The 140,052-nt window shown below is 45.8% G+C and overlaps 1 protein-coding gene across 1 annotated transcript; it reads left to right on the top strand.

Annotated features, from left to right (window-relative positions):
• Positions 1 to 76,834: 76,834 nt before the first annotated feature.
• On the top strand, positions 76,835 to 107,338 carry LOC147087646 (putative G protein-coupled receptor 139). Its single transcript, XM_085977768.1, has 2 exons — positions 76,835 to 77,141; positions 106,437 to 107,338. Exons 1-2 carry the CDS (start codon positions 76,835 to 76,837, stop codon positions 107,336 to 107,338), a joined length of 1,209 nt encoding a protein of 402 aa, XP_085833894.1.
• Positions 107,339 to 140,052: the final 32,714 nt, after the last annotated feature.

The following is a 140,052-nucleotide window of genomic DNA, read 5'->3' on the forward strand; positions in this document are numbered from 1 at the left end:
CACAGAATCAGACCCCCTGACCATAAACTGACTGACCACTCAGAATCTGACCCCCTGACCATAAAATGACTGAACACACAGAATCTGATCCCCTGTCCATAAATTGACTGAACACACAGAATCTGACCCAATGACCATAAACTGACTGAACGCATAGCGTCTGACCCCCTGATCATAAACTGACTGAACACACAGAATATGGCCCCTGACCATAAACTGACTTAAAACAGAGAATCTGACCCCTGACCATAAACTGACTGAACACACAGAATCTGACCCCCTGACCATTAACTGACTGAACACTCAGAATCCGACCCACTGACCATAATCTGACTGAACACACAGAATCTGTCCCACTGATCTTAAACAGACTGAACACACAGAAATTGACCCCTCAACTTAAACTGAGTGAACACACAGAAAATGGCCCCTGGACCATAAACTGACTGAACAGAAAAATCTGATCTTTGACCATTAGTGACCATAATATGGTAAGATTTAAGGTGGCCATGGAAAAGGACAGGGATGGGCCGGAAATAAAGGTTCTAAATTGGGGGAAGGCCGATTTAAATAGGATAAGGCAGGATCTGGCCAAAATGGACTGGGTTCAGCTACTTGAAGGAAAATCCGCATCGGAGCAATGGGAGGCTTTCAGAAGGGAGATTGAGATCATACAATGGCAACATGTTCCCATAAAGGTCAAGGGTGGTTCCAAAAACCACAGGGAACCTTGGATGTCAGGGGATATACGGGAATGGATTAGGAAAAAAAGGAGGGCTTTTGGTAGATACAAAAGGCTAAAGACGGAGGAAGCCCTAGAGGAGTACAAAAAGTGCAGGGGGATACTTAAAAAAGAAATTAGGAGATCAAGGAGGGGCCATGAAATAACACTGGCAAGCAAAATAAAGGAAAATCCGAAGATGTTTTATAAGTATATTAAGGGTAAGAGGATAACTAGGGAAAAAATAGGGCCCATTAGGGACAAAAGTGGCAATCTGTGTGTGGAGCCGGAAGATGTAGGAGGGGTTCTGAATGAATTTTTTGCGTCTGTTTTCAATATGGAGAAGGACGATGTAAACATAGAAATAGGGCGGGGGGACTGTGATATGCTCGAACATATTAACATCGAGCGGGGGGAGGTATTGGCGGTTTTAGCTGGCCTAAAAATGGATAAATCCCCAGGCCCGGATGAAATGTATCCCAGGCTGCTGTGTGAGGCAAAGGAGGAGATTGCGGGGGCTCTAACACATATATTCAGGACCTCTCTGGCCACAGGGGATGTGCCAGAGGACTGGAGAACCGCTAATGTAGTACCATTATTCAAGAAGGGTAGTAGGGAAAAACCGGGGAACTACAGGCCAGTGAGCCTAACATCAGTGGTAGGAAAATTATTGGAAAAAATCCTGAGGGACAAAATTTGTCTCCACTTGGAGAGGCAAGGATTAATCAGGGATAGTCAACATGGCTTTGTCAAGGGAAGATCATGTCTGACTAATTTGATTGAATTTTTTGAGGGGGTGACTAGGTGTGTGGATGAGGGTAACGCAGTGGATGTGGTATACATGGATTTCAGTAAGGCCTTCGATAAAGTCCCGCACAGGAGACTGGTCAAGAAGGTAAGAGCCCATGGAATCCAGGGTGCCTTGGCACTTTGGATACAAAACTGGCTTAGTGGCAGAAGGCAGAGGGTGATGGTCGAAGGTTGTTTTTGTGACTGGAAGCCTGTGGCCAGTGGGGTACCACAGGGATCGGTGCTGGGTCCCTTGCTGTTTGTGGTCTACATTAATGACTTGGATATGAATGTAAAGGGTATGATCAGTAAGTTCGCGGATGATACAAAAATTGGTAGGGTGGTAAATAGCGAGGAGGGTAGCCTCAGTCTGCAGGACGATATAGATGGGTTGGTCAGATGGGCGGAACAGTGGCAAATGGAATTTAACCCGGAAAAGTGCGAGGTGATGCACTTTGGGGGGACTAACAAGGCAAAGGAATACACAATGAATGGAAAGACCCTAGGCAAGACGGAGGGTCAGAGGGATCTGGGTGTGCAAGTACACAGATCCCTGAAGGCGGCGGAACAGGTGGATAAGGTGGTAAAAAAGGCATATGGGATACTTGCCTTCATTAGCCGAGGCATTGAATATAAGAGCAAGGAGGTTATGATGGAGCTGTATAAAACACTGGTTAGGCCACAGCTGGAATATTGTGTGCAGTTCTGGTCGCCACACTACAGGAAGGATGTGATCGCGTTAGAGAGGGTGCAGAGGAGGTTCACCAGGATGTTACCAGGGCTGGAGCGCTTCAGCTATGAAGAGAGACTGGGCAGGTTGGGTTTGTTTTCCTTGGAGCAGAGGAGGCTGAGGGGGGACATGATTGAGGTGTACAAAATTATGAGGGGCATAGATAGGATGGATGCTGAGGAGCTTTTTCCCTTAGTAGAGGGGTCGGTAACTAGGGGGCATAGATTCAAGGTAAAGGGCCGGAGGTTTAGAGGGGATTTGAGAAAGAACTTTTTCACCCAGAGGGTGGTTGGAGTCTGGAACTCACTGCCTGAAAGGGTTGTGGAGGCAGAAACCCTCACAACATTTAAGAAGCATTTGGATGTGCACTTGAAATGCCATAGCATACAAGGCTACGGGCCAAATGCTGGAATATGGGATTAGATTAGACAGGGCTTGATGGCCGGCGCGGACACGATGGGCCGAAGGGCCTCTATCCGTGCTGTATTACTCTATGACTCTATGACTCTATGACTCATATACTGACGGAAAACACAGAAACTGACACACTGACCATTAATTGACTGAACACACAGAATCTGACACACAGACCATAAGTTGATTGAACACACAGAATCTCACCCACTGATCATAAACTGACTGAACACACAGAATCTGACCATTGACCATAAACTGACTGATCACACAGAATCTGACCCCTGACCACAAACTGACTGAGCACACAGAATCTGACGCCTGACCATAAACTGACTGAACTCACAATATCTGACCCCTGACCATAAACTGACTGAACACAACGAATCTGACCCCCTGACCAGAAACTGACTGAACACACAGAATCTGTCCCACTGACCATAAACAGACTGAACGCACATAATCTGACCCACTGATCATAAATGACTGACCACACAGAATCTTACCCACTGACCATAAACTGACTGAACACACAGAATCTGACCCCCTGACCATAAATTTACTGAACACACAGAATCTGACCCACTGACCATAAACTGACTGAACACACAGAATCTGAACTCTGACCATAAACTGACTGAACATACAGAATATGGCCACTGACCATAAACTGACTTAAAACACAGAATCTGACCCCTGACCATAAACTGACTGACCACTCAGAATCTGACCCCCTGACCATAAAATGACTGAACACACAGAATCTGATAACCTGTCCATAAATTGACTGAACACACAGAATCTGACCCAATGACCATAAACTGACTGAACGCATAGCATCTGACCCCCTGATCATAAACTGACTGAACACACAGAATATGGCCCCTGACCATAAACTGACTTAAAACAGAGAATCTGACCCCTGACCATAAACTGACTGAACACACAGAAACTGACCCACTGACCATAAACTGACTGAACACACAGAATCTGAACCCTGACCATAAATTGACTGATCACACAGAATCTGACCCCTGACCATAAACTGACTGAAGACACTGAATCTGAAACCTGACCATAAACTGACTGAACACACATTATCTGACCGCCTGACCATAAATTGACTGAACACACAGAATCTGACCCAATGGCAATAATACTGACTGAACACACGAAATCAATCCCACTGACCATATACAGACTGAATACACAGAAATTGACCTCTCAACATAAACTGAGTGAACACACAGAAAGTGAGCCCTGGACCATAAACTGACTGAACAGACAGAATGTGACCCCTCACCTTAACCTGACTGAACACACAGCAACTGACCACCCTGACCATAAACTGACTGAACACAACGAATCTGACCCCCTGACCAGAAACTGACTGAAAACACAGAATCTGACCCCTGACCATAAACTGACTGACCACTCAGAATCTGACCCCCTGACCATAAAATGACTGAACACACAGAATCTGATAACCTGTCCATAAATTGACTGAACACACAGAATCTGACCCAATGACCATAAACTGACTGAACGCAAATCATCTGACCCCCTGATCATAAACTGACTGAACACACAGAATATGGCCCCTGACCATAAACTGACTTAAAACAGAGAATCTGACCCCTGACCATAAACTGACTGAACACACAGAATCTGACCCCCTGACCATTAACTGACTGAACACTCAGAATCCGACCCACTGCCCATAATCTGACTGAACACACAGAATCTGTCCCACTGATCTTAAACAGACTGAACACACAGAAATTGACCCCTCAACTTAAACTGAGTGAACACACAGAAAATGGCCCCTGGACCATAAACTGACTGAACAGAAAAATCTGACCCTCTGACCATATACTGACGGAAAACACAGAAACTGACACACTGACCATTAATTGATTGAACACACAGAATCTCACCCACTGATCATAAACTGACTGATCACACAGAATCTGACCCCTGACCACAAACTGACTGAGCACACAGAATCTGACGACTGACCATAAACTGACTGAACTCACAATATCTGACCCCTGACCATAAACTGACTGAACACAACGAATCTGACCCCCTGACCAGAAACTGACTGAACACACAGAATCTGTCCCACTGACCATAAACAGACTGAACGCACATAATCTGACCCACTGACCATAAATGACTGACCACACAGAATCTTACCCACTGACCATAAACTGACTGAACACACAGAATCTGACCCCCTGACCATAAATTTACTGAACACACAGAATCTGACCCACTGACCATAAACTGACTGAACACACAGAATCTGAACTCTGACCATAAACTGACTGAACATATAGAATATGGCCCCTGACCATAAACTGACTGAAAACACAGAATCTGACCCCTGACCATAAACTGACTGACCACTCAGAATCTGACCCCCTGACCATAAAATGACTGAACACACAGAATCTGATAACCTGTCCATAAATTGACTGAACACACAGAATCTGACCATTGACCATAAACTGACTGATCACACAGAATCTGACCCCTGACCACAAACTGACTGAGCACACAGAATCTGACGCCTGACCATAAACTGACTGAACTCACAATATCTGACCCCTGACCATAAACTGACTGAACACAACGAATCTGACCCCCTGACCAGAAACTGACTGAACACACAGAATCTGTCCCACTGACCATAAACAGACTGAACGCACATAATCTGACCCACTGATCATAAATGACTGACCACACAGAATCTTACCCACTGACCATAAACTGACTGAACACACAGAATCTGACCCCCTGACCATAAATTTACTGAACACACAGAATCTGACCCACTGACCATAAACTGACTGAACACACAGAATCTGAACTCTGACCATAAACTGACTGAACATACAGAATATGGCCACTGACCATAAACTGACTTAAAACACAGAATCTGACCCCTGACCATAAACTGACTGACCACTCAGAATCTGACCCCCTGACCATAAAATGACTGAACACACAGAATCTGATAACCTGTCCATAAATTGACTGAACACACAGAATCTGACCCAATGACCATAAACTGACTGAACGCATAGCATCTGACCCCCTGATCATAAACTGACTGAACACACAGAATATGGCCCCTGACCATAAACTGACTTAAAACAGAGAATCTGACCCCTGACCATAAACTGACTGAACACACAGAAACTGACCCACTGACCATAAACTGACTGAACACACAGAATCTGAACCCTGACCATAAATTGACTGATCACACAGAATCTGACCCCTGACCATAAACTGACTGAAGACACTGAATCTGAAACCTGACCATAAACTGACTGAACACACATTATCTGACCGCCTGACCATAAATTGACTGAACACACAGAATCTGACCCAATGGCAATAATACTGACTGAACACACGAAATCAATCCCACTGACCATATACAGACTGAATACACAGAAATTGACCTCTCAACATAAACTGAGTGAACACACAGAAAGTGAGCCCTGGACCATAAACTGACTGAACAGACAGAATGTGACCCCTCACCTTAACCTGACTGAACACACAGCAACTGACCACCCTGACCATAAACTGACTGAACACAACGAATCTGACCCCCTGACCAGAAACTGACTGAAAACACAGAATCTGACCCCTGACCATAAACTGACTGACCACTCAGAATCTGACCCCCTGACCATAAAATGACTGAACACACAGAATCTGATAACCTGTCCATAAATTGACTGAACACACAGAATCTGACCCAATGACCATAAACTGACTGAACGCAAATCATCTGACCCCCTGATCATAAACTGACTGAACACACAGAATATGGCCCCTGACCATAAACTGACTTAAAACAGAGAATCTGACCCCTGACCATAAACTGACTGAACACACAGAATCTGACCCCCTGACCATTAACTGACTGAACACTCAGAATCCGACCCACTGCCCATAATCTGACTGAACACACAGAATCTGTCCCACTGATCTTAAACAGACTGAACACACAGAAATTGACCCCTCAACTTAAACTGAGTGAACACACAGAAAATGGCCCCTGGACCATAAACTGACTGAACAGAAAAATCTGACCCTCTGACCATATACTGACGGAAAACACAGAAACTGACACACTGACCATTAATTGATTGAACACACAGAATCTCACCCACTGATCATAAACTGACTGATCACACAGAATCTGACCCCTGACCACAAACTGACTGAGCACACAGAATCTGACGACTGACCATAAACTGACTGAACTCACAATATCTGACCCCTGACCATAAACTGACTGAACACAACGAATCTGACCCCCTGACCAGAAACTGACTGAACACACAGAATCTGTCCCACTGACCATAAACAGACTGAACGCACATAATCTGACCCACTGACCATAAATGACTGACCACACAGAATCTTACCCACTGACCATAAACTGACTGAACACACAGAATCTGACCCCCTGACCATAAATTTACTGAACACACAGAATCTGACCCACTGACCATAAACTGACTGAACACACAGAATCTGAACTCTGACCATAAACTGACTGAACATATAGAATATGGCCCCTGACCATAAACTGACTGAAAACACAGAATCTGACCCCTGACCATAAACTGACTGACCACTCAGAATCTGACCCCCTGACCATAAAATGACTGAACACACAGAATCTGATAACCTGTCCATAAATTGACTGAACACACAGAATCTGACCCAATGACCATAAACTGACTGAACGCAAATCATCTGACCCCCTGATCATAAACTGACTGAACACACAGAATATGGCCCCTGACCATAAACTGACTTAAAACAGAGAATCTGACCCCTGACCATAAACTGACTGAACACACAGAATCTGACCCCCTGACCATTAACTGACTGAACACTCAGAATCCGACCCACTGACCATAATCTGACTGAACACACAGAATCTGTCCCACTGATCTTAAACAGACTGAACACACAGAAATTGACCCCTCAACTTAAACTGAGTGAACACACAGAAAATGGCCCCTGGACCATAAACTGACTGAACAGAAAAATCTGACCCTCTGACCATATACTGACGGAAAACACAGAAACTGACACACTGACCATTAATTGACTGAACACACAGAATCTGACACACAGACCATAAGCTGAATGAACACACAGAATCAGACCCCTTGACCATAAACTGACTGACCACTCAGTATCTGACCCCCTGACCATAAACTGACTGAACACACAGAATCTGACCCCCTGACCATAAATTTACTGAACACACAGAATCTGACCCAATGAACATAAACTGACTGAACGCATAGCATCTGACCCCCTGATCATAAACTGACTGAACACACAGAATCTGACCCCTGACCATAAGCTGAATGAACACACAGAATCAGACCCCCTGACCATAAACTGACTCACCACTCAGTATCTGACCCCCTGACCATAAACTGACTGAACACACAGAATCTGACCCCCTGACCATAAATTTACTGAACACACAGAATCTGACCCACTGACCATAAACAGACTGAACACACAAAATCTGAACTCTGACCATAAACTGACTGAACATACAGAATATGGCCCCTGACCATAAACTGACTTAAAACACAGAATCTGACCCCTGACCATAAACTGACTGAACACACAGAATCTGACCCCCTGACCATAAACTGACTGAACACTCAGAATCCGACCCACTGACAATAATCTGACTGAACACACAGAATCTGTCCCACTGACCATAAACAGACGGAACACAGAGAAATTGTCCCCTCAACATAAACTGAGTGAACACACAGAAAATGGCCCCTGGACCATAAACTGACTGAACAGAAAAATCTGACCTCCTGACCATATACTGACTGATAACACAGAGACTGACCCACTGACCAGAAATTGATTGAATACACAGAATCTTACCCCTGACCATAAACTTACTGAACACACAGAATCTGACCCACTGACCATAAACTGACTGAACACACAGAATCTGAACCCTGACCATAAATTGACTGATCACACAGAATCTGACCCCTGACCATAAACTGACTGAAGACACTGAATCTGAAACCTGACCATAAACTGACTGAACACACATTATCTGACCGCCTGACCATAAATTGACTGAACACACAGAATCTGACCCAATGGCAATAATACTGACTGAACACACGAAATCAATCCCACTGACCATATACAGACTGAATACACAGAAATTGACCTCTCAACATAAACTGAGTGAACACACAGAAAGTGAGCCCTGGACCATAAACTGACTGAACACACAAAAACTGACCCCCTGACCATAAACTGACTGAACAGACAGAATGTGACCCCTCACCTTAACCTGACTGAACACACAGCAACTGACCACCCTGACCATAAACTGACTGAACACACAGAATCTGACCACCTGACATTAAACTGACTGAACACACAGAATCTGACCCCGGACCATAAACTGACTGAACACACTGAATCTGACCCCCTGACCTAAATTGACTGAACACACAGAATCTGACCCCTGACCATAAACTGACAGAACACATAGAATCTGACCCACTGACAATAAACTGACTGAACACACAGAATCTGACCCACTGACCATAAACAGGCTGAACACACAGAATCTGTCCCACTGACCATAAACTGATTGAACACACAGAATCTGACCCACTGATCATAAACTGACTGAACACACAAAATTTGACCCACTGATCATAAACTGATTGAACACACAGAATCTGACCCCTGACCACAAACTGACTGAACACACAGAATCTGTTCCTTCACCATAAACTGACTGAACACACAGAATCTGACACCTGACCATATACTGACTGAACACACAAAATCTCACCCCTGACCATAAGCTGATTGAACACGCAGAATCAGACTCCCTGACCATAAACTGACTGACCACTCAGGATCTGACCCCCTGACCATAAACTGACTGAACACACAGAATCTGATCCACTGTCCATAAATTGACTGAACACACAGAATCTGACCCCTGACCACAAACTGACTGAGCACACAGAATCTGAAGCCTGACCATAAGCTGACTGAACACACAATATCTGACCCCTGACCATAATCTGACTGAACACAAAGTATCTGACCCCCTGACCATAAACTGACTGAACACAGAGAATCTGACCAACTGACCATAAACAGACTGAACGCACAGAATCTGACCAACGGACGATAAAGTGACTGACCACACAGAATCTTACCCCTGACCATAAACTGACTGAGCACACAGAATCTGACCCCCTGACCATAAATTTAGTGAACACACAGAATCTGACCCACTGTCCATAAACTGACTGAACACACAGAATCTGAACCCTGACCATAAACTGACTGAAGACACAGAATCTGACCCCTGACCATAAATTGACTGTAGACACTGAATCTGACCCCTCACCATAAACTGACTGAACACACAGAATCTGACCCCCTGGCCATAAATTGACTGAGCACACAGAATCTGACCCACTGATCATAAACAGACTGAACACACAGAAATTGACAGCTCAACATAAACTGAGTGAACACACAGAATCAGACCCCCTGACCATAAACTGACTGACCACTCAGAATCTGACCCCCTGACCATAAACTGACTGAACACACAGAATCTGATCCCCTGACCATAAATTGACTGAACACACAGAATCTGACCCACTGACCATAAACTGACTGAACGCACAGCATCTGACCCCCTGATCATAAACTGAGTGAACACGCAGAATATGGCCCCTGACCATAAACTGACTTAAAACACAGAATCTGACCACTGACCGTAAACTGACTGAACACACAGAATCTGACCCAATGACCATAATGTGACTGAACACACAGAATCCGACCCACTGACCATAAACAGAGTGAACACACAGAAACTGACCCACTGACCATAAATTGACTGAACACACATAATCTGACCCACAGACCATAAGCTGATTGAACACACAGAATCTCATCCACTGATCATAAACTGACTGAACACACAGAATCTGACCCCTGACCATGAACTGACTGAACACACAGAAACTGACCCACTGATCATTAACTGACTGAACACACAGGATCTGAACCCTGACCATAAACTGACTGAACACACAGAATCTGACCCCTGACCATAAGCTGATTGAACACACTGAATCTGACCCCCTGTCCATAAATTGACTGAACACACAGAATCTGACCCCGGCCACAAACTGACTGAGCACACAGAATCTGAAGCCTGACCATAAGCTGACTGAACACACAATATCTGACCCCTGACCATAAACTGACTGAACACAAAGTATCTGACCCCCTGACCATAAAATGACTGAACACACAGAATCTGACCCACTGACCATAAACAGACTGAACGCACAGAATCTGACCAACTGACGATAAAGTGACTGACCACACAGAATCTTACCCCTGACCATAAACTGACTGAGCACACAGAATCTGACCCCCTGACCATAAATTTAGTGAACACACAGAATCTGACCCACTATCCATAAACTGACTGAACACACAGAATCTGAACCCTGACCATAAACTGACTGTAGACACTGAATCTGACCCCTGATCATAAACTGACTGTAGACACAGAATCTGACCCCTGATCATAAACTGACTGAAGACACAGAATCTGACCCCTGATCATAAACTGACTGTAGACACTGAATCTGACCCCTGACCATAAACTGACTTAACACACAGAATCTGACCCCCTGGCCATAAATTGACTGAACACACAGAATCTGACCCACTGACCATAAACAGACTGAACACACAGAAATTGACAGCTCAACATAAACTGAGTGAACACACAGAATCAGACCCCCTGACCATAAACTGACTGACCACTCAGAATCTGACCCCCTGACCATAAACTGACTGAACACACAGAATCTGATCCCCTGACCATAAATTGACTGAACACACAGAATCTTACCCCCTGATCATAAACTGACTGAACACACAGAATATGGCCCCTGACCATAAACTGACTTAAAACACAGAATCTGACCACTGACCATAAATGACTGAACACTCAGAATCCGACCCAATGACCATAATGTGACTGAACACACAGAATCCGACCCACTGACCATAAACAGAGTGAACACACAGAAACTGACCCACTGACCATAAATTGACTGAACACACATAATCTGACCCACAGACCATAAGCTGATTGAACACACAGAATCTCATCCACTGATCATAAACTGACTGAACACACAGAATCTGACCCCTGACCATGAACTGACTGAACACACAGAAACTGACCCACTGACCATAAATTGACTGAACACACAGGATCTGAAACTTGACCATAAACTGACTGAACACACAGAATCTGACCCTGACCGTAAACTGACTGAACACACAGAATCTGACCCACTGACCATAAACTGACTGAACACACAGAATCTGACCCACTGATCATAAACTGACTGAACACACAGAATCTGACCCCTGACCATAAACTGACTGAACACACAGAATATGCATCCTCATCATAAACTGAAAGAACACACATAATCTGGCCACCGGACCACAAATCGACTCAACACACAGAATCTGACCGCTGACCATAAACTGACTGAAAATACAGAAACTGACCCACTGGCTATAAATTGACTGAACACACAGGATCTGACCCTTGACCAGAAACTGACTCAACACACAGAATCTGCTTCTTGACGATAAACTGACTGAACACCCAGAATCTTGACTCACTGACCATAAACTGACTGAACACGCAGAGTCTGACCCACTGACCATAAACTGACTGAGCACACGAAATCTGACCCCTGACCATAAACTGTCTGAACACACAGAATCTGACCCCCTGACCATAAACTGACTGAACACACAGAATCTGACCCACTGACCATAAACTGACAGAACACACAGAATCTGAAACCTGACCATAAACTGTCTGAACACACAGAATCTGACCCCTGACCATAAACTGACTGAACACACAGTATCTGACTCCCTGACCATAAATTGACTGAACACACAGAATCTGACCCACTGACCATAAACTGACTGAACACACAGAATCTGACTCCCTGACCATGAACAGACTGAATACACAGAAATTGACCCCTCAACATAAACTGAGTGAACACACAGCAACTGACCACCTGACAATAAACTGACTGAACACACAGAATCTGACCCACTGATCATAAACTGACTGAACACACGAAATTTGACCCACTGATCATAAACTGATTGAACACACAGAATCTGACCCACTGACAATAAACTGACTGAACACACAGAATCTGACCAACTGACCATAAACCGGCTGAACACACAGAATCTGACCCACTGACCATAAATTGACTGAACACACATAATCTGACCCACAGACCATAAGCTGATTGAACACACAGAATCTCATCCACTGATCATAAACTGACTGAACACACAGAATCTCATCCACTGATCATAAACTGACTGAACACACAGAATCTCATCCACTGATCATAAACTGAGTGAACACACAGAAACTGACCCACTGACCATAAATTGACTGAACACACATAATCTGACCCACAGACCATAAGCTGATTGAACACACAGAATCTCATCCACTGATCATAAACTGACTGAACACACAGAATCTCATCCACTGATCATAAACTGACTGAACACACAGAATCTCATCCACTGATCATAAACTGACTGAACACACAGAATCTGACCCCTGACCATGAACTGACTGAACACACAGAAACTGACCCACTGACCATAAATTGACTGAACACACAGGATCTGAAACTTGACCATAAACTGACTGAACACACAGAATCTGACCCTGACCGTAAACTGACTGAACACACAGAATCTGACCCACTGACCATAAACTGATTGAACACACAGAATCTGACCCACTGATCATAAACTGACTGAACACACAGAATCTGACCCCTGAACACAAACTGACTGAACACACAGAATCTGTCCCCTCACCATAAACTGACTGAACACACAGAATCTGACACCTGACCATATACTGACTGAACACACAGGATCTGACCCATGACCATAAACTGACTGAACACACAGAATCTGACCCCTGACCATAAGCTGATTGAACACACAGAATCAGACCCCCTGACCATAAACTGACTGACCACTCAGAATCTGACCTCCTGACCATAAACTGACTGAACACACAGAATCTGATCCCCTGACCATAAATTGACTGAACACACAGAATCTGACCCACTGACCATAAACTGACTGAACGCACAGCATCTGACCCCCTGATCATAAACTGACTGATCACGCAGAATATGGCCCCTGTTCATAAACTGACTTAAAACACAGAATCTGACCCCTGACCATAAACTGACTGAACACACAGAATTTGACCCCCTGACCATAAACTGACTGAGCACTCAGAATCCGACCCACTGACCATAATCTGACTGAACACACAGAACCTGTCCCACTGATCTTAAACAGACTGAACACACAGAAATTGACCCCTCAACTTAAACTGAGTGAACACACAGAAAATGGCCTCTGGACCATAAACTGACTGAACAGAAAAATCTGACCCCCTGACCATACACTGACTGAACACACAGAAACTGACTCACTGACCATAAATTGACTGAACACACAGAATCCGACCAACAGACCATAAGCTGATTGAACACACAGAATCTCACCCACTGACCATAAACTGACTGAACACACAGAATCTGACTCCTGACCATAAATTGACTGATCACACAGAATCTGACCCCTGACCACAAACTGACTGAGCACACAGAATCTGACGCCTGATAATAAACTGACTGAACACACAATATCTGACCCCTGACCATAAACTGACTGAACACACAGAATCTGACCCAGTGTCCATAAACTGACTGAACACACAGAATCTGACCCAGTGTCCATAAACTGACTGAACACTCAGAATCCGACACACTGACCATAATCTGACTGAACGAACAGAATCTGTCCCACTGACCATAAACAGACTGAACACACAGAAATTGACCCAACAATTAAACTGAGTGAACACACAGAAACTGACCCACTGACCATAAATTGACAGAACACACAGAATCTGACCCACAGACCATAAGCTGATTGAACACACAGATACTCACCCACTGATCATAAACTGACTGAACACACAGAATCTGACCCCTGACCATGAACTGACTGAACAAACAGAAACTGACCCACTGACCATAAACTGACTGAACACACAGAATCTGACCCTGACCATAAACTGACTGAACACACAGAATCTGACCCACTGACCATAAACTGACTGAACACACAAAATTTGACCCACTGATCATAAACTGATTGAACACACAGAATCTGACCATTGACCACAAACTTACTGAACACACAGAATCTGTCCGCGCACCATAAACTGGCTGAATACACACAATCTGACACCTGACCATATATTGACTGAACACACAGAATCTGACCCCTGACCATAAGCTGATTGAACACACTGAATCAGACCCCCTGACCTAAACTGACTGAACACTCAGAATCTGACCCCCTGACCATAAACTGACTTAAAACACAGAATCTGACCACTGACCATAAACTGACTGAACACACAGAATCTGACCCCCTGACCATAAACTGACTGAACACTCAGAATCCGACCCACTGACCATAATCTGACTGAACACACAGAATCTGTCCCACTGACCATAAACAGACTGAACACACAGAAATTGACCACCCAACCTAAACTGAGTGAACACACAGAAACTGAATCACTGACCATAAATTGACTGAACACACAGAATCTGACCCACAGACCATAAGCTGATTGAACACACAGAATCTCACCCACTGATCATAAACTGACTGAACACACAGACTCTGACCCCTGACCATGAACTGACTGAACACACAGAAACTGACCCACTGACCATAAATTGACTGAACACACAGGATCTGAAACTTGACCATAAACTGACTGAACACACAGAATCTGACTCTGACCATAAACTGATTGAACACACAGAATCTGACCCACTGACCATAAACTGACTGAACACACAGAATCTGACCCAATGGCTATAAATTGACTGAACACACAGAATCTGACCCCCTGACCATAAACAGACGAACACACAGAAATTGACTCCTCAACATAAACTGAGTGAAGACACAGAAAATGTCCCCTGGACCATAAAATGACTGAACACACAAAATCTGACCCCTGACCATAAAGTGACTGAACAGAAAGAATCTGACCCCTGACCGCAAACTGACTGAGCACACAGAATCTGACGCCTGACCATAAACTGACTGAACACACATATCTGACCTCTGACCATAAACTGACTGAACACAAAGGATCTGACCCCTGACCATAAAATGACTGAACACACAAAATCTGACCCCTGACCATAAAGTGACTGAACAGAAAGAATCTGACCCCTGACCGCAAACTGACTGAGCACACAGAATCTGACGCCTGACCATAAACTGACTGAACACACGTATCTGACCTCTGACCATAAACTGACTGAACACAAAGGATCTGTCCCCCTGACCATAAACTGACTGAACACACAGAATCTGACCCACTGACCATAAACAGACTGAACGCACAGAACCTGACCCACTGACCATAAACTGACTGAACACACAGAATCTGGAACCTGACCATAAACTGACTGAACACACAGAATCTGACCGCCTGACCATAAATTGACTGAACACACAGAACCTGACCCACTGACAATAAACTGACTGAACACACGAAATCAATCCCACTGACCATAAACTGACTGAACACACAGAAACTGACCCTCTGACCATAAACTGACTGAACAGACAGAATCTGACCCCCTGACCATAAACTGACAGAGCACACAGAATCTGACCAGCTGACATTAAACTGACTGAACACATAGAATCTGACCCACTGACAATAAACTGACTGAACACACAGAATCTGACCCACTGACCATAAACAGGCTGAACACACAGAATCTGACCCACTGACCATAAACTGACTGAACACACAAAATTTGACCCACTGATCATAAACTGATTGAACACACAGAATCTGACCCCTGACCACAAACTGACTGAACACACAGAATCTGTTCCCTCACCATAAACTGACTGAACACACAGAATCTGACCCCTGACCACAAACTGACTGAGCACACAGAATCTGACCCACTGACCATAAACAGACTGAACGCACAGAATCTGACCCACTGACCATAAAGTGACTGGCCACAAAGAATCTTACCCGCTGATCATAAACTGACTGAACACACAGAATCTGACCAACTGACCATAAACTGACTGAACACACAGAATATGAACCCTGACCATAAACTGTCTGAGCACACAGAATCTGACCCCTGACCATAAACTGACTGAACACACAGAAATTGACCCCCTGACCATAAACTGACTGAACACACAGAATCTGACCCCTGACCATAAACTGACTGAACACACAGAAATTGACCCCCTGACCATAAACTGACTGAACACACAGAATCTGACCCCGGACCTTAAACTGACTGAACACACAGAATCTGAACCCCTGACCTAAATTGATTGAACACACAGAATCAGACCCACTGACCATAAACTGACAGAACACATAGAATCTGATCCCTGACCATAAGCTGATTGAACACACAGAATCAGACCCCCTGACCATAAACTGACTGACCACTCAGAATCTGACCCACTGACCATAAACTGATTGAACACACAGAATCTGACCCACTGATCATAAACTGACTGAACACACAAAATTTGACCCACTGATAATAAGCTGATTGAACACACAGAATCTGACCCCTGACCACAAACTGACTGAACAGACATAATCTGTTCCCTCACCATAAACTGACTGAACACACAGAATCTGACCCCTGACCATAAGCTGATTGAACACACATAATCAGACCCCCTGACCATAAACTGACTGACCACTCAGAATCTGACCCCCTGACCATAAACTGACTGAACACACAGAATCTGATCCCCTGACCATAAATTGACTGAACACACAGAATCTAACACACTGACCATAAACTGACTGAACGCACAGCATCTGACCCCCTGATCATAAACTGACTGAACACGCAGAATATGGCCCCTGACCATAAACTGACTTAAAACACAGAATCTGACCCCTGACCATAAACTGACTGAACACACAGTATCTGACCCCCTGACCATAAACTGACTGAAAACTCAGAATCCGACCCACTGACCATAATCTGACTGAACACACAGAATCTGTTCCACTGAACTTAAACAGACTGAACACACAGTATCTGACCCCCTGACCATAAACTGACTGAAAACTCAGAATCCGACCCACTGACCATAATCTGACTGAACACACAGAATCTGTTCCACTGAACTTAAACAGACTGAACACACAGAAATTGACCCCTCAATTTAAACTGAGTGAACACACAGAAAATGGCCCCTGGACCATAAACTGACTGAATAGAAAAATCTGACCCCCTGACCATATCCTGACTGAACACACAGAAAATGACCCACTGACCATAAATTGACTGAACACACAGAACCTGACCCACAGACCATAAGCTGATTGAACACACAGAATCTCACCCACTGATCATAAACTGACTGAACACACAGAATCTGACCCCTGACCATAAACTGACTGATCACACAGAATCTGACGCCTGACCACAAACTGACTGAGCACACAGAATCTGAAGCCTGACTATAAGCTGACTGAACACACAATATCTGACCCCTGACCATAAACTGACTGAACACAAAGTGTCTGACCCCCTGACCATAAACTGACTGAACAAACAGAATCTGACCCACTGACCATAAACAGACTGAACCCGCAGAATCTGACCAACTGACCATAAATTTAGTGAACACACAGAATCTGACCCACTGACCATAAACTGACTGAACACACAGAATCTGAACCCTGACCATAAACTGACTGAACACACAGAATCTGACCCCTGACCATAAACTGACTGAACACACAGAATCTGACCCCCTGGCCATAAACTGACTGAACACACAGAATCTGTCCCACTGACCATAAACTGACAGAACACACGAAATCAGTCCCACTGACCATAAATAGACTGAACACACAGAAATTGACAGCTCAACATAAACTGAGTGAACACACAGAATCAGACCCCCTGCCCATAAACTGACTGACCACTCAGAAGCTGACCCCCTGACCATAAACAGACTGAACACACAGAATCTGATCCCTTGACCTTAAATTGACTGAACACACAGAATCTGACACACTGATCATAAACTGTCTGAACGCACAGCATCTGACCCCCTGATCATAAACTGACTGAACACACAGAATATGGCCCCTGAACATAAACTGACTTAAAACACAGAATCTGACCCCTGACCATAAACTGACTGAACACACAGAATCTGACCCCGTGACCATAAACTGACTGAACACCCAGAATCCGGCCCAATGACCATAATCTGACAGAACACACAGAATCTGTCCCACTGACCATAAACAGACTGAACACACAGAAATTGACCTCTCAACTTAATCTGAGTGAACACACAGAAACTGACCCACTGACCATAAATTCACTGAACACACAGAATCTGACCCCCTGACCATAAGTTTAGTGAACACACAGAATCTGACCCATTGACCATAAACTGACTGAACACACAGAATCTGGACCCTGACCATAAACTGACTTAAAACACAGAATCTGACCCCTGACCATAAACTGACTGAACCCACAGAATCTGACCCCGTGACCATAAACTGACTGAACACCCAGAATCCGGCCCAATGACCATAATCTGACAGAACACACAGAATCTGTCCCACTGACCATAAACAGACTGAACACACAGAAATTGACCTCTCAACTTAATCTGAGTGAACACACAGAAACTGACCCACTGACCATAAATTCACTGAACACACAGAATCTGACCCCCTGACCATAAGTTTAGTGAACACACAGAATCTGACCCACTGACCATAAACTGACTGAACACACAGAATCTGGACCCTGACCATAAACTGACTTAAAACACAGAATCTGACCCCTGACCATAAACTGACTGAACACACAGTATCTGAACCCCTGACCATAAACTGACTGAACACTCAGAATCCGACCCACTGATCATAATCTGACTGAACACTCAGAATCCGACCCACTGATCTTAAACAGACTGAACACACAGAAATTGACCCCTCAACTTAAACTGAGTGAACACACAGAAAATGGCCCCTGGACTATAAACTGACTGAACAGAAAAATCTGACCCCCTGACCATATACTGACTGAACACACAGAAACTGACCCACTGACCATAAATTGACTGAACACACAGAATCTGACCCACAGACCATAAGCTGATTGAACACACAGAATCTCACCCACTGATCATAAACTGACTGAACACACAGAATCTGACCCCTGACCATAAATTGACTGATCACACAGAATCTGACCCCTGATCACAAACTGAGTGAGCACACAGAATCTGAAGCCTGACCATAAGCTGACTGAACACACAATATCTGACCCCTGACCATAAACTGACTGAACACAAAGTATCTGACCCACTGACCATAAACTGACTGAACACACAGAATCTGACCCACTGACCATAAACAGACTGAACGCACAGAATCTGACCAACTGACCATAAAGTGACTGACCACACAGAATCTTACCCCTGACCATAAACTGACTGAACACACAGAATCTGACCCCCTGACAATAAATTTAGTGAACACACAGAATCTGACCCACTGACCATAAACTGACTGAACACAGAGAATCTGAACCCTGACCATAAACTGACTGAACACACAGAATCTGACCCCTGACCATAAACTGACTGAAGACACTGAATCTGAACCCTGACCATAAATTGACTGAACACACATAATCTGACCCCCTGGCCATAAATTGACTGAACACACAGAATCTGACCCACTGACCATAAACGGACTGAACACAAGAAATCAGTCCCACTGACCATAAACAGACTGAACACACAGAAATTGACAGCTCAACATAAAGTGAGTGAACACACAGAATCAGACCACCTGACCATAAACTGACTGACCACTCAGAATCTGACCACCTGACCATAAACTGACTGAACACACAGAATCTGATCCCCTGACCAAAATTGACTGAACACACAGAATCTGACACACTGACCATAAACTGGCTGAACGCACAGCATCTGACCCTCTGATCATAAACCGACTGAACACACAGAATATGGCCCCTGACCATAAACTGACTTAAAACACAGAATCTGACCCCTGACCATAAACTGACTGAACACACAGAATCTGACCCCGTGACCATAAACTGACTGAACACCCAGAATCCGGCCCAATGACCATAATCTGACAGAACACACAGAATCTGTCCCACTGACCATAAACAGACTGAACACACAGAAATTGACCTCTCAGCTTAATCTGAGTGAACACACAGAAACTGACCCACTGACCATAAATTGACTGAACACACAGAATCTGACCCCCTGACCATAAGTTTAGTGAACACACAGAATCTGACCCACTGACCATAAACTGACTGAACACACAGAATCTGGACCCTGACCATAAACTGACTTAAAACACAGAATCTGACCCCTGACCATAAACTGACTGAACACACAGTATCTGACCCCCTGACCATAAACTGACTGAACACTCAGAATCCGACCTACTGACCATAAACTGACTGAACACACAGAATCTGACCCCTGACCATAAACTGACTGAAGACACTGAATCTGAACCCTGACCATAAATTGACTGAACACACAGAATCTGACCCCCTGGCCATAAATTGACTGAACACACAGAATCTGACCCACTGACCATAAACTGACTGAACACAAGAAATCAGTCCCACTGACCATAAACAGACTGAACACACAGAAATTGACAGCTGAACATAAAGTGAGTGAACACACAGAATCAGACCACCTGACCATAAACTGACTGACCACTCAGAATCTGACCACCTGACCATAAACTGACTGAGCACACAGAATCTGATCCCCTGACCAAAATTGACTGAACACACAGAATCTGACACACTGACCATAAACTGGCTGAACGCACAGCATCTGACCCTCTGATCATAAACCGACTGAACACACAGAATATGGCCCCTGACCATAAACTGGCTTCAAACACAGAATCTGACCCCTGACCATAAACTGACTGAACACACAGAATCTGACCCCCTGACCATAAACTGACTGAACACCCAGAATCCGACCCAATGACCATAATCTGACTGAACACACAGAATCTGTCCCACTGACCATAAGCAGACTGAACACACAGAGATTGACCCCTCAACTTAAACTGAGTGAACACACAGAAACTGACCCACTGACAATAAATTGACTGAACACACAGAATCTGACCCACAGACCATAAGCTGATTGAACACACAGAATCTCACCCACTGATCATAAACTGACTGAACACACAGAATCTGACCTCTGACCATGAACTGACTGAACACAGAGAAACTGACCCACTGACCATAAACTGACTGAACACACAGAATCTGACCCTGACCATAAACTGACTGAACACACAGAATATGACTCCTCATCATAAACTGAAAGAACACACATAATCTGGCCACCTGACCATAAATCGACTCAACACACAGAATCTGACCGCTGATCATAAACTGACTGAAAATACAGAAACTGACCCACTGGCTATAAATTGACTGAACACACAGGATCTGACCCTTGACCATAAACTGATCCAACACACAGAATCTGACTCTTGCCGATAAACTGACTGAACACCCAGAATCTTGAACCACTGACCATAAACTGACTGAACACACAGAATCTGACCCACTGACCATAAACTGACTGAACACACAGAATCTGTCCCACTGACCATAAACAGACGAACACACAGAAATTGACTCCTCAACATAAACTGAGTGAACACACAGAAAATGATCCCTGGACCATAAACTGACTGAACACACAGAATCTGACCCCTGACCATAAACTGACTGAACACACAGAATCTGACGCCTGACCATAAACTGACTGAACACACAAAATCCGACCCCTGGCCATAAACTGACTGAACACATTGAATCTGACCCCCTGACCATAAACTGACTGAACACACAGAATCTGACCCACTGACCATAAACAGACTGAACGCACAGAATCTGACCCACTGACCATAAAGTGACTGGCCACACAGAATCTTACCCCCTGATCATAAACTGACTGAACACACAGAATCTGACCGACTGACCATAAACTGACTGAACACACAGAATCTGAACCCTGACCATAAACTGTCTGAACACACAGAATCTGACACCTGACCATAAACTGACTGAACACACAGAATCTGAACCCCTGACCATAAACTGACTGAACACACGAAATCAATCCCACTGACCAAAAACAAACTGAATACACAGAAATTGACCCCTCAATATAAACTGAGTGAACACACAGAAAATGACCCCCGGACCATAAACTGACTGAACACAAAATTCTGATCCCCTGACCATAAACTGACTGAACACACAGAAACTGACCCCCTGACCATAAACTGACTGAACAGACAGAATGTGACCCCTCACCTTAAACTGACTGAACACACAGCAACTGACCACCCTGACCATAAACTGACTGAACACACAGAATCTGACCACCTGACATTAAACTGACTAAACACACAGAAACTGACCCCGGATTTTAAACTGACTGAACACACAGAATCTGACCCCCTGACCTAAATTGACTGAACACACAGAATCTGACCCCTGACCATAAACTGACAGAACACATAGAATCTGACCCACTGACAATAAACTGACTGAACACACAGAATCTGACCCACTGACCATAAACCGGCTGAACACACAGAATCTGACCCACTGACCATATATGATTGAACACACAGAATCTGACCCACTGATCATAAACTGACTGAACACACAAAATTTGACCCACTGATCATAAACTGATTGAACACACAGAATCTGACCCCTGAACACAAACTGACTGAACACGCAGAATCTGTCCCCTCACCATAAACTGACTGAACACACAGAATCTGACACCTGACAATATACTGACAGAACACACAGAATCTGACCCATCACCTTAAAGTGACTGAACACACAGAATCTGACCCCTGACCATAAGCTGATTGAACACACAGAATCAGACCCCCTGACCATAAACTGACTGACCACTCAGAATCTGACCCCCTGACCATAAACTGACTGAACACACAGAATCTGACCCACTGACCATAAACTGACTGAACACACAGAATATGGCCCCTGTTCATAAACTGACTGAACACTCAGAATCCGACCCACTGACCATAATCTGTCTGAACACACAGAATCTGTCCCACTGATTTTAAACAGACTGAACACACAGAAATTGACCCCTCAACTTAAACTGAGTAAACACACAGAAAATGGCCCCTGGACCATAAACTGACTGAACAGAAAAATCTGACCCCCTGACCATATACTGACTGAACACACAGAAACTGACCCACTGACCATAAATTGACTGAACACACAGAATCTGACCCTCAGACCATAAGCTGATTGAACACACAGTATCTCACCCAATGATCATAAACTGACTGAACACACAGAATCTGACCCCTGACCATAAACTGACTGATCACACAGGATCTGACCCCTGACCACAAACTAACTGAGCACACAGAATCTGACGCCTGACCATAAACTGACTGAACACACAGAATCTGACCCACTGACCATAAAGAGACTGAACGCACAGAATCTGACCCACTGATCATAAAGTGAATGACCACACAGAATCTTACCCCCTGATCATAAACTCACTGAACACACAGAATCTGACCCCCTGACCATAAATTTAGTGAACACACAGAATCTGACCCACTGAAATTAAACTGACTGAACACACAGAATATGAACCCTGACCATAAACTGACTGAACACACAGAATCTGACCCCCTGACCATAAACTGACTAAACACTCAGAATCCGACCCACTGACCATAATCTGTCTTAACACACAGAATCTGTCCCGCTGACTATAAACAGACTGAACACACAGAAATTGACACCTCAACATAAACTGAGTGAACACACCGAAAATGGCCCCTGGACCATAAACCGACTGAACAGAAAAATCTGACCCCCTGACCATATACTGACTGATAACACAGAAACTGACCAACTGACAATAATTTGATTGAACACACAGAATCTGACCCACAGACCATAAGCTGATTGAACACACAGAATCTCACCCACTGATCATAAACTGACTGAACACACGAAATCAGTCCCGCTGACCATAAACAGACTGAACACACAGAAATTGACCGCTCAACATAAACTGAGGGAACACACAGAAACTGACCACTGGAGCATAAACTGACTGAACACAAAAATCTGACACCCTGATCATAAACTGATTGAACACACAGAATCTGACCCACTGATCATAAACTGACTGAACACACAAAATTTGACCCACTGATCATAAACTGATTGAACACACAGAATCTGATGGCTGACCATAAACTGACTGATCACGCAGAATCTGACCCCTGACCATAAACTGACTGAACACACAGAATCTGACCCCTGACCATAAACTGACTGAACACACAGAATCTGACCCCTGACAATAAACTGACTGAGCACACAGAATCCGAACCCTGACCATAAGCTGATTGAACACACAGAATCAGACCCCCTGACCATAAACTAACTGACCACTCAGAATCTGACCCCCTGACCATAAACTAACTGAACACACAGAATCTGAACCCTGACCATAAACGGACTGAACACACAGAAACTGACCCCCTGACCATAAACTGACTGAACACACAGAATCTGACACCCTGAACAGAAACTGACTGAACACACAGAATCTCACCCCTGACCATAAACTGACTGAATACACAGAATCTGACACCACTGAACATAAACTGATTGAACACACAGTCTCTGACCCCCGACCATAAACTTACTGAACACACAGAATCTGACCCCTGACCATAAATTGATTGAACACAAAAATTTGACCCCTGATCATAAACTGACTGACCACACAGAAACGGACCCCCTGACCATAAACTGACAGAACACACAGAATGTGACCCCTGACCATAAACTGACTGAACACACAGAATCTGACCCCTGACCATAAATTGACTAAACACACAGAATCTGACCCCTTGACCATAAACTGACTGTACACACGGAATCTGACCCCTGATCATAAACTGACTGAACACACAGGATCTGACCCCTGACCATAAACTGACTGAACACACAGAATCTGTCCCCTCACCATAAACTGACTGAACACACAGAATCTGACCCCCTGACAATAAACTGACTGAACACACAGAATCTGACCCCCTGATCATAAACTGACTGAACACACTGAATCTGTCCCACTGACCATAAACAGACTGAACACACAGAAATTGACCCCTCAACACAAACTAAATGAACACTCAGAAAATGACCCCTGGACTATAAACTGACTGAACATAAAAATGTGACCCACTGACCAGAAAGTGACTGAATACACAGAAAATGACCTCCTGAGCATAAACTGACTGAACACACAGAATCTGACAGCTGACCATAAACTGAATGAACACACAGCATCTGAACCCCTGACCATAAACTGACTGAACACACAGACTCTGACCACCTGACCACAACCAGACTGAACAAAGAGAATCTGACCCCGGGCCATAAACTGACTGAACACACAGATTCTGACCCCCTGACAATAAACTGACTGAAAACACAGAATCTGACCCCAGACCATAAACTGACAGAACACAGAGAATCTGACACACTGACAATAAACTGACTGAACACACAGAATCTGTCCCCCTGACCATAAACTGATTGAACACACAGAATCTCACCCCTGAACATACAGTGACTGAACACAGAGAATGTGACCCACTGACCATAAACTGACTGAACACACAGAATCTGACCACTGACCAGAAACTGACTGAACACACAGAATCTGACCCACTGACCATAAACTAGCTGAACACACAGAATCTGAACCCCTGACCATAGATTGACTGATCACACGGAATCTGACCCACTGATCATAAACTGACTGAACACACATAATCTGACCCCCCTGACCATAGATTGACTGATCACACGGAATCTGACCCACTGACCATAAACTCACAGAATCTGATCCACTGACCATAAACTGAATGAGCACACAAGAATTTGACACCTGATCATAAACTGACTGAACACACAGAATCTGACACCCTGACCATAAACTGACTGAATAATAATAATTCAATAATAATTCAACTTTTTATTGTCATTGCACAAGTACATGAACAACGAAATGTGATCTTGCAAGCTTCCATGACTGGGAGAAGCAAAGCCGCTGCGTCGGTGCATGCCGCCATTCCATTTCCACCTTTCCTCCTGTCCGACAATCTTCAGCCCAACGCCCGGGCCTGCTTACCAGCCGCTCCTCTTTCCGTGACCTTCTCACCAACCGCCCCACTTCACGGCTCCTTCCGTGACCTTCTGCACCTGGTCTTCCCTGATGGTCACCTCTCCAGGTACTAACCAGGCCTGGCTCTTGCTTAGCATCCAAGCTTTGCCCGTGACCCTGTCCCTAGTCCCAGGAACACACAGAATCGGATACTGGACCATAATCTGACTGAACACACAGAATCTGTCCCCCCCTGATCATATACTGGCTGAACACCCAGAACCTGACCCCTGACCATAAACTGACTGAACACACAGAATCTGAGCCCTGACCTTAAATTGACTGAACACACAGAATCTGACCCCTGACCATAAAATGACTGAACACACAGAATCTGACCCCTGACCATAAACTGACTGAACACACAGAATCTGACACCCTGACCATAAACTAACTGAACACACAGAATCTGAACCCTGACCATAAACGGACTGAACACACAGAATCTGACCCCCTGACCATAAACTGACTGAACACACAGAATCTGACACCCTGAACAGAAACTGACTGAACACATAGAATCTCACCCCTGACCATAAACTGACTGAGCACACAGAATCTGACCCCACTGAACATAAACTGATTGAACACACAGTCTCTGACCCCCGACCATAAACTTACTGAACACACAGAATCTGACCCCTGACCATAAATTGATTGAACACAAAAATTTGACCCCTGATCATAAACTGACTGACCACACAGAAACTGACCCCCTGACCATAAACTGACAGAACACACAGAATGTGACCCCTGACCATAAACTGACTGAACACACAGAATCTGACCCCTGACCATAAATTGACTAAACACACAGAATCTGACCCCTTGACCATAAACTGACTGTACACACGGAATCTGACCCCTGATCATAAACTGACTGAACACACAGGATCTGACCCCTGACCATAAACTGACTGAACACACAGAATCTGTCCCCTCACCATAAACTGACTGAACACACAGAATCTGACCCCCTGACAATAAACTGACTGAACACACAGAATCTGACCCCTCAACATAAACTAAGTGAACACTCAGAAAATGACCCCCGGACCAAAAACTGACTGAACATAAAAATGTGACCCACTGACCATAAAGTGACTGAATACACAGAAAATGACCTCCTGACCATAAACTGACTGAACACACAGAATCTGACAGCTGACCATAAACTGAATGAACACACAGCATCTGAACCCCTGACCATAAACTGACTGAACACACAGACTCTGACCACCTGACCACAAACAGACTGAACAAAGAGAATCTGACCCCGGACCATAAACTGACTGAACACACAGATTCTGACCCCCTGACCATAAACTGACTGAAAACACAGAATCAGACCCCAGACCATAAACTGACAGAACACAGAGAATCTGACACACTGACAATAAACTGACTGAACACACAGAATCTGTCCCCCTGACCATAAAGTGACTGAACACACAGAATCTGACCCCTGAACATACAGTGACTGAACACAGAGAATGTGACCCACTGACCATAAACTGACTGAACACACAGAATCTGACCACTGACCATAAACTGACTGAACAAACAGAATCTGACCCACTGACCATAAACTGGCTGAACACACAGAATCTGAACCCCTGACCATAGATTGACTGATCACACGGAATCTGACCCACTGATCATAAACTGACTGAACACACATAATCTGACCCCCCTGACCATAGATTGACTGATCACACGGAATCTGACCCACTGACCATAAACTCACAGAATCTGATCCACTGACCATAAACTGAATGAGCACACAAGAATTTGACACCTGATCATAAACTGACTGAACACACAGAATCTGACACCCTGACCATAAACTGACTGAATAATAATAATTCAATAATAATTCAACTTTTTATTGTCATTGCACAAGTACATGAACAACGAAATGTGATCTTGCAAGCTTCCATGACTGGGAGAAGCAAAGCCGCTGCATCGGTGCATGCCGCCATTCCATTTCCACCATTCCTCCTGTCCGACAATCTTCAGCCCAACGCCCGGGCCTGCTTACCAGCCACTCCTCTTTCCGTGACCTTCTCACAAACCGCCCCACTTCACGGCTCCTTCCGTGACCTTCTGCACCTGGTCTTCCCTGATGGTCACCTCTCCAGGTACTAACCAGGCCTGGCTCTTGCTTAGCATCCAAGCTTTGCCCGTGACCCTGTCCCTAGTCCCAGGAACACACAGAATCGGATACTGGACCATAATCTGACTGAACACACAGAATCTGTCCCCCCCTGATCATATACTGGCTGTACACCCAGAATCTGACCCCTGACCATAAACTGACTGAACACACAGAATCTGAGTCCTGACCTTAAATTGACTGAACACACAGAATCTGACCCCTGACCATAAAATGACTGAACACACAGAATCTGACCCCTGACCATAAACTGACTGAACACACAGAATCTGACACCCTGAACAGGAACTGACTGAACACACAGAATCTCACCCCTGACCATAAACTGACTGAACACACAGAATCTGACCCCACTGAACATAAACTGATTGAAGACACAGTCTCTGACCCCCGACCATAAACTTACTGAACACACAGAATCTGACCCCTGACCATAAATTGATTGAACACAAAAATTTGACCCCTGATCATAAACTGACTGACCACACAGAAACTGACCCCCTGACCATAAACTGACAGAACACACAGAATGTGACCCCTGGCCATAAAATGACTGAACACACAGAATCTGACCCCTGACCATAAATTGACTAAACACACAGAATCTGACCCCTTGACCATAAACTGAATGTACACACGGAATCTGACCCCTGACCATAAACTGACTGAACACACAGGATCTGACCTCTGACCATAAACTGACTGAACACACAGAATCTGACCCCCTGAGAAAAAAGTGACTGAACCCACAGAATCTAACCCGTTGACTATAATTTGACTGAACACACAGAATCTGACCCCTGACAATAAATTGACTGAAAACACAGAATCTGACCCACTTACCATAAACTGACTGAACACAAAGAATCTGACCCCTGACCATAAACTGAATGAACACACAGTATTTGACCCCTGATATTAAACTGACTGATCACACAGAATCTGACCTTGACCATGTACTGACTGAGCACACAGAATCTTATCCACTGACAATAAACTGACTGAACACACAGAATTTGACCCCATCCATCAACTGACTGAACACACAGAATATGACCCCTGATCATAAACTGAAAAAACACACATAATCTGGCCACCTGACCATAAACTTTCTAAACACACAGAATCTGACCCCTGACCATGAACTGACTGAACATACAGAAACTGACCCACTGACCATAAATTGACTGAACACACAGGATCTGAAACTTGACCATAAACTGACTAAACACACAAAATCTGACCCCTGACCAGAAACTGACTGAACACACAGAATGTGGCCCACTGATCATAAACTGACTGAACACGCAGAATCTGACCCCTGACCATAAACTGACTCAACACACAGAATCTGACCCCTGACCATAAACTGATTGAAAACACCGAAACTGACCCACTGGTTATAAATTGACTGAACACACAGGATCTGACCCTTGACCATAAACTGACTCAACACACAGAATCTGACCCTTGACAATAAATTGACTGAACACACAGAATCTGACCCACTGACCAGTAACTGACTGAACACACAGAATCTGACCCACTGACCATAAACTGACTGATCACACAGAATCTGACCCCTGACCACAAACTGACTGAACACACAGAAACTGACCCACTGACCAGTAACTGACTGAACACACAGAATCTGACCCACTGACCATAAACTGTCTGAACACACAGAATCTGACCCCTGACCACAAACTGACTGAACACACAGAAACTGACCTCCTGACCATAAACTGACTGAACACACAGAATCTGACACCTGACCATAAACTGTCTGAACAGACAGAATCTGAACCCTGACAATAAACTGACTGAACACACAGAATCTGACACCCTGACCAGAAACTGACTGAAAACGCAGAATCTTACCCCTGACCATAAACTGACTGAACACACAGTCTCTGACCCCCGACCATAAACTGACTGAACACACAGAATCTGAACCCTGACCATAAACTGATTGAACACAAAAATTTGACCACTGATCATAAACTGACTGAACACACAGAATCTGACCCCTGACCATAAACTGGCTAAACACACAGAATCTGACCCCTTGACCATAAACTGACTGAACACACGGAATCTGACACCTGACCAGAAAATGACTGAACACACAGGACCTGACCCCTGACCATAAACTGACTGAACACACAGAATCTGACCTCTGAGCATAAACTGACTGAACACACAGAAACTGACCCCCTGAAAAAAAAGTGACTGAACACACAGGATCTAATCCGTTGACCATAAATTGACTGATCACACAGTATCTGACCCCTGACCATAAATTGACTGAAAACACAAAATCTGACCCACTTACCATAAATTGACTAAACACACAGGGTCTGAGCCTTGACCATAATCTGACTGAACACACAGAATCTGACCCCTGACCATAAACTGTCTGATCACACAGAATCTGACCCCTGATCACAAACTGTCTGAGCGCACAGAATCTGACGCCTGACCATAAACTGACTGAACACACAAAATCTGACCTATGACCATAAACTGACTGCACACAAAGTATCTGACCCCCTGACCATAAACTGACTGAACATACAGAATCTGACCCACTGACCATAAACAGGCTGAACGCACAGAATCTGACCCACTGATCATAAATTGACTGACCACACAGATTCTTACCCCCTGAGCATAAACTGACTGAACACACAGAATCTGACCCACTGACCATAAATTTAGTGAACACACAGAATCTGACCCACTTAACAAAAACTGACTGAACACACAGAATCTGACCCCTGACCAAAAACTGACTGAACACACAGAATCTGACCCACTGAACATAAACTGACTGAACACACAGAATCTGACCCACTGACCATAAACTGACTGAACACACAGAATCTGACCCCCTGGCCATAAACTGACTGAACACACAGAATGTGAACCCTCACCAAAAAATGACTGAACACACAGCAACTGACACCGCTGACCATAAACTGACTGAACACACAGAATCTGACCCCCTGACCATAAACTGACTGAACACACAGAATCTGACCCCGGACCTTAAACTGACTGAACACACAGAATCTGACCCCCTGACAATAAACTGACAGAACACACAGAATCTGACCCACTGACCATAAACTGAATGAACACACAGAATCTGACCCCTGACAATAAACTGACAGAACGCAGAGAATCTTACCCACTGACACTAAACTGACTGAACACACAGAATCTGACCCACGGAGCATAAACTGGCTGAACACACAGATTCTGACCCACTGACCATAAACTGATTGAACACACACAATCTGACCCACTGATCATAAACTGATTGAACACACACAATCTGACCCACTGATCATAAACTGGCTGAACACACAGATTCTGACCCACTGACCATAAACTGATTGAACACACACAATCTGACCCACTGATCATAAACTGACTGAACACACAGAATATGAACCCTGACCACAAACTGACTGAACACATAGAATCTGTCCCCTGACCATAAACTGGCTGAACACACAGAATCTGACCCCTGACCATAAACTGGCTGAACACACAGAATCTGACCCCTGACCTTTAACTGACTGAACACACAGAATCTGACCCCTGACCATAACTGACTGAACACACAGAATCGGACCCACTGACCATAATCTGACTGAACACACAAAATCTGTCCCACTGATCATAAACAGACTGAACACACAGAAATTGACTCCTCAACATAAACTGAGTGAACACTCAGAAAATGACTAAGTACCCTAGAACTGTCGGTGACACCTTCCATCACATTGCTGATGATTGAGAGTAGATTAATGGGGCGTGTAGGTGTTCGCAAAAACACCTCAACCTCGAAGCTACTGGAGATATTAATCTACATCGTGGAAATTGTCTCTGGGTTGGACAATGTATTAAAAAGCATACCAGAAATGAAAAAGGCTGCGTTGAGCTGGCGGCGATGAGTGGACAACACCTGAATCGAGGAGCTCTGCGGAAAATTTCGCACGCTTTGAGACAGTACATTTTATGAAAAAATTGTACTTTTGAGTTTGAACTGTGTAAATCACATAGGACTTAAAATGGCATTAGAGATCCCAAGGCAGCAGTCCACAGCTCCGAGTTTTGAGGAGCTCTGGCAGCCAGAAGGTGTGGTAGGAGAACGCAAGCAGGTCCTGCTGGGCAGGCGGGGACCAGGACCAGTGTACCCGCTCCGACAACGGAGGTACGGTCCTGCCATGAGCGATAATAACCCGGGGGCTGTTCAAAATACCTATGGGGCACCCTATGACACCCTATGATGATCAGAGGCATATTCCCATGCTCTCTGAAAAGGGAGACAACTCAATGCACTTCCAAGTAGACCAGGCATTCGGTGTTAACAGCTGTGATGATGAACAGAAAACCAGATTGTTGCTTTTCTCTGTGGGTAGCAAGCTCCATCAGACCTTTTAGATGAGGCTAAGAGAGGGCCGACGAGTTTTGAGGACCTGAAGGAGGGAAAACTGGAAACCATGGGTGTGAACGATGGCAATCCGTTCGATTGCGTAAGGAAAAACATGCAGAAGGAAGGGGAGACCCCACAGACATTTGCAGACAGGCTGTGGCCCGTCTACAACATTGCGTGAACAGGGGGACAAAATAGGGCACAACTGAACGAGCAGCAGCAGACCCAATGGTTTCGTTGCCTGGTGTACAATTGCGTACCCCAGATCAAATTAAAGGCTGATATTTGGTTCGACCCCCGAGACCCCCTAGCAACTGCAGTCTGTCAAATTAGGTAACCACACCTCCCCCCCCGACCCTGAACACGGGTGCCCCACAAGGATGTGTGCTGAGCCTCCTCCTCAAATCCCTCTTCACCCACGACTGTGTGGCTGTTCATGGTTCCAACACCATCATCAAGTTTGCAGATGATACCACGGTAGTAGGCCAGATCACCAACAACGATGAGTCAGCCTACAGGGAGGAGGTCCAGCATCTCGTGAAGTGGTGCGCCGATAACAACCTGGCCCTTAACATCAAGAAAACCAAATAAATCATTGTGGACTTCAGGAAGTCTAAAGGCGGAAGTCACACCCCCATCCACATCCATGGGGCTGTGGTGGAAAGTGTGGACAGCTTTAAATTCCTCGGAGTCCAAATCACGGAAGACCTCTCCTGGTCCCTCAATACCTCCTCTCTGGTGAAGAAGGCCCAGCAGCGCCTATATTTCCTAAGGACGCTGAAGGGATGTAACCTGGCACCCCTGTTCCTCTCTAACTTTTACCGCTGCACAATAGAGAGCATCGTGACGAACTGTATCACAGTATGGTATGGCAGCTGTAGCTACTATGTCCGGAAGGCCCTGCAGCAGGTAGTTAAAACTGCCCAACGCATTACCGGCACCCGGCTAACGACCATAGAGCACATATGCCAGAAACGCTGTTTACGGAGGTCACGGACCATCATCAAAGACCCTACCCACCCCAGCCACAGTCTGTTCGCCCTCCTGCCACCTGGGAGACGCTACAGATGCATTCGCACCTGAACGACCAGATTTAGGAACAGCTTCTTTCCCAGGGCTGTCATCCTACTGAACTTCACAAATAAACTCTAAAGCCTGCACATCTGCCAATGCACTTTATTATGGTTATGTTTATGTTAATGTATTACAAGCCAAATGAATGTTGAATGTTTAAATGTCTTAATCTAAATGTACACTCTCGGGAGCCGCAAGCCTACATTTCGTTGTACTGCACTTGTGCACTAACAATGACAATAAAGTTGATTATTATTATTATTATTACTAAGAGACTGTAACCCGGCAGCTCACGGTAGCATATAGGAACGGGAGCAATAGTGAGACCCCCCAGCAAAAGGGTAATGCCCACGAGGATAAACCTGGGCTGAATATATGAAAGAGTGGCGCCAGGAGATGAGCCGTCCCTCGCAGAACAAGGTCACTTGTTACAAATGCAGGGAGGATGTTCACTGGCGCAGGGATTGTAAAAGGCCTGGGAGAGACGATGAAGCCGGGACCCCCGCAGCCCCAACTCAAAGGTTAGAGAGAGGAACTTCCCCCGCCTCAGTCGAGTCGCTACTGGAGGCAATGCGGTCTCTCCTGACCAACCAGGGAAAGGTAGCAGCCATCAATGGTGCTGCAGCCCCCTCGCCCACCTCCGCCTCCCCACAGTGACTGGCCGATATGCTGGTCAAGGAGGGTGCACGTGGAGGCACTTTCTGGAGCCCATATGAGTCCAGGCCAAAGGCAGAGATTACAGGCAGGGATGGGACACCGGGAATATTGTACAAATCTGCCAAGACAAGTTCAAGTTCACAGCCTGTAAAGACAGGCGCTGTGGCTTGTTTCCAGGGGAAAGTTGTCCAGCCCACAAATTGGGAGACTTCCCTGCCCCAGTGGGAACTAAGTTATGGCGAAAGTTTAAATTTGAGCAAGTTATGTGGCTCAAAACCAGAGAAACAGCAAGCTGAGATCAGAAATCTGCAGGCTGCTGCCAATCCATTCACAGAAGATCGCTTGGAGACTGCCCGCGCATGCGCAGTCGCTGGTCTGGAGACAAGAATTCCCCAGTCTTTCAGACAAGAGGTCCACGCAGGCGTAGTCCCGCGCCTGAAGGGAGAGCTTTCCCAAGACCAGGTTTGCGCGGGCGCAGTTCCACAGCCCATGACCCAAGAACTTCCTTTTCAGTTTTCCCACGCAAGCGCAATCGCGCGCCTCAGGGGGGAGGTTTGGCAACACCAGGTTCACGCAGGTGCAGTCGTGAACTTGGAATCCCCAGCGGCTCCGCTCCACTGTGAGGCCGCGCACGCAGGCGCAGTTGCCTGCGGGACCCCAGCGGCTCCTCATCAGTTTTCCCGCGCAGGTGCAATCGCTTGTTTGAAGCCAGAGGCTTCACAGCCTCTGCCGCGGGATTCTGAGGAGGAAGTTCATGCAGGTGCATTTGCCAGCAGGACCACAGCGGCTCTTTCTCAGTTTCCCTGTGCATGCGCAGTCGCCTGCTTGAAGGCAGAGGCTTCACAGTCTCTTCCGGGGGACTCCGGGCAGAAGACCCACGCAGGCGCAATCGTCTGTTTGAAGCCAGAAGCTTCACAGCCTCTGCCGTGTTACTCCGAGGAGGAAGTTCACGCAGGCACAGTTGCTGGCGGGACAACAGCGGCTCCTTCTCAGTTTCCCTGTGCAGGCGCAATCGCCTGCTTGAAGACAGAGGCTTCACAGCCTCTGCCGAGGGACTCCAGGGAGGAGATTCACGAAGGGGTAGTCACCTGGTTAAAGGAACAAGCTTCCCAGCCTGCTTCTAGAGTAGTCCCCCCCATGATGTGGAACCCTGGGGAGGCAGGGACAGCAATATCTATGGCAGGGGACATAGGGAAGGAGCTGGTACCATGTTTTGGACCTGGAGAGGAAGATTTTCAGCCATCAGCAGCGGGTGATGAGGTTAGAGCTGGCCCCAGTTCAGGAATGGGTAGCGAAATGGAGGCAAACCCGGAGTACCAGCAAGCTGCCAGTTATATTAAAGAGTGCGGGCTGTCTGCACCAGCGGGAGAAGTTTCCCAGCCAGCTACGGCTGTGACTCAGGCTCAGGGTCCGCCAGCCAAAGTTTCCGCCACAGAGACGCCCCTCAGAAGGTCTCAGTGGGCCCGCAAGCCCAAGAAAAAGTGCTCACCAGGGAACCTGCCACACAGAGCAATCTCCCGAGCCCGGGAGGAAACAGATCACAGATGTCTCTAATCAACAGCCGTAAGCTGCGAGGGACGAGAAGCAGGAGGCAGTCCAGCTTCGCTGCAGCCAGCAGTAATCTGTGACAGCCTGGCCGTCCGGAGACGGGCGGCATTTGTATCATAGCTTTGTGTAAAGTTACATTGTATAGCTTGTTTTAAGGTGTTTGAATTTTAAGTTTTGATATAAATAGTTTTGAGTTTAAGTTTAAAGTTTAAGTTTACAAGTGTGCCAAATGTTTGTATCTTGGTCCGAGGTCGAGGGACCCGACCATATCTCAACCTAAGGCAGCACGTCAGTGAGAGACTTGGCTGCATGTCCTTCTAAGTTTTTTCAGGAGAATTAATCAACGAGCAGCCCTGTTCGCCCAGTCCGAGCTGGGCATCGAAAGAAGATATGGATACAGAATTTTGGGGTCACCTTCCCACTGGGCAAATCCAAGAGGAGACCCCGCAGCGACCTTCGGGAGAAACTGGACAGGGTCTGAAGTAACTTGCCTACTCCTCCTATGCGGAAGAGATGTCCCCAACTGGGTGGGGCACGGCCTCCAACCCAGCACTATACTGACCGAATTTCACTTGTGGGAGACCTCGCTGTTGAGGAGTCATGGTGGGGAAGCACGGGCGCCTTGTCAGATAAGGACGCGTTCACCGGGAGTGGGTGGTGACGGACTGGGAAAGATTGAAAAGGGGAGGGGAAAACCCAAGAGTCGTGTGGGTGCATTCGGGGAAGGAAGGAACTCACCCAGGGCCCACGGGAAAAGTTAGAGTGTAAGTGTGGCTGGGGTGGATGAGTGGGTGGCCGGATATGGGATCCAAGTTTGAGTGTGGGACCAGGGAGAGCCGCCACTCTGGCACCCATAATTGTCTGCAGCCAGTCGAGGGAAGACGGGAGGGGGAGGGACTGGGAGTCACGATCCCATACTCCCCGGTCTCGGTCTGTGCCAAGATAATTTTAAACATGAGGGGTACCCTGCCTCCACAAAGGTACAAGGGAATGGCTCGGGGCTGGTGGAGCAGACTGTTCTGTAAAATTCATTCTGCATGTTTAAAAAGTTTAAGACCATTGAAATGGGGGTGGAAGGAACATTTACTGCCCGGGTGGGAGGAGCAATACCCAATCAAATTTCGCGACCCATCATTGGCACGTGATGGTCGGGGTTTATTTCAGCATTTTGTTCAAATGTTTAATGAAGATTTTGGTATTTTGTTTTATAGTTCCAAGTGGTGCAGAAGCATAGGACCCTCTCCGTGCTTGGGATAATTTTGATTACATTGTATAACCAAGATTGCAACATTTTGTGATAAGTTATAACGTAACAAGTTATTGTAAATTTGATTGCATTGTATAATGTAACAAGTGTTTCAGGGGTATGAAACCTCTTATGGTAAACTGATGTATCTGTCAGATGCCTACCGTACCACGGTTTTTCTCGAATTTGCGGGGACTTGATGGGTCGGGGGATCAGTGGTAGTTAGCTATAGATAAACACAGGGGTTGGTTGTTTGTCGGGGGTCAGAAAATTTTGCTCACTCCTTCGAGTGGATACTACAATCAAGTTGGAAGTATCCAAAGGGTGGAATTAAGGGGTTTGCAAAAACCCCTCAACCCCGAATCTACAGGAGATATTAATCTACATCGTGGAAATTGTCTCTGGGTTGGAAAATGTTTTAAAAACATACCCAGAACTGAAAATGGCTGCGTTGAGCTAGCGGCGATGAGTGGACAACACTGGAATCGAGGAGCTCTGTGGAAAATTTCGCAAACTTTAAAACAGTACATTTTATTAAAAAATAGTACTTTTGTGTTTGAACTGTGCAAATCACAAAGGGGTTAAAATGTCCAGGACAAAAGTAGTTTACAGCTTGTAGTATGTCTGTGGAAAGTGGGAGGATCAAGCAGTGGCAGTCAGATTCTGTCAATCAAAAGGGGAAATCTCTCCTCCAGACAATCGATGTTTATTTACATAAGGGATTATCCGCTTAGGTTGTGGTTAGGCTAACCGCAGGACAATACGCTTCTGTTTGCCTATCAATTCAACTCCATTCAGATCCACTTACACACAAAGAGACACATCGAAACTCTGGAAAAGGACTTTTGAAAGAGAACAGTTTGGAATGAAAGGGCTTTGAATCACCCATTAGTCCCTTTTGTTAGCCCAGCATCTCCGGATGCGGGCGGGTTAAACCACTCCAAGCCCATTTGAGTCAGCCAATCATGGCCTTCTTTTGCTTATTCGAACTTTTGGGAGCGAATTTTGCACACAGACCCTTTCAGCACACACAGCAGGAGCTGACAGGATATAAAGATAGCTCCTGAGCAGCTATCTCTCTCTCTTATTTCCCTGGACCACAGGTGAGCAGGTTTCTGAATCCTCAGCAAGGCAACCTAGTAAGGAGTTAGAGGGTGGAAATATAGTGGAGATTGCTAAGATTGTTTACTTAACATTGTAGCCATTAATCCCTCGTTTTTGCCGTCTGTCTTCCCCCATTTAAGCAATGTTACTGTAATTACTAAAATCGTGTGGTGTAGTTTTATTTAGTTTAATAATGTTTGACTTTCTCAAATCCAGACCACTTGTCCGTTTTTAATATATCATTAATTATAAGTTGCATCAGTCAGAACTGGAAGGTGGGGTTCAGTGATTTGAAACTGCTGTTTGGGATTAGTCAGAGGTGCAGTGGCAAAAAGCTGCCTGACCAGGTAAATTACAGTAAACCAGGTAAAAGATTGGAAATGGTCACACTGCAGGCAAAGGCTGCTGACCAGGTAAATTACCGTAAACCCCGTAAAGATGCCCCCTACAGGCGGCAAATGATTTGGTTGGATTAGTGCCGTTTTTTTTGTGGACAGGGCATACCTGGGCCGTTTTCCACATTGTTGGATAAATGTCCGTGTTGAAGCTGTAATGGAACAGCTTGGCTAGAGGCGTGGCTAGTTCTGGAGCACATGGCTTCAGCATGATAGCCAGGATATTGTCGGGGCCCCTAGCCTTTGCTGTATCCAGTGCGCTCAGGCTTCTCTTGATATCACATGGAGTGAATCGAATTGGCTAAAGACAGGCGTCTATGATGGTGGGGACCTCAGGAGTAGCCTCCTGGCTGAAGATGGTTCCAAACTCTTCAGCCTTGTCTTTTGCACTCACATGCTGTGAATGTTACTGAGGGTGATTGCGAAATGAACACAGTGTCAGTTCAGATTTCCCCCAATCAGATTATAAGTAACAATTAGGATCTGGCTCAAAAACTGCAGAACTTCGATTCTACACATGATATATGGACTCAATGCTTTCTTTTAGTGCAGAATCGTAGAATCAAACAGCAGATAAGGAGTCCATTCGGTCAATGGAGCCTGTCCCGGCCCTTTGAAGGAGCTACTGAATTAGTCCCCACGCATTTTCTTTTCCCATAGTCCTGCAAATGCTTGACTTCCAGTTTTAATCCTATTCCCTTTCTAAAGTTATCAATGAATCTGCTTCTATCACCTTTCCAGGCACTGCATTCCAGATCATAAGAGCTCGCCACCTTAAACAAATTCTCCTCATCTTCCCTCCGGATTTTTTGCCAATTACCTTAAATCTGTGTCTTCTGGCTACCAACGCTTCTGCCACTGGAAACAATTTCTCATTATTTACTCTATCCAAACCCTTGAACACCTTTATTAAATACCCCACTTTACCTTCTCTGCTCGAAATCGAAATATCTCAGCTTTTCCAGTCTTTCCATATAACTAAACGTCTCATCTCTGGTACCATTCCAGTAAATCCCCTCTGCGCCTCTCCAGGGCCTTGACATCCTACATAAAGTGAGATGCCAAGAATTAAACACAATACTGCAGCTCAGGGCTAACATTTATAAAGGTTTAGCACAACTTCCTTGCTTTTCTACTCTATGCCTTAATTTTGAAAGCCAAAGACCCTGTATGAGCTTTTAACAATCTTAGCTACTTGTCCTGCTACCTTCAAAGATTTGTGCACATAAATTCCCAGGTCTCTCTGTACCTGCACTCAATTAAAACATTGTACCATTGAGTTTATATTGCCTCTCCTAATGTTTCCTCCCAAAGTGAATCATTACAATTTTCTCTGCGTTAAAGTGTATCTCCCATGTGTCAGCCGTGGCTCAGTGTGTAGCACACTCGCCTCTGAGTCAACTCAGTCTCCAGGAACTTGAGCACATAAATCTAGGCTGAAAGTCCAGTGTAGTGCTGAGGGAGCGCTGCACTGTTGGAGATGCTGTCTTCTGATTGAGACATTAAAACGAGGCCACCATCGGCTCTCTCAGGTGGACCTAAAATATTCCATGGCACTATTTCGAAGAAGAGCAGGGGAGTTTTCTTGGCCAATATTTATTGCTCAATCAACATCACTAAAACAGATTACCTGGTCATTATCACGTTGCTGTTTGGGGGAGCTTGCTCTGTGCAAATTGGCTGCTGCGTTTCCCACATTACAGCAATGACTACACTCCAAAGGTACTCCAGTGTCTGCAAAGCGCTTTCCGCCATCCAGTGGTCGTGATAAGCGCTACATAAGTACAAGTCTTTCTTTCTTCATGCTTCTGCCCATTTCACTAGTCTGTCTATGCGCTCCTGAAGTCAGCTACTCTCCTCAATTGTTACCAACTTGTTTTGTGTTTTTCATACAGACCCCAGCATCTGCAACATTTGACTCCTTTTGAGCCCACCTCATTCACAGAAATCACAGAAACCCCACAGTGCAGATAGAGGCCATTTCGGCCCATCGAGTCTGCACCAACACATATCCCACCCGATCCCCGTAACCCCACGTATTTAATCCCCCTAACGCTAAGGGTCAATTTATCATACCCAATCAACCTAACCCGCACATCTTTGGACTGTGGGAGGAAACCGGTGCACCCAGAGTAAACCCACGCAAACACGAGGAGAATGTGCAAACTCCACACAGACAGTCACCCAAGACCGGATTCGAACCCGGGTCCCTGGCGCTCTGAGGAAACCGTGCTAACCACTATGCCACCATTGTTCTTTGATGTAATTTTTTCCTGACTGACCTGTTTGGACACCATTCACACCTTTGATTGCTGTGATTGTCTCTCTGCCGAGGTATGATAAATGGCAGTTAGAAAGATTAACTGTAATCATCTGGCATTATTCTCTGACTATATAATCTGTGTCTATATGCATCTCTCCACTTCACCTGACGAAGGGGCAGCGCTCTGAAAGCTTGTGAGTTCAAATAAAACTGTTGGACTATAACCTGGTGTTGTGTGACTTCTTACATTTCGATAAGTAGAGGCGTATGTTAAAAAAGTGTGGAAATTAAGATAAACCTGTATAAAACATTGGTTCAGCCTCAACTGGAGTACTGTGTCCAATTCTGGGCACTGCAATTTAGGAAGGATGTCAAGGTCTTAGAGAGGGTGTAGAAAGATTTATGAGAATGCTTCCAGGGATGAGGGACTTCAGTTACATTGCTAGACTGGAGAAGCTGTGGTTGTTCTCCTTGGAGCAGAGCAGTTTTGACAGAGGTGTTCAAAATTATGAGTGGTCTAGACATAGTAGATAGAAAGAAACTTTTCACATTGGCAGACGGGTCGAGAACCAGAGGACACAGACCTAACTTAATTGGCAAAAGAACCAAAGTAGATGCAAGAAAAACTTTTTTACATAGTGAGTGGTTAGGATCTAGAACCCACTGCCTGGAGTGGAGGCAGACTCAATCTTACCTTTCAAAAGGGAGTTGGATAAGTATCAGAAAGAAAAAAATTGCAGGGCTACAGGGAATGAGCAGGGGAGTGGGGCTACCTGAGAGTCGGCACGGGCTGATATGGCAGGGAGACGGGCACCAGGAAGAAGCTTTAGAGAGGAGATACAAGGTGCACAGAGAACTGGGAGATACAACTAGCACTAACATAAAGGGTAATTCAGAAATGGGATGGACTCGATGGGAGGAAATGCGAGGCAGACTACGATAGGATTGGAGCACGGAGTGGGGTAAATAAGGATGATGAGCTGCAGGCACAAGTAGTCACATGGGATTATGATATAGTGACAATAACGGGGACATGGTTCAAACAGGGGAGGAATGGGCTCTTAATATTCCTGGCTGTAATATATTCAGGGAAGATAGGGGAGGAATAAAGGGAAGGGTGGCAATACTGATCACAGCACTAGAAAGGGAAGATGTACATGAGGGTTAACAGTGAGAATGTATTTGGTTAGAATTAAGAAGCAATAGAGGAGCTATTACGCTGCTGTGTATATACTATAGGCCAACAAATAGTGGGAAGGAGATAATGGAGCAAATTTTCAGACAAATTGCAAGAATATGCAATCACTATAGCGTAGTGATAATGGGGGACTTCAATTATCCTAATAAAGACTGGGTGAGTAACACTGTAAAGGGAAAGGAGGGGGAGGAATTCTGAAAAATGTATGAGAGAACTTTCTTGATCAGAGTGTTTCCAGCCCAAAGACGAAGGAAGCAGGATTTAGTTCTGGGGAATGAAGTGGGGCAAGTGCAGACTGTTTCAGTGGGGGAGCATTTGGGGGACAGTGATCAAAACATCATTAGGTTTAGAGCAGTTATGAAAAAGGACAAGGAAAATTCAACTGGAGTAGGGCTAATTTCAGTGAGTTGTGAAGGGATCTGGGCCAGGTGGATTTCAATCAAAGATTGCCAGGTAAAACAGTAAATTATCAATGGAAGCCTTCAAAGAAGAGATAGTTCGGGTACAGACCAGACATATTCTCATGATGGGTAAAGGAAGGGCATCAAAGCTGGAGCTCCCTGGTCGAGTAAAGATATGGATTAAAATGAAGGAGAATGAGGAGCTTCTGAGAATTGCAAGGTTCATAATTCAGTAGCGAAGAAAGCTGAATAAAAAAAGTGCTTGCGAGAAATGAAAACGGAAAAAAACAGCTGGGAAAGAGAAGAGATTAGCGGGTAGTATAAAAAGTAATTCGTAATTAAAAAGTTTTTTATGAACATATAAAAAGTGAAAGGATAGTCACAGGAAGGGTGGAACTAATTAGGGACCAAATAGTTAACATTGTGGAGAGTGAGGATATGGTTGAGGTACTACATGAGTAATTTGCATCTGTCTTCAGTGAAGAAGAGCATGCCAATATCACAGTAACGGATGAGGTAGGAGAGAAGTTGGATGGGATAACATTTGAAAAAGCACAGGTACTATAAAGGTTGGCGTGCTCAAAGTAAAAATGTCGCTGAGTATGGATGGGATGCATCCAAGGAGGCTGTGGGAAGTAAGGACTGAAATTGAGGAGGCTCTGGCCACAATCTTCCAATCCTCATTGTGTATGGGAGTAGTGCCAGAGTACTGGAGGATTGCAAATGTTACATCCCTGTTCAATAAACAGGACAGGGATGAACCTGACAACTACAGGCCAGTCAGCCTAACGTCGGTTGTGGAGAAACTTTTAGAGACGTTAATCCGGGACAAAATTATTTGGCACTTAGACAAATTGGAGTTAATAAATGAAATACACGTGTCAGATTGAATTTAACACAGAGAAGTTGCAGTTGATGCATTTTGGCAGAAGGCACAGGGAAAGGCAATATACAATTAATGGCACAGTTTTAAAGAGTGTGCAGAGACAGCGGGACCTGGGCGTTAATGTACATAGGCCCCTGAAGGTGGTGGGACATATCGAGAGAGTGGTTAGCAAAGCATATGGGATCTTGGGGTTCATAAATAAAGGTATTGAGTACAAAAGTAGAGAAGTTATGCTGAACTTTTATAAAGCGCTGGTTAGGCCACAACTGGAGTATTGCATGCAGTTCTGGCCACCGGTCTGTAAGAAGAATGTGAAGGCACTTGAGAGGGTGCAAAGGAGATTCACCAGAATGCTTTGAGGGATGGGGTATCTTAGCTACAAGAACAGGTTCAAGAAGCTGGTATTGTTTTCATTAGAGCAAAGGGGGTAGGGTGATTTGATAGAGGTGTACAAGTATATGATGGGTTTGGATCGACTAGATGGGGAACGGCTGTACCCAATAGTTGATGGTACAAGGACTAGGGTGCATAGATTTAAGTTTTACAGCAAGAGGTACAGGGGGGATGAGAGGAAAAATGTTTTTACACAGGGAGTGGTGAGGACATGGAACTTGCTGCCAACGGAAGTGGTGGAAGGGTAGACACTCAAAATTATCAAGGGGAGAATGGATAGGCACTTGAGGGAAATAAACTTGCAGGGCTATGGGGATAGAGTGGGGGAATGAGACTAACTGGTTTGCTCTACCGAGAGCTGGCACGAACTCGGTGGGCCGAATGGCCTCCTTCTGTGCCTCTATGACTCTATGAAAACTAGCATGGATTTGTTAATGGCAAATAATGTTTGATTAACTTAATTGAGTTTTTTGATGAATTAAGGAAGAGGGTGGATGAGGGTAGCGACGTCGATGTTTTTTATATGGACTTTCAAAAGCCGTTTCATAAAGTGCCACACAATAGACTTGTTAACAAAAGCCGATGGTGTTAAAGGGGGAGCAGCTGTGTGGATACAACATTGGCTGAGGACAGAAAGCAGAGAGTAGTGGTGAACGCTGGGTTTTCAGACTGGAGGCTGTGTGCAGTGTTGTCCCCCAGTGTCTGCTGTCGGGACCACTGCTCTTTTTGATATATATTAATGAGCTAGACACAGGTATAGAGGCATTATTTTAAATTTTGCAGGTGGCACGAAATTCGGAAATGTAGTAAATAGTGAGGAGAGTAGTAATAGGCTTCAGGAGGACATAGACAGACTTTTGAAATGGGCAGACACAGGCCAGATTAAATTAAACAGGGAGATGTGTGAAGTGATTCATTTTGGTAGGAAGAGTAAGGAGAGGCAATATAAACGAAATGGTATAATGTTCAAGAGGGTGTAGGAACAGAGAGGCCTGGGAGAGTAAGTACACAGGTGTTCGAAGGTGGCAGGACAGGTTGAGAAGGCTGCTAAAAAGACACACGGGATCCTTAGCTTTATATATGGAGGCAGAATGCAAAAGCAAGGAAGTTATCCTAAACTGTTATAAATCACTGGTTAGGCAACAGCAGGAGTATTGTGTCGAATTCTGGGCACCACAATTTAGGAAGGATGTCAAGGCATTGTAGAGGGTGTAGAGGAGATTTACTGGACTGGATCCAGGGTTGAGGGACTTCCGTTATGTGGAGAGACTGGAGAAACTGGTTTCCTTGGAGCAAAGATTTGAGGGGAGATTTGATAGCGTTGCTCAGACTCCTGGAGGGATTTGATAGAGTTGATCAGGATAAACGATTTCCAGTGGCAGAAGGGACAGTAACCAAAGGACACAGATTTAACGTAATTGATAAATGAACCAGAGGCAATGTGAGGAAAAAATTATTTACACAGCGACTTCTTGTGATCTGGAATGCACTGCCTGAAAGTTCGGTGGAAGCAGATTCAACAGTAACTTTCAAAAGGGAATTGGATAAATACTCAAAGCTGAAAAAGTTGCAGGGCTATGGGGAAAGAGCAGGGGAGCTGCAATAATTGGATAGCTCTTAAAAAGAGCTGGTACAGACAAGATGGGCCGAATGGGATCCTCCTGGGCTGTATCATTCTATGAGTCTATGAAGGGTGCGGGGTCGGAGACGAGGCTGATTGTACACCCTGCTGTCAAGCCCAGTGAGACTGCACACCAGGAACAGAGCCTGGTCATGTGAACCTGTGACACCTCGAGTGGGAGGGGCTCTGGCTGCTTTGTGACATCACCCCTGGCTGCTGTGTGATTGGCTCCTGGTTCCTGTGTGATATCACCTGGAGAAAGGTTTCCACCCCTGGTTCGAGCCCATCGTCCGATGTCAGTGTGGGAGGAGCTGGAGTGACAGCTGACACTGGCAGTGAGTTTAGTCGCAATAAACAGGGCAAAGGACAGGAAGCAAAAATTGTTAATATTTAAGTAAGTAACAAAACGCACTCATTAATCGCAAATATATTCAAATTAAACATAATCGCAGTCACAGAAAGAGTCCCACTGCATTCCAGGTACAGGTTATGGGTGTAATATGAATCATGTTCTATTGACAGTCTCTGGCAGTGATCCATATTTCAGGACGGTGGAGAGAGAGAAGTCGAATCATCGCCCCACCCACTGGGACTGGAGAAATGTTGTTGGGTTCAAAGAGCAAATCTGGTGTAAAAGACCCCCAAGACGGGATAAAACTGGAAGCTTCAACAATGATTGGAAAGTGAGGAAATTTACTCAGAATGCAGCCATTCAGGATTTTGCCGAGGTGAAACTCTAACCAGATACTGGGAGCTGTTCAACATCTGCCATCAGTCTCGGCTTTGATGCAACATGTTGAGCGCAGCTTAACTCATAGATAAACCTTGCCTATACCTCACCCGGGAGTGCTTGACACTTACCTGTAGAGGGGTATTTATTCTTTTTTACCCCATGTTATACCTGAGCTGTTGTGTCAAAGGAGCTATACGCTGCATTGAACACATGCTGTATCTGAGTTGTGTACTTGATGAACCAAATTAGAGGGAGATTAGCCCTGTAGCTAACCCGTGCTGTGCCAGCCCAGGGAGTGTGTGATGTGAGGGTGTAGAGGGAGCGTTACTCTGTATCTAAACCGTGCAGTACCTGCCCTGGCAGTGTTTGATGGGACAGGGTAAGGGGAGCATACTCGGTATCTACCCGTTGGAAAAGGTCAAGGGCTGAGACTACTCCATCACTACATCGCAGATCATCATACCTTCCTGACTCGCAGTCACACCCTCATGTCCCTGACAACTGACGAACTCTAGTGTACTACTTAACCTAAAGGGTTTGATTGCCTCCTGGATCAAAGTGTCCAGATAACTCTCCCCCTCCCTGATTCATCACAAGGTCTGCAACTCGTACTACAGCTCAACAATTCTGCCGATGTGCTTGCTCGGAATCGCAATGCTCTCCACGGGCTCCCACAGGGAGAGGGACATAGAGGGCGAGAAAGACAGAAAGAGAGACATAGAGAGACAGATTGAGAGTGAGAGACAGAGGGACGGACTGAGAGAGGGAGAGAATGGCAGAGCAACCGAGAGCTAGAGGGAGAGAGATACAGTGGCAGTGAGTGCTAAAGCAACAAAGATGGGGAAAGAGAGAGTAAAAATGCAGTGACAGAGAGAGGGGACAGAGATAGATGGAGTGATGTACAGAGTGAGACACAGACTGATTGAGAATGGCAGAGAGAGAGAGAGAGATAGCAAGTGAGGCAGAGAGGAATAGAGAGAGAGAGAGAGTGAGACAGATATATAGAGAGAGACAGAAAAGGAGACAGTGAGAGAGGCAAAGAGGGAGATGCTGAAGAGAATTATATAGAGGGGCAGAAAGAGAGACCAAGATGGAGCCAGTAATAGAGGGAGGCATAAGAACAGAGTTCGAAAAGGAAATGGGAGACAGAGAATATGTGGGGACCTAAATGCAAGGACTGGTTGTGAACCTGACTTCATAGACCCACAGGGAAACAAACATGTGTTTGGCCAGACCCCTTTAGATGTCACACCAGCCATCGCAAATCGGAACAACCTTGATCGTGAAATAAATAAAAGCGGTAGGGAGGTAGTGCAACTCTGCCGAGCCTTAGGCCTGTACATAGTTAACGGTAGGTTCAGAGGGGACTCCCTAGGGAGACTCACATACTCCTCAACGCTTGGGTCTAGTGTGGTGGACTATACAATCACTGACCTGGACCCCTGCGATATCAACTCATTCACTGTCAGGCAGCAATCCCCCCTCTCAGACCATAACCAAATAAATATGTACCTTAAACTTTCTGCCCAAACTACAGACACAAAAAAGGAACCCAGTAAGCTCCATAAAATAAACCAGACATACAGATGGGCCCCAGACAGTGGAGAAAAATTCATCACAGCACTAAAGTCACCTGATCTCACAAGTAAAATATCAAAATTTAAAGAAAACCCATACGAGATCACCAGAGATGGTGTAAACATGGCCATAGAGGACATAAATATGATCTTCCATGAGGCAGCTGTAAAAGCCGACCTTGTGAAACAGAAGAGGAAGCGTCACAAAAGACAAAATAAAAATAAGAAATGGTTTGACCACGAATGCAAAAATGCCAGAAAAGACCTGAGAAAAATATCAAACCAAAAGCATCGCCAACCAAACAATCCGGACCTACGTACTAGATACAATGAAACCCTCAAAAGATATAAACACACCATTAGGAACAAAACACAAAACTATACCCACAAAATACTCGAAGAAATTGAAAACTCCACCAATCCAAAACAATTCTGGGAAATGTGGAATAACCTGAGTACAACACAATTGCAAGCATTACCAATCCAAGATGGCGACATCTGGAGAACACATTTTGAAAACCTCTACAAAGACATCCCAATAAACGAAACAAACCCAAGTCAACATCAGGTCACAGAAAAACTCCACACATTAGAAGCAACAATTAAAGACAACCAAAACCCTCTAGACTCCCCAATCACATGGAAAGAACTGGCCACAAAAACAAAATCTCTCCACCTAAAGAAAGCCTGTGGCCCAGACAACATCAAAAATGAAATGCTCAAGTTCAGCAATATGGAGATGCAGGGTGCGGTACTCAAATTATTCAACATCATATTACGCTCAGGCTGTTTTCCCGATATCTGGTGCCAAGGACTAATCTCCCCCATATATAAAAGTGGAAACAAATCAGACCGAAATAACTACCGCGGCATCTGTGTCAACAGTTGTCTGGGGAAGTTATTCTGCAGTATTCTAAATAGTAGATTACTTGATTTTCTTAACAAACATAATATCCTCAGAAAAAACCAAATAGGCTTCCTTCCAAAACACCGCACCGCCGACCATATCTATACCCTTCACACCCTCATTGAAAAACATATACACCAAACAAAAAATGGGAAAATATTCGCTGTTTCATCGACTTCAAGAAAGCCTTTGACTCTATATGGCACGAAGGGCTCTATTATAAACTTCTTCAGTGTGGAATAGGGGGCAAAGTCTATGACCTTATTAAATCAATGTATCTGAAAAACAAATGCGGGGTCAAAATTGGAGACAAACGCACCGATTTCTTCACCCAGAGAAGAGGCGTCCGGCAGGGCTGCAATTTGAGCCCAACCCTGTTCAACATATACATAAATGAATTAGCAGACATGCTGGAGCAAAGCGAGTCACCAGGTCTCCGTCTCCTGGATGGAGAAGTGAAATCCCTGTTCTATGCGGACGACCTGGTTCTGCTGTCTCACACAGAATAGGGATTACAGCAACAACTAGACCTACTCGACAAATACTGCCAAAATTGGGCTCTAACAGTAAATCTAAAGAAAACCAACATCATGATTTTTCAAAAAAGGCCCAGGTGTCAGGAAAACAAATACCAGTTTACCCTCAGTGATACCACTATAGGACACACTATGAGCTACACCTACCTTGGTCTAACTATTACAGCATCAGGGAGCTTCAGCATAGCAGTGAATGCACTAAAAGAAAAAGCCCGAAGAGCCCTATATGCAATAAAAAGAAAATTCTACAACATCCAAATCCCAATCAAAATCTGGCTCAAAATATTTGACAGCATAATCCTGCCCATTGCACTGTACGGTATTGAAGTATGGGGCCCGCTAAATCACCAAAGCTACACTAAATGGGAAAAACACACAATAGAAGCCCTACATGCAGAATTCTGCCGAAGCATCCTTCGCACCCAAAGAAAAACGCCAACAAATGCATGCAGAGCCGAACTAGGCAGATACCCACTGATAATAAACATCCAAAAACGAGCACTAAACTTCCTAAATCACCTCAAATCTAGCTCCCCAGACACCCTTCATTTCAAAGCCTTTCAGACCCAAGAGCTAAACCCAGAAAAGAGTCCCCTGAGTCAGCTGCTACTGAAACTAAGTACTCAGCCGGACCCTGACCAGCCCCAGACCAACACAGCCGTCCAAACACCAATCCGAGTGAACCAAATCATTAAACAATGCAAAGAAACCTAGCTGGAACATTGGAACAAAATAACCGAAAGCCAAAGCAGATTAGAATGTTACCGGGCCCTAAAAAGATAATATAAACTGGCAGACTACCTCACGACCATCAGAGACACAAAACAGAGACAGACCCTCACCAGGTACAGACTAAGCGACCACCAACTGGAAATTGAAAAAGGCAGATACAAGAAATCCTGGCAGCCTAGAGGGAATAGAATATGCGATCAATGTCTGGCTGGTGAGGTTGAAACAGAAATGCATTTCCTCCTAAAATGCGAAAAATTCAACACATTAAGAAACATATTATTCAACAAGCTAAGCCAAACAACCCCAGATTTCAAGGAATTGGATGACCTGTCAAAATTGAGATTAGTCCTGGGAGAAGGAGACAGACCATACCTTGGGGCCAAATATGTAACAACATGTCACAACCTGAGGACTGTTTAAAATTAAGACTGTTTAAAATTAATATTGAACGTACCAAATGAAGTACAAAGACTGTTTAAAATTAATATTGTTTAAAAGTAATATTGTATGTACCCAACAAATGTCAAATCGATTGACACCTACAGAATGTTGGAAAACTGTACCTTTTTGCTATGTAAGCTTTGGCAATATGGTTCTCTGTAAACTTTCATGCCAATAAAGCATTTGAATTGGAATTGAATTGGAATTGGAGAAACAGATTCTGAGAGACAGAGGCATGGAGAGTGAGCAGGGGAGAAGAGGAGAGGGAGAGAAACATACAGTGATCAAATGAAAGAGGGAGAAATAGACAGAGAGGGAGAGAGCGGCGGAGACACAGAGACAGTGAAGAGCAGAAAGAGAGTGAGAGTCAGAGAGCGAGAAAGAGACAGAGAGAACGAGACATGTAGATTGATATGAGAGGCAGAGGGAGGGAGATACAGACCGAGTTAAGGAGAGTCGGGGAGGGTGAGGCAGGGGGAGGGTCAGGCTAGGGGAGGGGAAGACAGTGGAGGGGCTGAGAGACGCATATTGGTATGAACAATAGAGTCAGACAGAGAGAGACTGCGAGAAAGAGAAAGAGAAATAGTGTTAGACAGAGGTGGAACTAGAGAGGGAGGGACATAAAAGATGTTGGGACACAGGGATAGTGAGAGAGACAGAGACCGACACAAGAGGAAATGAGACAGAGGAAGAGACAGAAAGAGAGACAGACAGATAAACAGAGATTATGGGCAGGGAAAGAGACCAACAGGGGCAGAGAGGGACAAAGGGAGAGAAAGACGAACAGAGACAGTTAGTCAAAGAAGGAGAGTGAGATAGACAGCCATACATACTGCCAGATAGAGAGAGAGAGAGAGAGAGAAAAGCGAGAGAGACAGATTGCAAAACATACAGAGACAGAGAAACACATAGACACAGAGTGATAAAGACAGCTAGCAGTTAGAGAGGTAGAGTGACAGAGGAATAAACCTGGAGTCAGAGAGATATAAAGGAGCTGCTACTGGGGCAGAGAGACAGAGAGACATTTACACAGCAAGGCAGTAAGACGGACAGTAACATGGAGTGAGGGAGAGAGAGACATAAAGCGAGACAGAGATAAGTAGAATCAGAGGGTGAGCGATAGATGGATGCATAGAGAGACAGGAATACAGAAATAGGTAGACAGAGTGAATGAGAGAGGGAAAGGCAGAGCGACCTATAGTTACAGAGAGACAGATACAGAGACAGAGAGAGCTACAGCAACAAAGACGGGGAGAGAGTAAGACAGAGAGAAAGAGAGCCAGAGTAACCATTCATGGGTGAGAGAGTTAGATGGAGAGATGTACAGAGTGAGACACAGACTGATTGTGAATGGCAGAGAGAGAGAGGCAGAGATAGAAGGGGGCATACAGATTGAAAGAGAGAGACGGAGGAACAGAGTGAGAGTGATTCAAGGAGGGAGAAAGCTAGAAAAAGAGAGACAGATAGAGATAGAGTGAGAGAGAGTGGGGGAAAAAGAGGGAGAAACAGAGCTAGCGCGGCAGATATGGAGAGACAGACTGGCGAGAGACTGAATTACAAAGGCAGAGAGTGAGAGAGACAAAGAGATGGAGAGAGAGTGAGACAGGTACAAATAGAGAGATAAAGGAGGATACAGAGAGAGACAAACTGACAAAGAGAGACGGTGAAGAGATTGATATAGAGAGGCAGAAAGAGAGACCAAGACATAGACAGAGAAAATGGGTGGTATAATGACAGAGAAAGAAAGGGAAATGGGAGGCTGAGAGTAACAGATGATGACAGGGACAGTGGCAGCGAGAGAGAGAGAAGAGGAGATAGACAGAGACAAAGACAAAGAGTGATAAAATGAATGAGGGTGACAGAGAGTGAGAGAGCGAGGTAGACACAGAGAGTCAAATAGCAGAAGGAGAGGGAGAGAGACAGAGATGAGCAGAGTGAATGACATTGAAAGATAGAGAGAGGAAAAGTGAGACAATGAGAGAAAGATAGAGGGGAACACACAAACATAGGCAGGAACAGACAAGAAGACTGACAGTTCAGAGAGGGAGAACCAGAGAGAGAGAGACAGAGGGCGAGAGAAAGAAAGAGTCCGAGATGGAAGGAGACAGCGAAGGTCAGAGAGATAGAGACAGAACGAGTGACAGATAGAAAGACAGTGACATAAGAAAAACGTAAGAAAAAAAGAAATAGGAGCAGGAGTAAACCATTCAGCCCTTTGAGCCTGCTCCGACATTCATTGCGATCATGGCTGACCTTCTTTCTCACCTCCGTTCACCGGCCCTATCCCCTTATCCCTTGATGCCCTAACAAGTCTGAAATGCATCAACTTCTGGCTTGAATATACCCAATGACTGAGCCTCCACAGCCCTCTTGGGTAGAGAATTGCAAAGATTCATCAACCTCTGTGTGAAGAAATGTCTTCTCTTCTCAGTCCTGAATGGTCTACCATTTATCCTGAGTCTCTCGCCCTGTTTCTAGACTCCCCAGCCAAGGGAAATATTCTCTCAGCATCCAGCTATCAAGCCCTGTAATAATGCTGTTGTTTCCTAGAATCATAGAAGCTAGGAGCAGGATTAGGCTATTCGGCCCCTCGAGCCCGCTCCGCCAATTAATGAGATCATGGCTGATAATCTAAATTCAGTACCCTGCCCCTGCTTTTTCCCCATATCCCTCTCATTCTTCTGAATTCAAGAGAATACAGGACGAGTTTATTCAATCTCTTCTCATACGACAGTCCCGCCATCACAGGAATCAATCTCATGAACATTTTTTGCACTCCCCCTAAGGCAAGTCTGTCCTTCCTTAGGTAAGGAGACTAAAATTGTACACAGTATTCCAGGTGTGGTCTCCCCAGGCCCTATATAATTGTAGTATGACATCTTTACTCCTGTACTCAAATTATCGTGTGATGATGGCCGGCATACCATTTGCCTTCCTATTGACTTGCTGCACCTTCACATTCACTTTAATTGACTCATGGACAAGGACACACTTTGAGCATCTGCATTCCCCAATCTTTCACCACTGAGGAAATTCTCTGCCTTTCTGTTTTTTCTACCAATGTGGATAGCGTCACAATTATCCACATTATATTCCATCTGCCATGTTCTTGCCACTCGCTGAGCCTGTCTAGAACTCCTTGAAGCCTCTCCACATCCTCTTCACAACTGACATTGCCACCTAGATTTGTATCATGAGAAAATTTGGAAATGGTGCATTTAGTCCCCTCATCCAAATCATTTATATAGTTTGTAAATAGCTGGCCCAGCAGTGATCCTTGTGGTACCACACTAGTCACAGCTTGCCATCCTGAAAAAGACCCGTTTATCCCTAGTCTTTGTTTTCTGTCTGTTAACCAATTCTCAATCCGTGCTAGTAAATTACCACCAATTCCATGTGCCCTCATTTTGTTCACTAACCTCTAGTGTGGGCCCTTATCGAAAATCCAAGTACACCACATCGAACTGATCCCCTTTGTGTACTCCACTAGTTATATCCTGAAAGAAATCCAATAGGTTTGTTCAACAGGAAATCCATGTTGAGTCTGCCCAAACTTATTATTAGTTTCTAAGTGCCCAGTTGTTGCATCGTTTATAATAGATTCCAGCATTTTCCCAACTACTGATGTGAGGCTAAGAGATCTGTAGTTCCCCGTTTTCTCTCTTCCTTCTTTCTTATATAGTGTGGTTACATTTGCTCTCCTCCAATCTGCAGGAATCGTTCCAGAACCTATAGAACTTTGAAAGATGAGAACCAATGCGTCAACTATTCCAATGGCCACCTCTTTCAAAACCCTAGGATGTGGTTCATCCGGTCCTTGGGATTTATCGAATCCAACTCTTGTTTGATTATATTTAATGTACTGGCTTCCACCGCCCTCTGTGGCAGAGAATTCCACAGGTTCACCACTCTCTGGGTGAAGAAATTCCTCCTCATTTCAGTCGTAAATGCCTACCCCTTATCCTTAAACTATGACCCCTGGTTCTGGACTCCCCGACCTTCGGGAACATCCTTCCAGCATCTAGTCTGTTTAGGCCTGACAGAATTTTATTGGTTTCGATGAGATCCCCTCTCAATCTTCTAAACTCCAGTGAGTATAAGCCCAATCGATACAATCTCTCCTCATAAGTCATTCCTGCCATCCCAGGTAGCAGCCTGGTGAATCTTCGCTGCACTCCTTCCATGGCAAGAACGTCCTTCCTCAGATAAGGCGACCAAAAGTGCACACAATACTCAAGGTGCGGTCTCACCAAGGCCCTGTACAAATGTAGCAAGACATCCTTGTTCCTGTACTCGAACCCTCTTGCTACGAATGCCAACATACCATTTGCCTTCTTAACTGCCTGCTGCACCTGCATGCTTACCTTCAGCGGCTGCTGCACAAGAACACCCAGGTCTCTTTGCACTTCCACTTCTCCCAATCTATTGCCATTCAAATAATAATGTGCCTTCCTGTTTTTGCGACCAAAGTGGATAACCTCTCATTTATCCACATTATAGTGCATTTGCCATTTTTCTGCCCAATCACCTAACCTGTCCAAATCGTACTGGAGTTTCATGACATCCTCCTCGCAGCATACACTTCCACCCAGCTTTTGTCGTCTGCAAATTGGGAAATATTACATCCAATTCCCTGGGATGGCAACATAGAAACATAGAAACATAGGACAAAAAGAAGGTATATAAGGGAGAGAGAGAAACAGAGAGGGGAAGAGAGAGTGAGACAGAATGGCAGGAGAGAGATAGCATGAGAGCGGGGTAATAAAAGAGATACAAGGAGAGAAAGAGGGTTTCATAGTGAGCGACAGCAAAAGAGAGAGAGAGTAAGAAATGAAAGTAAGTGAACAAAGTGGGGGACAGCCAGAAACGGAGACAGAAAAAGGAGTGAGAGATAGAGCGTGAGCGAGGGAGATAGTATGAGGGGGAGAGAAACGTCGAGATAGAGATTTAGACAGAGAATAGAGAAAGCGACAGAGAAGGGAAAAGAGAGGTAGACAGAGCGAGAGAAAAGGAAATATGCAGTGTGAGAGCGTAAGGCAGAGCAATAGATACAGAGACAGAGAGGTACAGATTGGGACAGAGAGAGTGAGGGAGACAGAGAGAGAGAGGGAGTGAAAGAGAGTAAGAAAGAGACAGAGAGAAAGAGACAGGTACAGTTGTATGGGAAAAGACAGAATGGGAGAGAGAGAGGCAGAAAAGGAGAGACTGAAGGAGATGAAAAGATTCTGGGGAGGGGAGACCAGGGAGGGAGCTGACAGCAGGAGGAGCGGGGAGGGGGTGAGAGACACATATTGGGAGTGAACAATAGAGACCGACTTAGAGAGACTGCGAGAGAGAAATAGAAATAGTGTTAGAGGGAGGCATAGATGCATTGCTCGTCACCTTCCAGAACTCGATAGACTCTGGAACGGTACCCATGGATTGGAGTGTAGCTAATGTTACCCCACCATTCAAAAAAGGTGGTAGAGATAAAGCGGAGAATTATAGACTGGTAAGCCTGACATCGGTAGTGGGGAAAATGCTAGAGTCTATTGTAAAAGATGTAATAGCAGAGCACTTGGAAAGCAGCGACAGGATCGGACAAAGTCATGATGGATTTACATAAGTTAAATCGTGCTTGACTAAACGACTGGAAATTTTTGAGGATGTAACTGGTAAAATAGATAAGTGAGAACCAGTGGATGTGGTATATTTGGACTTTCAGAAGGCTTTCGATAAGGGATGAGAGTTTAGAGTGCAAAGTAAAGGCACATGGGATTGGTGGCAAGGTATTGACTTGGATAGCGAACTAGTTGGCAGAGAGAAAGAAAAGAGTTGGAAAAAATGGGCTGTTTACCGAGTGGCAAGCAGTGACTAGTGGGGTACTGCAATGATCGGTCCTAGGACCCCAGCTGTTCACAATATATATTAATGACCTGGACGAGGGAACTGGATGTAATATCTCCAAATTTGCAGAAGACACAAAGCTGGGTGGGAGGGTATGCTGTGAGGGGGATGTCGTGAAACTCCAGTACGATTTGGACAGGTTGGGTGATTGGGTAGATACATGGCAAATGCAATATTATTTGGATAAATGTAAGGTTATCCACTTTGGTGGCAAAAACAGGAAGGAAGATTATTATTTGAATGGCAATAGATTGGGAGAAGGGGAAGTGCAAAGAGACCTAGGTGTTTTTGTGCCCAGTCGCTGAAGGTAACCATGCAGGTGCAGCAGGTGGTTAAGAAGGCAAATGGTATCTTGGCCTTCATAGCAAGAAGGTTCCAGTACAGGAACAATGCTGACTTGCTGCAGTTGTACAGGGCCTTGGTGAGACCACACCTTGAGTATTGTGTGCAGTTTTGGTCGCCCTATCTGAGGAAGGATGTTCTTGCCATGGAAAGGAGTGCAGCGAAGATTCACCAGCCTGATACCTGGGATGGCAGGAATGACTTATGAGGAGAGATTGTGTCGATTGGGCTTATACTCACTGGAGTTTAGAAGATTGAGAGGGGATCTCATCGAAACCTATAAAATTCTGTCAGGCCTGGACAGTCTACATGCAGGTAGGATGTTTCTGACGACCGGGGAGTACAGAACCACGGATCATAGTCTAAGGATAAGATGTAAGCCATTATAGGACAGAGATGAGGATGAATTTCTTCACACAGAGAGTGGTGAACCCGTGGAATTCTCTGCCACAAAGGGCGCTGGAGGCCAGTTCATTAAATATATTCAAGAAGGAGTTGGATATATTTCAGAAGGCTAAAGGGATCAAGGGATATGGGGAGAAGGCAGGGACAGGGTACTGAATTTGAATGATCAGCCATGATCTCATTGAATGGCGGAGCAGGCTCGAGGGGCCGAATGGCCTCCTCCTGCTCATATCTTCTATGTTTATATGAAAGGGAGCGACATACAAGATTGGGTGGCACGTGGATAGTGCCAGAGACAGAGACGAACACAAGAGCAATATGTGAGAGGAGGAGATAGAGACAGACAGACAGACAGATAAACAGAGATTATGGGCAGAGAAAGAGACCAACAGGGACAGAAGGGAACAGAGAGGGAGAGCAAGTCAAATAGGGACAGGTAGTCAGAGAAAGAGAGAGTCAGAAAGAGAGAGGGAGAGAGCGATACATACAGACAGTCAGACAGAGAGAGACACACAGAGATCCAGAGAGAGAGATTGAGAGAGAGAGTAAGTGAGAGATAGAGAGAGCCAGAGAGAGAGTGAGACAGAGAGAGAGAGAGACAGCGAGAGAGACACAGAGAGCCTTAGAGAGAGAGTGAGAGAGAGAGTGAGAGAGCGATAGAGAGACAGAGAGAGAGAGCCAGTGGCAGAGATAGAGAGAGTGAGAGAGACAGAGAGAGACAGGGACAGAGACCGAGAGAGAGAGATGGAGATTGGGGGTGAGGCAGAGTGCCTGAGAGAGACAGAGAGCGGGAGTAGGACGAAATGTGAGAGTGATACGTAAAGCGGTAATGGGATGGAGAGCGGGAGAGAGACGGAGAGCAGGAGTGAGATGGATAGCAGAAGTGAGATGGAGATCGGGAGAGTGGGAGGCAGAGAGAGGGCGAGAGGGAGGGCGAGCGAGAGAGGGAGGCAGAGAGCAAGCGAGCGAGAGACACAGAGAGAGACGGGGAGAGGGGAAGATGATTTTTGTGGGAGAGGGGGGAGATAACTCTGTATCGAAACCATGCTGCACCTGCCTTGTGTGTGTTTTTTGGAACAGTTTCGAGGGCGCTTTACTCTGTATTTAACCAGTGCTACAACTGCTCTGGAAGTGTATGATGGGACAGTGTAGAGGGACCTTAACTCTGTATCTAACCCGTGATGTACCTGTACCTGCACTAGGAGTGTTTAATGGGACAATGTGGAGGGAGATTTACTCTGTATCTAACCTGTGCTGTACCTGCCCTGGGATTGTTTTGATGGTACAGTGTAGAGGGAGCTTTACTCTGTATCTAACCCATGCTGTACATGCCCGGGATTGTTTGATGGGACAGTGTAGAGGGAGCTTTACTCTGTATCTATAATGTGCTGTACCTGCACTGGGAGTGTTTGCTGGCACAGTGTAGAGGGAGTTTTACTCTGTATCTAACCCATGCTGTACATGTCCTGGGAGGGTTTGATCCGACAGTGTAGAGTGAGCTTTACTCTGCATTATATCCGTGCAACACCTGACCTGGGAGTATTTGCTGGGTCCAATTTGAAGGAAGGTTAACTCTGAATCTAACCTGTGCTGTACATAGCTTGGGAGTGTTTGATGGGAAAGTGTAGAGGGAGCTTGACTCTGTATCTAACACGTGCCGTACCTGCCCTGGGAGTATTGATGGGACAGCGTAAAGGGAGCTTTACTCTTTATTTAACCCAAGCTGTCTCTGCACTGGGAGTATTTAATGGGACACTGTAGAGGGAGATTTACTCTGTACCTAACCTGTGCTGTATCTGCCCTAGGAGTGTCCGATGGGACAGTGCAGAGAAAGCTTTACTCTGTACCTCACACATGCTGTATCTGACCTGGGACTGTTGGATGGGACAGTGTAGAGGGCGATTTTCTCTGTATCTACCGTGTGCTGTACCTAACGGGGGAGCAGTTTATATTTCGATCGTTTTTATTCCCCACACCTCACATTCCTGAGCATTAAATTCAGAGATAGTGTTTGTGTTGGACAGTCCTTTTATTACTAACGTCTTTCTGATCGCCCAGAATGTTCTGCCTCTCGCTGACTTCAGGTACCTCAACTATTTCCTTCATGGGTCAGTGCTGAGCATTGCTATTGAACCACAGGAGGTATCACGGCCAGTTCCCATCGTGAACTACCTCAACAGGTCCCAGCCACTAACTCTAACCCTCTGCTCAGCCACAGTCTGAGGCTAAACCCCGACATTTCACAACCTCGGGCTCATATTTGACACTGAGCAGAGCCATATTCACTCCATCAGCAAGACCGCTATTGCCCTCTCCATAACTTCGCCCGTCTCCCCCCTGCCTGAGCTCATCTTCTGCTGGATCCCACATCCATGCCTTGGTTACCTCTAGACACGGCTTTTCCAATGCCCTCCTTGCCAGCCACCCACATCGCAGCTTCTGTAAACCAGAGGTCAACCAATCCTTGGCTGCCCATGTCCTAACGCGCACCAAGTCCTGTTCACCAAGTCTCGTTCACCAAGTGCCTTTCACAAGTCCCGTTCACCAAGTCCCGTTCACCAAGTGCCTTTCACCAAGCCCCGTTCACCAAGTCCCGTTCACCAAGTTCCGTTCGCCCATCACCCCTGTGCTCGCCGGTCTGGCAATGCCTTGATTATAAAATTCCCATCCTCGTGTTCAGCCCCAGTTCATTCCCAAGTGTACAGTAAAGGAATTGTATCCCCCAAATTCCAAACGTTATCTTGTGATTAGTGTTCTACCATAAGTACTTTTCACCCCATGATGACAGTTTGATTCATACAATTGGCATCAAGGGGACAAGAAGCACAGGGCAGCAGGTACAATTTGGCACGGGCTGTAGCACAAAACACCATCACCTCCAAGTTCGCCCACCCCGCAGTCCAAGTAACAGACCATCCTGACCTGGACATATATCGCAATTGCTTCATCGTCACTGGGTCAAAAGCCTGAAATTCCTTCAGTAACAGTATTATGGGAGCACCTTCAGCAAAGGGATTGCAGCGGCTCAAGAGGAAGGCCCACGATTTTCTCATGGGTAAGCAAGGATGGGCAAGTAATGCCGGCCCTGAGAGCGTCACACATATCCTGAGAACAAGGATCATATTAATTGGACAAATCAAATTGGGCAGGGCTGACTTAAGGATGAGTTCATTGACTGTATTAGGGATGGGTTTCTTGAGCAGTATGTAACTGAACCGACCAGGGGGCAGGCAACTTTAGATCTGGTCCTGTGTAACGAGACAGGATTAATTAAAAATGTCCTAGTAAAGGAACCCCTTGGAATGAGTGACCATAACATGGTTGAATTCCATATTCAATTAGAGGGTGAGAAGGTTGGATCTCAAACAAGCGTGCTAAGCTTGAATAAAGGAGACTATGAAGGTATGAGAGCGGAATTGAGTAGAGTGGATTGGGAAAATAGATTAAAGGGTAAGACGATACATGATCAGTGGTGTACATTTCAGGAGCTATTTTACAACTTCCAAAAAATATATATTCCACTGAGAAGAAAAGGGTGTAAAAGAAAAGACAGCCATCCGTGACTAAGTAAATAAATTTTAGTATTCGACTAAAAACAAGGGCATATAAGGTAGCCAAATCTAGTGGGAGGATAGAGGATTGGGAAAACTTTAAAAGACAGCAAAAAATAACAAAAAGGTTGATTAAGAAAGGGAAGATAGGTTATGAAAGTAAATTAGCAAAAAATATAAAAACAGATAGTAAGAGTTTTTATAGTTATATAAAAAGAAAAAGTGTGGCTAAAGTAAATGTTGGTCCCTTAGAGGATGAGACCGGGAAATTAATGGTGGGAAATATGGAGATGACAGAAACACTGAATGAATATTTTACATCAGTCCTTACAGTAGAAGACACGAAGAATATCCCAACACTGGACAAACAGGGGACTAAAGGGGGGGAGGAGCTAAACACGATTAAAATCACTAAGGAAGTGGTACTCGGTAAAATAATGGGAGTCAAGGCAGATAAATCACCTGGACCTGATGGCTTACATCCTAGGGTCTTGAGGGAAGTGGCGGTAGGGATTGTGGATGCATTGGTAATAATTTTCCAATATACCCTGTACTCGGCAATGGTCCCGACAGACTGGAAAACTGCTAATGTAACACCTTTATTTAAAAAGGGCAGTAGACAGAAGGCTGGAAACTATAGACTGGTTAGCCTAACATCTGTAGTAGCTAAAATTTTGGAGTCCATTATTAAGAAGACAGTAACAGGACATTTGGATAATCATAATTTAATAGGACAATGTCAGCATGGTTTTATGAAGGGGAAGTCATGTTTGACAAATTTGCTGGAGTTCTTTGAGGAAGTAACGTATCGGGTGGTTAAAGGGGAACCAGTGGATGTAGTGCATTTAGACTTCCAAATGGCATTTGACAAGGTGCCACACGAAAGATTATTGCTTAAGATAAAAAATCACGGGATTGGGGGTAATATCCTGGCATGGATAGAGGATTGGCTATCTAACAGAAGGCAGAGAGTTGGGATAAATGGTTCATTCTCAGACTGGCAATCAGTAACTAGTGGTGTTCCGCAGGGGTCAGTGCTGGGTCCCCAAGTCTTTACAATCTGTATTAACGATTTGGAGGAGGGGACCGTGTGTAACATATCAAAGTTTGCAGGTGCTACTAAGATGGGGGGGAAAGTAGTGAGTGAGGAGGACATAAAAAATCTTCAAGGGGACATAGACAGGCTAAGTAAGTGGGCAGAGATTTGGCAGATGGAATACAATACTGGAAAGTGTGAGGTTATGCACTTTGGCAGGAAAAATCGTAGAGCAAGTTATTATCTTAATGGCAAGAAACTGGAAAGTACTGAAGTACAAAGGGATCTGGGGGTCCTGGTGCACGAAAATCAAAAGGTTAGTATGCAGGTGCAGCAAGTGATTAAGAAGGCCAATGGAATGTTGGCTTTCATTGCTAGGGGGATTGAATATAAAAATAGGGAGGTATTGCTTCAGTTGTACAAGGTATTGGTGAGACCGCACCTGGAATACTGCGTACCGTTTTGGTGTCCACACTTAAGAAAGGACATACTTGCTCTCCAGTCAGTACAAAGAAGGTTCACTCGGTTAATCCCGGGGATGAGGGGATGGACATATGAGGAGAGGTTGAGTAGATTGGGACTCTACTCATTGGAGTTCAGAAGAATGAGAGGCGATCTTATTGAAACATATAAGATTGTGAAGGGTTTGGTTCGGGTGGATGCAGGGAAGATGTTCCCGATGATGGGTGAAACTAGAACTAGGGGGCATAGTCTTAGAATAAGGGGCTGCTCTTTCAAAACTGAGATGAGGAGAACTACTTCACTCAGAGGGTGGTAGGTCCATGGAATATGCTGCCCCAAAAAGCTGTAGAAGTTACATCATTACATAAATTTAAAACAGAAATAGATAGTTTCCTAGAAGAAAAGGGAATTAAGGGTTACGGGGAGCGGGCAGGAATTTGGACATGAGTCTAGGTTCGGATCGGTCATGGCCTTGTGGGTAGCGGAGCGGGCCCAGGGGCCGTGTAGTCTGATCCTGCTCCTATTTCGTGTGTCTAATTCTGTTAGATTCAGGAGATGGTTCTGTGTTCGTGGATTGGCGGTTAGGATCAGATCAGCCATGATCTTATTGAATGGCGGAGCAGGCTCGAGGGGCCGATTGGCCTACTCCTGCTCCTATTTCTTAAGTTCTTATGTTCTTATGTTAGATAGCAATAATGGCCCAGAAATTCGGGTCGGGTGCTTCCCACGGGTGCAAGCCCCCGATCTGCACTTGCCTTGAAGCCGACCATTGAGCTGTGGGACCGCGTGGGGTCCCGATCCTGGGCATGCTCCAGCTGCTGGCACGCAGTGCTTGCATATCCCAGGGGCGCAGTTAGCCACGTGGGCCATGGGGAGCCAATCGAAGCAGGGAATGCTCCATTCATAAGATTGACCGGACGACCTTTTAAAACTTATAAATACAACAGCCCCAAAACAGCTCTAAATCTTCAAATAAATTTTAAAAAATCAACTCATTTTTTAAAGGAAATATAAATTACATAAATAGCTATTTTAAACAATAATTTAAATTTTTCAAAAAAATAATTTTGTTTTCTAACGGACCTAAATATAAAGTTACCTTGCTTTAAACTATTTAAAATAATAAACCTGTGGAAAAAATGTTTTAATTTTAATTAATTCACCACTTACCTTGTTAAAAACAGACTTACCAACCTGGGAAAATCTACAACAAAAAACAAGTTAGTTTTACATGCGCAGCCTCTCCTGTGCACACGTTCGACCTCTGAACCCCTTCTTTCAGGGGATCAGCAGTGTGGGTTTCCTGCGCATGCATGGTGCATGCAGGAAACCTGCACTTCCATTGGGCCTACGGGTGAGTTCCCCGTGCGTTCTCACCCGTGGAGACCCGAATTTCTGGGCCAATAAATAAGGAACACAGTCAATGATTTTTAATTCACTTATTGGCCCAGTAATTCCGGACACAACGCGTGAGTAAGGACGGGGTACTCATGCGTGTGCCCGGAGGAATTGCCGGTTTTCAGCATGCACAGTGCAAGCACTGAAAACCGGCATTCCCTGTCCTCTGCCCCAAGGTGTTAAGAGGCAGAACGCGCGCGACTGCACAGGCAGCGCGTGCGCAGTGAACATAAGAACATAAGAAATAGGAGCAGGATTAGGCGAATCGGCCCCTCGAGCCTGCTCTGCCATTCAATAAGATCATGGCTGATCTGACCCTAACCGCCAATCTACTATCATAGAACCATCTCCTGAATCTAACAGAATTAGACACATGAAATAGGAGCAGGATCAGGCTACACGGCCCCTGGGCCCGCTCCGCTACCCGCAGGGCCATGCCAGATCCGAGCCTAGACTCATGTCCAAATTCCTGCCCACACCCCGTAACCCTTAATTCCCTTTACTTCTAGGAAACTGTCTATTTCTGTTTGAAATTTATGTAATGATTTAGCTTCTACAGCTTTTTCGGGCAGCATATTCCATGGTCCTACCATCCTCTGAGTGAAGTAGTTCCTCCTCATCTCAGTATTGAAAGAGCAGCCCCTTATTCTAAGACTATGCCCCCTAGTTCTAGTTTCACCCATCATCGGGAACATCCTCCCCGCATCCACCCGATCCAACCCCTTCACAATCTTATATATTTCAATAAGATCGCCTCTCATTCTTCTGAACTCCATTGAGTAGAGTCCCAATCCACTCAACCTCTCCTCATATGTCCATCCCCTCATCCCCGGGATTAACCGAGTGAACCTTCTTTGTACTGACTCGAGAGCAGGTATGTCTTTTCTTAAGTATGGACTACAAAACTGTGTGCACTATTCCAGCTGCGGTCTCACCAATACCTTGTACAACTGAAGCAATACCTCCCTATTTTTATATTCTATCCCCTTGGAATGAAAGCCAACATTCCATTGGCCTTCTTAATCACTTGCTGCACCTGCATACTAACATTTTGAGTTTCGTGCACCAGGACCCCCAGATCCCTTTGTACTTCAGTAGTTTCCAGTTTCTTGCCATTAAGATAATAGCTTGCTCTACGATTATTCCTGCCAAAGTTTCTAACCTCACACTTTCCAGTATTGTATTCCATCTGCCAAATCGCTGCACACTTACATCCCCTTGCAGGTTTTTTATGTCCTCCTCACTCACTACCTTCGCTCCCATCTTAGCATCATCTGCAAATTTTGATATGTTACTCTCGGTCCCCTCCTCCAAATCATTAATATAGATTGTAAAGAGTTGGGGTCCCAGCACTGACCCCTGCGCAACACCACTAGTTACTGATTGCCAGTCTGAGAATGAGCCATTTAGCCCAACCCTCTGTCTTCTCTTAGATAGCTAATCCTCTATCCATGCCAGAATATTACCCCCAATTCCGTGATTTTTTATCTTAAGCAATAATCTTTTGTGTGGCACCTTGTCAAATGCCTTTTGGAAGTCTAAATACACTACGTCCGCTGGTTCCCCTTTATCCCCCCTATATGTTACTTCCTCAAAGAACTCCAGCAAATTTGTCAAACATGACTTCCCCTTCATAAAACCATGCTGACTTTGTCCTATTAAATTTTGATTATCCAAATGTCCTGTTACTGTCTCCTTAACAATGGACTCCAAAATTTTACCTACCACAGATGTTAGGCTAACTGGTCTATAGTTTCCAGCCTTCTGTCTACTGCCCTTTTTAAATAAGGGTGCTACATTAGCAGTTTTCCAGTCTGCCGGGACCTTTGCTGAGTCCAGGGAGTTTTGGTAAATTATTACTAATGCATCCATAATCCCTACCGTCACTTCCCTCAAGACCCAAGGATGTAAGCCATCAGGTCCAGGTGATTTATCTGCCTTGAGTCCCATTATTTTACCGAGTACCACTTCCTTAGTGATTTTGATCGTGTTTAGCTCCTCCCCCCCTAGCCCCCTGTTTGTCCAGTGTTGGGATATTCTTAGTGTCTTCTACTGTAAAGACTGATATAAAATATTAATTCAGTGTTTTTCCCATCTCCATATTTCCCACCATTACTTTCCCGGGCTCATCCTCTAAGGGACCAACATTTATTTTAGCCACACTTTTTCTATTTATAATTATAAAAAATCTTACTAACACTTTTTATATTTTTTGCTAATTTCCTTTCATATTCTATCTTCCCTTTCTTAATCAATCTTTTTGTTATTCTTTGCTTTCTTTTAAAGTTTTCCCAATCCTCTATCCTCCCACTAGATTTGGAAACCTTATAGGCCCTTGTCTTTAGTCGAATACAACCTTAATTTCTTTAGTTACCCACGGATGCCTGTCTTTTCTTTTACACCCTTTTCTTCTCAGTGGAATATATATTTTTTGGAAGTTGTAAAATAACTCCTTAAATGTACACTACTGATCATGTATTGTCTTACCCTTTAATCTATTTTCCCAATCCACTCTACTCAATTCCGCTCTCATACCTTCATAGTCTCCATTATTCAAGCTTAGCACGCTTGTTTGAGATCCAACCTTCTCGCCCTCTAACTGAATATTGAATTCAACCATGTTATGGTCACTCATTCCAAGGGGATCCCTTACTAGGACATTTTTAATTTATCCTGTCTCGTTGCACAGGACCAGATCTAAGGTTGCTTGCCTTTAAGAGCAATTATGGTGTATGTGCCATTAACAGCCCCAGGTGTGTGTAATGCCGGTAATTGCCACTTGGGCTATATAAGCCTGTGTATTGTGTATATCCTTTAGAACCACCCCCCAGACTTGCTTAGTAAATACCTATGAACCAACTCCTGTCTTCAGTGTCTTTATCGACACACGGACACGACAGTGGCGACGAAGTGGAAACGGACTTACCTGCAATTCGGCAGCACCTCAAGGACATCGAATCCTCCAGCATCCAGAAGACGTCCAGAGGAAGTAAGAGAAACTGTGGTTTCACCAGCTGGCCAAGCTGGTGACAGGTACTGCGCTAATCCTTCCTGGGCATCAGGCTGGAGCTCCAGCGGCGGGCTCTACAGCTGAGACAGGCAGCGAAATCGGAGGCAAGCAATAACGGACTGGGAGGGTGCACTCGAGAGACGGCCGGCGCGGCAACCAGGTTAGCATTTAGACCTCCGTCGGGAACGAGTCTCCAACAGTGAATAAACAGAAACCACAGTAAAACAGCGTTGTTATCGGTAGCAGCGGCGGGAAAGCGCAGGAAGCACCATATCGTTGCTACAGAGAGAAAAAAAAAAGCGCGGGAAGCGCCATATCTTTTCTGAAATGCCTAAATCTGGTAATATTGAGGTTTTTGATAGCGAAATAGAAGATTGGACCACATACGTGGAAAGAGTAGAGGTTTATTGCAATGCAAATGGGATAACAGATGAAAAAAAAGCTTCAGTACTTCTGAACTTAATGGGCGCGAAGACATACGGGCTGTTACGAAATTTAATCACTCCAGCCAAACCAAAGGACAAGACTTTTAAAGAAATTGTTGATACCCTGCAGGAGCATTTAAACCCAACACCGCTGCTGATAGCGGAACGATTCAAGTTCTTCAAGAGAAATCAACACAAGAATGAAAGTAACGCTGATTACCTGACCGAATTAAGAAAGCTATCAAAGTACTGCCAATTCGGAGCAGGACTATCGGATTATCTTCGAGACAAATTTGTTTGCGGTCTCTTAAGTGAAGGAACACAATAAAGACTGCTTTCTGAAAAAGATTTAACATTGGACAAAGCTTTCAGTATAGCTGTATCATACGAAGCAGCAGCAAAAGGAGCTGCAGAGATACAACAAGAGACACAGGACTTCGGCACCCATAAAATGACACAGGTGTTCGGAAGATGTTATCACTGCGGCAGATCCATCCATAACCAGAGGGACTGCTGGTTCAAGGGCAAAGCATGCAGGCAATGTGGTAAGATTGGACACATTGCACGGGTATGCCAATCTGGATAAAATAAATCCACTGACAGAAAACAAAAAATCAATAAAGAAAAGTACAGGAAGGTACTAATGATGATAGACAATAGCGCCGAAGGCCAGAATAGTGATAGCGACTCCGGAAACAAGAGACTAAGCTGTCTCAAATTACATAATGTACTTGCCAAAGAGGATTACCAAACCATTTGGGTTACCCTCACAATAGCAGGGCCCCCAGTTAAAATGGAGCTAGACACAGGATCAGCTCTAACCATAATAAATCGACGAGATTACGAGAGGCTATTTTCGCATATACCTCTAAAAGACACATCCATTATCTTAAAAACATATACGGGGCAGAAAGTCTATCCCAAAGGAAAAATAAGGGTGCCTGTGGTATACAACGGCAAAGAAATACAAAAGTTGTATTTATACATTCTACAAGATGGTGGTCCACCGTTGTTGGGACGTGAATGGATAAGGAAGATACGTTTAGACTGGCACTCCATTCAGGCACTGACGGTGACCAGTAAGGAAAAAAACAATGATGACATCATACCTGAACGATTAAAAGACATCTTGGCCAACGCCAAAGAAGTGTTTCAAGAGAAACTAGGAGCCTTGAAAGGCATCACCGCCTCAATAAAAGTGGAAGATACAGCAATTCCAAAATTTTTTAAGGCAAGACCGGTGCCATACGCAATACGTCCAGCAGTCGAGGCAGAGCTGAAGAATTTGGAAAAGGCAGGTGTATTATCCAAAATAGATTGGAGCGAATGGGCAACACCCATCGTTCCAGTCATAAAAAAAACATTGAAAAATAACTCTGAGGAACAGAAAAAAATTCGCATCTGTGGGGAATTTAAGGTGACTGTAAACCCGGTCCTTCACACGGTACAGTATCCTCTTCCGAGGATAGAAGATATTTTCGCCTCACTATCCGGAGGGAAACGTTTCACAAAAATTGACTTGGCACAGGCATATCTACAGATGGAGGTTGACGAGACCTCTAAAAAGTATCTCACAATAAACACACACAAAGGCCTGTACCAGTACAATCGACTGGTTTTTGGAATAGCATCACCTCCAGCTATCTGGCAAAGAGCTATGGAGCAACTCCTGCAAGGGATTCCGGGGACTCAATGCTACCTAGACGACATCCTTATAACAGGAGAAAACGACAACGAGCACCTTGCCAATTTGGAGCAGGTACTCACTAGGCTGAAAGAACGGGGCCTACGAGCAAATCGCCCCAAGTGCGAATTTTTCCAAAATCAGATATCATATTGTGGCCACATAATTAATAAGGAAGGGTTGCATAAGTCACCTGAAAAAATTGAAGCAGTTATAAAAGCCCCAGCACCAGAAAATGTTTCACAATTTAGGTCATTCCTGGGATTAATAAATTACTATCATAAATTTTTACCGAACTTATCAACTATTCTACACCCTGTTAATGATCTTCTACAGACAGGAGTGATTTGGAAATGGAACGAAGACTGTAAACATGCCTTCCATAAATGTAAAGACTTAATCACATCCGAGAAAATTTTGGCTCATTACAACCCATCACTACCAATCAGACTGGCGTGCGATGCATCCCCTTATGGCATAGGAGCGGTATTGTCCCACAGATTCCCTGATGGCTCGGAACGGCCGATAGCTTTTGCGTCACGCTCATTGAACTCAGGTGGGCGTAACTATGCCCAGATAGACAGGGAAGCACTCAGCCTGGTATGGGGAGTGAAGAAATTCAACCATTACCTACACGGACAAAAATTTACCTTGCTGACTGATCATCAACCCCTCATCTCCATATTCAACCCTAAAAAAGGTGTCCCCATTATGACAGCACAAAGACTACAGAGGTGGTCCCTTTTTCTAGGGGCACACCAATACAACATTCAATACAAAGGGCCAAAACAGCATGGGAATGCTGACGGTTTATCACGCCTACCGTTGCCAACGATAGAAGAGGCACCTACAGTAGACCCAGTAGAGATACTCCACTCTACCATAGTGGAATGTCTACCGGTGACAAATTCTGCCATTGAAAGGGAGACAAGAAATGACCCTACTCTCTCACGGGTCTACGATTTAACAGTGAAGGGATGGCCCGCACATAGCGAACCACTATTGCCAGCATTCTCGCAAAGAAGAGAACAGCTGTCAGTGTGCCGAGGAACCTTGATGTGTGGATCCAGAGTGGCGATTCCACCCAAACTCCAGGATAAAGTGCTAAAGGAGCTCCACGAGGGGCATCTGGGTGTAGTGAAAATGAAGAACCTAGCTAGGGCGTTTGTATGGTGGCCAGGTATCGATGGAGACATCGAAGACATGACCAAGAGCTGCCTAGGATGCCAGAAGGTCCAAAATGCTCCGCCACAGGCCCCTCTACATCCATGGGAGTGGCCCTCATCTCCCTGGCAAAGGGTGCACACCGACTTTGCTGGTCCATTTATGGACTCAATGTTCTTAATCGCAGTTGATGCACACTCCAAGTGGCCGGAGGTAATAAAGATGTCCTCCACCACCACGGAAAAAACCATCACAGTATTAAGGACCATATTTGCCAGGAATGGGCTGCCGGAGCAGATATGTTCTGATAATGGACCGCAATTTGTGTCCGAAGAATTCAGAAAGTTCTTAAAGAACAATGGGGTAAAGCACTACACGTCCGCCCATACCATCCCGCCACCAATGGATTGGCTGAAAGGTTTGTCCAGAACCTCAAGAAGGCCATCAAGGCCATGGGTAATGAAGACATAAAACTTCAGCACAAGGTGGATAACTTCTTATTTGCATATAGGAATGCAACGCATATGGTTACTAACCAAACTCCCGCCATGATGTTCTACAATAGAAACCTAAGATGCCGGCTGGATTTGGTCAAGCCCAACATCCGAAGGGACGTGGAGAACCGGCAGTTTCAGGGCATGAATGAAAGGCCAACTAGGGCCTTCCAGATAGGCCAACCGGTTTTGGCCCGGGACTACCGTACCGAGAAATGGCAGCCTGGAGCTATCTGCACACAATTAGGACCACTGATGTATACCGTGGACACCGGAGACAGCATAATAAGGCGCCATGCTGACCAAATCATGAAGTCAACCGAAAAGGGACAACCTACACCACCACTCTATACATCTAACGATGAAGTAGAGATACCCATATCTACCTCTGATCCGGTGATACTGGAGCCCGATGAACCCGACACTGACCTTCAAGCCGAATCAGCCTTGCCAGAAGAACCTACTACACCACCAGAAACTACTACACCCCCGAGGCGTTATCCGGATCGAGTCAGGAAGCCTCCTGAGACACTCTTATAATTAAATAATACAGCAATGTATATTATTTTGCATATAACATGTAATTAACAATTACTTAAAATATGATGTCCTAGTTAGCAAGAAGGGGAGGAATTGTGGTGTATGTGCCTTTAAGAGCAATTATGGTGTATGTGCCTTTAAGAGCCCCAGGTGTGCGTAATGCCGGTAATTGCCACTTGGGCTATATAAGCCTGTGTATTGTGTATATCCTTTAGAACCCCCCCCCCCAGACTTGCTTAGTAAATACCTATGAACCAACTCCTGTCTTCAGTGTCTTTATCTACACACGGACACTACACTTGCCCCCTGGTCGGTTCAGTTACATACTGCTCAAGAAACCCATCCCTAATACACTCAATGAACTCATCCTCAAGGAAGCCCTTCCCAATTTGATTTGTCCAATTAATATGCTGGTTAAAATCCCCCATAATTATAGATGTTCCCTTATTACAAGCCTCAAATATTTCCTGATGGATACTCCGTCCAACAGAGTTGCAACTGTTTGGAGGCCTATAGTCTACGCCCACTAGTGTTCTTTTCCCCTTATTATTCCTTATCTCCACCCAAACTCTTTCATTATCCTGATCTTTTGACCCCATATCATTTCTCTGTATTACAGTGATTCCTTCCTTTATTAACATAGCCACCCCACCTCCCCTTCCTTCCTGCCTGTCCGTCCTGATCGTTAAATAACCTGGTATGTTTAATTCCCAGGCATTGTCACCCTGCAGCCATGTTTCTGTAATAGCCACAAGATCATACCCATATGTGGTTATTTGTGCCATTAACTCGTCTATTTTGTTATGAATGCTACGTGCATTCAGATAGAGAACTTTCAAATATGTTTTGTGACACTTAGTTCCTGCATATGCCCTTTTTATTACTTTACCTTTTACTCCATATCTTCTGCCCCTTCCTGACACGCTCTGGTTTTTAATTTCCCCACTACTACCTAAGTCTATGACCTTCCCTGTTGTCATTTTTATTATTTGCTCTTTAGGAACCCCCACGCACTAATTTGTTTAAAGCCCCCTCTACAGCCCAATTTATATGATCCGCCAGGACTCTAGTCCCAGCACTGGCCAAGTGAAGCCCGTCCCAACAGAACAGCTCCCTCCTGCCCCAGTACTGGTGCCAGTGTCCCAGGAAGCAAAACCCATTTCCCCCTCACCAGTCTTTGAGCCACGCATTTAACTCTCTAATTTTATTTGTCCTAGCCAAATTCGCTCGTGGCTCAGGTAATAATCCAGAGATTATTACCCTTGAAGTTCTGTTTTTTAATTTGACCCCTAGCTGCTCATACTCCTTAACAGAACCGGCTTCCTAATCCTATCTACATCGTTTGTACCAACAGGGACCATGACTACTGGATCCACCCCCTCCCACTGCAAGTTTCTTTCCAGCCCAAAGGAGATGTCCTTAAACCTTCGGGAGTCTCGCTCTCGGCTGCAGCGAACTCTATCTATCCCCCTAATAATACTATCCCCTACCACTACAACATTTCTATTTACTCCCCCCTCTTGAATGGACCCCCTTTCCACGGTGCTGATGGCCAGGTTGCTCATCCTCCCTGCAGTCCCTGATCCTGTCCCCACAGGGAGTAAAACATCGAACCTGTTGGACAAGAGCAAGGGCTGTGGGTCCTCCAACACTACCTCCTGGATCCCCGTACGTGCCTCACTCATAGTCACACGGTCCTGTCCCTGACCATGGGCTACATCAGAATTAATTAACTTCATAGGTGTGACCACCTGCTGATACACAGAGTCCAGGTGCTTCTCCCCCTCCCTGATGTGTCGCAGTGTCTGAAGCTCAGACTCCAGCTCATCAACAAGTGAAATTCCTTTTTTTTTTTCAGAGTTGCCCGCATGTAAAGGCCTCCGGTTTTACGCATGGAAAAACCAGACGAAAGTACTTAGTCTTACATGTAAGTGGGCTTTTAGTACAATGTAGAAATTTTTCTTCCACAGGTTTATTATTTAAAAATTTTTTACAGTAAGGTAAGTTTAGTTTTAGAGTTATATATTTAAAACATTTATTTTTTTCAAAAAATTGATTAATTGTTTAAAACATTTTTTTAAACTTATTTATAGTTAATATAAGCAGTGGGATGTTTTTTTAAATTTTATTTAAAGTTAAAGTAGTGTTTTGGCAGCCCATACTTTTCATGAGTTTAACAGCTCTTACTGTCAAAATCATGAATGAGTTTCCCCTCCGCTGATTGGCTGCACAGGGCTCCCCTGATCCCAGCGGGCACATCGCACTAACTACGCCGTTGGATCAGGTAAGCACATCGCGCCGACAACTGAACCGGGCCAGTGACAGGAATTGCAAGCAGGCCCGGGCTTCAGATGTCGGTGCGCAGGGTGATTGCAGATTGGGGGCTTGCCCACGTGGCAATCTCCCGATCCTAATTTCAGGGCCATTGAATCCCGACTAGGCCTGTGATCAGAGCGGGACCTCAAAGGATGCACAGCAATGAAACAGGCCATTCAGCCCATCTGCGCCATGCCTGTCTTTATGCTCCACGTGAACCTCCGTCATCCCCTCTTCATCAAACTCGATCAGCATAACCGTGTATTCCTTTCTCCTTCTACTGTTTATCTCATATCCCCTGAAATGCATCCACGCTATTACCCTCCACTAATTCCTCTGGTAGTGAGTTCTCACCACTCTCTGCATGCAGACGTTTCTCCTGAATTCCCTTTTGGATTTATTGGTGACGATCTTACATTCGTGGCCCCTACCTTTGGTCTCATAATTATTTCATGATTTCAGTTATTTCAAATATATTTATAAAATATTATCAACACACCTTGTCTCACCAGCCCATTGTGTTTAATTTTCTGCTGTCGCCTTCATCAGAGTACAAGTAACGATTAAAATCTGGCAAAAAAACTGCAGGACGCCGATTCTACACATGAGATAAGGAATCAATGGCTTCAGGTATCACACAATCACAGAATCATACATCACAGAAGGAGGACATTCAATCCATTCTTCCTGTGCCGGCTCTTTGAAAGACCTATTCAATTAGTCCCACTGCCCTGTTCTTTTCCCATAGCCCTGTAAATCCCTCACTTCCTAATTGATCCCGTTCCCTTTTGAAAGATATTATTGAATCTGCTACTCTCACCTTTCCTGGCAGAGCATTCCAGATCACAACATCTCGCTGCCTAGAACAAATTCTCCTCATCTTCCCTCTGGTTCTTTTGCCAATTATATTAAACCTGTGTGTAGGTTTGCCACCCTTCTGCCACTGGAAAAAAATATCATTATTTACTCTATCCAAACCCTTGAACACTGCTGTTAAATGTCCCCTTAATCTTCTCTGCTCGAAGAGGAGAAATCTCAGCTTCTCCAGTCTCTCCTTATAACTGAAACGTCTCCTCTCTGGTACAACTGCAGTAAATCTCCTCTGCGCCTTCTCCAAGGCCTTGGCGTCCTTCTTAATGTGTGGTGCCCAGAATTAGAGACAATACTCCAGCTCAGGCCTAGCCAGTCATTTATAAAGGTTTAGCATAACTTCCTTGCTTTTGTACACCATGCCTCTATTTATAAAGCCAAAGATCCTCGATGTGTTTTTAAAAATATTAGCTACTTGTCCTGCCACCTTCAAAGATTTGTGCAACTAAAATCCCAGGTCTCTCACTAACTGCAGTCCTTAAAAAAATTGTACTATTTAGTTTAAATTGCCTCTCCTCATTTTCCTCCCAGATTGTGTCCCTTCACACTTCACTCAGTTAAATTTTATCTGCCATGTGTCTGCCCATTTCCCCAGTCTGTCTATGTGTGCCTGAAGTCAGCTACTCTCCTCACTGTTTACTACATTTCTGAGTTCCGTGACATCACCAAACTTTGAAATTATGCCTTTCGACTTTACTGCAGGCCAATAATGTCTTCCAAAAAGAGCACTGGCCCTAATATCGACCCCTAGGGGACACCACTGTACACTTCACTTCTCTCTGAATAACAACCGTTCTCCACTACTCTCTGTTATCTGTCCCTCAGCCAATGTTATATTCACGCAGCCACTGCCCTGTTAATCCCATGGTTTTCCGTTTCCCAATCAAGTCTATTAAGTGGCACTTTATCAAACACCTTTTGAAAGTCCACATACACAACATCAACCGCACTACCCTCATCAACCCTCTCCATTAGTTCATCAAAGAATGAAATCAAGTTTGTCAGACGGACTGGAATTTAAACAATCTGTGCTGGTTGTCATTTATTAATCCATGTTTTTCCAAAGGACAGGTAATTTTATCCTGGAACATGGCCTATAGAAGTTTCCCTACCACTGACGTTAGACTGATTAGCCTGCAGTTACAGGATTTATCCATCTCTCCTTTTTCAATCACTGTTTAACATTTGCCTCCCTCCAGTCCTCTCACACCAATCACATATCCGAGGAGGATTGAAAGATTCTGGCCAGAAACTGCGCTACTTCCACCATTCCTTCCAACAGCAACCCTCATACATTCCATCCGGACCGGGGAAATCTTCTACTTTCCTGTGGAACAAAAAGGGCTCGATTGGAAGGGGTTAAATGAAGCTGTTTGTTCAGTGACTGTAATTAATGTCAGTCTCCATGGCCCCTAATTGTATCAGTGCAGGGTTTGCCTCCTCTATTATTAATGGACTCCTTTCAATGTGTTATCCCACAGTGTCAGTGAAAGCATCACCTCCGGCACTAACAGGGATCAGCGCACTGCTCCACTGAGAGGTAGTCTGAATCTGAGAACAGCAGATTGGAATGCTGCAACAATGGGTCAGAATCTGAAGACTGTAGATTTGAATGTTACAACAATTGATCAGAATCTGAGAACAGTAGATTGGAATGTTACAACAATTGATCAGAATCTGAGGACTGTAGATTGGAATGTTACAACAATTGATCAGAATCTGAGAACAGTAGATTGGAATGTTACAACAATGGGCATCGGTTTCAGCTGGCAGTTTGACTTGCTTTCAGAATATTATGTTATATTATCATTACATGTCCGGATCTATTTCGCGCTTCAGGTTATTCAATACATTTACTATCCCCTCCTTGCTGCTGTTGGTATTCCTGGTAAGTTTCTCTATTTAGCTTTTAATTCTATAAACCATGTTTTACGTTATTACTGTCCTTGTCATTATTCTTCCCTTCTTGTTGCAGTTGTTGTGCCAGATAAGTCTCAATATCCAGCTATTAATCTGCAAAGCTTTGCTAACTGTGTTACTGTTCTTGTAATTTACTCTCTCATCTTTGCTGCTGTTGTTGTCCCTGGTAAGGCTCTATATCTAGCAATTGGATCTGAAAACTATGTTTGACATTATCACTTCGATTATCATTTAAATATTTGGATGAGCAAAGTCATTATCTTCTGTGCACGTCGCAAACTCCGTTCTCTATCTACCAACTCCATCCCCCTCCCTTGTCAATGTCTGAGGCTGAACCAGACTGTTTGCAACCTCGGCGATCTCTTTGTCCATGAGCTGAGTTCCGACCTCATATCCTCTGAATCACCGGTCCTGCCTACTACCACCTCCAAAATGTCACCCATCTCTGCTCCACCTCAGCCCTACCGCTGCATAAAACATCATCCATGTCTATGCTAAATTCAGACTCGACTATTCCAATGCTTGCCTGGCCAGCCTCCCAGCTTCCAGCCTCCATAAACTAGAGTTGATCCAAAACTCTGCTGCCCTTTTCCTAATTCGCATCATGTCCCGTTCCCCAATCACCCCTGTGCTCGCTGACATAATTTGGCTCCCGATCCAGAACACCTCGATTTTAATATTGTCACCCTTATGTTCAAATTCCACCATGGCCTTACCCCTGCAATTAATCCCATTCACCTGCTATTTCCCATAGTCATTCAAATTGTTCCACTTCAGGTAATTATCCAATTCCTCTTTTAAAGCTAATTTATTTCCCTCTGTGCCTCTCCCTGTCTTTCAGTCACTATTTTTATTTCACTCTTTCTCACTATTTCACTCTCCCCCTCTTCTCTCTCTCTCTTCTGTCTCTCTCTCTGTCTCTTGCTCATAGAATCATTGATCAGTACAGCACAGACAGAGACCCTTCGGCCCATCATATCCGTGCGCTCTATTTGAAAGAGCTATCTAATTAGTCCTACACGTTAATCAGAGCCCTGTAAAAATTTACCCTTCAACTAATTATCCAATTCCCTTTAGAAAGTTATGATTGACTCTGCTTCCACCATGTTCTCAAACAGTGCATTCCAGATCATTACTCACCGTGGAAAGGAAATTCTCCTCATCTCTCCTCTGCTTCTTTTGCCAATTGCCTTAAATCTGTATCTTCTCGTTACCCACCATTCTGCATCTGGAAACAGACTTGCTTATTCTATCAAAACCCATCACAGTCTTGAGATCTATATTCAATCTCCCCTAATGGAAAAGGACGAGGTGAGGTGTAAAAGTTTTGACAAGGTGTAAAAGTTTTCATTTGGGGAAAGGCCAATTTTACTAAGCCGAGAAGCGATTTAGCCAAAGTGGACTGGAAACAGCTACTTGATAGTAGATCAGTGTTAAATCAGTGGGGTGCATCCAACGAGGAGATAGTGAGGTATCAGATCAAATTTATTCCCAAAAAGAAAATGAATGGGACTTCCAAATCTAGAGCCGCCTGGATTTCAAGAGGAATACAAGGTAGGATAAGGGAACAAAAAGGGAAGCTTTTGTCAGATACCACAAGCTCAATACTACAGAAAGACTAGAGGTGTATAGAAAGTGCAGGGGTAAAGTTAAAAAGGAAATTAGGAAAGCAAAGAGAGGGCATGAAAAAATATCAGCAAGGAAAATCAAGGAAAACACAAAGATGTTTTATACATACATCAAGTGCAAAGGATAACGAAGGAAAGAGTAGGGCCTGCTGAAGACCTAAAAGTTAATCTGTTTGTAGTGGCGGAAGACGTGGATATGGTTCCTAATAAATACTTTGCATCTGTCTTCACAGAAGAGTGAGACGATGCTGACATTATAGTTAAGGATGAAGAGTGTGAAATATTAGATGAGATAACCATAGTGAGAGATGAAATATTAAGGGAGTAGCATTTTGAAAGTAGATAAATCACGAGGCTCGGATGAAATGTATCCCAGGCTGTTAAGAGAGGCAAGGGAGGAAATAGAGGTGGTTCAGAACATATTTTCCAATCCTCTCTGGCTACAGGCGTTGTGCTGGAGGACTGCTAACGTTGTACCATTGTTTAAAAAGGGAGAAAGCGAAAGAGCGAGTAATTACAAGCCAGTCAGCCTAACCTTGGTGGTGGCAAAAATATTGGAAAAATTCTGAGGGACAGTATAATTCGGCATTTGGAAAGGCACGGATTTATCAAGGACATTTAGCATGGTGATGATAAGGAAGTTCGTGTCTGACTAACTTGATTGAATTTTTTGAGGAGGTAACGAGGTGCGTCAATGCGGGTAGTGCATTTGATGCAGTCCACATAGGTATTACTAAGGCCTTTGACAAGGTCCCACATGACAGGTTGGTCATGGGATCCAAGGGAAAGTGGCAAGTTGGATCCAACATTGGCTGAGTGGCAGGAATCACAGTGTAATGGTCGAGAGGTGTTTTTGTGATTAAAGGCTGTTTCCAGTGGGGTTCCACAGGTCTCAGTACTAGGTCCCCTGCTATTTGTGGTACATATCAATGATACAGACATCAATGTTGGGACCATGATGCAGAAGTTTGCACATGATACAAAAATAGGCCGTTTTCTTGATAGTGACGAAGATAGCTGTAGTCGGCAGGAAGATACATCTTGACTGATCAGGTGGGCATAAAACTAGCAAATAGACTTCAATTCGGAGAAGAGTGAGGCAATGCATTTGTGGAGGTCTAAAAAAAAGGGAATACACAATACATGGTAGGATACTGAGTAGTGCAGAGGAACAGAGGGACCTTGGAGTACATTTCCACATATCTCCGAAACTATCAGGATATGTCGATAGGGTGGTTAAGAAGGCAAATGGGATACATTTCTTTATTAACTGAGGCATAGATTACAAATGCAGGGAGGTTACGGTAGAACTGCATAAAACACCAGTTAGGCCACAGCTAGAATACTGCATACAATTCTGGTCACCACATTACAGGAAATATGTGACTGCAGTATAGATGTTATAACGTTGATTTACGTGGATGTTGCCAAGACTGGAGAATAGTCTGCGATTGTTTACTTTGGAACAGAGGAGGCTGAGGGGAGATTTAATTGAGGTGTGTAAAATTATGAGAGGCCTAGATAGACTGGAAAAGAAGCACCAAATTCACCTGGCAGAGAGGTCAATAACCAAGGAGCATAGATTTAAAGATATTGGTAATGGGATTAGCGGGGAGGTGAGGAGAATGTCTTTCACACAAAGGGTGGTGATGTTCTGAAACTCACTGCCTGAATGGGTGGTAGAGGCAGAAACCCTCATGAATTTTAAAACGAACTTGGATATGCAACTGAAGTGCCATAACCTACAGGGCTCCGAACCAAGAGCTGCAAAGTGGGATTCGGCTGGATAGCTCTATTTTGACCTGCACAGAGACAATGAGCCATTTGTCCTCCTTCTGTGCCATAACTTTCTGTGATTCTATAATTCTATGACTCGTAACCTTTGTTGCTCTAAAAAGAACAATTCCAGCTTCTCCTGTCTCTGCAGGTAACTGATGTCCCAGATCCCTGGTGCCATTCTGGTAAATCTCCTCTACACCTTCTCTAATCCTTGACATGTTTGGCAAAGTGTGGTGCTCAGAATTGCACACAATACTACAGCTGGGGCCTAACCAATGATTTTTAAAAGGTTAGCATTTCTTACAGGATTTGTTACTGTGCCTCTGTTTGTAAACCCAAGGACTCGGTATGCATTAAAAGCCATTGCTACTTGTCCTGCCACTGTCAAATGGTTGTGTAAGCACACCCCACATCTCTCTGATCGTGCACTCGCTTTAAAATTGCACCGTTTAGTTTATATTACCTCTGCTCATGCTTCATATCAACATGTATCACTTCACCCTTATCTGCGTTAAATTGAATCTGCCATGTGTCTGCCAATTTCACCAGTCTGTCTATGTCCTCCTGAAGTCTGTTACTATAATTCCCACTGTTTATTAACATTTCCAAGTTTCCTGTCATGTGAAAACTTTGAAATTATGCGCTGTGCACCCAAGTCCATAGCACTGATATACATGAAATGGGCAATGGTCCCAACACCGACCCCTGGGGAACACTAGTATAGACTGATTCTGAAAACCAACCGTTCACCACAATCTCTGCTTTCTGTCTCTTAGCCATTTTCCGAGCCATGTTGCCACTGCCACTTTAATCCCATGTGCTTCAATTTTGGTATTATGTGGTAGTATTCAAGCACCTTTTTACAGGATAGGGCAATTGGGAAAGTATGGGCAGTATCAGTCATAGAATAATGGAATTGATGAGCCGGGTTGTGCGACAATTTGTTTAGCAGAGCATGGTTCTGATCACAGGCCTCGCCTGGGTTCAATCAATGAATTACAAAATCATTGATTTGATTCCCATTTTATTATTTATATCTATTTGTTCTCAGTGTATGGGTAACTCTATCAAGGCCGGTATTACTTGGCCATCGCTAGTTACCCATGAGAAAATGGTGGGCCTTCATCTTGAGCCACTGCAGTCCGTGTGGCGAAGGTGCTCCCACAATACTGTTAGGGAAGGAGTTTCAGTCTTTTGACCCAGTGACGATGAAGGTGTCACAATATATTTTGAAGGGTATGGTAGCATAGTGGTTATGTTGCTGGACAATTAAACCAGGTTCGTGAACAAGTGATCCAGAGACATGGTTTCAAATCCCACCAGCAGTGGAATATAAATTCAATGAATTAAAGAAATCTGGAATAAAAAGCTAGTGTTGGAATGGTGACCATTAAACTATCGGGTTGTCGTAACAACCCATCTGGTTCATTTATAACCTTTAGGGAAGGAAATCTACTGTCCTTACCCACTTTGGCTGAAATGTGACTCCAGAACCAGAGCAATGTGATTGATTCTTAACTGCCCTCTGAAATGGCCATTCAAGCCACTCAGTTGTATAAGGAGGTTCACCTTCTCAAGGGCAGTTACGGTGGAACAATAAATGCTGACCTTATCAGCGACGCCCACATCCCGTGAATGAATAAATAATAATGTCCCAATCTGGATGGTGTGTGGCGTGAAGGAGGATCTTGGAGGTGATGGTGTTTTGTGCTACAGTCCAAGCCGAATTCTGCCCCCTCCCCTGAGCCTCTTGACCCTTGATGCCAATGGTAGAAATCCACCTGTGCTCAGAGGATGAAGCATACGTACGGTAAAATACTAAACATAAAAAAAGTAATCTTTGGCATTTTCAAGATGCAAATCCTTTACTGGGAACTTGCCAATGATTTGGGGCTGAACACGAGGATGAGAATTTTAAAAACCAGGCGTTGCCATTGCGGGAAACAATGTCGGTCAGCGAGCACTGGGGTGATGGGTGAAGGGGACTTGATGCGAGTTGGGACACGGACAATGGAGTTTTGAATGAGACAGAAATGCTTGTAATTAATTTTAAATATAACTCTTATATCTCCCCACCCCTCGAACAATCTGTCTTGGATGATAACAAATGGCTCTGAATGGGTTCAAGCCGAGCCGTTCAGAGGCAAAGTCTTAGTCCAATTCGTCAGCACGCTGTCACATTTAATATCTGCCGTTGTCTGCAGAAAAGGGCTGGGAAATTCTTCTCGGGCAGTTGGTTAAGCTGGCGGCATCGGATCGGGCGCCTTTTACACTGAGTGCCTGATATTCAGTTCTACTGCAGTCAATGACGGATTTCTAGGCCTAGAGCTTCAATTCTTCACATTACTTTTCCAGCAAAGGTTTCTCCACAACTTACTGAAGTCACTTTTGTATCAACGAACTAACACTGCACCATCACCAACCCTGTGGATCCAATATCCATGGTACCCTGTTTAAGACAATATCCATTCTGACGCTTCTTAATTGTATAACATGAAATGAAAACTTTAACCAGAGGGCAGAACCATAGCCAGGGATAAGTAAACATTCACACAGGATTTTTAAAGAGACATGTTCAGTCACACTGGCTTTTTAAGGAGGCAGGACCAGTCACACTGGCTACCTAATGAGACAGGGTCAGTCTACAGGCGTTGTAGAGAGACAGGATTAGTTGCACATGCTTTTTGAAGAGAGAGGACCAGTCACACTGGCTTTTAAAGAGGCAGGACAAGACACACAGGCTTTTTAAAGAGACAGGGCCAGTCACACAGGCTTTTTAAACAGACAGGACCAGTCACACAGGCTTTTAAAAGAGGCAGGACCAGACATACAGGCTTTTTAAAGAGACAAACCAGTCACACAGGCTTTTTCAACAGACAGGACCAGTCACACAGGCTTTTAAAAGAGGCAGGACAAGTAACACAGGCTTTTTAAAGAGACAGGACCAGTTATGCAGGCCTTCTAAAGAGACAGGGCCAGTCACACAGGCTTTTTAAAGAGACAGGGTCAGACACAGAGGCGTTTTAAAGTGACAGGACCAGGCACACAAGCTTTTTAAAGAGTCACACGCAGTCACACAAGCTTTTTAAAGATACAAGATCAGTCTCACAGTCGTTTTAAAGAGACAGGACCATTCACACAGGCGTTTAAAAGAAACAGGGGCAGTCACACAAGCTTTCTAAAGAGACAGGACCAGTTACACAGGCTGTTTAAAGAGACAGGAGCAGTCACACAATCTTTCCAATGAGACAGGATCAGACACACAGGCTTTCTGAAGAGACATGACCAGACACACAGGCTTTCTAAAGAGACAGGACGAGTAACAGAGGCATTTTCAAGAGACATGACCATTCACATAGTCTTTCTGAAGAGACAGGACCAGTTACACAGGCTGTTTAAAGAGACAGGACGAGTAACAAAAGCTTTTAAAAGAGACAGGACCAGTCACCCATGCTTTCAAAAGAGACAGGACCAGTCACACAGGCTTTTTAAAGAGACAAGATCAGACACAGAGGCGTTTTAAAGAGGCAGGACCAGACACACAGGTTTTTTTAAAGAGACAGGCGCAGTCACACGGGCTTTTTAAAGAGATAGAATCAGTCACACAGGTTTTTTAAAGAGACAGGCGCAGTCACACAGGCTTTTTAAAGAGACAGGATCAGTCACACGGGCTTTTTAAAGAGACAGGACCAGTCACACATATTTTTAAAGAGGCAGGACCAGCTACACAGTCTTCCTAAAGAGACAGGGCCAGACACACAGGCTTTCTGAAGAGACAGAACCAGATACACGGGCTTCCTAAAGAGACAGGATCAGTCCCATAGCATTTCTGAAGAGACAGGACAAGTCACATAGGCTTTTAAAGAAACAGGACTAGTCACACAGGCTTTCTAAAGAGACAGGACTAGTAAGACAGGCTTTTTAAAGAGACAGGACTAGTCACACAGGATTCTTAAAGGGACAGGACCAGTCACACAGGATTTTAAATGAACTGGACCAGTCACACAGGCTTTCTAAAGAGACAGGACCAGTCACACAGATTTATTAAAGAGACAGAACCAGTCACATATACTTGCTAAAGAGACAGGACCAGTCACATAGGCCCTGAAATTAGGATCGGGAGCTTGCCGCGCTTGCGAGCCCCCGATTTGCTTTTACCCAGTGCGCTGACATTTCAATCCTGGCCCGCATTGCATTTCCTCTCACTGGCCCGCTTGAGGTCCTGCCGCACTGTGTGTGTGTGACCCAGCGGCGTACTTAGTGTGGTGAGCCGGCTGGGATCACGTGAGCACAGGGCAACCAATGGGAGGTTGCAAAAGTTCATTCATGATTTTGAGAGTAAGAGTTGTCAAACTCATGAAAACTCCTGGCCCCAAAACACTACTTGAACTTGAAAGAAAATTAAATAAAGCATTGCACTACTTAAATGAACCATAAATAACTGTAAAAAACTATTTTAAACAATAATTTTAAAATTTGAAATAAATTATTATATAAAAAATCGGGGCTAAAACTAATCTTAACTTACTGTAAATTATTTAAAAATAACAAACCTGTGGAAAAAATTGTTACAAATTGTATTAATAGACCACTTACGTGTAAAACTAAGTACTTACGTGTGGTTTTTCAATGTGTAAAAACTGGAGGCCTTTACACATGCACAACTCTCGAAAAATAAAGGAAATCCAAGTCGCACATGCAGACTCCTGAGCGTATGCATTCAGCCTCTTAAGCCCTTGGGTCAGAGGAGAAGAAATGTCGGTTTTCCCCGCATGCACTGTGCATGCTGAAAACCAGCAACTCCTCCGGGCACACGCGTGAGTACCCCGTCCGTACTCACGCGTTTGGAGAGGAATTACTGGGCCATAGTCTTTCTGAAGAGACAGGACCAGTCACACAGGATTTTTAAAGAGAAACGACCAGTCACCAAGGCTTTCTAACGAGACAGGACCAGTCACACAGGCTTTCTAAAGAGACAGGACCAGTCACATATTTTTCTGACAAGACAGGACCAGTCACACAGGCTTTTTAAAGAGTCAGGAACAGACACAAAGTCTTTCTTAAGAGAAAGGGCCAGTCACACAGGCTTTTTAAAGAGACTGGACCAGTCACATAGTATTTCTGAAGAGGCAGGACCAGTCATACAGGCTTTTAAAAGAGACAGGACCAGTCACATGATCTTTCTAAAGAGACAGGACCAGTCACACAGATTTTTAAAGAGACAAAATGCTGCAAACAAAAGGGCCTATACATTCCTCTTGTGTGGTAGCACAAAAAGGGCGGTATAAGATCCGAAATTCCGATTGGAAATTCTCAGTCCTTACAGATTATCAGTCCATTAATGTTCGTTCACAGATTATAATCTTGTTAAGAATATTACTCTTTAGAACCTGCTTATTTTTTAGTAATTTAGTTTTAATATTTGTACCTGTCCTTAATATTGAGAAATGTATAATAATGTTATTAGAGTTAGCAGGGTCTTGGCAACATGTCATCCCTCTGTCTACAGACAATAATCCATAACACTATTGACTTTAGTCTTGTAGGTGTTGGAGATGCTTTGTGGAGTCAGGAGGTGAGTTACTCACCGCAGAACACCCAGCCTCTGACCTGCTGTAGCAGCCCCAGCATTTTTGTGGCTGGTCCAGTTGTGTTTCTGATCAATGCCGACCCCTAGGATTTTGCTGGTGGAGGATTCGGTGGTGGCTATGCCATTGACTGTTAAGTGGAAGAGGTTAGACTCACTCTTGTTGGAGATGGTCATCGTCTGCCACTTGTGCGGTGTGAATTTACCATAATGATAGCAGGGATGAGGAATTTCTGTTGTGTGCAAGACGAGAGATTGCTCTTCTTATAGCAGAGAAAGTTGGGGGGAGATTGAATAGTGTTCAAAATGATGAGGGGTTTTGATACAGTAAGCATGGAGAAACTGTTTCCACTACTTGCCTTGTCATTACCAAAACGGCTCAGGTGTAAAATAATTGTCAAAAAAATAGGGAGCAGATGAGCAGAACTTTCGTCATGCAGTGTTTTTTTATGATCTTGAATGATAAACGGAAAGTCTGCCGGAAGCAGATTCAGTAGGCTCAGGTCATAGCACTCTAGGCTTTGAGTCAGAAAGTTGTAGGTTCAACTCCCACTCCAGCGACTTGAGTACAAAAATCTAGGCTAATGCAGCAGTGCAGTTCTGAAGGATCGCTGCGCTGTCAGAGGGTCAGTACTGAGGCAGCACTGCACTTTCAGAGGGTCAGTACTGAGGGATCGCTGCACTGTCAGAGGGTCAGTGCAGAGGGAGCGCTGCACCATCGGAGCAGTTGTTCTGAAGGAGCGCTGCACTGTCGGAGTGGCAGTACTGAGGGAGCACTGCACCGTGAGAGGGTCAGTACTGAGGGATCGCTGCAGTGTCAGAGGGGCAGTACTGAGGGAGCACCGCACCGTCGGAGAGGTGGTACTGAAGGAGCGCTGCACTGTCAGATTGTCAGTACAGAGGGATCGCTGCGCTGTCAGAGGGGCAGTACAGAGGGAGCACTGCACTGTCGGAGTGGCAGTACTGAGGGAGCGCTGCACCATCGGAGAGGTGGCACTGAAGGAGCGCTGCACTGTCGGAGTGGCTGTACTGAGGGAGCGCTGCACTTTGGAGGGCTAGTACTGAGGGAGCGTTGCACTGTCGGAGGTGTCCACTTTCCGATGAGACGTTAAACAGAGCTCCCGTCTGTTCTCTAAGGTGGACTAAAAAGATAACATGGAAGTATAATGAAGAAGATCAGCAGAGTTAACCCCGGTGTTCTGGTCAATATTTATCTTAATCAACATCACTAAAGTAGATTATCTGGTCATTATCACTTTGCCGTTTGTGCGAGCTTGCTGTGCGCAAAATGGCTGCCAAGTTTCCTACAGTACAACTGTGACTACACTTCAGAATTACTTCATTGGCTGTAAAGCGCTTTGGGACATACCAAGTTCATGAAAAGTGCTATATCAATGCAATTCTTCCTTTCTTTTTTAATTCTAACTTACAAAAGTTAACAGGCTATATTGGAGACATTTTCAGGGCTACATGGAAATGGCTCAATTGTTCATTACCATTCACGACAGGATATGACAGCTTTGAAATAATCTGATCTGTTGGTTGGGGGATCGCTTGGCTCTGTCTAATTTCAATCCATTGAGCACGATGGTAGAGGCACATGAAACGATGCAGGGTTGCCTTAGCGTGAAGGCGAGACTCATTCTTCACAAATATTGTGCAGTCGTCGGTCCTACCAGTATTGTCATGGACAGATATATATGTGATAGAAAGGTTGGAGAGGACGAGGTCAAGCAGGCTATTTTCTCATGTTGGTTCTCCCACCAGCTACCGCAATCCCAGTCTGGCAGCTGTGTTTTTCTGTGCTCGGTTATTGATGGTACTTCCGAGCCACTCTTGGTGATGGACATTTATGTTTCCCCCTCGCGACCCAGAGTGTAATTTGCACCATTTCTGCTCTCGGTGCACCCATCAACTGGTGTGCAGCATGAAGGGATGCCGATTCATCAGCTGAGGGAGGGCAGTAGGGGGTAATCAGCAGGAAGATCCCTTGCCCATGTCTCACTGGAAGCCATGAGATTTCATTATATTCTTAGGCAATGTTGAGGACTCGCAGGGTCTCGGCCACGTGAATATATAACCCTGTGCCCCCAACTCAATTGGGCCTGTGCTGCCAGTGGAACAGGACACAGCCTGGAATGGTGATGGAGGATTTGGGAATGCTGACTGGCAGGTATGATTCTGTGAGTATGACTGTGCGAGAATTCAATGTTTCCAGTGCGTTTCATGGAGAATTGTGGAGCTTACGTGGTAGTTATCTCATTGATTAATATATTAAAGGTTTTACTTTGATCCCTTGGTATAAACACTTTGCTTCTTTTTATTTTTCTTGCCATCATTCAAACCATGACATATTTGTCTGGGTGAGGTCAATCTATAGAAACATGTTGTTCTTGTTCTAGATTCAGGCAATAGAGAAATGAACAGGGAATGAAATTCCTGGAATGAGGTGGGAGCAGTGTAACTTAGGCATACCTGGGAACTGAATTCCTGGACGGAGGCGGCAGCAGTGTAATCTAGGTGGCCGTGGGAATGAAATTCCTGGACTTCGGTGGGAGCAGTGTAATCTAGGCATCCCTGGGAATTAAATTCCTGGACTGAGGTGGGAGCAGTGTAAACTAGTCATCCCTGGGAATGAAATTTCTGGACTGAGGTGGGAGCAGTGTAAACTAGGCGGCCCTGGGTACTGACTTCCTGGACTGAGGCAGGAAACGTGTAAATTAGCTGGCCCTGGGAATGAAATTCCTGGATTGAGGCTGAGCAGTGTAATCTAGACAGCCCTGGGAATGCAATTCCTGGACTGAGGCGGTGGCAGTGCAAACTAGGCAGTCCTGGGAATGACATTCCTGGACTGAGGTGGGAATAGTCTAAACTAGGCAGTCCTGTGAATGATATTCCTGGACTGAGGGGTAATAGTGCAATCTAGGCAGTCCTGGGAATTAAATTCCTGGACTGAGGCGGGAATAGTGTAATCTAGGCTGTCCTGGGAAAGAATTCCTGGACTGAGGTGGAAGCAATGTCATGTAGGCAAGTCCCATTATTCCTTCACTGGGATCATCTCTCAGATCCTGCCGTTTAGTGCAATTTAGATATTGTCATTTTTTTTATCCTGATGGCCTGGTATGGAATGTATCACGGAGCAAGTGTGGGGAAATCCATTGTTTTCTGTGGTCTGCACAGAGTGATCATACAATGAGTGGTACTAAACATAGTGCTCAGGTTGTGAATTTGGAAGAGTAGCAATTAGGAGCAGAGGGGGAAGAAGGAGAGAGAGAGAGGAGCGGACGGAGATAAATGTAGGCCAGGGAACCCAGAGCCGGGAGCGAGCATAAGGGAGTGAGGTAAGTGATATCAGCACTTACGAATGACCTGCAAAAAAAATAAATGATGTGTACATGGTGATTTTTTTTATGTCTTGAGTTTACTTCTGTTAAGTTAGTTAATAGTCTATTAAGTAGAAGTACGGCAGGGCACTTCAGTCCCGTGGAATGCACATCTTGTGCCATGTGGGGACTCCAGGACACTTCCCACGGGTTTAGGAGCTTGAGCAGCAGCTGGCGTCACATAAGGTGCATCAGTGAGGCTCAGAGCTCCGTGGATAGCATTTTTCAGGAGGTGGTCACCCCGCAGCATAACTGTGTGCAGGCAGAGAGGGAATGGGTGACCGTCAGAGAGGAAAGGAGGACTAGGCAGGTAGTGCAGGAGGTCCCTGAGTGCATCTCATTTTCTAATTCGATGCTTCCTCTGGGGATTACAGCCAGAACAAAGTCCAAGTCACCATGGGTGGCTCAGCTGTAGGTGGGGGGGAGGAAGATCCGAAAAGCAATAATGGTAGGGGATTAGATAGTTAGGGGAACAGAGAAGCCATTCTCCAGCTGCAGACGTTACACCTGGATGATATATTGCCACCCTGGAGCCAAATTCAAAGATGTCGCTGAGTCACTGCAGGACAATCTGAAGGGGGCAGGGTGAACAGACTGAGGTGGTGGTCCATATTGGTATCATCAACCTAGGTAGAAAGAGGGATGTGATCCTACAGGCAGATAAAAGGGAGCTACGAAACAGATTAAAAATCAGGACCTCGAAGTAGTAACCTCTGGATTACTCCCAGTGCCAAGAGCTACTGAGTACAGAACTAGGAGAATACAGACGGTGAATGCGTGGCTGGAGAAATGGTGCAGGAGGGAGGGTTTTAGATTCCGTGGACATTAGGACCGGTTCTGGGGAGGTGGTACATGTACAGTGCGGATGAATTACATCTCAACAGATCCGGGAGCAATATCCTCACGGGGTGGAGGGGGCTGCTAGAACTGTTAGGGAGGGTTTAAGCTCATCAGAAAGGTGGGTGAGCACCAGGATGTGGCATTAGAAAGGAGGAACAAGGTGCACAAATGATTCAGAGAGACAGATAGCAGTTGGGTATGAAATAGTACGGTAATAGGTGGGGTCAGACAAAGAGAGAATCCAAGAAGGTCTAAAATAGAAAAAGAAAATTATTCTGCCATCCCCATTTGCAACACTTAACCATTCCTACCTCCCACCGTATCACAGCCTGCCCCTATTGTTAATTCCTCCGCTCCCCCTTTCCCTGCCCCTACACCTACTTACAACCTGTTACATGTCTAACGTTTAACATTATAAAAGATGTAATTGCAGAACACTTGGAAAACAGTGACAGGATCAGATAAATTCAACATGCTTGACTAATCTACTGGAATTTTTTGAGGATGTAACTGGTAAAATAGATAAGGGAGAACCAGTTGATGTGGTGGATTTGGACTTTCAGAAGGCTTTCGATAAGGTCCCGCATAAGAGATCAGCGTGTAAAGTTAAGGCACATGGGATTGGGTGCAAGGTATTGACTTGGATAGAGAACTGGTTGGCAGACAGAAAGCAAACAGTTGGAATAAACAGGTCTTTTTATGAGTGGCAGGCAGTGACGAGTGGAGTACCGCAGGGATCGTTCCTTGGACTCCAGCTATTCACAATATATATTAATGACCTAGACAACGGAACTAGATGTAATATCTCCAAATTTGCTGATGACACAAAGCTGGGTGGGCGTGTATGCTGTGAGGAGAAGGCCGAGAAAATCCAGGGTGATTTGGATAGGTTGGGTGATTGGGCAAAAGCATGGCAGATGCAATATAACGTGGATAAATGCGAGTTTATACAGGTTGCTGCCAAAAACAGGAAGGCAGACTATTATCTGAATGGCAATAGATTGGGAGAAGAGGAAGTGCAACGAGACCTGGGCGTCCTTGTGCACCAGTCGCTGAAGGTAAGCATGCAGGTGCAGCAGGCGGTTAAGAAGGCAAATGGTATGTTGGCCTTCGTAGCGAGAGGGTTTGAGTACAGGAACAACGATGTCTTGCTGCCGTTATACAGGGCCTTGGTGGGAAGACAGCTTGAGTATTGTGTGCAGTTTTTTTCGCCTTATCTGAGGAAGGATGTTCTTGCCATGGAAGGAGTTCAGCGAAGATTCACCAGGCTGATACCAGGGCTGGCAGTAATGACGTATGATGAGAGATTGGGTCGATTGGGCTTGTACTCGCTGGGGTTTAGAAGAATGAGAGGGGATCTCATTGAAACTTATAAAATTCTGACAGGACTGGACAGACTAGATGCAGGAAGGATGTTTCCGATGGTCATGGAGTCCAGAGCCAGGGGTCACAGTCTAAGGATAAGGGGTAGGCCATTTAGGACAGCAATGAGAAGGAATTTCTTTACCCAGTGAGTGGTGATCCTGTGGAATTCTCTTGCACAGAAGGCGGTAGATGCCAATACATCAAATATATTCAAGAAGGAGTTGGATATATTTCTTAAGGCTAAAGCGATCAAGGGGTATGGGGAGAAAGCAGGGACAGGGTACTGAATTTGGATGATCAACCATGATCACATTGAATGGCGGAGCAGGCCCGAGGGGCCGAATGGCCTACTCCTGCTCCTATCTTCTATGTTTCTATGTTTTTCCAGTTCTGACACAGACCTGCAACGTTAACACTTTTTCTCTCTCCACGGATGCTGCCTGACCTGCTGAGTGTTTCCAGCATTTTCTGTTGTAATTCAGATTTCCAACATCCACAGTATTTTGCTATTGTAAGGTCAAAGATAAAATAAAATAACTTACATTTATATAGAGCCTTTCAAGCCCACTGAACTTCTCAAAGCGCACTACAGCCAATGAAGATATTTTGAAGTGTAATCACTGTTATAATGTGGGAAACGCGGCAGCCAATTTGTGCACAGCAAGCTCCCACAAACAGTAATGTGATAATGACCAGATAAACTGTTTCTGTTATGTTGATTGAGGGATAAATATTGGCCAGGACACCGGAGATAACTCTCCTGCTGTTCTTCGAACTAGTGCCATGGGATCTTTTAGCTCCATGTGAGAGAACAAACGGGGACTAGGTTTAACGTCTCATCCAAAAGACGACAACTCCAACAGTGCAGCACTCCCTCAGTACTGCACTGGAGTGTCAGCCTAGATATAATGTGCTCAAGTCCCTGGTGTGGGAATTGATCCCACAAACTTCTAACTGAAAATCCCGTGTGCTACCAACTGAACCACACCTAAAACTCTCAGATAGGTTTACAGTGCATGTGTGTAAGCGCACGAAGCATGGTAAATAAGGTTGGTGAGCTGCAGGCACAAATAGCCGCATGGGAGAAAGTTTTCATGGCGATAAAGGACGGGAGTGGATTCTAAATATTCCTGGATATAAGATATTCGAGAAAGATAGTGAAGGGAAGAAAGGAGGTTGGGTAGCAGCATTGATTAAGGAGAATAGTACAGTGCTGCAGAGAGAGGATGCCCTGGAGGGGTCAAGGACAGCGTCTATTTGTTTAGAGTTAGGGAAAAATACAGGTTCCATTACGCTACTAGTTGTATTCTGTAGGCCAATAACTAGTGGGAAGGATACGGAGGAGCAAATTTGCAAGGAAATTACAGAGAGGTGGAAGAAATATAGAGTAGTAATAATGGAGCACTTGAATTATCCTAATATACACTGAGATAGTAATAGTATAAAAGATGAGATGGGGAATGATTTCAGAAGTGAGTGCAAGAGAACTTTCTTGATTGGTGCATTTCTGGTCCAAAGAGGAAGGAGGCGTTGCTGGATCTGGTTCTGAGGAATGAGGTAGCTGAAGTGGAGCAAGTGTCAGTAAGGGAACATTTAGGGGACAGTGATCATAGTATCATAAAATTTAGATTAGCAATGGAAAAGGACAAGGAGCAATCTAGAGTAAAAATACTTATCTGGGGGAGGCCCAATTGCAGTGGTTTCAGAACAGAGCTGGCTTGGGTAAATTGGAATCAAAGATTGACACGCAAAACTGTAATCGAACAATGGGCTGCCTTCAAAAAAGAGATGATTCAGGTACAGTCGAGGTACGTTCCCACGGGCGGGGGGGGCGGAATGTAGGGCAATCAAAGCCAGTGTTCCCTGGATGACGAAAGAGTTGGAGAGGAAGAGGAAGCAGAACAATGGGGCGTATGACAGATGTCCAGTTCAGAATACAAGTGAGAACCACGCTGAATATAGAAAGGTCAGAGAGGAAGTGAAAAAGGAAATAAGAGGGGAAAAGAGAGAATATGAGAATAGATTGGCTGCTAACATTAAATGAAATCCAAAAAGTCTTCTATAGGCATCTTAATAGTAAACAGGCAGTAAGAGGAGGGGTGGGGCCGATTAAGGGCCAAAAAGGAGACCTACGAATGGAGGCAGAGGGCATGGCTGAGATACTTTACATCTGTCTTTATCAAGGAAGAAGATGCTGCCAAAGTCATAGTGAAAGAGAAGGCAGTTGAGATACTGGATGGGCTAAAAATTGACAAAGACGAGATATTGGAAAGGCTGGCTGTAATTAAAATAAATAAGTCACCAGGAGCGGATGGGATGCATCCTCACAAGCTGAGGGAAGTAAGGGTGGAAATTGTGTAGGTACTGGCCATAGTATTCCAAACTTCCTTAGATACGGTGTGGAGCCAGAGGACTGGGGAATTGAAAATGTTACACCCTTGTACAGGGACTTCCAAAAGACGTTGATAAAGTGCCACATAGTAGACTTGCCAGCAAAGTTGGAACCCATGGAATTAAATGGACAGTGGCAGCATGGATACGAATTCGGCAAAGTGACAGGAAACATAGAGTAGTTGTTTCTCAGACTGGATGAAGGTATGCAGTGGTGTTCCCCAGGGGTCGGTACTAGGACCACTGCTTTTCGAAATACATATTGATTACTTTGACTTGTGTGTACAGGGCACAATTACGAAATTTGCAGATGACACAAAACTTGAAAGTATAATGAAAAGTGAGGCAACAAAAAACGTGTGACCTAAAGAACAGATGGTGGGTGGAGGAAGAGCAGGAGATCCAGCAGCTAGCCGACAACCACGACGAGCGTGGATCCTTTAGCACAGTCGAGACCATCTAAGGCCCAAGCACCCAAGGGCCTACCCAACTGTGGGCCAAGAAGGGAGAGTTACTCATCAAGGACAGAGATGCAGTCAGTGCCCGCTGGAAAGAGCACTTCGAAGATCTCCTTAACCGAGACTTTGTCTTCGACATGAGTATCCTCAACACCATCCCACAGCATGCTACCCACCACCGCCTCAGCACAACCCTAGCCTGGTATAAGTTTGCAAAGGCCATCCGACACCTGAAGAACAACAAGGCTTCAGGAGCAGATGGAATCCCTGCCGAGGCACTAAAGCATGGCGGATAAGCACTACTGGCGCGAATTGATGAACTCCTTTCTCTTATCTGGATGGAGGAGCGCATGCCAGGGGATATCAGAGATGCCGTTATTGTGACCATCTTCAAGAAAGGTGACAAGTCCGATTGCGGTAATTACAGAGGAGTCTCCCTGCTGTCTGTCACAGGGAAAGTCATTGCAAGAATCCTCCTCAACCGCCTTCTCCCAATGGCCAAACAGCTACTCCCAGAGTCGCAATGCGGATTCCGCCCACTAAGGGGCACAATGGACATGATCTTCACCACACGTCAATTACAAGAGAAATGCAGGGAACAGCTCCAACTGCTGTACATGGCCTTCTTGGATCTCACAAATGCCTTTGACAGTGTTAACCGTGAGGGATTATGGTGTGTCCTACTCAAGTTCGGCTGCCCTCAAAGGTTTGTAACCATCCTCTGCCTGCTTCACGACGACATGCAAGCTGTGATCCTGTCCAACGGTTCCATCACAGGCCCAATTCATGTAAGGACCACCGTCAAGCAAGGCTGTGTCATCGCACCAAGGCTTGTCTCGATCTTCCTGCTGCAATGCTCCATCTCAGCCTCAGTAAGCTCCATGCTGGAATGGAATTTATTTACAAAACAAATCAGAAGCTGTTCAAACTCCATCGCCTCCAGTCCAGATCTAAGGTTGTCCCATCCTCTGTTATCGAATTAGAGTATGCAGACAACGCTTGCGTCTGTGCTCAATCGGAGTTCGAACTCCAAACCATCGTCAAAACCTTCACCAAAGCATAATGAGAGAATGTGCCTTACAATAATCCTCCATAAGGCAAATGTCCTCTACTAACCTGCGTCCGCCACAGAGTACTGCCCCCTGAATATCAAAATCCATGACAAGGCCTTGGATAACATGGACCACATTCCATACCTCAGGAGCCTATTGCAAACAAGGGCAGATGTCGATGACGAAGTCCAAAACCGCTTTCAGTATTCCAGTGCAGCATTCGGTCGCCTGAGGAAGAGAGTGTTTGAATACAAATCTCAAACCCGGCACCAAGTACATGGTCTACAGAGCAGCAGTGACACCTGCCCTCCTGTATGCCTCAGAGACATGGACCATGTACAGCAGGTACCTCAATGCACTGGAGAGGTACCACCTACGCTGCCTCCGCAAGATCCTGCAAATCCATTGGAGGATAGTCACACCAACGTCAGTGTTCTCGCTCAGGACAACATGCCCAGCATCGAAGCTTTTGCCACGCTCGATCAGCTCCGATGGATGGGTCACATCGTCCGCATGACTGATACGAGACTCCCAAAACAAGTGCTCTTCTCGGAGTTCCGGCACAGCAAGAGAGCCCCAGGTGGGCAGAGTTAACGCTTCAAGGACACCCTCAAATCCTCCTTGAAAACCTGCAACATTCCCACTGACACCTGGGAATCTCTGGCCTAAGACCGCACAAAGTGAAGGAGGAGCATCCGGGAGGGCCACAAACACCTCGAGTCTCTTTGTCGGGAGCAAGTGGAAGCCAAGTTCTAACAGTGGAAGGAGTGCTCGTCAACCCAAGCACCCTACCCACCAGATCCTTCAACCACTGTCTGCCCCAGCTGTGACAGAGACTGTAGGACTCCCATCGGACTCATCTGTCACCTGAGAACTCATTTTTAATGTGAAAGCAAATCATCCTCTGTTGCATGGGGCTGCCTAAGAATGGACACATTTTGAGTGCACTAATCGACTCATGTAGCCCTCCAGACCCAGAGACAGTGGAGGGTGTCCTTCAAGGCAAACTCTGGATCACGCATTCAGCAGCCTTACAACAGCATTGCTGCAGCCACTGGGGCCACATCAGGAGGAGCAATAGAGTGGGAAGCGGGGAAGTGCGCAGGGGATGGAGGTCACACTCGAAGGCCAGCAGTAGAATCTGTAAATAAATTGGTAGAATGTTTGTGGGAAGTGACATAAGAAAACTACGAGACACTTGGTCTAAGTGTTAAACAAGTCCTTAATCAACTGTTTTTCAACATGGAGATCTAGTTGTGTCCTTTACTAGTTCCTGCTAAAGAATGTCCTGAGCAAGCTGGGCACATGCCCGAGTATTTATACCTTCCATGGACAGCGCCACCAGCAGTCCGCCCAGTATTATTTCGTAAGTCATTTCCACATGAATGACAACATTCATATCATTCTTCCCGCCTGAAAGATGGGAAGTCTGGCAGCTTCCTTCTAACGAATTTATCCGACTAAGAATAGACGCAGTCATTTGGATCTCCGTTGGAGGCCACAAAGAACGTCTGCTCGGACCGTGCTTTGGTCCCTTTGTTGCTTGGTTCATACCGGCGTGCTGGCAGTGTCCATGTCACATTGATCTACCTGAGGAGGACTGGGGAGATCGTGGCTCAGGGTGCGGTCCCCCACAGGCACAGAGCTAGCTTCACCCTGCTCAGTAGGCAGTGACTGACCATCGTCCTGGCTTCGGGTGGCAAGCCCGCAGGGAGCGCTCTGGGTTGATCTGGTGGAATAGCTGGCAGATCCCTTGACATCTTGGGTAGGGCGTCATCCTCAGAGGAGCACAAGGTATTGGTGACATTAATATGGATCCCACTATCGATTGGGTCCATGGGACCGTTTGTGCAGGGAGCTGGATCCCGGAGTGACACTTTGGATTCCCGGCCATCAGGGTACCGCACATACGCGTACATGGGATTGTCAGTTCCACTAGATCAATGAGGGGATAACTCTTAGAGGATCGGACAAATCTTCGGAGCAGCACGGGGCCAGGAGCTGCCAACCATCATGGTAGGGATATCCCATGAGTGGAGCGATGCTGGAACCCAAGGAACAGTTCGTGAGGAGTAGCATTGGTGGATTTTGAAAGAAGAGACCTGAAGGAATGCAACGCATCAGGGATCATAGTTTTCCACTGCAGGTCTGATAGCTTGCGTGACCTCAGCGCAAGACGATCAGCGTTCCAAATGATGGCATTGTATCTCTCAAGCTGTCCATTTCCAATAGGTGCTGTTTTACTTGTGGTGATTCCCTGTTGGAAAAGAAAACTTTTGAGTCCACGAACAGAGTGGATGAAATTGGCCATACCGCATAGGGTAAAGACCTGATCGAGGCATAAGATCAGTGTGGAAGTAAGCATATTGGGAGAGGGGAAAGCAAAGGGAAAGCGTGAATATTCATCCACCATAGTTAGCAAGTCTGTGTTTCGCATTGAGGGAGTAAATGGCCCTTTAATGTCAACGCTGAGTCGCTGCATCGGCTGTGTAGCATGTATGAGTGAGCCATCCGACGGACGGAAGAATTGTGGTTTTAATTCTGCGCAAATTCTACAAGTGGAGCATGTTCTTTTCACGTCTTCCATAGAAAATGGGAGAATTTAGATCGCACAAAGTGCAACATATGGGATGGCGCAAGTCAATATGATGATCCGTAAGAGTTGAAGTTGATATGGAAGAGCAGAATGCATCCGTGAGTGCATCCGGGGCCATATTCTCATTGCCGGGTCGATAATGTATGGTGTAGCCAAAGGCTGCCAAATCCATCCTCCAGAGCTGTACTTTGTTATTCTTGACCTTTGTGCATTTCCGGTTATCCAGAGTAAAGGCCACAGAGCGCTGATCAGTTATGGGCGTGAAATGGCAACAAGTGAGAATATGACTCCATTTATGTACTGCTTCGATGATAGCCGTAGCCTCCTTCACGACAGGGGGATAATGGAGCTCGCTACCCTGCAAAGTTTTGGACAGAAATGCAATGAGTCGACCACCTTGATTTAAGGTAGCCAAGTTCGCCACCTCTGATGCATTGCACTCGACGACGAAAGGGAGATTTTCATCAATGGGACGAAGCGTGGCTTTTTCCACTTGTTGCTTGAGGAGGTCGAAAGCTGAAATAGCCATTGCCTCCAACGGAAATGATTTAAGTGAAGCAGGGGCTGTATCTTGTCAGAAAAGGGGTGTATGCACTTCGCATTTTAGGTGAACATGCCGAGGGCCTGAGGAAGAGAGCCGAGATTCGCAGGAGGAGGGAGCTCCTGACGTGGAAGAAGTCACTCTGGATCCAGTTTGATGACACCATTGCCCACCCAGTAGCCAAGGATGTTGACTTCTGGTACTGATTAAACGGATTTGGACACATTTAAGTTTAATTTGCGACGACGGACAACGTCAAGAAATTTCTGGAGGTTGGCATCGTGCTCCTTCTGGTCATGACCCACAATGGTGATATGATCCACATATGGAAAAGTGTCCATTAAGGTCTCATGTTTGACTAGGCTAGCCATCGTCCGTTGAAAGATGGCCACCCCATTGATAACCCCAAAAGGAAGGCAGCAAAACTGGCAAAGCCGACCATTGGCCTCAAAGGCCGTATATTTCTTGTCAGAGTCCTTTAATGGTACTTGATGATATGCGCTCTTTAAGTCAAAAGTTGAAAATACCCTTTAGTTGGCAAGGTTAGTGACCATGTCATCGATGCGTGGTAGTGGGTAGGCATCCAGGTCGGTATACTGGTAAATAGTTTGCGAGTCATCGATGCAAAGACGTTTCTTGTGTTGCTTCAGAGGATTTTTAAAAATGACGACCTGAGCCCACCAGGAAGATGAACATGGCTCAATGATACCCTCCTCTAAAAGGCGAGAAATTTCTGCATCGATAAAGGATAGATCATCTTGACTGAAACGTCATGATTTAGAGTCATAGAGTCATAGAGTAATACAGCACGGATAGAGGCCCTTCGGCCCATCGTGTCCGTGCCGGCCATCAAGCCCTGCCTAATCTAATCCCATATTCCAGCATTTGGCCCGTAGGCTTGTATGCTATGGCATTTCAAGTGCACATCCAAATGCTTCCTAAATGTGGTGAGGGTTTCTGCCTCCACAACCCTTTCAGGCAGTGAGTTCCAGCCTCCAACCACCCTCTGGGTGAAAAAGTTCTTTCTCAAATCCCCTCTAAACCTCCCGCCCTTTACCTTGAATCTATGCCCCCTAGTTATTGACCCCTCTACTAAGGGAAAAAGCTCCTCAGCATCCATCCTATCTATGCACCTCATAATTTTGTACACCTCAATCATGTCCCCCCTCAGCCTCCTCTGCTCCAAGGAAAACAAACCCAATCTGCCCAGCCTCTCTTCATAGCCGAAGCGCTCCAGCCCTGGTAACACCCTGGTGAACCTCCTCTGCACCCTCTCTAACGCGATCACATCCTTCCTGTAGTGTGGCGACCAGAACTGCACACAGTATTCCAGCTGTGGCCTTACCAGTGTTTTATACAGCTCCATCATAACCTCCTTGCTCTTATATTCAATGCCTCGGCTAATGAAGGCAAGTATCCCATATGCCTTTTTTACCACCTTATCCACCTGTTCCGCCGCCTTCAGGGGTCTGTGTACTTGCACACCCAGATCCCTCTGACCCTCCGTCTTGCCTAGGGTCTTTCCATTCATTGTGTATTCCTTTGCCTTGTTAGTCCCCCCAAAGTGCATCACCTCGCACTTTTCCGGGTTAAATTCCATTTGCCACTGTTCCGCCCATCTGACCAACCCATCTATATCGTCCTGCAGACTGAGGCTACCCTCCTCGCTATTTACCACCCTACCAATGTTTGTATCATCCGCAAACTTACTGATCATACCCTTTACATTCATATCCAAGTCATTAATGTAGACCACAAACAGCAAGGGACCCAGCACCGATCCCTGTGGTACCCCACTGGCCACAGGCTTCCAGTCACAAAAACAACCTTCGACCATCATTCTCTGCCTTCTGCCACTAAGCCAGTTTTGTATCCAATGTGCCAAGGCACCCTGGATTCCATGGGCTCTTACCTTCTTGACCAGTCTCCTGTGCGGGACTTTATCGAAGGCCTTACTGAAATCCATGTATACCACATCCACTGCGTTACCCTCATCTACACACCTAGTCACCCCCTCAAAAAATTCAATCAAATTAGTCAGACATGATCTTCCCTTGACAAAGCCATGTTGACTATTCCTGATTAATCCTTGCCTCTCCAAGTGGAGACAAATTTTGTCCCTCAGGAATTTTTCCAATAATTTTCCTACCACTGATGTTAGGCTCACTGGCCTGTAGTTCCCCGGTTTTTCCCTACTACCCTTCTTGAATAATGGTACTACATTAGCGGTTCTCCAGTCCTCTGGCACATCCCCTGTGGCCAGAGAGGTCCTGAATATATGTGTTAGAGCCCCCGCAATCTCCTCCTTTGCCTCACACAATCTCCTCCTTTGCCTCACACAGCAGCCTGGGATACATTTCATCCGGGCCTGGGGATTTATCCATTTTTAGGCCAGCTAAACCCGCCAATACCTCCTCCCTCTCGATGTTAATATGTTCGAGCATATCACAGTCCCCCCGCCCTATTTCTATGTCTACATCTACATTAGTGACTATGGTCCTACATCAGCGGGAAAGATTGGTAAACAAGGAGTGTTGTCGAGCGAAGCCGCCGAAAGCACATAAAACGTTACTTTGCAAATAGTAAGCTGTGGCTTTGATCCTCCAATTCGAAAGTGAGTCTTTTCTGTTGCTACTGGAAATCCTGTCCCAGGAGCACATCACTGCATAGGTTTTTGAGCACCCCAAGCTGGGTGGAGAAATAAATGCATCCATTGAGAAGAAGGTCGACAAGACAAAACCCGGAAGAGTTGGTTGTCAGTGTCGTCAGAGCCATTGAAATTTCCCTGTCCGAGGGCTAAATACGCAGTTTTAATTTACTGACATCCTGCTCAGTGATGAAGCTGCATGAGTCGATTAGTGCACAAAAAATGTGTCTATTTACCGAAACCTTTGTGGCTGTATGGGACAGGTTTTGGGGAAAAACAGCTGTGATGGGAGGAGGGTCAGTTTTATACATGACAGCTTTAAATTAGTAGTGGCTCTTCGGGGAGGAGCTGTGTTATAGATGACAGCTGCAACATTAGTAGTGGCTCTTGGGGAAGGAGCAGTTTTATAGATAGCAGCTGTAACCCTAAGAGAGGCACTTGACTGACATACTTTAGAAAAGTGACCTTTCTCACTGCAATGATTACAGGTTGCATTACGAGCAGGACAATATATCCTTTAGTGAATTGCACCTCCACAGAATAAACACTTATTTTTAAACTGCCAAGATGCCGCTAGGGTAGGGTCATCATCAGCTAGGACAGAGTCGTCAACAATGAGGGCTTCTGACTGAGGCTTATCGGAGGAGTCACTAAAATTGATATCAGCAGTCCTTGCACGTGGTAAAAGGTAGGCATCAGCATTTTGTTTGCTAAGTCCAGAGAATATGCCTGGTCATAGCCAGCTTGTAACGAGGGTTTTATCCTGCAACAGACGCTGACGTATGAAGGGAGATGCAATTCCATTAATAAAAGAATCACAAATTAATTCCTCCTGGTAATGCTCAGCTGAGACAGCTTTGAGATTACAATCTTTGCTGAGCCTGCGAAGCTTTTGAAGGAATTCATCAAGTGATACCCTGGGTAGTTGTCGAGTTGTGGCCAGTAACTGCCGAGCAAAAATTTCGTTTGGGGCCTTAATATATAGTTGCTGCCGTATTTGGATAGCAGAGTCATAGTTTACAGAGTCTTTGATATAGTCAAATACATGAGGAGATACATAATTGGCAAGCATTTGTAAGTTATCAATAAAATTCTCACCACAAGCCCCGAGGAAGTTGCAGAAGCACGATACCAGTGTTTCCATACCTTAGCAGTTGTGGGTGAATTTGGGTCCAGGTCAAGATGGGTGGGGCTGAGTAGTTTCTCCAAGATGGATTGATTACTACTTTTGCTTTCCTTCTACCATTTGAGTCGTAGCCGTCTGTTCCCAAAATAACTCAGAGCATTAAGCAAGTTTCAGTTGATTAAATTGACTAAGATAACTACTAGTCACTTGGTCTAAGCGTTAAACAGGGCTTTAATCAACAGTTTTTCCTTTATTAGTTCCTGTTGAAGAATGTCCTGAGCATGCTGGGCCCATGCCCGAGTATTTATACTCTCCCTGAACAGCGCCACCAGCAGGCCACCCAGTATTATTTCATGTCAGGAAGTTTTGAGGTTGTTGTTATGCTTGTTTTCTGCTTTGCTGTTTATCTCCATGTTGTGACAACGAGGTTTGTTAGTTCATGAATTGTTGGATTTGTTTCTAATGGTTTGTGCTGACTAAACGGCACAGATTTTATAATATAAATATTTTTTAAAATCTAACTTTACATCTTTGGTCATTTTATCTGATTGCAGCTTTGCCTGGCAATAGGTGGTGTGGGATGCTTTCAATGATGTGCTTCTTCATCCCAGAAGCCATCTTCTCTGTAAACATTTAGAATCGGTGTCTTATGAGCCATTCATGGATGGCCCTTGCTGTGGCAACATTGTGGGGCTCTCTCCCACGTTGGTGCTGCTGATCCTCCTCTTCATCCTCCACCTCCTCCTCCTCTCCCTCTTCATCTTCCTCCTCAGGTGTTGCACCAATCCCTGGTGGCAATGGCTGGGTCCTCATGATTGCAACGTTACGAAGCATGCAGCACACAACAATGACGAGGGTGACTCGCTCGGGAGAGTTAGGCACCGCTCCTCCTGAGTGGTCCAAGCACCGGACCCGTTGTTTAAACACTCCAATCGTCTGCTCTATGAGGTTCCTTGTGGCGCTATGGCTCTCATTGCATTGCAGCTCGGCAGTGGTGTTGGGGTTACGGAGCGTTGTCATCAGCAAGGTGCAGAGTGGATAACCCTTGTCCCCGAGGAGCCATCCACTGGTTTGATGCGGTGATTGGAAGAGGTCTGCAACACCGGTCTGGCGCAGGATAAAAGTATCATGGCTGCTGCCAGGATAGCGGGCTTTGAGGTAGAGTATGAGCCGTCTGTGGTCACAGGCCAACTGGATATTCGGAGTGGAAGCCCTTGTGGTTTCGGATCACCTCTGCATTCTCATGCGGTGCCCACAATGGCACATGGGTGCAATCAATGGTGCCCTGAAGCATGGGGAAGCCCAATATCCCTGCAAAGCCACATGCACATTCGCGCTTTTTGTCCCGGGTCATGGGCATTCATGTACAGGCGTCTTCTCTTCTACAAAGCTTTTGTCAACTCTCGGATGCAGCAATGAACAGTGAACTGGGAGATATAGGGAACCACTGACTTAGAAATTTAGAGCCACAGTCACCTTCACTGCCACTGACAGAGAAGTTCTGGTCCTGAGCTGTGGATGGAGCTCTGGTTGCAGGAGGCAGCAGAGCTCAGTGACCACCTCCTTGTTGAATTGCAGCCATTGGAAACGCTGCTCCTCAGACAAATAGATATAGGAGGAGAATTGCTCCCTGAATACCCTGGGATGGTAAGGTCTCCTGTGCAGTGGCCTGATGGCCCTCCCTCTTCTGGCCACTGTTTCCACACTCGCTCTCTGCTGCCTCTGAAGGTGAAGCTGGAAGACGACGCCCCGATTTAGCGTAGCCCCCATTGAAGCTTCTAAATATCGTTCGGTGGAAGGTGAAATAAAAATGACACTGCAAATTGGTGCTCAAGTCCCAAACCTCCTTCGGTCAGCTTCGAATCTCTCCAAACATCTTTTTCTCTCTCAAACTGCATGTCAAAAATAACTTCAATATTAGAAAACCTTTCCCTCTACCTGTCTTTCCGACCGGCCGGTGAAAAGGCAGGGTACATGACTCAATATCCGATCTGGGGAGCTTCCTAGGCAATGCACGCTCACATGGAGTCATGATCTCAGGCTGCAGGAGATCGCGTCGGTAGTGTTAACCGCCAGCACAAAATGACTGGTCAATTTCGCGAGCGGTGCTGAAATAGTCGCACTCAGGCGCTAAGCATGTCGCACCCCGTTAGCGCCCCCGCAGGCGCTAAAGGGAGGTGCTAAACAAGCGAATATTTCCCGGCATTTTTAACTGTGTTTCTCTCTTTTTTGTTCCCTATCCCATCTGCGCTGCTGTCAGCTATTGATTCTGAAGGTAATATCGTGTTAACAAGATTCAAGTTTTCCATATTCAACTCCAGCAAATTTATTGGAGGTGACTCTTTATTTAAGGAATTTCAGTCTGCTACCTACACTGAACATTAGTATCAGATCAGAAGATTGTTGTCTTGGTTTAGGAGACTTTTCACCGAATGGCGAAAGGCCATCGACCTGAATTGTTTACTTTTTTTCTCTCTCTCTCTCCACAGATGTTGCCTGATCCGTCGAGTATTTCCACCATTTTCAGTTTTCATTTCAGATTTCCGGTGTCTGCAGTATTTTGCTTCTGCTTTCACCTAATGCTGGATTTGCTTACTTATATAGTCATAGGAACAAATCCTGGCAGATCACATCCACATCTTTAAATGCCTGAAATATCCGCTAATCATTCAGTTCCAGTCAGTGTCTCCTTTCCCACCCTCTCCATGTCTGCATTAGTGGCACTGCTTCTGATGGGTTAAGTAGGGACTACGAGGATAATTTACATTCTCACAAAATCTTCATTCAGCCAGATTTCAATATATTTATCTCTAATCATTATTTTGAATTTACAATTGGACGCCATGCCCGTCAGTCCCAGTTCAGTGGATCTGTCAGTGAGACCCAGAGTGATTCTCTATTGCCTCCTGCTGTACTTCAGGATATACAATCCCAGCTGATTGTAACTGAAGTACTGAGGATAAGAAATTCCGTTGATATCTTCTCATCTAATATGTTCTGCACAAGTTGGAAACAACAGGGGAAAAAGTACAAGGATAAATCTCTTCCATTACAACAGCATTCAGCAGCACTTTGCCTGTGGGATAAGTCGTCTAATTCAATGCTGATCAATGCATTTAGCGGGACATTATCTCGGCAATGATCACTATTCACTTTAATTCAGAGTCCATTATTTACAATGTTATTTGTCAAATCTTCCTTTCAATGAGCTACAATTTGTGTATTTCAAAAGAGATGCAGAAAAATCAATCTTCAAAACATATCTGATAGATCAGATATCTTTATAACTGCAGTGCACTTGTACTTATTAACTTAACATTGCCAGATTACATCCATATATTTTACATGCAATTATCTGTAATTATTGCATGCCAAAATTGCAGTTTCTGTATTTTGCTGTTGCATTTATTTTCAGTTCAAATTAGAATGGATATTCTAACCAGGAGCAGGAATCCAAGTGGGATTTACCGCTCCCCTAACACAGGGACACAGAAGTGAACAGCACCACTCCAAATACTGACTGATTCCAGGACACGAAGGCTTCCTGAGAGGTTCTGATCATTTGTGTCCTGGGTACCTCGGGCGGTGCTTTTTTTTGCAGGGCTAAAGGTAGACTGATCATTTAATCTCTCCTTGATCAAACATCTGTTGCATTCAAATTGCATCTATTCCCATTTCATTCATTGATTCCACAATGTATTTCCGATTATTCTTAGAATAAACCCTGCATTCAGCTCCACATGTAATAGGATTAGATTATTTAATTGAATGTCGCTAATGAGTTGCAGATTTCTCCCTGAAATCCACCAAACTGCTGCTTTTGCTCCCAGCCTGATGTATAATTTTCCTGTTTATTTCTCTTCCTCACAGTGAACTTAGTGACAATTGTAATCCTGTCTCAGGGAAAGTGCGGTCTCTCCAAATGTGTCACTCGCTATCTGGTCGCCATGGCAGTGGCGGATCTACTAGTCATTATCCTCGACCTGATACTGAGGCACATTCCGATTGTTTATAGTGAACAGTTTGATTTCCTATATTCCATCCCTGTGTGTAATATCCACGCCGTCCTGCTTTTCGCAGCCACAGATTGTTCTGTCTGGTTCACCGTCGCTTTCACATTTGATCGATTTGTGGCCATTTGTTGCCAGAAGCTGAAAACTAAATATTGCACCGATAAAACTGCGGCTGTGGTTCTGGGAACAGTGACTGTGCTAAGCGGTTTAAAGGACATCACCTGGTATTTTATGTACACAGATCGGTATTTGCTTTTGAACATCCCCTGGTTTTGTGATTTCGCAATGGATGCTTTGTATACACAGGCCTGGGTAATAATCGAGCTCCTTCATTATATTCTCAACCCTTGTGTCCCATTTGTTGTGATTCTGCTGCTCAATGCTGTCACCGTCAGACACATTTTAGTGTCCAGCAGAGCCCGCAGGAGACTCCGGGGCCCCAGAAGTGGGGAAAGTCCCAGAGACCCAGAGATGGAGAGCCGCAGGAAATCCATCATTTTACTGCTTGTTATCTCTGGCAATTTCATCCTGTTATGGGCAATATTTATGTTGTATTCTATGTGGAACCGGATGTGGAATTTGGGGTATCAGTCTGTAATTATACCTGAGTATGTGCAGGAACTGGGATTCGGGCTGCAGCTGCTGAGTTGCTGCACAAACACTTGGATTTATGCGGTGACCCAGACTAAGTTCAGAGAGCAGTTGAAAAATGTGGGGAAATATCCCTTTACTCTGATCGTAAAATGTATTAAAGGATGAGCAGAAGGGGAGATTTTGCAGCCTGAGAGTTGAGAGTTCACTGTGCCTGATATTGTTGCACCCCACAAAGATGGTGGCTCTGGAGCCTCGCGCAAATATGGTTACACTGGCGCCCCGCACAAAGTTGGCGGCTCTGGTGCCCAGCACAAACATGGTGGAACCCGCTCCATGCACAAAGATGGCGACTCTGGGGCTCTGCACAAAATGGTGGCACCTGCGCTCCACACAAAGGTGGAGGCTCTGGAGACCCGCACAAAATGGCGGGACCCACGCCCAGCATAAAGATGGCAGAACCCTCTCACAGCAGAAATATTGCGGCTGTGTAGCCCCGCACAAAAATGGTGGCTCTGCGGCCTAACACAATGATGGCGGCTTCGGGTCACGGGACAGAAATGGCATATCTGGGCCCCTGCCCAGCAGGAAGATGGCGGCTCTGGGGACCCGCACCAATTAGGTGGCTCTGGTGCCCGCACAATTATGGCGGCACTGTGGTCCAGCATTAAGATGACCGTACCCTGCACAAAGATACAAAAAGAAAATACTGCATATGCTGGAATTCTGAAATAGCAACATAAAATGCTGTAGACACTGGGCAGGTCAGGCCGCATCTGTGAAGAGAGAAACAGCGTTAACGATTCAGGTCGATGACCTTTCGTCAGAATTGGAAAAAAGCAGGAAAAGGAACAGCTTTTAAAGCAAGTTTAGGGGCAGGGAAATGGGGGAGCGCATGAAATAACAAAAGGGAAGATCTGTGATAGGATAGAAGGCAGGATAATGAAAGAATCATTAAGAGATATTCAAGGCAAAAGTGGATGGTAATGGATAAGATTAAGAAACAAAGGCTGGCGCTAGATGAAGTGTGAATAGCACTGGTAGAATGAAAGACAGCTGCCATGTGGGAGAGATTACCAAAGGCACAACAAAAAGTGTGGATATAAAAATATATAAAGGAAAGGGGCCGAGGATATGATCTGAAATTGTTGAACTCTATGTAGAGTCCAGAGGGCTGTAAAGTGCCTAATCGAAAGATGAGGTGCTGTTCCTCGAGCTTACGCTGAGCTTCCATTGAACAATGCAAGAGGCCGAAAACAGTGAGGTCTGAGTGGGAGTGGAGCAGTGAATTAAAGTGACAGGCGACTGGAAGCTCAGCATCCCCCTTACAGTCTGAACGGAGGTGTTCCACAAAGTGGTCACCCACTCTAAGTTTGGTCTAACCCAATGCAGAGGAGACCACATCGTAAGCAGCGAATAGAGTATACTAAATTGCAAGAAGTACAAGTAAATCGCTGTTTCACCTGGAAGGGATCTTTGTGGACCAGCACAAATATGGCGGCTCTGGGGCCCCAAACAAAGAAGGCAGCTCCGGGGCCCCGAAAAAAGAAGGCCGCTCTGGGGCCCAGCACAAAATGGCGGCAGCCGTGCCCCGCACAATGATGGCAGCTCTGGGTCCCCGAACAAAAGTGGAGGCACCCGTGTCCCGCACAAAGATGGCAGCACTGTGGTCCCGCACAAAGATGGCGGCTCCGGTGCCACGCACAAATATGGCGGCTCTAGGGGCCCAGCACAAAGGTGGCGGCTCTGGGACCCCGCACAAAGATGCTGGCTTTGTGGGGCCACACAAGGATGGCGGATCTGGGGCCCTGTGAAGAAATAGCAGCTCCGGGGGCCCCACTCAAACATGGCAGCTCTGGGGCACCGCAAAAAGATGGCAGCTCTGAGGGCCCCACAACAAGATGGTCGCTCTGAGTCCCTGGAAAAAGATGGGGCTCTGGGGCCCAGCACAAAGATGGCACCTTTGGGGACATGGGACAAAAATGGAGTCCCTGGCCCCTCCTGCCCACCACAAAGATTGCGGCACTGGAACCCCGCACAAAATGGCGGCTCCGGCGCTCCTCACAAAAATCGCAGCACTGGTGCCCAGCACAAAGGTGGTGGCTCTGGGGTCCCGCACAATGATGATGGCTCTGGGTATCCGCAGAAAGATGGCGGCTGCCACTCGGGGCCTTTCCCTGGCGAGCATTGGAGGGCGGCAGCCAGAGGCCCGGTTATTCTGAGAACAAGCTGTGAGGCTGTGCAGCTGGCCCGGCCCACAGGGGCCTGAACAGGCCAGCCCAGGAAGGAGGAGGCCTGGCAACTCACAGAATCACAGAATCCCCACAGTGCAGATAGAGGCCATTTCAGCCCATCGAGCCTGCACCGACACATATCCCACCCGATCACCGTAACCCCTACACCAACACATATCCCACCCTATCCCTGTAACCCCCCTAACACTAAGGGTCAATTTATCATAGCCAATCAACCTAACCCGCACATCTTTGGACTGGACTACATAAAGCATTTTAAGGATTTAAAATACTTTAGAATCATTACACCATATTACAGATCTTTTATAACCATTTATAAATCATTATGAAGCTTCTTAAATCATTATGACACTTATAATTCATTCTTCGGATGTGGGCATCGCTGTCAAGGCCAGCATTTATTGCCCATCCCTAATTGCCCTGGAGAAAGTGGTGCTGAACAGCCTGAGACAAGCAAGTGTCTTGCTGGAACATTTCAGAGTCAACCACATTGCAGAGGGTCTGTAGACACATTTCAGCCAGACCAATTAAGGATGGCACATTTCCTTCCCAAAGGCCTGCAGCGAACCAGGTGAGTTTTTCCGAAAATCCGGTCGTTTCATGGTCACCATTATTCAAACAAGTTTTTATTCCAGATTTGTTTAAATTAATTGAATTTAAATTTCCCAGCTGGTGGGATTTGAACTCTAAAACATTTGTCCAGGTTTACTAGACCAGCAACATACCTAGAAATGTAGAAGATAGGAGCAGGAGTAGGCCATTCGGCCCCTCGTGCCTGCTCCGCCATTCAACGAGATCATGGCTGATCATCCAAATTCAGTACCCTGTCCCTGCTTTCTCTCCATATTACTTGATCCCTTTAGCCTTAAGAAATATATCTAACTCCTTCTTGAATATATTTAATGAAATGCCCTCTACTGACTTCAGTGGTAGAAAATTCCATAGGTTCACCATATACTGGGTGAAGAAATTCCTCCACATCTCTGTCCTAAATGGCTTACACCTTATCCTTAGAATGTGACCCATGGTTCTGGACTCCCCAGTCATCGGGAACATCCATCCTGCATCTAGTCTGACTACTCCTTTTAGAATGTTGTAAGTTTCAATGAGAACATCTCTCATTCTTCTAAATTCCAGAGAGTAAAAGCACATTCGACCCAATCTCTCCTCATAATCATTCCTGCCATCCCAGGTATCAGCCTGGTGAATTTTCGCTGCACTCCCTCCATGGCAAGAACATCATTCCTCAGATAAGGCGACCAAAACTGCACATAATACTCAAGGTGAGGTCTCACCAATGCCCTGTACAACTGCAGCAAGACCACCTTGCTCCTGTACTCGAACCCACTCGCTACGAAGACCAAGATACCATTTGCCTTCTTAGCTCACTGCTGCACCTGCATGCTGACCTTCAGCGAATGCTGTACAAGGATACCCAGGTCTCGTTGCACTTCCCCTTTTCCCAATCTATTGCCATTCAGAAAATAATCTGTCTTCCTGTTTTTGACGCCAAAGTGGATAACCTCGCATTTATCCACGTTATATAGCATCTGCCATGCTTCTGCCCAAACACTCAACCTGTCCAAATCATATTGGAGTTTCTCAGCATCCTCCTCACAGCATACATGCCCAACCAGCTTTTTGTCGTCTGCAAACTTGGAGATATTACATATAGGCCTAGGAATTGGCCTGAGCCGCCCAAGCGGTGCAAAGTTCGCCTGGGCACTGGAATTTGCGCCGCGATTGCCGCATTCGCGATCACCGCAAATTCAGCCTCAGCGCCCCAAGCGGGAGACGGGGCGCAGCTCGAGGCGCTCCACATCCCTCTTAGGGCGCTGAAAGTGAATTTCACAGTGCAACATCCCACAGCGCCAAACGCTGCAGTACAGCATTCCTCCCTCCCACTGTTAGCAGGGAGGGGCCTGCAACAGCGCAAGCCCCGGTCGCGGGAGCCGGCAAAAGAGCCCAGCACCAAGGAGAAGTGCCGGGATCTCGGGAAACAGCCGGCATTGCCGCGGGGGGGGGCGCAGACCAGGAGGCCGGGGACGGAGGTGCTGGCACGTGGCCGCCAAAAAAAGCGGCCGCCCCACACCTCCACCCCAACTTGCACCTCTGCCGTGCAGCAAGGCCCCGGGAACCTGGTGCTGTTTGCGAATGGTGGTACAGCGGCGTTCGCAACCAAATTTCGCAATCGGGGCGCTAATGGGGTGCTGCGCACACCAATGACGTCATCGGTGGAGGCGCAGCGCAACATGCTAACGCCATCATTAGCGCCCCCACTGAATATGGCAGAAGGCACAGCCAGTGGTGCTACAGCCTCTGACTGCCTCTTTAGATGCAAAAAGTTGGCGCTTGCCACCCAATTTTTAGCCCCTAGTTCCCTCGTCTAGATCATTAATATATATTATGAATATCTGAGGTCCTAGACTCGATCCCTGCGGCACCCCACTAGTTACTGCCTGCCACTCAGAAAAAGAACTGTTTATACCAAGATAACCACTATGCTACCGTACCCTTCAAATATATCACCGTTCCATCATCGTCACTGGGTCAAAAGCCTGAAATGCCTTCAGGAGCAGTATTGTGGGAGCACCTTCACCACAGGGACTGCAGCGCCTCAAGATGAAGTCCCACCATTTTCTCATGAGTAACTAGGGATGGGCAAGTGATACCGGCCTTGACAGCATCACCATATCCTGACAACAAATACAAAGAAATATTAAAATAGGATTACAATCAATGATTATATAATTAATTGATTGAAACCAGATGAGGCCTGTGATCAGAGTGGGGCTTCAAGCTCCGCTAAAAAAAAGTGTCAACATAACTTGGATCACCAATTCTATGGTTGTAGGATTGATACTACTCACACTTTCCCAATTTCCCTATTCTTAGAAAAGGTGATTGACAAAGTTTCATGTGTTACCAAAATTGAAGCCCATGGGATTAAAGTGGCAGTGACTACAGCGAATGGTGTGCGGTATATCAAAATGTAAGAAACGATTACAGTGAGGGATGTATCTGAGTGCTACAGTGAGTCGTGTGGGGTATATCAGAGTGTTACAGTGAGTGATGTGGGGTATATCAGAGTTTTTCACTGTTGCATGTGGGGTATATAAGAGGGTTTCAGCGATCGTGCGGGTTGCATCAGTGTTACAGTCTGGTGTGTGAGGTATATCAGAGTGCTACAATGAAAGGTGTGGGGTAAGGTCCCACACAAAATGTTGGGGAACAAAATTGGGGCACATGGAATTTGGGTAATACAGTAGCATGGATTGAGATTTGGTTAACAGCCAAAAAACAAAGAGTAGGGATAAACGGGTCTTTTTCAGAATGGCAAGTTGTAACTAGTGGGGCACCGCAAGGATCGGTGCTTGGGCCCCAGCTATCCACAATTTATAACAATGATTTGGATGAGGGGACTAAATGTAACATTTCCAAATTTGCTGATGGCACAAAGCTAGGTGGCAATATCTGTTGCGAAGAGGATGTGATGAGGCTTCAAGGGGATCTCGACAGGCTCGATGAGTGGGCGAGAACATGTCAGATGGAATATAATCTGGATAAATGTGAAGTTATCCACTTTGGTAGAAAAAACAGGAAGGCAGAGTATTTGCTCAATGGGGAAAGATTGGGGAATGCAAATGCTCAAAAGGACCTGGGAGTCCTTGTACATGAGTTACTGAAAGTGAATGTGCAGGTGCAGCAAGCCAATAGGAAGGCAAATGGTATGCTTGCCTTCATTACGAGAGGATTTGAGTGCAGGAGTAAAGAAGTCTTACTCCAATTATATAGGGCCTTCGTGAGACCACAACTGGAGTACTGTGTACAATTTTGGTCTCCTTACCTAAGGAAGGAAATACTTGCCATAGAGGGAGTGCAAGAAAGGTTCACGAGATTGATACCTGGTATGGCTGGAATGTCGTATGAGAAGAGATTGAGTAAACTAGGCCTGCATTCTCTTGAATTCAGAAGATTGAGAGCGGATCTCTATGAAGCATACAAAATTATTACAGGACTTGATAGCGTGGATGCTGGGAGGATGTTTCCGTTGGCTGGGGCGTCTAGAACCACGGGCCAAAGCCTCAGCATAAAGTGCAGGCCATTCAGGGCTGAGATGAGAAGAACTTTCTTCACACAGACGGTGGTGAACCTGTGGAATTCTCTACCCCAGAGGGCTATGAAGGCTCAGTCATTGGGTATATTTAAAACGGAAGTTCATAGATTTCTGACTAATTTGGGCATCAAGGGATATGACAGTTAGGCCGGTGAATGGAACTGAGGCAGAAGATCAGCCATGATCTCATTGAATGGCAGAGCAGGCTAGAAGGGCCGAACACAGTGTTATGTTGAGGGGTGTGGGGTTTATCAGCATGTTGCAGTGAGGTGTGTGAGGCATATCACAGTGTTACAGTGAGTCGAGTGGGGTATATCCATGTTACAGTGAGGGTTGTGGGTTATATCAGTGTTACAGTGAGGTGTGTGGGATATATCAGTATGTTACAGTGAGAGATGTGGGGTATATCAGAGTTACAGTGAGGGGTGTGGGGTATATCAGAGTGTTACAGTGAGAGGTGTGGGGTATATCAGAGTGGTTCAGTGAGAGGTCTGGGGTATATCAGAGTGCTTCTTTGAGGTGTGTGGTTATATCAGAGTGTTTCCACGAGTGGTAAATCGGTGTGTTACAGTGAGGGGTGTGTGGGGTATATCAGAGTGTTATAGTCAGGGTAGTGGGTTTACATCACAGTGTTACAGTGAGGGGTGTGGACTATAAAAGTTTGTTACAGTATAGGGTGTGGGTTTTTATCAGAGTGTTACATTAAGGGGTGTGGGTCATATCAGTGTAACAGTTATGGGTGTTTGATTTATCAGAGTGTTACAGCGAGGAGTATGGTGTATATCAGAGAATGCTCCAGTGAGGGGCATGGGTTATAATGGCGTGTTACAGTGGGAGGTTGAGTTATGTAAGAGAGTGTTACAGTCAGGAGTGTGTGGCATGTCAGAGTGTTAAAGTGAGAGGTGTTATTTATATCAGAGTGTTACAGTGAGGGGTGTGGGATACATCAGTGTGTTACAGTGAGGTGCGTGGGGTATAGCAGATTATTATAGTTATGGGTGTGGGTTATATCAGAATGTTACTGTTATGGTTGTTGGGTGTATCATCAGAGTGTTACAGTGAAGCGTGTTCGGTATCTCAGCGTGTTACAGTGAGAGATGTGGGAATATCAGTGTGTTACAGTGAGTGGTGTGGCATATATCAGAGTTACAGTGAGGGGTTTGGGGTATATCAGAGTTTTACAGTGAGAGGGGTGGGGTATATCAGAGTGCTTCAGTGAGGGGTGTGGGGTATATCAGAGTGCATCATTGGGGAGTTTGGGTATGTCAGAGTGTTACAGTGAGGGGAGTGGTGTATAACAGATTGTTACCACGAGGGGTATATCGGTGGGTTACAGTGAGGGGTGTGTGGGGTATATCAGAGTGTTTTAGTCAGGGGAGTGGGTTTAAATCAGATTGTTACAGTGAGTGGTGCGGTGTATAAAAGTGTGTTAAAGTCAAGTATGTGGTTTTATATCTGAGATTTACATTGAGGGGTGTTGGATATATCAGAGTGTTACAGTGAGGGGTCTGGTATATATCAGTGTTACAGTTATGGGCGCTTGGCATATCAGAGTGTTACAGAGAGGGGTACGTTGTATATGAGAGAGTGTTACAGTGAGGGGCATGGGTTATAATGGTGTGCTACAGTGAGAGGTTGCGTTATGTAAGAGAGTGTTACAGTCAGGAGTGTGCGGTATGTCAGAGTGTTAAAGTGAGAGGTGTGATTTATATCAGAGTGTTAAAGTGAGGGGTGCGGGATATATCAGAATGTTACTATTAGGGGTGAGGGGTGCATCATCAGACTGTTACAGTGAGGCGTGTTCGGTATCTCAGAGTGTTACAGTGAAGAGTGTGGGGTATATCAATGTGTTACAATGAGAGTTTTGCGGTATGAAAGAGAGTGGGTTGTATCTGAGTGTTGCAGTGAGCGGGTTGAGTTAGATCAGAGTGTTACATTGAGGGGTGCTGAGTATTTCAGAGTGTTAAGGTGAGGTGAGTGAGGTATATCGGTCTGTTACAGTGAGAGCTTTGTGATATGTAAGAGAAGAATAAAGTGAGGGTATATCAGAGTTTTAAAGTGAAAGGCTTGGGGTATATCTGATTGCTAACGTGAGGTGAATGGAGCATTACTCTGTATCTAGCCCATGAGTACCTGCCTGTTCCGATGAAAGGTCAATGACCTGAAACGTTAACACTGTTTCTCTCTCCACAGATGCTGCCTGATGTGCTGAGTATTTCCAGCATTTTCTGTTTTTACTTCAGATTTCCACCATCTGCTGTATTTTTACTTTTGAGCGCCTGCCTGGAATTGTTTAATGGGACAGTTTTGAGGGAGCTTTAATACATAAGAACATGAGAAATAGTAGCTGGAGCAGGTCATTTCTCCCTTCGAGCCTGCTCCGCCATTCAGTATGATCATGGCTGATTTTCTACCTCAAATCCACTTTCCTGCATTATCCCTATATCCCTTGATTCCCTTAATATTCAAAAATCTATCGATCTCTGTCTTGAATATACTCAATGACTGACCCTCCACAGCCTTCTGGGGTAGAGAATTCCAAAGATTCACCACCCTCTGAGTGAAGACATTGCTTCTCATCTCAGTCATAAATGGCCGACCCCTTATTCTGAGACTGTGACCCCTGGTTCTAGACTCTCCAGCTAGGGGAAAAATCCTCCCAGCATCTACCCTGTCAACCACCTTAAGAATTTTATATGTTTCAATGAGATCACCTCTCATTCTTCTAAACTCTGGAGAATATAGGCTTAGTCTACTCAATCTGTCCTCACCAGGGCCCTATATAATTGCAATAAAACGTCCTTACTTTCATACTCAAATCCTCTTGTAATGAAGGCGAACATACCATTTGCTTTCCAATTGCTTGATGTTCTTGCAGGTTTATGTTCTGTGATTTTTGTACAAGGACACCCAGGTCCCTCTGAACACCAACATTTCCCAATCTATCGCAATTTAAAAAATATACTGCTTTTCTATTTTTCCTACCAAAGTGGATAACTTCACATTTCTCAGCATTATATTCCATCCACATATTATGTCCGTGTAAGGTATTAGAATTTTAATCACATTGCAGCCAGACAATCAACAAATATAGAGTATTTTAGTTCTTTAATTCACAGTTTTAAAAAGAAATGAACAAAATGGGTATCAGTATTTTCAATTTCAATCACTTCCATTAAATAACGTGGTCTTCTTGAACCAGCACACCTTGTAACAACTCAGAAATGCAGCACTTATTCATATGTGCAGAAAAACACATACAAAATAGGTGTCACTGAATTATAAGCAAAAAGCAGGAAAAGCTATAACTTAGCAGAAATAAACATTTGTCTTTCTTCCTGGACAGGAGAACTAGTCAGACTGACTTGGAAATCTTTACTCATATGTTGACGTAAAGATTTATAATTTACCAATTTCGCTTCTAATGTTTTTCTCTCAAACATTCTCCACAATATTATTCCCTGCTCTTATCCCGAAAAGTATTGAATTATTTTAGGTTCTTCGCAATTAAAAGCGGGAAACAAACTTCATTGTACTCACAAATTTTAATCTCCTATTTCAAACATTCAAACCAAATCGAATTGTACGTTTTCAGTTTAATCAAAGTATTTTCTGTATCTCAATAAACAAAGAGTGTTTTTTCTAAAGTAGCTTCATGCAATTTGCATATATCATTAAATTTCTCTTGTTTCTAATAACACTTCACTAAATGTTTAAGAGGAATTCAATATTTACATTATTCCTGTGACTTTTTAGGATTGCAGAACGGCAGGCAAAATAAAAGGTTTGTGTTTTTCCATTTTTTATTTATCTTCCTAAATGTCTTAATGGTATTGACGTAATAAAACTCACCACACACTTGTTTCGAGTATAAAGCAAGGCCTTAAACAAATTGTATCAAATCATGGAGGTCTAGTAGTACTTCACTAGTTCCTGTATTACAAAATGTCCCCGGGCAAGCTGGGCCCACGCCCGAGTATTTATACTCCTTGGATGGCACGACCAGCTGGCCACACAATGTGATTACATGAGTCGTTTCCTCATGATGATGAGATTAATAGCATTCTTCCTGCCGAAATGATTTGGAAGTCCGATGACTTCCTCCTAATGGATTAGGCAGACCATGATTAGCCGCAGTCTTGTAGATCTTTGTTTATGGCTGACAGGCACGTCTCCCTGGTCCGTGTCTTGGTCCCTGGGCTGCTTGATCCATACTGGTAGATCGACAGGGCCCGTGTCACCTTGATCGACCTGAGGGTGACTGGGGAGATTGTGACTCCGGGTGCGGCTCCCCAGCTTTGGGTGGCTATCCCACACAGAGCGTTCGGCTCCCTGAGTGGATCTGGTGAGGAAGCCGGCAGATCTCTTGATGTCCCAGGTACTGCGTCATCTTCAAAGGAGCACAGTGTGTCGGCATCATTACCGTGGTTCCTTCTACCAGTTGGGTCCGTGTGACTGGATGGACAGGGAGCCAGATCTCGGAGCGAAACGATGGGCTCCCGGCCATCAGGGTACCGCATGTGCGCGTACATTAGAACATAAGAACATAAGAACAATAGAAATAGGAGCAGGAGTAGGCCAATCGGCCCCTCGAGCCTGCTCCGCCATTCAATAAGATCATGGCTGATCTGATCCTAACCGCCAATCCACTATCACCGAACCATCTCCTGAATCTAACAGAATTAGACACACGAAATAGGAGCAGGATCAGGCTACACGGCCCCTGGGCCTGCTCTGCTACCCACAGGGCCAAGACTGATCTGAACCTAGACTCATGTCCAAATTCCTGCCCGCTCCCCATAACCCTTAATTCCCTTTACTGCTAAGAAACTGTCAATTTCTGTTTTAAATTTATGTAATGATGTAGCTTCTACAGCTTTTTGGGGCAGCATATTCCATGGACCTACCACGCTCTGAGTGAAGTAGTTCCTCCTCATCTCAGTTTTGAAACAGTAGCCCCTTATTCTAAGACTATGCCCTCTAGTTCTCGTTTCACCCATCATCGGGAACATCTTCCCTGCATCCACCCGATCAAAACCCTTCACAATCTTACATGTTTCAATAAGATCGCCTCTCATTCTTCTGAACTCCAATGAGTAGAGTCCCAATCTACTCAACCTCTCCTCACATGTCCATCCCCTCATCCCCGGGATTAACCGAGTGAACCTTCTTTGTACTGACTCGAGAGCAAGTATGTCCTTTCTTAAGTATGGACACCAAAACTGTTCGCAGTATTCCAGGTGCGGTCTCCCAAATACCTTGTGCAACTGAAGCAATACCTCCCTATTTTTATATTCTATCCCCCTAGCATGAAAGCCAACATTCCATTGGCCTTCTTAATCACTTGCTGCACCTGCAGACTAACCTTTTGAGTTTCGTGCACCAGGACCCCCAGATCCCTTTGTAATTCAGTACTTTCCAGTTTCTTGCCATTAAGATGATAACTTGCTCTACGATTTTCCTGCCAAAGTGCATAACCTCACACGTTCCAGCATTGTATTCCATCTGCCAAATCTCTGCCCACTTAATTAGCCTGTCTATGTCCCCTTGCAGGTTTTTTATGTCCTCCTCACTCGCTACTTTCCCTCCCATCTTAGTATCATCTGCAAACTTTGATATGTTACACTCGGCCCCCTCCTCCAAATCGTTAATATAGATTGTAAAGAGTTGGTGACCCAGCATTGACCCCTGCGGAACACCACTAGTTACTGATTGCCAGTCTGAGAATGAACCATTTATCCCAACTCTCTGCCTTCTGTTAGCTAGCCAATCCTCTATCCATACCAGAATATTACCCCCAATCCCGTGATGTTTTATCTTAAGCAATAATCTTTTGTGTGGCACCTTGTCAAATGCCTTTTGGAAGTCTAAATACACTACATCCACTGGTTCCCCTTTATCCACCCTTTATGTTACTTCCTCAAAGAACTCCAGCAAATTTGTCAAACATGACTTCCACTTCATAAAACCATACGGACTTTGTCCGATTAAATTATGATTATCCGAATGTCCTGTTACTGTCTCCTTAATAATGGACTCCAAAATTTTACCTGCCACAGATGTTAGGCTAACCAGTCTATATATCCAGCCTTCTGTCTATTGCCCTTTTTAAATAAGGGTGTTACATTAGCAGTCTTGCAGTCTGCCGGGACCTTTGCCGAGTCCAGGGAGTTTTGGAAAATTATTACCAATGCATCCACAATCCCTACCGCCACTTCCCTCAAGACCCTTGGATGTAAGCCATCAGGTCCAGGTGATTTATCCACCTTGAGTCTCATTATTTTACCGAGTAAAACTTCTTTAGTGATTTTGATCGTGTTTAGCTCCTCCCCCCCTTTAGCCCCCTGTTTGTCCAGTGTTGGGATATTCTTAGTGTCTTCTACTGTAAAAACTGATATAAAATATTCATTCAGTGCTTTTGCCATCTCCATATTTCGCACCATTAATTTCCCAGTCTGATCCTCTAATGGACCAACATTTACTTTAGCCACCCATTTACTTTTTATATAACTATAAATACTCTTACAATTTTTTAAATATTTTTTGCTAATTTACTTTCATAATCTATCTTCCCTTTCTTAATCAATCTTTTTGTTATTTTTTGTTGTCTTTTAAAGTTTTCCCAATCCTCTATCCTCCCACTAGATTTGGCTACCTTATATGCCCTTATTTTTAGTCGAATACTATCCTTAATTTCTTTACTGAGCCACGGATGGCTGAATTTTCTTTTACACCCTTTTCTTCTCAGTGGAATATATTTTTTTTGGAAGTTGTAAAATAACTCCTTAAATGTACACCACTGATCATGTATCGTCTTACCCTTTAATCTATATTCCCAATCCACTCTACTCATTTCCGGTCTCATACCTTCATAGTCTCCTTTATTCAAGCTTAGCACGCTTGTTTGAGATCCAACCTTCTCACCCTCTAATTGAATATGGAATTCAACCATGTTATGGTCACTCATTACAAGGGGATCCTTTACTAGAACATTTTTAATTAATCCTGTCTCGTTACACAGGAACAGATCCAAGGTTGCTTGCCCCCTGGTCGGTTCAGTTACATACTGCTCAAGAAACCCATACCTAATACCCTCAATGAACTCATCCTCAAGGCTGTACAATTTGATTTGTACAGTTAATATGATAGTTAAAATCCCCCATAATTATAGATGTTCCCTTATTACAAGCCTCAACTATTTCCTGATTGATATTCCATCCAACAGAGTTGCCACTGTTCGGAGGCCTATAGAGTACGCCCACTAGTGTTTTTTTCGCCTTGTTATTCCTTACCTCCACCCAAACTGTTTCATTATCCATATTTTTTAACCCAATATCATTTCTCTGTATTACAGTGATTCCTTCCTTAATTTACATAGCCACCCCACCTCCCCTTCCTTCCTGCCTGTCCTTCCTGATCGTTCAGTAACCTGGTACGTTTAATTTCTAGGCATTGTCATTCTGCAGCCATGTTTCCGTAATGGCCACAAGATCATACCCATATGTAGTTATTTGCGCCATTAACTCATCTATTTTGTTACGAATGCTACGTGCATTCAGATAGAGAACTTTCAAAGATGTTTTGTGACACTTAGTTCCTGCTTTTGCCCTTTTTATTACTTTACGTTTTACTCCATACCTTCTGCCCCTTCCTGACACGCTCTGATTTTTCTTTTCCCCACTGCTACCTAAGTCTATGACCTTCTCTGTTGTCATTTTTATTATTTGCTCTCTAGGAACCTCCCCCCGACTAGTTAGTTTAAAGCCCTCTCTACAGCCCTAGTTATATGATCCGCCAGGACTCTAGTCCCAGCACAGGCCAAGTGAAGCCCGTCCCAACGGAATAGCTCCCTCCTGCCCCAGTACTGGTGCCAGTGTCCCAGGTAGCTAAACCCATTTCTCCCACACCAGTCTTTGAGCCATGCATTTAACACTCTAATTTTATTTGTCCCAGCCAAATTCGCTCGTGGCTCAGGTAATAATCCCTTGTGGTTCTGCTTTTTAATTTGACCCCTAGCTGCTCAAACTCCCTCAGCAGAACCTCCTTCCTTGTCCTATCTATGTCGTTGGTACCAACATGGACCACGACAACTGGATCCACCCCCTCCCACTCCAAGTTTCTCTCCAGTCCAGAGGAGATTTCCTTAACCCTGGCACCGGGCAGGCAGCACAACCTTCGGGACTCTCGCTCTCGGCTGCAAAGAACTCTATCTATCCCCCTAACGATACTATCCCCTAACACTACAAAATTTCTTTTAACTCCCCCCACTTGAATGGCCCCCCGCTCCACGGTGCTGTGGCCAGGTTACTCATCCTCCCCGCAGTCCCTGGGATTAAGGCCCGTGAGTTCCTCCTCGGCGATGAGGGGATCGTTTTTGAAAGATCGGACGAATCTTCGGAGCAGCATGTGGCCGGGAGCTGCCAACCATGTTGGTAGGGACGCCCCATGAGTGGAGCAACGCTGAAACCTGAAGAATCGCTCGTGAGGCGTGACATTGGTGGACGTAGAAAGAAGAGACCTGATGGAATGCAACACGTCACTGAGCACAGGTTCCCACTGCTGGTCTGGTAGGTTGCGTGACATCCGTGCAAGATGAACAGCGTTCCAATTGGGAGCATTGTATCTCTCAACCTGTCCGTTACCGATGGGATGGTATGCTGTTGTTTTACATGTGGCGATTCCCCGTTGGGAAAGATAATTTTTGAGTTCGCTTGACATGTAGGAGGGACCCCGATCAGAGCGGATGAAATTGGCCGTACCGCAAAGGGGAAAGATTTGATCAAGGCATTTGATCACTGTGGAAGTAAACATATTGGGACAGGGGAAAGCAAAGGGAAAGCATGAATATTCGTCCACTATAGTAAGTAAGTAGGTGTTTTGCGTTAAGAAAGGCAATGGCCGTTTAAAGTCAATGCTGAGTCGCTGCATAGGCTGCATTGCATGTATGAGCGAGCCATCCAATGGATGGAAGCCTTGCGGCTTTAATTCAGCACAAATTCTACAGGAGGTGCATGTTCTTTTCACATCTTCTGTAGAAAGTGGTAGATTTTTAGATCACACAAATTGCAACATATGGGTGACGCCAGGATGGCATAAGTACGTATGAAGATCCACAAGAGTCGAAGTTGATATAGAAGAGCAGAATGCCGGTGGGAGGGTATCCGGGGCCACATTCTCTTTGCCAGCTCGATAATTTTTTGGTTTATCCAGAGCCGGCCAATTCCATCCTCCAGAGTTGTATTTTGTTATTCTTGATCTTACTGCGTTTCCGGTTATCCAGCATAAAGGCCATGGAGCACTGATTGTTTATAAGTGTGAAATGGCGATGAGTGAGAAAATGACTCCATTTATGTACAGCTTCGATGATGGCCGTAGTCTCCTTCTCGACAGGTGGATAATGGAGCTCGCTACCCTGCAAAGTTCTGGGCAGAAATGCAACGGGTCGACCACCTTGATTCAAGATAGCAGAGATCACCACCTCCAATGCATCACACTCGACCACGAAAGGACGATTTTCTTCAATGGAGCTAAGCGTGGCTTTTTCCAGTTGTCGCTTGAGGAGGTTGAAAGCTGAAATAGCCATTGCACCAATGGAAATGACTTTGTGTGAAGCAGGGGCTGGATCTTGTCAGAGAAGTGGGTTATCCACTTTGCATAATAGGCGAACATGCTGGCTGCCCGATGAAGAGAGCCGAGATTCGTAGGGGGAGGGAGCTCCTGAAGTGGACGAAATCGCCCCGGATCTGGTTTGATGACAGCGTTGCCCACCCAGTAGCCAAGCATGTTGACTGATGGTACTGATTTCACAGATTTGGACTCATTTAAGGTTAAGTTGCGATGAATGCCAAAACATTTCTGGAGATTGACATTATGCTCCTTCTGGTCATGACCAGCAATGGTGATATTATCTAGATATGGAAAAGTGCCCGTTAAGATGTCTTGTTTGACTAGGCTATCAATTGCCCGTTGAAAGACGGCCACCCCATTGGTGACCCCAAATGGAAGGTGACAAAATTGATAAAGCCGACCATTGGCCTCAAAGGCCACATAATCTTTTTCAGAATCCTTTAACGGTACCTGATAATATGCACTCTTCAAATCAAAAGTTGAAAATACCTTTTAGTTGGCAAGGTTATCGTCCATATCATTGATGCGTGGTAGTGGGTAGGCATCCAGGTTGGTATACTGGTAAATAGTTTGCGAGTAATCGATGCAAAGACGTTTCTTGTATTGCTTCAGACGATTTTTAACAACGGCAACTTGGGCCCGGCAGGAGCATGAACATGGCTCAAAGATACCATCAGCTGGAAGGCGAGAGATTTCTGCCTCGATTAAGGATCGATCATCTTGTCTGAAACGTCGGATTTTAGTGAGTATCGGCTTACATCGGGGGGAAGGATTGGCAAAACAAGGAGGGCTCGTCGAACAAAGCTGCCAAAAGCGCACAAAACGGTACTTTGGAAATAGTATGCTCTGGCTTTGACCCTCCAAATTCGAAAGTGAGTCTTTCGTGTTGTTTCTGGAAATCCTGTCCCAGGAGCACATCACTGCATAGGTTTTCGAGCACTCCGAGCCGGGTGGAGAAATAAGTGCGGCCATTGAGAATAAGGTCGACACGACAGAAGCCGGAAGAGTTGGTGGTCAGTGTCGTCAGAGCCATTGCAATTTCCCTGTCCGAGGGGTAAATATGCAGTTTTAACTTTCTGACAGCCCGCTCACTAATGAAGCTGTCAGAGCTGCATGAGTTGATTAGTGCGCACAAAATGTGCCGATTTACTGAAAACTTCGTTGCTGCATGGGACAGACATTGGGGAAAATCAGCTGTGATGGGATGAGGAACAGTTTTACCCTTGGCAGCTGTAACGTTAGCAGTGGTCCTTGGGTGACTACTGGTTTCATAGATAGCAGCTGTAACCTTAGTAGTGGCTCTTCGGGGAGCAGCAGTTTTATAGATAGTGGCAGCAAAACTAACAGGAGCTCTCGACCGGTATACCTTAGAAAAGTAGCCTTTCTTACTAACAGATGCTCTTGACTGGCATACCTTAGAAAACTGACCTTTCTTGCTGCAATGATTGCAGGTTGCGTGACGAGCAGGACAATATTTCCGATAATGGAACACACCTCCACGGAAGAAACACTTCCTTACAGATTGCCAAGGTGCCGCTAGGGCGGGGTCTTCATCAGTGAAGGCTTCTAGGGTAGAGTTGTCATCCGCTAGCTTAGAGTCATCATCAGTGAGGGCTTCCGCCCAAAACCTATTGAATGAGTCATTCAAAGTGATAGCAGCAGCCCGTGCACGAGGTAAAAGATAGGTATCTGCATTTCACTTTGCTAAGTCCAGGGAACATGCCTGGTCATAGGCAGCCTGTAACTCGAGGGTTTTATTCTCCAACAGACGCTGGCGTATGAAGGGTGACACAATCTCATTAATAATGGAATCACAAATTAACTCCCCCTCGCACTGCTCAGCTGTGAGAGCTTTCAGATTGCAATCCTTGCTGAGCCTGCAAAGTTTCTGAAGGAATTCGTCGAGTGATTCCATTGGTTTTGTCGAGTTGTGGCCAGTAGTTGCCGAGAAAAAAATTCGTTTGGGGCTTTAACATTCTAATATTAGGATAGCAGAGTCATAGTCTGCACAGTCTTCGATATAGTCAAACACATGAGGAGATACATAATTGGCAAGTATCTCTAATTTATCAGGAACATTCTCACCACACATCCTGAGGAAGTTGCTGAAGGTACAATACCAGTGTTTCCATACCTTATCAGTTGTAGGTGAATTCGAGTTCAGTTCAAGACGGGCGGGTCTGAGTGGTTTGTCCACGATGGTTTTCTTACTACACCGGAGTTCCCTTCTGCAGTTGAAGTCTTAGCTGGCTGTTCCCGAAATCACTGAGAGCGTGGAGTCGATATCAAGTTGATTAAATTGACGTAATAAAACTCTCTACGCACTTGGTTTGAGTATAAAGCAAGGCTTTATCAACTTGTTTCAATACATGGAGGTCTATTTGTACTTCACTAGTTGCTGTCTTACAAAATGTCCCTGGGCAAGCTGGGCCCACGACCGAGTATTTACACTCCTTGGATGGCGCCACCAGCTGGCCGTCCAGTGTTTTATCTCGAGTCATTTCTTCATGATGATGAGATTCATAACAGGTATATTTATAAAAATTCATTTAAAAGTAAGATGTAACTCCTACAAATCCTCCCTTGCCCGCCCCCACCTCAGCACCATGGTCGCATGTTTGTGTAAAACTAATCAATGCACTCGATCGCTCAAAATCAAATATTGAAACATTTCAGTTTGAAAACATTTTAAGCATTTCAGAGCCTCTTTAAAAGCCTTTGGACTTCAAGACCTGGTTAAAACTTGTTTTAGCTGAGGGGAAAATTGATTTTCGTCTCTGTTTCTTCCAAAATCATATTCAATAATTAGAGGGAAAAGATGCTTATAACACTAATTTTTTTGAAAAGTTCATCAACAATCTTTAAATTCTTTCAAGTCTCGTTGCAGCTTTGACAGAAGAAGTTGCTCCAAGTTTCTATTTCCCCCTTCAATATTGTCGGTAAACATAAAACAAAATAAAATAAAGTCTAAATCCAAACGGAGCTCCAATCAGAAAGTGACTAATGTGGTTAACCTTGATAAGATAGCGGAGAAGTTATCTCTCCCCAGCCTTGGCGATGAGTTGGGAATGAGTGTTGTGCTTGCCCTGGGAGTGTTTGGTTGGGACTGTGTAGAGAGACCTTTACTTTGCATCCCTGGTCATTGGGTATTGGGCACTCCTCCCACTCCGTCTCACTGCGCGGCCTGTTAATTTAAATACGTGGGGTCGTAGAGATCGCCGCATGGCCGAGAACCTTCCAGGGAACATTGCTCATTAGGTCAGGCAGCATCTGTGGAGAGAGAAACAGTGTCAATATTTCAGGTCGTTGACCTTTCATCAGCACTGGAAAATGTTACAGATGTAAAAGATTTTAAGCAAGTATAAAGGCAGGGAAAGGGGGTTGGGTGGGAAGAACAAAAGGGAAGGCCTATGCTGTACCTGTCCTTTGTGTATTTAGTGGGATTGGGTAGCGGGAGGTTTACTCGTGCTGTACTTGCCTTGGGAGTATTTGATGGCACAGTGCCGAGGGTGATTTACCCAATATATAACAGATGCTGCACCTTGATGAGGCAGTGTAGATGTAGCTTTAACCTGTATCTAACCCATGCTGTACATGCTCTTGGAGCATTTGATGACGCAATGTAGCAGTAGCTTTAACTTGTATCTGACCCATGCTGTACCTACTCTTGGAGTATTTCATGAGGCAGTGTAGAAGTAGATTTAAGCTGTATCTACCCCATGCTGCACCTGTTTATTTTATTCGTTTATGGGATCAGTGCGTCGCTGGGAATGCCAGCATTTATTGCTCATCCCTAGTAGCCCTTCAAAAGGTGGTGGTGAGCCGCCATCTTGAACCAGGCAGTCCGTGTGGTGATGGTACTCCCACAGTGCTGTTAGGTAGGGAGTTCCAGGATTTTGACCCAGCGACTATGAAGGATCGGCGATATACTTCTAAGTCAGATGGTGTGTGACTTGGGGGGGAATTTGGATGTGGCGGTGTTGTCATGCGCCTGCTGCCATTGTCCTACTAGGTGGAAGAGGTCGCGGGTCTGGGATGTGCTGCCGAAGAAGCCTTGGCGTATTGCTACAGTGCATCTTCTAGATGGTACACACTGCAGCCACGGTACACCAGTGTTGGAGGGAGTGAATTTTTAAGGTGGTGGATGGGTAGCCAATTAAGCGGGCTGGTTTGTCCTGGATGGTGTCGACCTTCAAAAGTGTTGTTGGAGTGGCACTCATTCAGGGAAGTGGAGAGTATTCCATCACACTCCTTACGTGTGCCTTGTAGATGGTGGAAAGTCGTTGGGGAGTCAGGAGGTGAGACTCTCATCGCAGAATAACTAGCCCCTGACCGGTTCTTGTTGCCACAGTATTTATGTGACCGTTGTACCCCCTGATGCCCATTGACTTCTGTTTTACTAGGGCTCCTTGATGCCAGACTCGGTAAACTGCTGCCTTGAAGCCAAGGGCAGGCACTCTCACCTCACCTCTGAAATTCAGCTCCTTTGTCCATGTTTGGACCAAGGCTGTAATGCGGTCAGGAGCCGAGTGGTCTTGGCGGAATCCAAACTGTGCATCAATGAGCAGGTTATATGTGAATAAATGTTGCTTGATAGCACTGTCGACGACACCTTCCATCATTTTGATTATGATTGAGAGTAGACTGATGGAGTGGTAATTGCCTGGGTTGGATTTGCCCTGCTTTTTGTGGACAGGACATACATGGGCAGTTTTCCACATTGTCGGATAGATGCCAGTGTTATAATTGTACTGGAACAGCTTGGCTAGAAGCGTGGCTAGTTTTGGAGCACAGATCTTCAGCACGATAGCCGTGATTTTGTCGAGGCCCATAGCCGCTGCTGTATGCAGTGCTTACAGCCATTTCTTGATATCACGTAGAGTGAATCGAATTGGCTGAAGGCTGTTCTCTGTGATGGTGGGGACCTCGGGATTAGACCGATATGGATGATTCAATTCTATTCCTTTCTCCCTCATGTACTTATCAAGAATCCCGTAAAATGCATCTATGATATTTGCCTCAACTATTCCATGTGTTAGCGAGTTCCACATTCTCACCTCTCTCTGCATAAAGATGTTTCTCCTGAATTCTTTTTTGGATTTATTAGTGAATATCTTATATTGATGCGCATCAAATAATCGAACCCCAGTACCTGCCCTGGGAATGTTTGATGGGAGAGTGTAGATGGAGCTTTACTCTGTATCTATCCCGAGCTGTACCTGCCCTGTTAGTGTTTGATGGGACAGTGTATAGGGAGCATTATAAGTCGGGGGCAAATAGAATATGAGAGTAAGATTTCAGGGAACATAAAAACTGTCTGTAAAAGCTTCTATAGATATGGAAGGAGAAAGAAATTGGTGAAGTCAAGCGTAGGTCCCTTGCAGTCAGAATCAGGGGAATTTATAATGGGGAACAAAGAAATGGCTGACCAATTAAATACCTACGTTCGTTCTGTCTTCAAAAAGGAGGACACAAATAACCTCCCAGAGATGTCAGGGAAAATATCGTCTAATGAGAGGGAGGAATTGAATTAAATCAGTGTTTCTAGGGACATGATGTTAGGGAAATTGACAGGATTGATGACCGATACATCCCCAGGGCCTGATAATCTACATCCTAGGGTATTTAAGGAAGTGGCCATGGCAATACAAGATGCACTGCAGGTCATCTTGCAAAATTCGATAGACTCTGGAACAGTTCCCATGGATAGGAGGTTAGCTAATGTAACCCCACTATTCAAAAAAGCTGGTAGAGAGAAAACAGGGAATTATAGACCGGTAAGACTGCCATCGGTAGTGGGGAAAATGCTAGAGTCCATTATAAAAGATGTAATAGCAAAGCACGTGGAAAAAAGTGACAGGATCGGACAAAGTAAACATTGATTTACAAAAGGTAAATCATGCTTGACTAAGCTACTGGAATTTTCTAAGGATGTAACTGGTAGAAAAGATAAGGAAGAACCACTGGATGTGATGTATTTGGACATTCAGAAGGCTTTCGATAAGGTCCCGCATAAGAGATTAGCATGCAAAGTTAAAGCACATGGGTATGGGGGTAAGGTACTGAATTGGATAGAGAATTGGTTGGCAGACAGAAAGCAAAGAGTTGGAATAAACGGGTCTTTTTCCGAGTGGCAGAAAGTGACTAGCGGTGTACCACAGTGAGTGGTGCTAGGACCCCAGCTATTCACAACATATATTAATGATTATCTAGAAGAGGGAACTAGATGTAATATCTACAAGTTTGCAGAAGACACAAAGCTGGGAGGGCGTGTGTGCTCTGAGGAGGATGCAGAGAAACTCAACTCTGTGTGATTCGGACAGGTTGGGTGATTAGGCAGATGCATAGCAGATGCAGTTTAATGTGGATAAATGTGAGGTTATCCACTTTGGTGGCAAAAACAGGAAGGCAGATTATTATCTGAATGGCAACAGATTGGGAAAAAGGGAATTGCAACGAGACCTGGGTGTCCTTGTGCACCAGTCGCTGAAGATATGCATGCAAAGGCAGCAGGCGGTTAAGAAGGCAAATGGTATTTTGAGCGTCATAGCGAGAAGATTCGAGTACAGGAGCCAGGAGCGTTTCTGCAGTTGTACAGGGCCTTGGTGAGACCACATCTTGAGTATTGTGTGCAGTTTTGGTCACCTTATCTGAGGAAGGATGTTCTTGCCATGAGTGCAGCGAAGATTCACCAGACTGATAGCTGGTAGGGTAGGAATGACGTATGAAAAGATATTGGTTCAATTAGGCTTATATTCACTAGAATTTAGAAGGTTGAGAGGCAATCTCATTGAAATTTATAACATTCCAACAGGACTAGACAGACGAGATGCAGGACGGATGTTCCCGATGGTGGGGCAGTCCAGGACCAGAGGTCAGACTTTAAGGATAAGGGGTAACCCATTTAGGACTGAGATGAAGAGGAATTTCTTCACCCAGAGAGTGGTGAACCTGTGGAATTCTCTACCTCAGAATGTAGTTGAGGCCAATTCATCTATCATCATCTATCTATATATATAAACGGATCGATCTGTCTGTCTATCTGTCTGTCTGTCTGTCTATCTGTCTGTCTGTCTGTCCTCACGTGTGCGTCTGTCCGGCTATGTGCTCGAAAATTATAGAGCGTACCGACACGTGCGTTACGTTGAAAGAAAGCTTACCAATCCGAAACGGTCGAAAGCGTATTTACGTTTCGGCCGGACAAAAATCGCGCCCGCGGTATCCCAAAAACGTTCAACATTCCACTCATTAGCATCTCATTATCCGCTCATTAGCGATAGAGTGACCTCGAGGTCGACCAAACGTACGCCGGGTTGCTGGCGCGTGCGGCCGGGCCCTCCTACGGTCGAGTGATGGGACGATTGACCAATCCTACGCTTTGGTCACATGACGTTCGACCAATCGGCGCGTGTGTGGGCGGGCCTTATCGTTCTGAACCGAGGTGAGTCGCCGCCATCTTGATTCCAAACTTTTCCTTTCTTTTTCCCACTTTCTGCGCGTTTATTTTCTAATTTACAGTTCCAGCAAGAAAAGGTTGCTTTTAAAACACAAATTGTTTTTAAAAAAAGTTAATTAATTTGTAAATCTTTTGTCTAAGCTCTATAATTCTCGTACCTTTCACCGTTTTTACAGGCCCGGAGCCTAGGCTTCTCCAACTGCCAGCAGTGCAACTCTAGACCCAGGCTCCCGGCCTAGACAGAGACAAACACTGGCAGAGGGGAGAGGGTGTGCTGCCTCAGCTCCATTCCTGGGGTCAGTAGGTGGGGAGGCTTCATAAGCAACTGGGGTAGGTCGCAAGCCCCGAATAATAATCTGAAGATCCTGTGTTTGCAGCTGAGGAAATTTCTTCTGCTGACAGCCCCAAGGTAACGGCAGCCATCTATGTTAAAGAGAGCGAAAAGTTTCAGTGCGACGCCATTTTGATTCAGTGTGTAACAGAGTGCATGCGCGGCCATGTTCGTACAGGAACATAGAGTGGGTGGGGCGTCGTTGCTTCCAATCGGGTCCTGGTGACCGGGACAGACAATCGACTGTTTGGGCGGGGCCTAATCTTTCCAACTGAAAAGCAAGCGGCGGCCATTGTTTGTGATAAAACACACTGAGGTGAGCACCCCTTTTTTAATAAAACGACTGGTGAGGTTGTAAAGTGTATGTTATAGAAAGATCTACCAAAAATGTTTTATATGTACAGGACACTTTGTGCTATCCGGAGGTGAGCTATCCGGCAATCTGGAGCCACCGCAAAAATCAGCAGCTGTTTTTCGTTCTTTGTTTTTTTTGCTTTGTTTGAACAGTCAAGCTGTGCAAGGTCTGCAGCTATAGCAACAGCTTTAGCTAAAGAGCTTTCGGGCCACATCCAGTGTTTAGAAGCTGATGCTTAGCAACAGTGTTTGTTGTTAAATACAGAGATAAGATTCTCCGTATCTCTCAACATTAACTCTGGAGAGTCCTTGAGGCAAGGCATCAGCTCGGTCCCAAGGGTGCCGTATAGCACAAAGTTTCCTGTACTTTAAGTTTATCTCCCCCCTCCCTTTCCACCACCCACTGCTCCCGCACCCCCTTCCCCCCAAACCCACTTCCCCCCACACACCCCCCACACGCCGTTCCTCCCCACCCCCCTCCCCCCACACCCCCCAACCCCTCAGCCCCCACCCCGCCTCCACCCCAACCCCCCTCCCCCCCACACACACTTCGCCCCAACACCCCCTTCCCCTCCTCCCAACCCCCTTCCGCAACCCCCTTCCCCCCTCCCGTTCACCGCCTTTCCCCCCCTCTCTACACCTCCTCCCGCTCCCCACCCCCTCCTGCCCGCTTCCCCTCCCTCCCACACACCTCTCCCCCCCACACCCCCCTTCCCCCCACCCCTCCCCTCCCCCTACCCAGCCCCCCTTCCCCATCACCCTCACCTCCCCCTCCCCAAACCCCCTTTCCAATCCCCCTCCCCTCACCCCCTCCACACTCCTCTCCTCCTCCCCACACACCCTTCCCTCACCCCCACCCCTCCCCTCCCACCCAGCCCTCCCCCTCCCATCACCCCTCCCCTCCCCCTCCCCCCTTCCCTCCCCCTCTCCCTTTCCCCCTCCCTCCCATCCCCTTACCCCACTCCACCCTCCCTCCCACTCCCACACCCTCCCCCACTCCCTCTCTACCCTCCCATTCCCCCACCCCCTCCCCCCTCCCCCTCCCCCCTCCCCATCCCCCCTCCACTCATCCCCCCTCCCCCCAAGTCGCTCTCTCTCTTCCCCCAGTCGCTCTCTCTCTCTCTTCCCCCCCAGTCGCTCTCTCTCTCTTCCCCCTGAGTCACGCTCTCTTTCACTCTTCCCCCCCAGTCGCTCTCTCTCTCTTCCCCCCCAGTCGCTCTCTCTCTCTCTTCCCCCCCAGTCGCTCTCTCTCTCTCTTCCCCCCCAGTCGCTCTCTCTCTCTCTTCCCCCCAGTCTCTCTCTCTCTCCCTTCCCCCCAGTCGCTCTCTCTCTCTTCCCCCCCAGTCGCTCTCTCTCTCTCTTCCCCCGCAATCGCTCTCTCTCTGTTCCCCCCAGTCACTCGCTCTCTTCCCCTCCAGTCACTCGCTCTCTTCCCCCCCAGTCGCTCGCTCTCTTCCCCCCCCAGTCGCTCTCTCTCTTCCCCCCCAGTCGCTCTCTCTCTTCCCCCCCAGTCGCGCTCTCTCTCTCTCCACCCCCTGTCATGCTCTCTCTCTCTCCCCCCAAGTGGCGCTCTCTCTCTCTCTTCCAACAGCAGCATCCCCTCTAAAAAGCCTCGGCACCGCCGGGAACTCCAGCTAGTCTATATATATAAAAAGATCCATCTGCCTGTCTGCCTGTCTGTCTAACTGTCTGTCTGTCCTTCAGTGTGTGTCTGTCCGGCTATGCACTCAAAAGTTATAGAGCGTAACTACGCGTGCGTTACGTCAAAAGAAGGCTTACCATTCCAAAACGGTCGTAAGCATATTTATGTTTTGGCCGGACAAAAATTGCGCCCGCGGTATCCAAAAAACGTTCAAAATTCTGCTCATTAGCATCTCATTATCCGCTAATTAGCAATAGAGTGACGTCGAGGTCGACCAATCGTACGCCGGGTTCCTGGCGCGTGCGGGCAAGCCCTCGTACAGTCGAGTGATGGACGATTGACCAATCCTACGCTTCGGTGACCTGACGGTCGACCAATCGGTGCCTGCGTGGGCGGGCCTTATCGTTCTGAACCGAGGTGATTCGCCGCCATCTTGGTTCCAAACTTTTCATTTCTTTTTCCCGCTTTCTGCGTGTTTTTCTTCAAATCTAATTTTCCAGCAAAAAAAAAGTTGCTTTTAAAACACAAATTGTTTTTAAAAAAAGTTAATTAATTTGTAAATCTATTCTCTAACCTCTATAATTCTCCTACCTTTCACCGTTTTTACAGGCCCGGGGCCAAGGCTTCTCCAACTGCCAGCAGTGCAACTCTAGACCCAGGCTCCCGGCCTAGACAGAGACAAACACTGGCAGAGGGGAGAGGGTGTGCTGCCTCAGCTCCATTCCCGGGGCCAGTAGGCGGGGAGGCTTCATATGCAACTGGGGTAGGTCGCAAGCCCCGCATAATAATCTGAAGATCCTGTGCTTGCAGCTGAGGAAATTTCTTCTGCTGACAGCCCCAAGGTAACGGCAGCCATCTTTGTGAAGGAGGGCGAAAAGTTCCAGTGCGACGCCATTTTGATTCAGTGTGTAACAGAGTGCATGCGCGGCCATCTTAGTACAGGAACATAGAGTGTGTGGGGCTTCTGTGCTCCAAATCTGTGTCTGTGACAGACAATCGACTGTGTGGGCGGGGCCTAATCTTTCCAACTGAAAAGCAAGCGGCGGCCATTGTTTATGATACAATACACTGAGAGGTGAGCACCCCTTTTTTAATATAAAGATTGGTGAGGTTGTAAAGTGTATGTTATAGAAAGATTTACCAAAAACGTTTTATAAGTACAGGAAACTTTGTGCTATCCGGAGGTGAACTATCCGGCAACCTGGAGCCACTGCAAAAATCAGCAGCCGTTTTTTATTCTTTTTGTTTTTTTTTTTTGCTTTGTTTGAACAGTCAAGCTGTGCAAGGTCTGTAGCTATAGCAACAGCTTTAGCTGTAGAGCTTTAGGGCACACCCGAGTGTTTAGAAGCTGCTGCTAAGCAACAGTGTTTGTTGTCAAAAACGGAGATAAGAATCTCCGTATCTCTCAACATAGTTTGAAGTCAAGGCAGCAGCTCGGTCTGGTGGGTACCGGATAGCACATAGTTTCCTGTACTTTAACTTTATCTCCCACCCTCCCTTTCCATCCCCCAACCTCCCCACCCCACTTCCCCCCGCACACCCACTTCCCCCCACCCCCTTCCTTCCCACCCCTCACCCCCCTCCACACCCCCCACCCCTCCTTCCCCCCCACACACACCCTTCCCACCACACACTCCCGTACCCCCCAACCCCCCATCCCCCCCACACACCACCTTCCCCCCCACCACCCCCAAACCCCCTCCACACCCCCACCCCCCCTTCCCCACCCTTCCCCCCTTACCCCTTCCCCCCCTTAGAGTCATAGAGTTATACAGCACAAAAAGAGTCCCTTCGGCCCATCGTGTCTGTGCCGCCTTCAAGCCGTGTCCAATCTAATCCCATTTTCCAGCATTTGGTCCATAGCCTTGTATGCAATGGCATTTCAAGTGCTCATCCAAATGCTTCTTGAATGTTGTGAGGGTTCCTGCCTCTACCACCCTTTCAGGCAGTGAGTTCCAGATGCCAACCACCCTCTGGGTGAAAAAGTTCCTCCTCAAATCCCTTCTAAACCCCCTGCCCCTTACCTTGAATCTATGCCCACTTGTTATTGACCCCCCTACTAAGGGGAAACGTTCCTCTTTATCTAACCTATCTATGCCCCATATAATTTTGTACAACTCAATCAGGTCCCCCCTCAGCCTTCTTTGCTTCAAAGAAAACAACCCCAGCCTGTTTAGTCTTTCTTCATAGCTGAGGCGCTCCATCCCAGGTAACATCCTGGTGAATCTTCTCTGAACCCTCTTCAAAGAAATCACATCCTTCCTATAGTGAGGCGACCAGAACTGTACACATTACTCCAGCTGTGGCCTTACCAGCGTTTTGTACAGCTCCATCATAACCTCCCTGCTCTTATATTCTATGCCTCAGCTAATGAAGGCAACTATCCCATATGACTTTTTAACCACCTTATCTACCTGTTCCACTGCCTTGAGGGATCTCTTCCCCCATCGTCCTCTCTCATCCCCCCAGTCGCTCTCTCTCTTCTCCCCAGTCGCTCTCTGTCTCTTCCCCCCCAGTCGATCTCTCTCTTCCCCCCAGTCACTCGCTCTCTTCCCCCTCAGACACTCTCTCTCTTCCCCCCACGTCGCTCTCTCTCTTCCCCCCAGTCGCTCTCTCTCTTCCCCCCAGCTGCTCTCTCCCTTCCCCCGTCGCTCTCTCTCTTCCCCCCCGTCGCTCTCTCTCTTCCTCCCCAGTCACTCTCTCTCTGCTCCCCCAGTCACTCTCTCTCTTCCCCCCCAGTCGCTCTCTCTCTTCCCCCCCAGTAGCTCTATCTCTTCCCCACAAATAGCTCTCTTTCTTCCCCCCCAGTCGCTCTCTCTCTACCCCCCAGTCGCACTCTCTCTTCCCCCGTTGTCCTCTCTCTTCCCACCAGTCGCTCACACTCTTCCCCCCCCAGTCACTCTCTCTCTCTCTTCCCCCCCAGTCGCTCTCTCTCACTCTTCCCCCCCAGTCGGTCTCTCTCTCTCTTCCCCCCCAGTCGCTCTCTCTCTCTTCCCCCCAGTCGCTCTCTCTCTCTCTTCCCCCCATTCGCTCTCTCTCTCTCTTCCCCCCCAGTCGCTCTCTCTCTCTCTTCCCCCCAGTCGCTCTCTCTCTCTCCTCCCCCCTCGCTCTCTCTCTCTCTTCTCCCCCAGTTGCTCTCTCTCTCTCTTCCCCCCGTCGCTCTCTCTCTCTTCCCCCCAGCCGCTCTCTCTTCCCCCCAGTCGCTCTCTCTCTCCCCCCCCAGTCGCTCTCTCTCTTCCCCCCAGTCGCTCTCGCTCGTCCCCCCCAGTCGCTCCCTCTCTTCCCTCCAAGTCACTCTCACTCTTCCCCCCAGTTGCTTTCTCTCTTCCCCCCCAGTCGCTCACTCTCTTCCCCCCAGTCGCTCGCTCGCTTCCCCGCCAGTCGCTCGCTCTCTTCCCCCCAGTCACTCGCTCTCTTCCCCCTCAGTCTCTCTCTCACTTCCCCCCAAGTCGCTCTCTATCTTCCCCCCCAGTCGCTCTCTCTCTTCCCCCCCAGTTGCTCTCTCCCTTCCCCCCGTCGCTCTCTCTCTTCCCCCCTAGTCGCTCTCTCTCTTCCGCCCCAGTCGCTCCCTCTCTTCCCCCCAGTCGCTCTCTCTCTACTCCCCCAGTCACTCTCTCTCCTCCCCCCCAGCCGCTCTCTCTCTTCCCCCCCCAGTAGCTCTCTCTCTTCTCCCCCAGTCGCTCTCTTTCTTCCCCCCAGTCGCTCTTTCTCTTCTCCCCAGTCACTCTCTCTCTTCCCCCCCAGGCACTCTCTCTCTTCACCCCCAGTCGCTCTCTCTCTTCCCCCCTGTCGCTCTCACTCTTCCCCCCATCGCTCTCTCTCTTCCCCCCCGTCGCTCTCTCTCTTCCCCCCCATCGCTCTCTCTCTTCCCCCGTCGTCCTCTCTCTTCCCCCCCAGTCTCTCTCGCTCTTCCCCCCAGTCGCTCTCTCTCTCTTCCCCCCCAGTGGCTCTCTCTATTCCCCCCCAGTCGCTCGCTCTCTTCCCCCCAGTCGCTCTCTCTCTCTTACCCCCCAGTAGCTCTCTCTCTTCCCCCCCAGTAGCTCGGTCTCTTCCCCACCAGTCGCTCGCTCTCTTCCCCCCAGTCGCTCGCTCTCATCCCCCCAAGTTGCTCTCTCTCTTCCCCCCAGTCGCTCTCTCCCTTCCCCCAGTTGCTCGCTCTCTTCCCCCTCAGTCGCTCTCTCTCCTCCCCCCAAGTCGCTCTCTCTCTTCCCCCCGTCGCTCTCTCTCTTCCCCCCCAGTCGCTCTCTCTCTTCCCCCCCAGTCGCTCCCTCTCTTCCCCCCCAGTCACTCTCTCTCTTCTCCCCCAGTCACTCTCTCTCTTCACCCCCAGTCGCTCTCTCTCTTCCCCCCCAGTAGCTCTCTTTCTTCCCCCCCAGTCGCTCTCTCTCTTCCCCCCAGTCGCTCTCTCTCTTCCCCCCCAGTCGTTCTCTCTCATCCCCCCCAGTCACTCTCTCTCTTCCCCCCCAGTCGCTTTCTCTATTCCCCCGCTGTGGCTCTCTCTCTCTCTTCCAACAACAACATGCCCTCGAAAAAGCCTCGGCACCGCCGGGCACTCCAGCTAGTCTATATATATAATCGGATACATCTGTCTGTCTGTCTGTCAGTCTGTCTATCTGTCTCTCCATCGGTGTGCATCTGTCCGGCTATACACTCTAAAGTTATAGAGCGTACCTACACGTGCGTTACATCAAAAGAAAGCTTACGATTCCAAAAATGTCGTAAGCCTATTTACGTATCGGCCGGACAGAAATTGCGCCAGCGGTATCCAAAAAACTTTCAAAATTCCGCTCATTAGCATCTCATTATCCGCTCATTAGCAATAGAGAGACGTCGAGGTCGACCAATCGTACGCCGGGTTCCTGGCGCGTGCGGGCGGGCCCTCCTACATTCGAGTGACTGGACGATTGACCAATCCTACGCTTCGGTGACCTGACATTCGACCAATTGGTGCATGTGTGGGCGGGCCTTATCGTTCTGAACCGAGGTGAGTCGCCGCCATCTTGATTCCAAACTTTTCATTTCTTTTTCCCGCTTTCTGCGTGTTTCTTTTCAAATCTACATTTCCAGCAAAAACAAAGTTGCTTTTAAAACACAAATTGTTTTTAAAAAAAGTTACTTAATTTGTAAATCTTTTCTCTAACCTCTATAATTCTCCTACCTTTCCCTGTTTCTCCAGGCCCGGGGCCTATGCTTCTCCAACTGCCAGCAGCGCAACTCCACTCCCAGGCTCCCGCCCTAGACAGGGACCAAAATTTCAGAGGGGAGAGCGTGTGCTGCCTCAGCTCCATTCCCAGGGTCAGTAGGTGGGGAGTCTTCATAAGCAACTGGGGTAGGTCGCAAGCCCCGAATAATAATCTAAAGATCATGTGTTTGCAGCTGAGGGAATTTCTTCGGCTGACAGCCCCAGGTTAACGGCAGCCATCTTTGTCAAGGAGGGCAAAAACTTTCAGTGCGACTCCATGTTGATTCACTGTGTAACAGAGTGCATGCGTGGCCATCTTAGTACAGCAACATAGAGTGGGTGGGGCTTCTGTGCTCCCAATCGGGTCCTGGTGACCGAGACAGGCAATCGAATGTGTGGGCGGGGCCTAATCTTTCCAACTGAAAAGCAAGCGGCGGCCATTGTTTGTGATACAACACACTGAGAGGTGAGGATCTCTTTTCTAATAAAAAGGTTGGTGAGGTTGTAATGTGTATGTTATAGAAAGATTTAACAAAAATGTTTTATAAGTACAGGGAAGTTTGTGCTATCCGGAGGTGAGCTATCCGGCAATCTGGAGCCACTGGCAAAAATCAGCAGCCGTTTTTTATACTTTTTGTTTGTTTTTTTTGCTTTGTTTGAACATTCATGCTCTGTAGCTATTGCAACAGCTTTAGCTACAGACCTTGCAGGCAACACCTCAGTGATTAGAAGCTGTTGCTAAGCAACAGTGTTTGTTGTCAAATACGAAGATGAGAATCTCCGTATCTCTCAACATTAACTCTGGAGAGTACGGCAGTTTTGAGGCAAGGCAGAAGCTCGGTCTGGTGGGTGCCAGATAGCACAAAGTTTACTGTACTTTAAGTTTATCTCCCCCACTCCCTTTAAACACCCACCCCCCCCACAATCCCCCCACACTCCCCCCCACACCCCCCACCCCCACTTCACCACCCCACACCCCCTTCCACCCCACCATCCCTGCACACCCCCAACCTCTCTTCCCAAACCACACACCCCACACCCTCATCCCCCCTTCCACCTCCCTCCCCAGAAACCCCCCCCACCCCCCCTTCCACCCCTCCCCAACCACGTTCCCCACCCCCCACCTCTCCTACTCTCCCCCTCCCCACCCCTCCCCCCTTCCCCCTCCCCACCCCCTCCACTCCCCTCACCCCTCCCCTCCCCCCCTTCCCACACCCTCCCCCCTCCCCACCCCCTCCCCATCTCCCCCTCCCCTCCACTACCCCTCCCCAACCCCACTTCCGCCCCTCCTCTCAACCCCACCCCTCCCCTCCCCCCATCCCCCCTCCCTACATCCCCTGCCCCCTCCCCTTCCCCCCTCCCCGTCCCACTCCCTCCCCTCCCCTTCCCCCTCCCTCCCCTTCCCCCTCCTCACTCCCCCCCTTCCCCCCTCCCCTCCCTCCCCTCCCCTCCCCGCCCTCCGTTCCCTCCCCCCTCCCCTCCACTCCCCGCTCCCCTTCCCCCTCCCCCCTTCCCCTCACACCATCCCCCTTCCCCATTCCCTTCCCCCTCCCCTTTCCCTCCCCTTCCCCTCCCACCTTCCCCTCCCCTTCCCCCCACCCCTTCCTCCCTTCCCCCCTACCTCCCTTCGCCCCCTCCCTCCCCCTTACCCCTCCTGCCTCCCCTCCCCTTCCCCCCCTCCCTCCCCCTCCTCCCTCCCCCTTTCTCCCTCTTCCACCCTGCCTCCCCCTTCCCCCTCCTCCCTTCTCCTTCCCCCTCATCGCCCCCACTTCCCCTTCCCCCACTCACCCCTCCCCCTCCTCCCCACACTCCTCCCCCATTCCTCCCCTTCCCCTTCCCACACTCCTTCCCCTTCCCGCACTCCCCCCTTCCCCTTCCCCTCTCCCCCCTTCCCCTTCCCCCACTCCGCCCTCCCCCC

The sequence above is a fragment of the Somniosus microcephalus genome, unplaced genomic scaffold (assembly GCF_052327205.1).
Source record: "Somniosus microcephalus isolate GS21.2 unplaced genomic scaffold, FLI_Smic_1.0 unresolved_chr5, whole genome shotgun sequence".
NCBI classification, from domain to species: Eukaryota; Metazoa; Chordata; class Chondrichthyes; order Squaliformes; family Somniosidae; genus Somniosus; species Somniosus microcephalus.

What these genes read in the sequence shown, in the direction of transcription:
- LOC147087646 (XM_085977768.1), top strand. Translation starts at nt 76,835, where the DNA reads ATGGGTCAGAATCTGAAGACTGTAGATTTGAATGTTACAACAATTGAT. An exon ending in TGCTGCTGTTGGTATTCCTG is followed by an intron (nt 77,142 to 106,436) that starts GTAAGTTTCTCT and finishes TCTTCCTCACAG; the next exon opens with TGAACTTAGTGACAATTGTA.